A 144179-nucleotide genomic window follows, 5' to 3' on the forward strand; every position below is an offset into this window, starting at 1 on the left:
AACTATAGCTAATGAGTCCTGAATAACATCAGTTGATAATAGATCTGATATACAATTAATAAGGGGGAAATATCCTATGATAAGTACAAGGTATTATACTGCAGAAGTATTGGCAAATTACTTAAATGTAAAAAACATTAGAGAGAAGAAAAGTTCTTTCAAATGACAGTCGTTGAAGTAGTAATGTATGAAATCAATGACTGGCCAGAATTCTATCTCAATGGTCCTTTCATGATGTGAATTATCACACAATATTAATTACTAAATGCAAAGATGCTCAACTTGCTTTATTTATTCAGGCAAAGAACAAATGCACAATTAACTATTTGCTTGAACCTTTAAAAGTTTTGAAGTCATGAAAAAGGTTTTCAAGTTTTTAATGTACTTATTTAATTTTATGCTTGGTATGAAGCCATCTATAACTTTCACAGGATATTAACCATAATCACCTCCTACAGAACTTCAGTGCTCAGTCATTTCTTCGCCTCTCAGATCTAGAGGAGCCTTGGTTGGTTTTGTAGAATTAGTCATTCACTCTGAACACTCTCCCAGACCAGAAGATGTAATCCCCAAAATTCTGAGAAAAAGCTGTCCAGGTATCAAAGACACTTGAACTGTCAAAAAGCTATCTTTTGTGAAATCACAAATGACCTCAAAAATAAGGTTGGACAAGTCAAACAGATACAAGGAGAATATAAAATACCTGAGTCGGTATGGAAGGTTAGTTACATAAGAGGCAGATAGAATTGAGGTCGTCCCGAGGGCAGGCAATGCCACCTACTGGCCAGTGAATGTAAAAATTTTAAATTGCCTAGTGAGTTCCCTTCTACTGTCAGGTGACAAGGTAGTGGAGAGCTGGGAAGTCTCCTTCTAAGCATTTGATCACCTAGAAGAATCTTTCTGGAAGCTAATTAATTTATTTTTAAATATTAATACCAAGATGATTAACAGTGTTTATCAAAAAAGTAAAGAAGGAGTCACAGACACACTCCATAGAATTTTAGAATGATCAGTCCTGAAAATGCCACCTATTTCTGTTTCAGTCAATATACCTTCTTCAGAATTTCCCTGGACCTCATTTAACTAGGAATTCAATAAACCTATTTCAATTACAAATGAATATTTGACCTCTGTTAAGGCACATGATTGATTTCATTTTTTTAATTACCACAGTTAACAGTCTTACTTTGGGTTTAATATTGAGGGAAGTCTCACAAATATTCCCTATTCATCAATCCATAATACGTTGAAATTGACCACTCTTATGTATCAAAAAGAATTGAGCAGGGAATATATTCAGGAAATTTATAATCAACTCTACAAACTCACCTCTTTGGCATACAAATTAGAATTTTTGTCTAGAAATGGGCCTTCTGAGCAACATAACTTCCCAATTAATTTCTCAGACTTCAAGTATCTCAGTCTTAAAAATGGTTAATGGTGACATTCCATGCTTCATGAAATCTCAAATGCTAATGACATTTTCAAACAGTAAATGGTACACAAAGCATTTGATAATAAGCTGCTTTTAAAAAATTTGCCTCCCAATGTTTAATTAAAAAAAACTAAACCTAGCAATCACCTCTTAGTTTTCTGAAACATGAACAATAATGACTCCAGAAGCAAAATACCCACAACTCAAATCAAAACAATTAAACCATAAAATCACTTTAACCAGATTTGAAGGATTTCTAAGGCTAGTCTTCATTTTCCAAGAAATGGTCAGGAACTTTCTTAATTCTCTCTCTTTAGTTATCCAGTAAGAACTTATTATGCCAGTGACTGCAATTTTTTTAAATATAGACTTAACAGTTGCAATTTTTTTTTAATCTAAAGAACCACTAAAATCCTCTAGCATACAGTTTGTAACCTAAAATCAATCACGTAGCCACTTAAGCCTGCTTCTTGCCTTGTCCTCAGAGTAGCTGTTTCCTACTCAGACTGAGGACAACAGCCAACTGAGCCTACAACCTTGTTCTCCAGGTTTAATCCCCTCCACAACTTTCCTCAGTTGAGTGAGTCAGAACATTGCTCTGGTAATGTATTAACAGGATCAAGTTGGGAGAAAGTCAGGACTTAAAACTAGGTCCAAATCTTGTCTTTGCCACTAACTAAACATGTGCCTTAGAACAAGTTACTTAATTTCTCTGGATCTATTTCTTGGTCTGTAAAATGAAGATAATCATTACCTTCCTCAGGGAGTTGCTGAGGATTAGGTGAATTGATCCACTTCCAACAATTGAGCACATAGTGGGTTCTTGATAAACCTTTGAAGTTCCTCATTAATAATTATTGTTAGTGTTTAATATATACCAGGATCCATGATAAGTAAGAATCACAGGAGATTTTGGTGTTGAAGACCAGCACTGGTCTGAAATCTGAAAACCAGGATGTCTCCTCCAGGGGCTGAAGCCTGCAGCACTCACTTCCCAGAGACCATGCTGACTGGTGGGCGAATGCTGAAAATGAGATCTTCCAGGTCAAGTCAGAGTGCCTGTGGGTAACCTGTCCATTCTTCACTCCAAACTTCAGTCAAGTCAGAAGTCCAGTAAGCAGGATTGAGAATCATTTGGGGGGACTTGAAACCCACATTGGAAAAATCTGACCATGTAGCTTCCTTTGCAACATATTTGGAAATTAACACGAAGGAAAAATCAACATCCTCTTCATTTTGAAAGTGAATTGATTCCCACTGTTATATATTATTAAGTAAGAATTGCCACCCACTCAGTTTAATAAATACATTTATTGTTAAAAATACACACACACACACACACACACACACACACAGAACCAGGCTCCATGCTAAGTGCTAGGGATAGAATAGTGAGAGATAAACATAATCCCACCCCCAAGAAACTGATATTCAAATGGATAATATAAAAGAAAAATAAAATAATTTAAAGTAATGTGTTAGGATGGAAACAAACAAGGGCTGAAATCAAGAATACAGAAAATAAAGGGAGGAAGAAGGTCAAAAACATCATCCCCATAGAAGTGTCATGTAAACTAGTAATTGAAGGATGACAAGGACCTGGTCATGCCAGAAAGAGGAACAGTGTTCAAGGCAGAGAAAACAGCAAGTGAAAAACCTCTAAGAAAGGAAGAGCTTGGTGAAAATTGAAAAGGGAAAAGAAAGTCCAGTGTAACCAGAGTGCAGAGTTAGAGGAAGTGTGGCAATGAGTTGGGATGGGCTTTGGAGGTCACTGGAAAGAGCTGGAAGAGGAGTGGGGTGAGCCCATTAACATGTAGCAAAAAGGGTCATTTGCCATTGTTCCTGTCAAAAGTCTTGTGCTGGTTCAGTTCAGCCTCACAGGTACAGACACAAAGGCTTCCCCCACCACTCCACTAGGCATAACCAAGAAACCACCTCTCTCTTCTCAACCTTATGTGTGGGTCTCATCATCACAAAAAAAAAAAAAAAAAAAAAAAAAAAAGGAACCCAGAGCAGGGCATCCACAGGAACAAGCCAGAGGTTTAGGCTGATGTGACAGCCCTCCTGCTGAACAACAGACACAATTATAGACAAAACAAAACCCTCACCAAACACTGATGAGAGAAACAAATAGAGGATGGGAAGTGCTGGCTCTATGAAAGCTGCTGGGCTCTGCTCAATGACTTGGGCTTCATCAAGGGTCATGGGTATTAAACCGTCAGCCCTCACTGTGGGTCTTACCACCTCTGCAAGGAGAAGACCTCAGGAATCTGGAAAGTTCTTGCCCCTGCTGGTCTAACACTCCATCTAGACAAAACAGCCTGCAGGAAAACAAGGCACAATCTTCTGTTTGGATTTTCTCCTCCCCTTCCCCAACCCATTCACACACATACCGCCCCTCCCATCGCCTTTGGCCTCTGTGTGCCCATTAGTAGAAGCTGAGTCATCCAGAAACCAGCGCTCTTTCCCTCAAAGACAAAAATGAGGAAGGCAGGAGTAGAAGTTGGAAAAGCAGTGCAGAGCCTGAAGTGGCAACCCAGATGGAAATGAGGCCTGGATAAAACAGGTGACAGTGAAACTAGAAAGAAGTGGACATTTGGGAGACATTTGTAGACATACAATAAAAAGGACTTGCTGCTGAATTAGGTACAGTAGGTGAAGAAACAATGAGGTGAATTACGATTCCACTTCCTGTCAGAGAAAATTGAGGAAAATAAGACTGAAAAATAAAATTAGTTTCATACTGAACATGTTCAAGTTCTGACACCCCAGTGGAGAGGTCAAGGAAGCAGTTGCATATCTGAATATAAATCTCAGAAGAGCGATCCAAACTGTTAAGGTACGTATTTGGGAATTATAACCATAAAGATGCTGGAAGCCATGGGAACAGAGGAGTCCTCCAAGAAGAGGGAGATCAGGAGAAAGAACCCAGGTCCCAGGCCCGAAGAACCCCATGGATGGAGAGTGGGTAGAGAAGGAGCAAGGAAGGGATGCGCAGTCAACAGGCGGGAAGGACATTGCAGGGACATGGCTGCACTGTTCCCATTTTTCATTTCCCACAGCTAACCGGTTATATCCCACAGTTCTTCCATCATTCCTTAACTTTGCAGGTTTTTATTTCCTCATTTTTCACCAATCCACTGCAGAAGAGAAAGTTTTTTCTTGGCTTTATGGAAAAGAAAGTCTTTGGTATATTTCATTTTAACATTTCTATTTACTTTTCACTGGAAAGCTATAAAAATAATTTGTATAATAGCTTATCTGAAAAAGTGGGTAGAAATTCAAACTTAAAGAAACTTTTTTTTATGTTTATTTTTGAGAGAGCACAAGCAAATGTGAGCAGAGGAGAGGCAGAGAGAGGGGGAGACAGGGAATCCCAAACAGGTTCCACACCATCAGGACAGAGCTCAATGCAGGGCTCAAACTCATGAACCACGAGATATGACCTGAACTGAAAAATCAAGAGTCAGACACTTAACTGACTGAGCCATGAGTGCCCTTAGAGAAACTTTTTCAAAGCTAAATTAACTCACTGGATCTACAATGTTTTTAAATCATAAATATTATGTCCAACATATTTTTGGATGACACATAAGATAATGAAGCATGAATCATATTCACTCTACCCCCTACATGAAAGAAACTCACTAAGAGAAAAATTTACACAAGAGTTCAAGTAGCATTTTTAGAAGCCTAGCTTCTCCATAATCAAAACCACAGCATCCACTGAAGCTACTTCTATTGAGACCAATCTTATCATGCATGTCAATTCCACTCTAAAACCCACTAAGAGGATCCTCGTCTATAAAACTAGAAGAGAATAAAATACCTAATAAGCTCATAAAGACAAATAGCCAATATTATTTGTATCAATGGTAAGCATCAAATACTGCATGTAAACTGAGGCAAAACTATCACATGGGTTAATCCATAGTGCACAGATTGGGAAATCTACTTCTCCAAGAACAAATTCTTCTGGCATGCCAAGCTACATTTAGAAAATCACCCACTTGGTGAAATTATAAGAAATTTATTGTCATATATAGCTTCCCTTCATACTATTGTATATCCATTTTAGCACTTACCTAACTGGAGTTGAGAGCCCTCTGAGGTCGCTTACCTTGACAGACGGTAGTTTCCTGGAAGTCACGTCTATTGTTCCTACCCAGTGCTAGTCCATGACCTTCAGGGACTTCAAAGTCAAGGTCCATGGTTCACTTCCATTGGAATCACCTGGAGGATGGGTCAAACTGCAAGTTCCTGGACCTCATCCCAAATATATAAAATTAGCTAATTTTTAAGGATTTCTAGCAGCTCTGATAGGGCCTTTCAAACTGCATCAAGGAGATAATGAATCCAAAAAGCATAACTACCTAAGAGTTATGAGCTGATATTTCTTCTACTTACACTATTGTTTGGAAACTACTGCCATAAAATTGCATAAGGAAATGTCACCCTGTGTAAACCTCCATCTAATAAATAGGAACAGCTTATGACTGTCTTAGAGTAACCTGGCACTGCAGGTCTCTTGTTTTTTTACTGCATCAAAGCACATAATCTTGAGATTGTCACTGAGGAAAAAAAATACATTGAGAAAAAAATATACCAAAGATGTATTAAGAACAAAGACTAAAAAATTACATGTGTTATCCACTGAATTTAAACAAAAATTCTAACATTTAAAACCACAAATTTTTATTTTTCATGATAAAAGCATTCATTTTTTCATGAAAAGGTTATTTTAAGGAGTCATACTTTAAATATAAGAAATATTATAAATTATAGCTTTACAATAATTTACTTTGATCAATACATGAACATTTATACATCTATAAGAAATACAGTAAGCACATTTTTAAATATCAAAATATTAGTTACAATTTCACATATTAATAGATTCCCAAAATTCAATCTCAAAAAAACATTTTAAAGAATATGCTATGATTTTTATAAAACAGAAAAGCTTTCCTTTATCCAAAAGTGTAGAATATTTTACCTGTATATAGTCAATACTACTTTCTGCATGGCACAAACAGTTCAAAATACAAAATGTATACTTAAAACAATCTACCAGAAAATCTTATTTCTTTTTGTTACTGCTTTTAAAAATATCTATGGCTACACTGAAGTTTTACAGAAGCTTAATGTCTCAAATTAAAGATGTCATATTCAACTTCCAATCCTCCTCGCAGATAATAACCTAGAGTCATTTCTTAGAACTAGTTTTCAGGTAATAGGTAGGGACAAGCTGTGCCATTTGTACACTTCACCATGTTAGAAACATTTTATAACCATATGTGTGAGGACTTGTAATTACTCTGATGTCCCTTTCAATCGGTGTCAAGATAATAAATGTGGATTTTACTCAGAGCACTAATTCTTAGGACTCTAAGTTGAAGAGCATCTCTGGTCTCTCTATTCATTCCTAGCCTGGGAAAAATACCCACTGTCCTTCTAACCTATAACTTCCACCAGAATAATAGCAATGCTATTGGTATCCATATATTTTTAGATGTATCAGAGGGTGAGAGGGTCATTACAGGATCAAACTTTCATATGGTAGATAACTATGCTCTATTTAGAAGAACCATTATTTTGGAAACCATTTGCAAATAAAATTCATTTTGCTACTATGCTAAGTAGGCAATGATAACTGAAGGATGCTAGGAATGCTCTCTCTAAACCTGATGAAGGTCTAGCAAGAACATGGACCTAAAGAAAATGTACTGTACTTAGAAAAGGTCTATTTGTTAAAGTTATAGAAGGAAATATAGCAAATTAATCATTTGGCAAAATTATCTCTAATTATATATTCATATTACAATATTAGATATGATAACTCCAGAGGTTAACTGATTATTGCTTTTATAATTGAATTCTTAGTTTCACATAATTATATAATTGTATTTTTGAAACATCACAGAAACCCAAAATGAACCTATTTGTAATCCTAAAATTTATGCACTTGATCAGGACCAAGCCATGTTCAAGGCTCCATCTAGCCCAACATTCAGTCATCGGCATTTTGCTACAAGGAAAACATGTGCTCTTAGTAGCCATTGAAAGATGCTGTTCTGCATGGAAGGAAATAAGGAATTAAATCTCCTCCTCCACTGGGGGGGCTCTTACAGAGCGAAAGAAAATGACAGAAGCTTCTGGAAATGTTCAGTTGGATCGATGGAACAGCATGTTTAGTTGGGGGAGGGGGGATGGTCTCACGGTAGCAGCAAGGTAGCCCAAACCACAGACCATGACATCTAAAAAGGGACCCTGTTCTTTCTGTGCACTGAGAGTTGCGAAAAGGCACAAAGTTCACAAACAGATATATTTTCATGTAAGGGAACAAAATTACATAAAGAAACTGACCTTATTATCAGGTTAGCAATAGAGGTGAGAAAGACATTTCAAGGAAAAACTTACTAGTATTAAAGTACCTGTGCCCAGCTGAAGCCCTAAATAATAACTGCCATTTAATGCTAACAACTTACAGCTGTTACCTTACATATCAAAATTCTAGAAAAATCATGGTGAGCACAACTCACTTTGTGAATATGAGATTCCATAAGTCACAGGGAATCAATCTTCCTGCATCCCCCAAAAAAGGAGAAACAAACATGAATCATAATAAATAATGACTTATTTCAGATCTAACATCGTGACAATTTTTTTTTAAACTAAAATGTTTCAATGGGCCTCAACTTTATTATCTCTAACAATATCAACTCTTGTGGTGCCTGGGTGGCTCAGTTTGTTAAGCACCCAACTCTTGATTTGAGCTCGGGTCATGATCTCACAACCTTGAGATGGAGCCCCATGTTGGACTTTGCACTAAAGTTGAGCCTGCTAAAGATTCTCTCTCTCCCTCTGCCCCTCCCCTGTGTGCACGCGTACACACAGGCTAAGAAAGAAGAAAGGAAAGGAAAGGAAAAGAAAAAGATCAGCTCTTTGTGTGTCCTTCTAAGACAGATAGTATTAAGAATTAATAGATATTTGGGGAGCTCCAAAAGAAATCCATGAAATAAGTAACAACAAATGACAGCCTGCGGTGGTTCCTATTTTCAAATGATGGGCAAGTACAATAAGACAATCCACATTCTATAAACTACTTTTGTTAAGCATTAATGACTAAAACAGGGCTTCTGTACAGGTCTCAAATTAATGAGACAAAGAATATCAGCTTCATAGCATTAAATTTGTGTGAAAGAGGAGTGGATGTCAGTACAAGTAATGTTGCACCAGAAATCAACAGAGTTATCTTAGGATTAACTCAGCATGAAAAGGGAACTACTTCTGATTTCCTGGAATACAACCCTCATGGGTTATTATTTCTGATTACCATGGCAGCACACAGAATCTTCCATACCACACTTTAGAAGAATGCTTGGTCACACCATGGTCTGCCTTACTAAATGATCTCTGTTGAAACCATTCATTTCCATTTCTCTTACATCTATAACACATCAAATAAGAGTGATAAGACAATCATTTGCCCTCAATTTTCTCAATAATGTAAGGTTTTGGAGAAAGTATGTCAGAACTCCAAAATAATAGGCTAATATATTTTCTCAATTCCTCTGGTCCTCCTTTATTTCCACTGGGGGAAATCAATTTCTGATACTCTCTCTTCTAAAGTTTAGGGGGCTTAAAAGGGTTGCTCTTTCACCCCAAAAAAATCTTCTCAAACATAGTTATTTTCTGAGTAAATATCTTCCAAAAGAAAAGTTCTATAAAGACTAAAAAAAACCTTCGCTGGAGTGCTTATAAAAGGTAACATAAACGTGGGTATGAGTGGAAAAAGAAATAATGGTTTAAGAACTGCTTTAAAAAATATCAAATATAAGTGGTTTCTACCCTATCTGCCTTTTCTACCTTTCTTCCACACAAGCCAACACATAGCATAACAGATTTCACCAACAGGTTTTTAAAAGGAAGTAATTATGAAGAAGCAAAAAATAAAGTCAATCGATCTTTGTTATATGAAGAGAGACAGTAGGCTATAGACATCAAGAGGCTATAGGAATATTCCTCCTCTTACTCAGTGGATAAAAAAACAATGGTTTTAGACTTATAGGTGGCATAATTCATGCTTTACATCCTGAATATATGCTGCACAGACTGGTATAATAAAATGAAGATACTACAAGACAAATCACACTCTAATCCTAGTTTCACTGCATTAAGATTTTGAAAATGAGCTACAGAGCTATTGCAATCAATGACTTATATGTGGAAAAGAAAGCATGGGTGAATGGGGAGCAAAATCATCTCCATAGAAACACTCCCTAAAACTTACTTTAAAAAGACTCTTGAATGAATATAAAAATTGATATTTTAAGTAATTTATCTTAAGCATATCACAGATGCAACTGTATTAGAAGATACCAGAAACCAAAATTATATTACAAAGAATATATTTCATACACATAAGACCAAGCCAGAGTCTGTAACAGTGTATAAAAACAGATCTTATGGGGCTTTGAAAAGGAAGAATGGTTTATTTCTCCAGAGATGGATCATCCACATCATAATAATTCTTGTTTCACATCACCGATGGCTCCCCAAACATCAAAGAGAAATTCATCTGGGAATGCAAAGTCTCCAAGAGTTTCGTCAAGTGCCACAGCAAATTCATCTGGATTACCTTTGTCCTTTCCAGCTTCAAACATTGTGGTAGCTATCAAAAACAATTTTTAGAAATTAATGACACATGAGACAGCATCAGAGAATGGAGAAAAATGGCACCAGGAAAATTACTTTCTAAATGTAACATGCATATATATATTTCTAGTACAAGTTATAACATTAACATTCTATCATATCATGTTAGCAAATAGATTTTTAAACAATCTGTCCACTGCACCCAGATTTGCAGCTGCCACCCCTGGCCTCAGTCAAGAACCACTGCTAATCCTATGGGTGTGACAAGGGCTCCTGAAAGAAAACCCTGTAGTGAAGCCTGCCAGGAAACTCCAAGTACATCATCCCTCCCCCACTTCCCCACTAGCTCTTTCTGCCCCCTCTACCAGTACCCCTCTCCTAACTATAATGGAATCTAGTCCTCCTCGCCCCTCAAAAGAAAAAAGACAACGGATAACAGTTAGCAATGGGGAAATCAAGCTAGGGAGAAGAGGAGGAAGGGATCTGTCTACTCATGGAATCAAGATAACTTTCTGAGCCCCTTTCTTGTTTAAGACAGAAAGAGGAAGTGGTGCCCTTGTTCTGTTTTTCTAGGAAATTGCCCGGACATCTCCAGGAGTACACATTCTCATGGGACCTGCCCGAACTGGCTGGGAGCCCATGAGGCTCAGGTGTTTTATTTCCTTAGCCCCCTATAAATACTAGTAACCAGAAAGAGACGATGTGGATGTAATTTGGGACTTGGGTGAAGAACCTACAGGGAAAAAAGAAACACCAAAACTCAGCTTCTCCTTTCCTTCCAGGTTAAGTTTGAACAAATCAACAGTTGTACGATTTCTCTGAATGAGCCAAGAGGTCCTTCAGGTAAAATCCACTAGGGCTCTTAAGAGCATTTAAGAATGGTGTCTTGTCTTCATCAGTTCTGTACTAACACAGGCTGAAGGCAAGGAGGATATTTGGCCCAAAGAAGGGCCCCACAATAAGAGCAGGAGCGGGATGTGGCTAGAGTGACTCCATGCAGGAATGAAGGAAGCTTCCACGTGGCCAAGAACCTGGTGGAAGACGAGAGTCCAGGTGTGGTAAGGAGGTTGGGGACAGGAGGGGAGGGAGGGAGAAGACTAATGATTAGTCACGTACTTGGGACTAATCACCTAAGTGTATATATTAAAAATAGTGGGAACCAGGTTTGTCACTGCCAGAAAAAGTTAAATAGGGAAAAGGAGAAAACTAGAATGAATCCTATGGAAACAGAGTGGAAGAGATCAGTGGAGACATATTTCAATAGAGAGATTTAGACACCAAGATAGCAATAAGCAGACAAAGCACCCAGATCTTGGCTCTTAAATATCTATCTCCACTAAAAAGAATCAGAGTTTGCAGGAGAAATGGCTGATTCCAGGATTGGAGTTTCAAAGGAAAATATACCAAGAGTAGCTAATCTTCTGCCAGAAACTAAGAAACTGACAAAAACTGGTAAGAACATGTGAAAAAGACACAGAAGTCAAAGTGACAGAGCCCCCATTGACCAAGCCAAGGACAATTTAAGCAACAAATTAACTAGCAATGGTAATAGATTATAATCCTATTGAACAAAACATGAAACCATAAATCCACAATGAAATGACTGGTTGATGAATAGATGGAAGGAAGGTAGGTAGGAACATGAGGAATAGGATATTTACATAGTGTCAAAATCTCTCTCCACCAAATACTTACTACAAAGAGAATAACTTTATGGTGGGGACAATTATCAAATACCACCTTAAGTCATCAATATGAACAATCTCAGAAATAGAACAAATCAAATCATATGCCTGCTGATTTCTGCCAGATTTATGACCTTAATGTAATTCGGTGGGGCCGGGGGGAGTCAGACAAACCAGAATTAAGGAACATTCTATAAAATAACTGGTTTGTACCCTCCAAAAGCATCAAGATCATGAAAATCAAGAGTGAGGAAACTGTTCCAAATTGATATGAGTAACACATGATTTTCAACATGTCCTCCTATAACGGGTATTGAAGTATTTAATAAACATACGATATGAATATTAGATGGTAATGATGTATCCATATTATTTTCATGATTCATGGTTATATTGTGGTTAGATAGGAGAATATTTTTATAGGAAATATGCACTAAAGTATCCCGGGGCAATGAATATTGCTAATTTATTCCCAAATGGTTCAAGAGGAAAAAGTCTTTGTACTGTATTTATAACTTTTCTATAAGTTTAAGATGGCTTCAAAAATATTTTTAAAAATCACTAACAAGGAAGAATTGACTTTCTCATCATTGTTTCCCCCACCCCCACTTACCTCGCCTCCGGCCTCAGCCCTGACCCAAAAGCATTTATCATCAATCCAGAAACAAACACTTCAAAGAGGAAGAAGAGTGTCCATCAGCCAGACCTGCTTCTCCAGCCAAAGCTTCTGGCCAAGTTTATTAAAACTTTATGTGTGTGTGTGTGTGTGTGTGTGTGTGTGTGTGTGTGTGTGTGTTTAGATGATATGCCAACACTAGTCAGGATAAAGTGAAGCAAACATTCAGATACACTGGCTTAATAAATCTGGCTTTTGAAAAACAATTTGGCAGCCAGTACAACCAAAATCCTTGAAAATGTTCACATCCTTTAGTCTACTAACATTGTCCACTTCTGGGAATCCATACTTTTCTTCCAGTTTTATTGTGATATAATTGACATACATCACTGTGTAAGTTTCAGGTGTACAATATAGTGATTGACTTACATATATTATAAAATGATTACAGTAACTTTAGTTAACATCCATCACCTCATATAGATATAAAAAAGGAAATTTTTTTTTCCTTGTGATGAGAATGCTTAGGATTCACTTTCTCAATAGCTTTCCTAGATGTCACGCATCAACATTAACTATTGTCATGTTGTACGTTACATCCCTAGTGCTTATTCATTAACCGGGATTTTGTACCTTTTGACCACCTTCTTCCAATTCTCTATTGTCTCTCCCCTGCCTCCAGTAACCACAGATCTAGTCTCTTTTACTAGGAGTAGGAGAGAGGAAGGTTTTTTTGGAGAAAGGAGGTTTTTTTTTAACCTGACTTTTTTTATTTAAAAAGTTTAAAAAATGTTTTAAATAGTTTATTACCAAGTTGGTTTCCATATATACACCCAGTGCTCTTCCCCACAAGTGTCCCTCTCCATGACTGTCAACCCCCTTCCCCTTTCCCCTCCCTCTTCAGCCCTCAGTTTGATTTCAGTATTCAAGAGTCTCTCACGATTTGCCTCCCTCCCTCTCCCTAACTCTTTTACCCCACCTTTCCACTTCCCATGGTCCCCTGCTAGGTTTCTCCTGTTAGACCTAGGAGTGAAAACATATGGTATCTGTCCTTCTCTGCCTGACTTATTCAACTTAGCATGACTCCCAAAAAGGAGTCTTTTTTGTGTGGTTGATGGTTTTTTTAAGATTCCATATAAGTGAAATCATACAGTATGTATTTGTCTTCTCTGTATGACTACCCCACTTAGCAAAATGCTTTAAGACCTGCCAATATTGTCCAAATGGCAAGATTTTCTCCTTTTTATTTTTTACAGCTAAATATGTTCCATGATGCATATACACCACAACTTCTTTATCCATTCAGCTTGATAGGCACTTAATGTGCTTCTATGTCTTGGCTATTGTGAATAATGCTGCAATGAACATAGGGATGCAGAAATCTCTTCAACATAGTGTTTTTATTTCCTTTGGACATATGGGAATCTAACTTCTTTAAAAATCTTAAAAACAGAGAGGCACCTGGGTGGCTCAGTTGGCTGAGCGTCTGAATTTAGCCCACATCATGATCTCATAGTTTCAAGATGGAGCCCTACATCAGGCTCTGTGCTGACAGCTCAGAGCCTGGAGCCTGCTTTGGATTCTGTGTCTCCCTCTCTCTCTCAAAAATAAAAATATTTTTAAATGTATTAAAGTTCTTTTAATCTTAAAAACAGAAAACAGGGGCACCTGGGTGGCTCAGTTGGTTAAGCGTCCGACTTCGGTTCAGGTCATGATCTCACAGTTTGTGGGTTTAAGTCCTGTATTGGGCTCTGTGCTGACAGCTCGGAGCCTGGAGCCTGCTTCAGATTCTGTGTTTCCCTCTCTCTCTCTGACCCTCCCTCATCACACTGTCTCTCTCTGTCTCTCAAAAATTAATAAAATGTTTAAAAAATTCTAAAAAAACAGAAAACAATTTAGCATAAAAATGGACCTAACAGTATCAAAAACAAAAAAAAAACCTATGACGCAGAATCATTAAGTTACCTCTGGTGCAATGAATTATATTAGATGAAATACTTGATGAAATATTTTGAAATCATTTTTAAACAGTATTTATGAATAATTCTAATAAGTTGGGAATATCTTTTCATTTTAATATTTACTGAGAAAGCAATATAAATTTTATATTATAATTATATTTTTGCAAAATCTCTACATAGGATGGGGAAATGGAGAAATAGGTGATGAAAAGATTATAGTAAATTAATAGAATCTTTTAACTTCACTATATGTCTGAAAATCATAATAAAACATTAAAAAGAGGACCCTCGACACAGACAAGGGGAAAAAACTTAGAGTATAGTAGACACAGTCAAAATGGAGAGAACGCTTGTTTTTTAAGTTAATCAAAGAAAAGAGGAAAGCTGCTCTTAGCATGCATTTTCACACAGTGAGGTAAGAAGCCACGGGCTCAGGAGACAGCACTTTATTGGTAGTCTCCCATGAACCTGGAGGGTCTGCCTGTGTCCCTCTTCTACTTAGGTTGTCATGCCTTGGAGATTTTAGTCACAGCCATGACCCTGCAGAGAAATCCTAAACCTTTACTTCCATCTCTGACTTCTCTCATGAGTTCCAAATACCCGTTACTGAGTAAGGAGTAGACAAGTCTTCCTAGGTGTTCTGTTAGTAAATCAAGCAGCATGTCCAGAAACCAAACATCCTCCTCCCTTCTGGAGAAACTGCTATTCGTTCTCCTGTCTCACTGTCATCAGTGGTGCACTCATTCCCCGCTCTACATCTCTCTTTGTGCCTGTGGACCAAACACGCGCCCCTTCAGCTGCACCTCTGCACTCTCTGTGATCTGCCCCTTTACAATTCACTCCCGTGGCCACCATGCTGTTTCCTTAACCTCCAAGTCCAAGGAGCACCATCCTCAGAGGTACAATAGATTTCTCTTCCTAAAGCACAGTGTGGATCCTATTAGACAAGGAGACAAAAGGACTGGAAAGCTCCTTTCCATCTAGAAGATTATCTGCATCATTCCCATATATAAAAATATTCCTTGGGTCACGAATGCTTACTTACAAACACTGAACTCTAGTCTGGCATTCTGGTCCAAAGCACCCTTGGCTCCCACTTGGCTGTACTTCCCTACACTAAGGTTATGACCTCATAAATCTGACCCCTCAAACCACCACCATCCCTCCCCTCCTGGCTTTACCCAGAGGATAACATACTCCTAAATCACCAGCTCCACTTTGAGAATCCTTTCTCCCCTTCAAGGCTCCTTCCTCCAGGAAGTCCCATGTCCACATCTGAAAGTGATATCTGCATTCCCTAAAGCCTTCAGCCAGTGTCCCTCATATTTGAATGTGCAAGCAAATTGCCGGGGACCTTGGCAAAATGCAGGTTCTCGTTCAGGAGCTCTCTGCACGGCCTGAGAGACTATATATCCAACAAACCCCCGGTAGCGCCAGTCCCCAGACCACACTTGAGTGATAAGGTCTTACAGTGCATATTTAACATTGCTCTGTATTGTCATTATTTTCACCTATGTATGTTCTCTCCTATCAAGAACATGATCTTGGGGCGTCTGGGTGGCTCAGTCAGATTAGCGTCCAGCTCAGGTCATGATCTCACGGTTGGTGGGTTCAAGCCCCGCGTTGGACTCTGTACTGACAGCTAGCTCAGAGCCTGAAGCCTACTTCAGATTCTGTATCTCCCTCTCTCTCTCTGACCTTTCTTTGCTCACACTGTCTCTAAAGAGTCAAACTAATGAAGTTAGGACTCATACTGCCTGTGAATTCACTGTTTTTGTGCCTCTCAGCGGACAGGCAACAAATATTTACTCAAGGAAAGGTACTGTAGTAGGAGCCAAGATTAAAAACATAAGGCATCTGCCTTCAAAGAACTCCTGGTCTGGCAGAAGTAACAAAAATGCCAATTAGGCAGCTTCACTGTTGTGTTAGAAATACTATATGTAATACAGTGTTTCATTAATCTTTTTTAAAAAAATAGTAATTTGAATGTATATTCAAAGAATGGAGCATGCACTAAAACATGTATGAAATTTTGTTAATGAATAAAGTACAAACAAATTTTGAACATCCTTACAGGAAAAATAAACTAGTATAATTTTATCCTTTTTGATTAAAGACTACCTTTAAAAGAAAAGCAAAATGAAACTTTAGCAAAATGTAGCATTTTTTATAAAGTTATATCACATTAACAGGACAGCTACTAAAACACTTTTTGTCTGTAATATATCTGAAATATACTGGAATAATATTTAACACCCAAATACAATCTTGGGGGGGGAGGAAATTCCACTGAAAGAGTGAATTGTTATACTACATATAGTAGCTAAGTGCTGCCCTCTAGTGGCCATTTTGAAAATATCTTTATATACTTTCCACAACTGAACTTCTTCATTTACCGACAAGCTTATTTTGGTGATATAGGTCATACTACGTTTTCTACTAAGTTTTTAAATACTTAAACAAAGCTTTCAAACATAATATATTACTGCAGATGAAAAGTCCTTGTATCTAAATCCCAGAACTGAATCTCAGCTGAACTTGTTAGCTGACATTGGGTAAGTTACCAAACTTCTCTAAATCTGTTTTCAAATCTATAAAATGACACATAGCAAGATTAAATAAAGATTAGTGATAACCACTGTTAGCCATTAAACCTTTAGTTGTATCTCCTTCCATGGAGGGTTTTTAACACTTATTTTCCTTAAGACTTTTCATAAATCCATTTCAAGCAACTCAAGACCAGAGTTAAACATCAAAAACACAACCGATGGTGAATATGGGTTTTTTTTTAATGAAAATCTATTACCAAAATTTCATTAGCTTTATCTTAGAAGGATGACTTTCTGTAGTGATTTGAATTTGCAGAATAAAATTGTCTTAAGAAGAAACATAATTATCTCTATTAAAACACCATTATTGTATATTTTTTAAAGAGCTAAAAGTATTTTATATGAAAAATTACTTAGAATCTATCATTCAAATTTCCATGCCACACATTCCTGGATTGCTTAATAGACGAGAAATCAGGGCCTCCTGGGTGGCTCAGTAGGTTAAGCATCTGACTTCAGCTCAGGTCATAATCTCATGGTTTATGAGTCTGAGCCCTGTGTTGGGCTCTGTGCTGACAGCTAGGAGCCTGGAGCCTGCTTCAGATTCTGTGTCTCCCTCTCTCTCTGTTCCTTCCCCGTTCACGCTCTGTCTTTCAAAAATAAACAAACATTAAAAAAAATAAATGAGAAATCCTAAAATTGTGACATTGGTAGGGTGATTTCCAAACTCCTAAATAAGTATCATCAGAACATATTATAGTTATATATATAATTTACACAGTTACCTTAACTATTCATGAAGAAACTGACATGATACAACTTTTCATTAAGTTAGGTCAATCTCATATAAGGCATTACAGAACTCAAAATCTTCCAGAATCTATTCTCTCCTGAGGATAACATTCCAAGGCAAAACATATGGGCACTGGTCAGTTGAAAAGTCCTAATTCACAGATTAACTTCACAACCAAATAAAGCACTGTCTCCTTCAGGGTTACTTCCTAAGCTCATTTCAATTATTTTCCATTTTCAAGTGCTAAATACATCCCAATGCTTTTTGAGGACAGTGTTTTGGTTTTAGCCACTTTACTGCCATAGGTCTTTTTTTACTTTTTAACGTTAATTTATATTAACAACTCCAGAGTAATGTGATGTCACTGCAATTTGACTGAAGATTTAACATTTTTGAATGCTAAGAACACTGAGAATAATAGCAAGCAAATATATTCATTTGTCTGTTGAATCAGTGTCACAATTGTGGTTTATATTTCATGCTAATCAGATCTGAATGACAGAAATTCCTAATTTAACAATGGTTTACATTCTTCAAATAATTACTTTCCTTAAACTTTACCTCCCTAGATGACTGATCACATTGCTAATCATGTATAATGATAATGACTTTTCATGTCATTGGAGGAATTTGTTACAGATGATTAATTAACTTTACAATGGGATTATGAGTTTATTTACAAGGAATCTGTAAGCAGTGTTTAGTCCTCTGAATTTGTCAGAAAGAAAGAAATTCTTAAAGAACTGCTTAATTCATTTATAATTACTCCACTGCCCAACGTTCTTCCATGTATACGTGTATGTATTTAATAACAAAAGAGCAAAACTTATTTAACTATTCCCAGTTTATATTTAATATAAGGTCTATACCCCAAAAAAACTTTTAAGTTTATTTATTTTGAAAGAGAAAGCGCATGAGTTGGGGAGGGACAAACAGATGGAGAAAGAATCCCAAGCAGGCTCTGGCTGTCAGCACAGAGTCTGACATGGGGCTCGATCTCAAACTGCGGGATCATAACCTGAACTGAAACCAAGAGTAAGATGCTTAACCAAGTGAGCGAGGCAGGCACCCCTGGCCTATTCCCAAAATTAAGTTCTAAAGACAGTTTTAAATTCTCGCCTTTGCAAAGTGTGGTTCTCCTAAATTTGAGTTCATCAAGATCTAGCAATGACATGCTAGTTTCTTAATGTTATAATATTCAGTTACACTGTTTGAAAACTTCTCAGATTCTCAAAAGATATATATATTATTTTTCCAACACAATAAGAGCACTGCCATTTCTAAGTCCCCTTTGTCTTCATTTGCATAATTTCCATAGACCACTTGCACAAATCTCTATGCTTTTCCAAATGCAAAAGGTTGAGGAGAAATATTTTAAGATACTGGCTTTCTATAAGATAATCTCACCTGTAACTTCTTGTCTGTGTGAAGCAAATATCTGTTACATGAAAATTTTATATTCTGAATCAAGGAGCTAGAAAAAGAGTATTAACTTTTCTTCAGTTACAGGCAGCATCTGTATGTCCAACATAGAAATTTCATTTTAGAAGTTCAGACAGGCAGGAAAAAATAAGAATAGACTCTATGAGAAAAAGGAAGGTGAGTTAAAATAGAAAAGGAAGAATGAGTTTCAAACACTCTACCTGAACTAGAGTAAAACATTTCACTTTGGCAGCAGGTAAACATAATAGTAAGTCTTTGGCTTAAAAAAGCTATATTAAGTAGCTGATTCAAACACACACATTCATGCACACACCACACACGGATGCACATAGGCACAAACCGCATCACTGCAGTGCACACTTACTCTTTCGTCACCCAGAATCCATCTGCCCTTCTCAAGCGCACATTTTCTGCTTCTGCATGGGAAAGGCCGGGACTTTGACCAACTCAACCCTAGTATTTCAGCGACTCTCAACTCCATAGGGAGAGCATTGGACCCGGGTCTGACCATCCTGCTCCCCCACCACCACCCACCCACCACCACTGCCACCACCTCAGTGAGCCAATCAGGCTATTCAGAGTCAATCCTCAGCATTTTGTCTGCTTGACTTGGGAAAGGCCCTCCCTCCTTCCCATCATGCTTGACACTAAAATGTAGAGGATGAAGCCAGGGCCATCATTTTGACTCCATGCGGGAGGGTCTGAAGCTGCCAGGGGACATCAGAGGGGCCTTAAATGCAGCCCAAATGAAAAGAAGAGAAATCACATCCCAATGATAGCATGAGAACTCCAGATCTAGTCATTTTTGAAGCCTGGATCTACCTCTAGACTCCTCAGTTATTAGAACCAAAACATGTCCTTCCTTTCATTCCTGAAGTCAGTTGGAATTCAATTAGTTATTATTGTTTTGTTATTTCCAATGGATAGTCTTGCTAGATAAATCAAGACCCTGACATCCTAAAGATGACATAAGAAATACACAGAAATTGAACTGCTCAACTGCCCTATCAGTCACACACCAGATATGTCCTTTCTCTTGCTATTGCTGATTCACTGTTCACAGGGTCTCAGTAATTGTATCAAATGTGCACAACTTCGATATCCTAATACACAATTTAATTGATGTAGATCTGTAGCAAATATATTTCATGTGTCCTGTAACAAAATATTTTCATATGTTTTTTAAATCTATAAAGCAAGGCTATGAAAGAAGGCTGCTATTACAGTTTATAATTTGTAGTTTAAAAACTGAAGTTTAGAAAAGTTGACTTGAGTCTTAAAGCCTGGCAGCTAGTAAGTGGTAAGGGCCAGGTCTTTTCATTATTCTTTTATTATATTTTCATTATGTTTTATCATTCCACAAATAGTTTTTATCACTGAGTATAAATGCAAGACATAAATAAGCACTAAGTTCCATCAAATTAAGAACTGTAAGACTTTTTTAAATAGTATAATCTTACCTAAATCAGTATCTCGAATTCCCATGTATAATTCAAGAAGATCATCAATCTTTTCAACTGCTTTTGTTTTGGCTTCAGAAGGCTTTTTCAAAGAAAAGAGAAAGAAGATATTTTTTTATGAAATCTCTTGAATGATAAGGTTAAGGGAAAATCGAGTTCACGGTTATGTACATCAACTCCTTTCAATGGAAATATATCTCCAATGTGCTCTATAATGCAATACAAATCAATACAGAAAATACTTATTTTTAGTGTCAGTGTTAAGTGCCATGGATTCAAAGGAGAAACAGAACACTGTCTCCAAGTACCTAACAATCTAGAAAGGGAGACAACTGTGAAAATAAATAACAATATAATAATAAGGGAAAATTTTAAAGGATATAAGAGGCATCACAGACAAGGTAAACTTAAACTCTCTTAGCCATTTCAGAAGACTTGAAAAAAGGTGACTTAAAAACTGTGTTTTCAGGGGCACCTGGGAGGCTCTGTTGGTTAAGCACCAGACTTCAGCTCGAGTCATGATCTCATGGTTGGTAGGTTCAAGTCCCAGGTCCGTCTCTGTGCTGACAGCTCAGAGCCTAGAGCCTGCTTCGAATTCTGTGTCTCCCTCTCTCTCTGCCCCTCCCCTGCTCATGCTCTCTCTCTCTCAAAAATAAACACTTTAATTAAAAAGAAAACTATTGCAATAGATATGCAAAGTCTATATGAAGCCACAGAATCTGATTAAAAAAAAAAAAAAAGAGTATACCCAGACAAGACTCAGTCTTTTTTTTTCTCTTTTTTTTAAATAGTTTATTGTCAAATTGGTTTCCATATAACACCCAGTGCTTCTCCCCACAAGTGCCCTCCTCCACTATCACCACCTTCCTTCCCCCTCCAGCTTCCCCTTCAACCCTTGGTTCATTTTCAGTATTCAATAGTCTCTCAGGTTTTGCGTCCCTCTCTCTCCCCAACTCGCTTTCCCTCTTCCCCTCCCCCTGGTCCTCCATTAGGTTTCTCCTGTTCTCCTGTTAGACCTATGAGTGCAGACATATGGTATCTGTCCTTCTCCACTTGACTTATTTTGCCCACACTTGAGAAATGAATAATCCAGTGAAGAAATGGGCAGAAGACATAAACAGACACTTCCCTAAAGAGAACAAGACTCAGTCTTAAGGGGTCCTCTGTGCCGTGAAAAGGCCTTTGGTCTTCATCATGCAGATGAAGGGTCTCCAAACCTTTTAATGGCTTGCCCCAAGGGTAGAACATTTGTGAACACATACTCTTATTATTTTTTATTTAATTTTAGTGTACTGTTGAAATAACTTTCTGGACCCAAGATGGAGCCATGCTGTGCCAGGTATCACTCTTGTCCCTGTAAATACTCTGCTTGACCCAAAACACAGTACAATCCAGTCAGCCAACCCCCAAACACCAAGCCAACTCTGAGACTCCTCCCACCAAACAAGATTTACTATGTGGGCCCAGCCAATCAGATATTTTCTGTTTTTCTCTTACTTTTTCTTTAATATTTATCCTATTAATCTTGCCTTCTACTCCATTTTGCAATTCTCTGAAAGGGGGCTGTCTACTTCATGAATAAAGTTTGTATCACCTAAATTGTCTTTAATTTTTTTATGTTATTTGTGATAATATTTTTTTAAGTAAGGTCTACACCCAACATAGGACTCGAACTCAGGACCCTACTGACTGAGCCAGCCAGGCATCCCTTCTTTAATCATTTTTTAACAGTATGTACCTTTCATAAACACATATATTACTATATTATTATATACATTATAAACATATACAGAAATGTTATAAAAGAAGATGAAATGAAAGTTAATTTTTTATATATTAATGGTACCAAAATATTTTTGTTCTTCCTAAAATCCTTATTAAAGGTTTCAGTGAAAAACACGATTGGATACATTTTATTATTCTTTGACAATCTCAGTTTTATGTTACAGAGTTTGCTTCTACATTCACAGTTTATTTCAATACTTGGTTTTAATGGCTTCATAGCTAAAAGAGAAATTACGCAAAGATGTAAAATAATCAACTACTGCTACAAATGCAGAATTTAAGATTAGATTGTAAGAAATTCATAATGCTTTTAATACAGTTATAAATATATGTTGCTTCATGTTTGCCAAACTTATTAAAAATATGCATTTTATTGCAAATACCATTTTAGTTTTATTTCCTTGAGGATGTCATTAGAACTTTCTCATGTTTTTATTTATATGAACTAAGCCTTAAAAACAATAACAAGTCTGATAAGCCACTCTTGCCTTCTTTCTGGCACATTCTGGATGTGCGGTGTAAATCACGCAGCCACGCAGGTAACCGGTGTTCACCTTTGTATCCAGCTGGCCACCGTTCAGTTTTCATAACACGTATCAGTACTTCTCATGCACCATTTTACCGTTCCCCCCCGCCTAAATAGCTCTTGATCTCCTCACCTCTTCCCCACTCACAGTCTGATTGTCTGGGTTTAGCCCTCAATTTTTTTCATATTTACAGAAGTTTCCTAATTTTTCTCCCACAATCTTCACCCTCTCAAACCCACCTGGCTCAACAACCCCTCCCTTAGAACTAAGGGATTTTTCTAAAATACAAAACTATATTGCTCTCCTCACAATTCTTAAATGGCTTCCCATTTCCACAGACCTTTCACATCCTGACCCAGGCCTCCTCACCTGCAACCAGGCCCCTCCAGCACCCCACATTCCAACCCCAAGGAGGCTTACAAGGTCCCCGAGCCCATCAGGTTTTCAGGCCTAGAACACTCTTCTTCCCATCTTTAACCAACTCAACCATTTCTCTGGGATAGAAATTCCGTCCCGCCTCTCCCTCTCTGACCATCCCTGACAGAAGCTCATCAGCTCTCCTCTGACATTAAAACTGTTCCCTGGATTTTAGCTTCTTTCAACTTCTCTCTTTAAAGGAAAAACAGGTTTTTCTTCATCTTTGTATCACCAGCACCTGGACTGTGCCTGTTTTAAGAAATATATACCAAATAATTTATGAGGTATGCAGGTGGAATATCTTCCACACTTTTCAGAATCTGTTCTAGGTTATAAGGAGGCGATTTGTTTCAGATCTATAAATCCTTTAGACCATAAGTCCTCTGCACCAAATTCAATATTAGCACCAAACTAGCTTTTTCCTTTGAATTGAGCTATTTTCAATTACCCTATTTAAGGAAATAGGCTATGCAAATAGGAATGGAGTTTAAAAAAATTGTTTACCATCTATTTATTTTTGAGAGACAGGGAGAGACAGAGTGCAAGCAGGGGAGGAACAGAGAGAAGGAGACATAGAATCCTAAGGAGGCTCCAGTACAGAGCTGTCAGCACAGAGCCTGATGCAGGGCTTGAACTCACAAACTATGAAATCATGACCTGAGCCAAAGTCAGACTCTTAACTAACGGAGCCACCCAGGTGCCCCTAGGAATGGAGTTTTAGATGTTTCTCATCAAATGAATCTTTCCTACCTCCCCAGACAGATCTTCAGCTGCTCTTTTTCATGCCAGCATCTTATAAATAGCAGGTGCTCAACAAATACTAATTATGTTAACAACGTTATCAAAGATGAGCCTGCTCCTGAGTCTTCTGCCTGCCTCTGCCCCCTTTGCAAGTAGTTTTAAGACCTGTCCTTTGTTCCTCCAGCCTGGACTAGAAAGCAGTGGGCCTTCTCCTGGCCCCTTGGCAGCTCCCTCAGTTTTCCACTCTCTCCCAGATTCCTTTCTTCTACTCAGGTTTGTTCATTCATACAATTAACATTCACTGGCCTGCAGCAATGTGCCCAAGAGTGGGCCGGACACTGGGGGCACCTGGATGGCTCAGCTGGTTAAGCATCTGACTTGGGCTCAGGCCGTGATCTCAAGGTCTAGGAGTCTGAGCCCACTTCGGTGGGCCCCACCTCACCTCTCTCTCTCCCCCCACCCCTCTGGCTCACGTGCACCCTCTCTCCCCCTCAAAAAAAGAAAAAGTGTTGCAGGACACTGGAAAAGTAAAAAGTCAGAATTACCAGAAGTCACTACCGTGAGTTTTTCACATACCTCAGCAGATCTCATTTGTAAAATGCTTTTGGGTCTCCCCAGCCTCTTCCTTGCCCCTTGCTCCACATCAGTCCTTTCATTCACTATCCAAGACCAACGTACCTGACTGAGAATCTTTCTCTGGATTCCCCCAAACTGACAACACCGTGGGTGACTCAAACATTTCAAACATTCGAAAGCACAACCTCGGCCTCATGGTTCCTGGAGTCTCTGCTCCAACAAACCACTTCCATGACAGATCCTGGACATCGTCACCCAACAAACTCTGGGATCCCAATCTGTGAAAACGTGCTCAGTCTTCTGCTCTTCAAGCACATGGAGAATCCTAGGCCACTATGAACAAGCCAGCTCTGGAGCCTTGTGGCCTGCCTGCAGGAGCTCCCTCCCCTGAGGCACATGCCTGCAGGAGGACTTCAGCACCACTGTCTCCCTGGGTGGGCAGACCACCATGTGCCACCCCGAATCCTCATTACCCCTGTCCCCCTGAACCCCTGCTGTTCTCTCCTTTCACCCTTCCTCTCTCCATTGATCTCTCCTTTTAGTGTTTTCACTTAAAAACTGACCAAGTCCATCATCAAAACCCTACTCTTCTCAAGTTTAAATGAGCGTGCGTTGGTGGTATAGTGGTGAGCATAGCTGCCTTTCAAGTTTAAATGACTGTTAATTCAGCAAAGATTTGAGCTCCTTTGATGCATCTGGTACTGTTCTAGGTGCTGCGGTTCCAGCAACGAACAAGACATGTGAGCAAAAGAACTAAACAGATAAGAAACAAAGATATAATGTGCCCTATTGTGCTTAGTGCTTTAAAGAAAATTAAGGGCAAGTTAAAGTGGGCAGAGGAAGGGATGTCAGGAATTGTTTCTTATGCACAATACTCAAAGAAGGCCTTTTAAATAAGGTGATATGTGAAGAGAAACCCGAGGAAGTCAAGGGAGTAAGCCATGCCCATGCCCGTAAGTAGACTGGCAGAGGTAACAACAGTACAGAGATATGGAGGTGGGATGCATCTGGAATGTTTGGGGACAGCAAGGAGACCCATGTGGCTGAAGCAGCGAGAGCCAGGGAGTGGTGGGAAACAAGATCAGGGAAGAAATGCAGAGTCAGATCGAGCTGGTCACTCCAAGGACTTTAGCTTTTATTCTGAGTACAATGGGAACACACTGGAGAGTTTGGAAGAGAAAAGTAACCACTTGTATTTGTAATTCTGGCTGCTGTGCTGAGCACAAAGGGAAAGAGGGCAAGGGTAAACACAGGAAGACTGAGTACAAGGTGACTGCAATATTCAGGCAGAGTGAGGAGGGCAGAGGTAGTGAAAAGTTACTGGATTATGATCTATTGTGGAGGGAGACCCGCCAGGGTCCAAAAAAGGATACAAAAAAGAAAAGTCAAAGATGACTAGGAAATGTTTTACCTGGGAGACTGGACATCATGATTATAATCTTTAATTATCAAAATGGCAAGTAGGCCTGCTACTCCCAGTGGTTCTAAGACTTTCTCTTGGCTCTCAGAGAACTTTGGTTAAGTGTTTGAGCCCGCCCAGATGTCTACAGACTCTAGCAAATGTTCTCTGCAGGACCTGAAGACGGCCATATATCACAATTTCTTCTCTTGTACTTACTTCCTATGTTTCCTTCTTAAACACTTTCAGTAATTGTCATACTATTAAAGTAGGCAATGAATTAAAGTGTTTGCTTTAGCATATATGGCATTATGTTTAACCTTGTGGCTTTACCTTTATTTCCAGCTCTAACAAACAGGAATATCCACATATTTCCAAGCAAAATGGAAGTTAAATAAACATAACCTACCATTTCTTCCATGGTGGCAGGACCCTTTGATCTCAGACGAAGTGTCTCCCTTCCAGTACTAATTTTTCCTGCTGATGACTTTCCAGCTTTTGACCTTGGCTCTACTTCTATAAATATACAATAGATGGAGAAAGATATGTATATTCAGAAAGAATGTCAACATATTTCTATAAAAGTGAATGTATGTTCCATCATAAAACTACACACACAATTAGATATTTGATAGACAGCATGTATTATTATAGAATTTCCTAAACAAAATAAATTTGCATTCCATTGTTATTCTTATACTCCATATACAGTCTGGCTACAAAAATAAAAGAAAAAAATTTTTTTAATTTTTTTTAACATTTATTTATTTTTGAGAGACAGAGACAGATCATGAGCAAAGAAGGGTCAGAAAGAGAGGGACACACAGACTTGGAAGCAGGTTCCAAGCTCTGAGGTGCCAGCACAGAGCCCAACACAGGGCTCGAACCCATAAACTGTGAGATCGTGACCTGAACCGAAGTTGGATGCTCTACCGACTAAGCTACAAAGGTGCCCAAAAAGGGAAAGATTTTAAATATAGTTGGAAAGCACTAGAAGTTATAAGGAACAAAAAATAAAGCAGTTGGCTTTATTATAAGAATAAAGGGGTGTAAGCAGCGAAAGAGCAGAGGCAGGAGTTCAGCAGACATCATTAAGGTCATGAAGGAAGAGTCGAGTCTGGATAGAAGAGAGGGGTGGAGGTCCTACTATCGGAGTACAGACCCTCTGCTTGATGCTCTGTATACAAAATCTCATTTAATACTCATACCAACCCATGACGTAAGTTACAGCCTTCATTTTACAGAAAAGGAAATTGGACTCAGTAAGGAACAGACCTGGGATTCAGATCCAGGTCTTGCGACCCCAAGCCTGTGTGCTTTCCTCAATGACAACCCAACACTGTACCTCTTGCAAACACAAAGGATAATATATCAAGGGTGTCATACTGAGAGAAGCCGGATTCTAAAGAGGCTAGGGGCAAGTTTCATGAAAGAAATTCCCCTCAGAAGGCAGGCAACAGAACAGAGATCAAAAATCCATGGAAAACCACTGCTTTCCTTACGCTTGTTGTGTTTTGTTTGGTTGTTTTTCCTATGCACCGAGAGTCACCCAATACCAAGCAGTAACATAAATGAGTGAAAGGGCAGGGTGGGGACTGAGGATAACTCCAAAGTACGTGCCCTATCTAGGCCAGTAACTTACTCCAATAACTTACTGCCTGGGGAAATGTAGGCCCTGCAGAATTGAATCTACTTGTTTGCAAAGAAACTGGATCCTCAGTTCTCTATGAATCTCCTGAATTTTAAGTTATGCCAATTAAGTCAACCCTTTAAAAACAATGTATTAGCAAAAACCTGTGGATCCAATTCCAGTCACAAGTTACCAATTTATAATTTAGCAAATATCCCCGAGTACCCTTGACAGAGGACTCTGTGGCAGCAGTCTGGGACACAGTACAGAGATGGGGGCAGGGAGGTGCCCTACCACCAACTGGAGATAACTGAGCTCCAATGAGGAGCCACAGGAAAGGCTGGCATGTGCTAGTAGGTAGTGAGCGATGTCAAGTTCTCAGGACAGACATCAAGAGGCCAGCAAATATGCATTCTTACTGACAGAATCTAGAACCATTCCCATCTTCAGCAAGTACCATTTTGCTATTGGGAATCTACTCCAAAGCAATTAAGGATTTTACTATTAATTTTAACCTGCAGTTAGAAGGCAGCTATGCTCACCACTATACCACCAACCCACACAATTTTAACCTGCAGTTGGGGACAGAATCACCAAAACATAAAACAAGTTTTCCTCTGGGGTACCTGGGTGGCTCAGTTAAGTGTCCGACTTTGGCTCAGGTTGTAATCTCACAGTTCATGAGTTTGAGCCCTGCATCGAGCCTGCTTTGAATTCTGGCTCTCCCTCTCTCAAAAATAAACAAACATTTAGAAAAAGAAAACACATTTGCCTTGGAGAATGAAATTACCTAAAATTATCACACAATAAAGAGACCAGTTGTCCTAAGCTGATGACACTAATGCTAATCATGGTGATCAGAGAAATTCTTCAGAAATCAGAGCTTTATCAGCAAGTCTCCTGCATTGGCCTTGCCAGTCATACTGTGCCCTGAGGAAAGAGTGAATTAATGGGAGAAGTTCAGCACAGAATTTCCAGAAGCGTGCCCACAGAAAAAGATGAGTCTATCATCAGCACTGCCAGCAACACACTCCCACCTCAGAGTCACATACAGACCTAAAGCACTCAAGACAGTCTCAGCTTAATGATACTGACTTTCCAGATAAACAACCTTACACCACCCGCCCCCTCCACCGCACACGCACATGCACGCATCTACACATCCACACATACACACACACGCGCGCCACACTACTGTGGTTTCACCAAGCGACCTACTCAGTATAACCTGTCATCCAATAAAAATTTCCTACAGAGTAGAACATGGGCTGCTCAGCTGACACACGTGGTTTGGTCTACCACTACACACACATTTCTAACTATAAAATACTACACTAGCATTCTGACTTAACAAGTCTCTTGGAAGTTTAGTGAGCATGATATAACCCTGGAAAAATGAATAACTCTAATGACAGTGAAAATAAAAGGTTTCCGAGGTTTACAAAGCTAAGGACCTGGGCTCTGAAATACGGGAGCTTTATCAAGGGATTGTCATCCAGGCTGGAGACGTCAGCCAGCTTCCCTAGGTGATGTCTCTATCTTACCTTGTTCCTAACAACACAGTGCCTCGAAGGGAAAATGCAGGTAGAATGGAAGGGTTGTTTCTTTTAAGAAGTTTTTTCAAGGTTTATTTTGAAAGAGAGAAAAAGAGAGAGAGCTGGGGAGGGGCAGAGAGAGAGAATCCCAAGCAGGCTCCATGCTGTCAGCACAGAGCCTGACTTGGGGCTTGATCCCACAAACCATGATATTATGACCTGAGCTGAAATCAAGAGTCAGATGATTAACCAACTGAGCCACCCAGACACGCCTGGAAGGTTTGTTTCTTTTTTAAGTAAGTAAAGCAGTTTTAGGTTCACAAAAAAACTGAGAAGACAAATTTCCCATATACCTCCTGCCCCCCATATGTACAGCTTTCCCCTTTATCACCATTTGCTATCACAGTGGTAAATTTGTTACAATCACCAGACCTACACTGTCACATTATTGCTTGAAGTCTGCCAGTTTACCTTAGGGCTCACTCTTGATGTTGTACTTTCTATGGGTTTGGAAAATTTATCCACCATCACAGTAGCATACAATATTTTTTAATGTTTGTTTATTTTTGGCAGAGAGAGTGCAAGCAGGGGAGGGGTAGAGAGAGAAGGGGACAGAGGATCCAAAGTGGGCTCTCTGCTGACAGTAATGAGCCCAGTGTAGGGCTCGGACTCACAAACCACGAGATCATAACATGAGCTGAAGTCACACACGCAGCTGACTGAGCCCCCCAGGTGCTCCAGGAGCATACAAGCATTGTCCTAAAAATCTCTTGTGCTCTGCCAATTCACCCCAGATTTTTTTTAAGTCATTATTTGTCAAACCATCCTTCTCCATGAGGATAGTTATCTCAAAACCAGCCACTCGGTGGCACCAAATATTAAATTTTAAGTTCTGGCTTAGACCAGCCTCCAGAAAGGCAGCTTTTACAGTTAAAGAAACCAAGGCCATGTTTCTCTGTGGTCCTATGATTCAGGGATGTAAATCACCAATTTATACATGGAAACAGGCAGGACAGTCTACGGTCATACCACCCTGAAGGCGCCCCATCTCATCTGATCTTGGAAGCTAAGCAGGGTCGGGCCTGGTTAGTACTTGGATGGGAAACAGGCAGGACGGTCCTGTTTACCTACAGAGAGGGGGAAAAAGCAAGTTCTGTCCTTCTGTGCTGAATGTTTTGAAGACTGTGAATGTTTTTCATCTGCCCTACTTTCAGCGTGCCATTCTAAGCAGGTCTCATCAACGAGGCCAAACCCTAAGTCAGTCACTTCACTTCCCGTGAACAAGTTTACGTGAAGCCTCTCTTGGGGCTGAGTGAAGAGAGAGACCCAGGTCGTCCAGAAGACATTAGTAACCAGCCTGCAGCTAGCTGGATGCACTAGATGCAGGGCTCCTGGCTCCTGTGAAGCCAGACTACCCACCTGCTGCGGATGACGTAGAGCAGAGGGTGCGCACACTGTGGTTACACAGCTGCTCCCACAGTTGAGGAGGAGGTCACGAAGAAGCAGTCACGTTTGTTCCCATGCCCATTTTGTGGCAATTGTATCCGTTACTCTAATTATGTAATTTAATTTAAAAGTACATGCACTGATGAAGTAAGTGTGAACCAAGAAGTTATTATTGCTACGAAAAGTAGGTTAACAGCTTTGGAAAGATTCCATGAGGGCAGATGCGAAAAAACAAAAAAATTAGCTGTGAGCAAGACAACACTAGGATATTAAGAAAACTACCTTTCAGTATTCAGCATTTCACATATCTAGTTTTTAAAAATGAAACAGAACCCATAGATATGCATTAAGATTGTAATTACTTAAGACTTCACACAAGTCCAATTTGTGTCCTTTACTCAAAGGAATTTTTACATCAAGAAAATAGTAAAAGAATGTACAGGTTTTAAAATAAAGTATTTATATACACTAGTATCATTCTAGTATGATACTCCATTTTAGTGGGCATTTTCAATAAACAGCCCACCGTCCAGTCTCTGCTATGCCATGAAGTGGAGGAATGGGAAAGCAGAGAAGACAGAAAGATGTCTGTCTCTAGCCCCACCCTGACCTCTTGAGAAATAAGAGGCTGACAGAAACTAACGCCCTGTTTTCAGGAGGGGCACATACAACATGGCTTAGATCCCCACCTGAAACAGTGACAAGGTGGGAGAAGGGGCTTTCTCCTCACTTCTGCGGAACAGGGTCCTGTTCTGGCCTCATGAAGGCCCTGGTTGGCCTACAGTACGGATCATCACTTTCATAAGGAGGACCAGAGCTAAGATTTCAACAGGAGCCACATCTAACACTTACTCAGTGAATGAGATGGAGTTCAGAATCAGAAAACCTGAGTTCAAACCCCAGCTCCTCTGCTCACAAATTGTGTGAACTTGAGGAATAAGTCCTCATCCATAAAAGAACACCACCTAAATACGGTGTTGTTAGCATTCACACAGCTAACATACAAGTGGCCTGGCTTGTATTATAGAAGGTTTCTGCTGGTACATTTCAACCTGGGGAGGAGAAATCTCTTCCCGGAACACTCTCCCCGTCAGAAACACTTGCATTGGTTTTCTGACAGTGTTCAGAGAATTGTCACTTCAAATAAAGGTCTCTTTTTTATTCAATTTAGTCTTTTCCATAAAACTATGATTTTCAAATCCCCTTTCGATTTACAAGGTCATGGAAATAACCCATGACATTCCCATTGTTCCAGATTCTCCAAAGTGGCTGAGTTTCAACCCACCTTCTCATGGAGGCACTCGGCAGTGGAGGTGCTCCAGCATCCACTCCACTGGCTGCCTTCTCAGCGCCCAGCAATCATTTGAGGGGCACTACGGTTCAGGGGAAGCTGACTGCTCTCAGATTCAGGGATGGGCCAACCTATCAAATTCCCTTCATAACAAGTGACTGTTTCGGAGATGGTCATGTGACCAAAGTCTGTTAAGGCAGAAGGAATCTAAGGACTTTTGCTAGAAAATTCTGAGAGGACACTCTCCTTTTCTGTTCTGCATGAATAAGGAAGCACAGAGTCCCAGGAGTTGTTGACCTTCATCTTGAGACAGAATGTGGAGCTAACTTTAAGATGATATGGGAATAATGAAGCTGATGCCTCGGGCAGCAGAGAAGAGCAAAATACTGGGTCCTGATCACATTGTAGAACCCCTACACAGAGCTTTGCTAATGCCAGTGCCACTCATGGACAGTTGATTTATAAGATGCCCTTTTCTGCACAAGCCAGTTTGGTAAGGTTTTCCACTGTTTCCAACAGAAAGCCATCTCACAATAGATTTCTGTCTAAGCAGTGAAGCAATTTCTAAAAAGGTTTTCCAATGCTCGGACATGCACAAATGGACCTGTCTATAAACAGCTCAAGTGCTCCCTACCCTACTCCCACCCCTAATGCTCACATACATCCATGCACACATACTTCTCAGAACAGCTGACATAAAATCTAGCTTGTGTCCCAGAATATAAAAGTTTAACTGTACATTCCCTTTTTTCCACGTGCCCTTCCTCTCACCAACATTTCTCAGACTCCTTTAGAACAGCCAGGAGGTTTTTTTTGTTTGTTTTGTTTTTTAAATCCAGCTGGCAGGGTGCTAGGGTGCTTAAAAAAAAAAAAAAAAGACAAGTTGAGGTACCCGGATGACTCAGTTGGTTGAGCATCCAACTCTTGATTTCAGCTCAGTTCATGATCCCAGGGTCATGTGATCGAGCCCCACATTGGGCTCTGTACTGAGCATGGAGTCTGCTTGGGATTCTCTCTCTCACCCACTGTGCCTCTTCCCCAGCTTGTGCTCACTCTCTAAAAAATTAAATAAAAATTTTTAAAAAGACAAGTGGATGCCACATGCACAAAGCATCATTGTCTATTGGATCAAAAGAGTTGCCAACACATGAACCAACACCATCACACACACACACACACACACACACACACACACACACACACAGAGCTGCTCTGGACAGTTCCTTTGAGGAGACTGTACAGTGCATGACAAGTGTGGGAAATGGAATGATTGGACCCCAAATCGTATTCTTTAGTTGACATTTCATTTGAGGGCATCTGGTGGTTCAGTCGTTAAGCATCTGACTTTGACTCAGGTTATGATCTCATAACTTGCGAGTCTGAGCCCCACTCGAGCCCCCCACCTAGGTCGTGAGCTCAAGCCCCAGGTGAGCTCTCTCTCTCTCTCTCTCTCTCTCTGCCCCTTACTTGTGCCCTCTCTCTCTCTCTCAAAATAAAAATAAAAGGACATCATTTGAGAAAAACTCAGCCCTATTTTTAGAACGCCTTGAGATTATAGGCAAAAGTTAATGTCCTCCTCAGTGAAGAAGGTTTGTAGCTTTAATACAGAGGGCACTGTGTTACAAAGAAGATTACAAACCTCTGGACTCCAATAGGAGGGGAACTTTAAGTCCTGGCTAAAATGTTTTTACCTTTTTAAACTTATTTTATTCCACAGCATGATTTTATCAGAGAATTCAAAAAAATCAAGAGATATTCCACACTCTATTATTTATTATTTTATTATTGCTTTACTATATACTTTTCTACAAACCTTTAAAAAGGTATGAGAAATAGTTATAAAAACAAGCTTAACAATTTAAAGAATTGATACAATGGAATATTTTACATTACTAACACAGAACCATTCAGTCTCTCTACTTCCTAGCCTAGAAATGCTAGCTTCCTTTTCCAAATAATTGTTTTCTGGCTATAAAAGTTAGTATATTCATTTTATATTAAAAACACAAGAAGCCTAAAGAAAGAAGTCATTCAAACTGACCACCTAAAAAAACACTGTTTCAATACACATTTGCTATAAGTCATTTTAGTTTTTACAGGGGCCTGTGGGTGGCTCAGTCAGCTGAGCATCCAACTCCTGATTTCAGCTCAGAGTCATGATCTCATGCAGAGCCTGCAGCAGGCTGTGCTGACTGCATAGAGGCTGCTTGGGACTGACTCTCTCTCTCTCTCTCTCTCTCTCTCTCTCTCTCTCTCTCTCTCTGTCCCTCCCCAGCTCACTCTTTCTCTCAAAATAAATAAACATTTAAGAAGATAGTTTTACAGAAATGGAATATTACCACACATTGTTTTGTAGTCTGCCTTTTCACTTAATAGATCATTAATCATTTTCCATACACAAAAATAATCTCAACTTTTTCTTAAAACATGCTCTTACCACAATTTTGAACACAATCCGTTAGATCCATTTTCCTATAATAATATGACAACCCCCACTGTAAAAATACTGTGGCAGAAAATGTATTATTGGTATAATTGCTGTTTTTCTAATAAGTTACATTTTTTATTTAAAAATTTCAAGCTTATTTATTTTGAGAGAGAGAGAAAGATCAGGGGAGAAGCAGCAATAGAGGAAGAGAGAGAATCTCAAGCTGACAGCACAGAGCCCAATGCAGGGCTCAAACTCACGAACCAGGAGATCATGACCTAAGCCAAAACCAAGAGTGGGATGCTTAACCGACTGAGCCACCCAGGCGCCACTCTAATAAGTTACATTATATTCATGCTGTTCAGTCATATTAAGGAAGCTACTCACATCAAGGCATTTTTGACCCCTTCCTCCTACAAGTGCTACGACTGAGCTTAAGAATAGTTGAACACTGTTACCTGTCTTCTATTCATGGTTATTAATTCCAAGTACTCCTGAAACATTATAATTTCACATATCTCAATTTAAAATGTCAGCATTTAATAAATTTTCTCTTAAGGAGAGTATACAATAGAAAAAGAGTGTGTTTTTAGCTTGGGTCTTTCTCCAACTGAGTCTTGACACTGAAAACGCATTTATCAGTTACACTCAGTATTCAACACATCTGCCACACCCCACAAAAGAGAATTTGGCTCTTCATTTATCTTCTCCCATAGTATCTTTGTGGCAAATGCCAAAACAACATCTAGCTAAATAGAAGGGCAAAACAAATTCTGTGACATAAAGAGATGATTAAGTGGCATATTCTCTCCCCTAATTTATCACAGTGAAGACCTTAGACCTTTGCCAGGAAAAACAACATCAACAACAACATAGAAGAGAGTGCCACTCTCAGATAAAATGCAAAATATCTAAAACTGAACATCTCTCCCTAACTTCCCCCCAAACCATTTCTACATCCCAAGCGCCACATTTCCAATCTTCACTCTTATTATGCAGGCTCCGAGGATAGACATCTTGGGAGTGACATTTGCCTCTACTGAACTTTCTCTTCTCCTTTAACTAAGCAGCATCAATCCACCTCCTAACTGCCATGTCTGCCTTGGCAATATTCCTCAGGCGTTTTTCTCTCCTTCAAATTCCTACTGCTGCCCCTAATCCCAACCCTTATTTACTCCCCGACTGCTGCTACAGCCTCCTGCGGTTTTTCCTCTATAAAATACAGCCACAATGGTCTTCCAGGCTTAATTCCCCAAAATCTATTTCATGTCATTCTTCAGGTCTAATGCCTAAATGACTCCCTATTTTCCCCCAAAACAAGCTCAGATTCCCCAACTAGTTTTTGGAGCTCTTCTTATAATGGCCCAGAACTGCTTCTCCAGCCTGCTTTGCTGTAGTTCCTACAAGCCCAGGCTCTTCACTGTTCTCAATACTTCCACAGAAAACTCTCCTTGTCTGTATTTTTCTTCTCATCTACTGAGGCCAGGTTCAAATGTAAATCTTCCCTAGGAATGCTTTCATCTAGTCCAGCCTACTCTTACCTTTCCCTTCTCTGAACACCAATTTAAATTTCTGAAGTGGATTTAAAATTTTTATTCCACAATTCTGGGTATAAGAAATGTCAGACTGAACGGAACCTGGAGTCCCCCATTCCAGAGGCTTGGTGAGAAACTGAGTCTTAGTTTTGTTTTGGAAGTCTCTCTTCCAAAGGATCAAAAGAGCTAATGTGCTCAGTCCAACACAAACCCTACAGGCTGGAACTCTATGCCCAAGTCAGTGTGTCCACTTGCAGCCCAAGCCCAGAACACAGGACACAGGGAGACCTTCACCTCAAGACTGCAAGGCCACAGTTTTGTTTTTTGGGTTTTTTTTCTTTTTGAGAGAGCAAGCACGTAAATGGGAAAGAAACAGAGAAGGGAACAGTGGATCTGAAGCGGGCTCTCCACTAACAGTAGCAAGCCCAATGTGGGGATTGAACTCACCAACCACAAGATTATGACCCAAGCCAAATTCAGATGCTCAACCAACTGAGCCACTCAGATGCCCCACAAGATCATAGTTCTTAAGTCTCTAATATCCTATGCAACTCTATCACGCATCCTGTCACCTCTTATGGGGAGTTACATGAGAACAGGACACAGGTCCCTGATACTGGTGGAACCTACCAAAAACCATGGTTTTCTCTCTGGGGAAGTTCCTTTCCAATCTTACCATTTCTCCCAGCTCCCATCACTCTCTAAGCTTTAAAACCCCTCCAATCATGGACAAGTCAGCTCTCAGCTGAACTGCACTTTAAATTTGTATTCTAGCACATACTCTGGCTTGTGTTGTATTCTAGAGAAGCAGTAACATTCAATGTTAAGAATACAAGCCTCAGGAGCAAAGAGGACTGAAGTACTGTACTTGCACTTCCCTTCCACCACTGGGTGACCTCAGCAAGGTATTCAACTGCCCAAAGTCTCAGTTTACTTATCTGAAAAACCATCCCAGGAATGGCATGAGGATTAAATCAGGCCATAATAGTGGTCCCATTAGTAATGACTTACATTTATGTAGCACTTTGTGCCAAGCACTGTTCTAAGTACTTTACATACATTAATTCATCTTTAAAACGCTTTATGGATAAGTAAACAGGAACAGGGGAAGTACATGGTCCAAAATCACATAGATAATAAGCAGCATAGATAGAAATTAAGCCCAAGCAATTTGTCTGAGTCTATTGCTCTTTATTGCTTCTTATTAGCCTTCAATAAATGGTAACTTACTACTATTAATAGAATTACTTGACTCTTAATGTATCTGCCTCCTTCTATAAACTGGAAGCTCCCTGAGGATGGCAAACATGCAGGCTTATCCGCAACAGTTGTTAGGAGGCGGGCTCTGAAGGCTCAGCGCTTGGGTTAGAAGGCTGCCTTCATCACTCACTAGTCTGAAACCTTGGACAAACTGCTTAATCTTTGAGCGTGGCTGAAAGAATTAAGTGATTTCCTACATAAAAAGTTCTTAGAAAAGTGAATGGCAAGGGTGCCCGGGTGATTCAGTTGGTTAAGTATCCAACTTGAGCTCAGGTCATGATCTGTTTGTGAGTTCCAGCCCCGCATCGGGCCCTGTGCAGAAAGCTGAGTCTGGAGCCTGCTTTGGATTCTGTGTCTCCCTCTCTCTCTCTGTCCCTCCCCCACTCATGCTCTATCTTCATCTCAAAAATAAATAAAACATTAAAAAATTTTTAAAAAGAAACAAAAAAAGTGAATGGCAGACATCTACTAGATATGATACTATCATCAGTCTTTCCAAGATCTGGAACCCTGCCAGAGTGCCTAAAAATTAACCTGCTAATCACCAACTCATCTGCATTACTTTCAAAGTTTTCTATGTGTTCATCTTGTTTCTAAAATTACTCCTTACAGAAAGGTTCCACTTTCATAATAATAGTAAGAAAACTTACATTAAATACTTAGTAGGTATGAGGGACTGCTCTGTTCTTTTTTCATGTGTTTAATCATTGAATCCTCACAGTGGCCTGATATGATAAATACTATTATCATTTTCATCTTTTGTATGAAGAACCCAAGTCACAAAGTTTATCATCCAATGCCACATGATCACAGAGCCCAAATGTGACAATCTATATACGTAACTACATGTACTTTCTCTTTAGTAACTTTTATCATATTCCCCAGTATGTTTTGTAGAATTCAGTATACAGGAAAAGGCACCAAAAGCATTTGTTGGTTGAAACTTTCTTACTAGAAATAGCATGAAAAATAGACATTTCAAACACCTAAAAAATACTTTCTATCTAAAAAGTCATTTAAACCTTAAAAGCCAAAGTTTCTGTCTTAATATCAAATAGACTTAGTCTTTGAAAATGAGTACATCAATGAAGCTGAATCACAAAGATGAGGTCCGAGTTTTCCAGCTGTGAATGACTCAAAGGACTCAGACGTACTTCACATACTGAACATCCTATTCTGATAGACACATAGCACAGAAATGAAGCCTCTAAAAGAAGACATAGCCCAGAGATCTGTTACAAAATCTAACCCCAAAGCAAAGACTATTAATGCTTTAGGAGGTAAACTTTTTCTTTTAACTCTCTTTCTGATTTTGAAAACAATTTACAAAAACACTTCAGGCCTTCTTCCACAAACGTCTTTCCACAAAGGGCAACAATTAAAAATTAAAGAACTTCGGGATAGAGACTCATCCAAGTAAAACCACCAAAGTTTCAGAGATTTAACAGTTATTTTTCTGCAATTAAAAGGCCACACAGGAAACAAACCAGTTGACCTATTCTAGTCTTAGAGCCAGCTAAATGTAAGAGTGGGTTTTCATAGCCTTGGGAAAGTCTAGGTTTACAGGGCAAACCCTCCAGAGTTGAGCTCATTGTGGAGACATGTTCCTTTTCATTGGCAAAAAGGGAAAGGAAGTGAGCCATGCCCTAAAAAAAAAATATCACTAGAGACATTCCACCCGAGACTTGATAAGGACTGGGAAGGCTGCCATCAACTCATGGCTAGAAGGAGAAAAATTTGGATCAGAAAGCAGCTGACCAGGAGAAAACATGTTAGGTATGGGAAAGATTTCTCAAACTACAAATTTTTAACAAAGAAAATCATTTAAATCAGTGGCTTCCATTTTTTTTTTATTTTTTGCTATGACCCACAGTGAGAAATACACATATCATAACACAACTATATATATATGTATGTGTGTGTGTATGTATAGTATGTATGTATATGTGTGTGTATATATATATATAAAAACACAAATATACAAAAATGATATAACTGATATGTACAGTATAATGTACCCTTACAAGGCACAAAGCACTATGACATTTCCAATTCTATTCTACTTTGGGTTTTTTTTTTTAAGTTTATTTTTGAAAGAGAGACAGAGACCTAAAATGAGAGAGGGAGGTACATAAGGAAGGGGACAGAGAATCCTAAGCAGGCTCTTCCCTAACAGCAGAGAGCCCGATGCAGGGCTCAAACTCACAAACCATGAGATCATGACCTGAGCCGAAGTCAGACACTTAACCAACTAAGCCACTGACTTTGTGTTTTAAACATACTGGTAGAGATCCACTGGATGAAGAACAATGATTTAAACTCTGATCAACACAGGAGAATCTGAGGATCTTAAAATAGCCTTTATTTCTCCCTCAGAGCCCCACCACCAACTCAGGAAAAGCTGCAGTGGAGCATCTGCTCTTGGGACAAGTATTGGGCTCTGGAGTGCTTGGGGAAAAGGCCATCCTAAAGCTGTCTCCTCCAGGTCTGACCGTTCCTCACTGTGCTGGCTCCTCCTCTCTCTACTCTGGAAAGGCTGAGCTTCCCCCACAGCTCTAGGTTTGGTCTTTTTCTCTTACTACTCTGCGTGATGGGATTTCCACAGCTTGAAATTACTCCTAAATCCTATTCCCTAGGCTCCAGTTCTTAACACACGTCTACCTCTTACACATTTCCAACTAAATTCTCCCACAGGTTTCAAATTCCTCAGGCCCAAAATTATACTGTAAGTATAGTCTCTCTTCTCTATCTTCTCATCCAAATCTGCTTCTCTTCCTGTTTTCTTCATCTTAAAGAATGACACTACATTCAATCCCTCACCCAAGCCATAAATCTTTGGGTCATCATTTGCAGTATCTTTTACCTCTACAATGAGTTGCCAATTCTACCTTCTTAATAGTCACTGGTACACTGGTTAAACTGGTAAATGTTTAACCTTTAGCTCTCCAGGCTAAAAACAAAGTCGTGACTTGCAGCACTTGTCTGTTTCTGTGACGTAGATGATGTCACTAAACATGGGGTTTGGAAGAGATGTGCACAAATGGCTCCAGCACACCAGTGTCTATTCCTCAGAACCATTTCTCATCTCCATACCTACTGGTACTACCTTTATTCAGGATTTAGCCCTCTCTCTCCACAACCTACACAATAGAATCTTCATGGATTTCACTGACCACTATTTCATAAACTACCTTCCTCCATTTGACACAGTCCCCAAACTGTCTAAAACCCAAGTCTCATCATGTCACTCCCCTGCTTAAGAACCTTCATTGCCCACTCTTTAACTTCACATATTTGGTCTCTACTGACCCTTGAGCTTCATTCTTTTGCCACACAACCACCTATAACCTATATTTCAATCATGCTGACATACATGATATTCCCAAACATAGGCTACTGCTCCCTACCTCTACATCCTTGCTTATTGTATTCTTACTCTTTGGGACAGTCTTCCCTAATTTGTTCACTGAGCACATCTCTTTTTAGATTCAGCTCAAGGGAAGAGAGAGGGATGCAAAACTTGAGAGACTATTGAATACTGAAAACGAACTGAGGGTTGAAGGGGGAGGAGGAAGGGAGAAAAGAGGTGGTGGTGATGGAGGAGGGCACTTGTGGGGAAGAGCACTGGGTATTGTATGGAAACCAATTTGACAGTAAACTATTTAAAAAAGAAAAAAAGATTCAGCTCAAATCCTTTCTCCAGGAAGCTTTTCCTGAACTCTTAGGTAGACTTGATTTCTCCCACTTTTATGCCTCCAGTACACGTTAGCACCTCTAACACTCTCTATTGGATGTCTTCCTTTTAATAGCCATCTCTTATCACTAGATCTGAGCTTCTTGAAGGCAAGAATTAGATCTTATTCACAGACAGACCAAGCAGGCAATATGGTGATAGAATACAGTAGACTCTCAAAAAACTGTTATTATCCCAGCAATTAATTTTCTAAGACCAGCATGTACTAACTGCTCAAATAATATTGAATGAAAACATCAGGATGTCCTTGCCACCTACTGAAGGCCAAAGGACAGCTAAGATACCCCACCTATACCTTCTAAATTATTAGGGAGCCCATACTGCCATATTCAGAGAATTTGCACTGTGATTTATTTAAGCCTATTGGCCTCTATGTTAGTTTCCTAGGGCAGCCACAAAAGACCACCTACCTTAAACATAAGAAATCATTTTTTCAGTTCTGGAGGAGAAGTCTGAGGTCAAGCCAACACCAAGGTTGTTTTCTTCTAAGACCACTCTCCTTGGCTCTTCATGATCACATGGCATTCCCATTTGTGTCCAAATTTCCTCTTCTAATGCCAGTCATATTGAACCAGGGCCCACCCTAATGATATCATTTTAACTTAATTACCTCCTTAAAGACCTTATCTCTGAATACAGTCACATTCTGAGGTAATGGAGATTAGGATTTCAACACATGAATTTTAGGGCACATAATTCAGTGAATAACAGCCTCCTGCTAAACTGTGAGCTCTTCAAAAGGCAAGAACTAGAGTCTTCTAAGTATCCACTGTGCCTATGGGAGTACCTGGAACATAGAAGATTCTTATGGGTGACCATAAATGAAAGACCTTCTTAGAAGTATAGTCCAAATCTAGACTGTTGCCCTTTTTAATATCTGGTGACCAGCACTAAGAAGAATGTACCTTTTACTCTTTCCCTAAAAGAAAGCTTGATGCAAGGTACCTGGCTGGCTCAGTTGGTAGAGCATGAAGACTCCTGATCTCAGGATTGTAAGTTTGAGTGAGCCTCATGTTGGGTGTAGAGATTACTTAAAATCTTAAAAAAAAAAAAAAAAAGAAGAGAGAGAGACACAGAGAGAGAGAGGGAGGGAGGGAAGGAGGGAGAGGGGAGGGAGGGAGGGGGAGAGAGAGAGAGAGAGGGAGAGAGAGAGAGAGAGAGAAAGAGAGAGAGAGAGAGAGAGAAAGAAAGAAAACCTAGATCCTATCATGATCTCTAGAGACTCCATTGCCAAACTGCCATTTACACAGCACACAACACCAAACAAACAAACAAAAAAATCCTTAAGACCAGACACGCAAAGCCAACTGACAATACCCTGCCTCCCTCCACATCCATTCTTTTTCTTAAATAGGCTTCACACCCAGCCTGGAGCCCAGCACAGGGCTTAAATTCACAACCCTGAGATCAAGACCTGAGCTGAGATCAAGAGTCAAATGCTTAACAGACTATACACCCAGCCTCACAGTATCACGCATCGGTAGAGTCAGACTCAAAGTCAAGAGAAAACCAACATACTGCACTAAACATGGTAATAGCTTGGAGAAATGGCAAAATGAACATCTGCTACTTTTTCCTACCCAAAAGGAAACTTGTCCCTCACTGTCCTGCATGATTTTGGTGGGCCTATTGATCATGCAGACTGCCTTCCCCACTATCAACATGGAACATTACCCAATCAGTTTCCCTCCCTCTCTGAGAATTTTGGAATCCTAAGTGGAGAAACATGAAGATAGGAAATACCTGGAGGGTCTTAATTAAGCCAGTGCCATGAAAGGTGCCTGGTTCAAACATCCCTGAAATGGCCTTGGCTCCTGACCTTCCCAAGGCTTGATGGACAGTCTGTTCCTGAGACCTACCTGATAGTCTTCTAAAAAAATAAATAAAAATACTTTTCAATAAACTAGAAAGTGTTTATTCTGTAGCTCTCAAATAATCTTGGCACATATAATGGCCCCCAGAAGTGAGATGTGGTAGACCTAACCTATGAAAATGGGAGCAGGCTGTAAGGATTCTCCTGTCCATGGCTGGAAGTTGTGTTCATCATCTTTATTACACCATTGCTAAGAAGCCAAATACACTCCTCCTCCTTGCATTTTGGGACACAGTCCACATGCTTCCCCAGGCCAAATCTTTAGGGAAGTTGGTAAGGAAATGTCAAAATATTAGAGTGTATGGCTATTTTAACAGCTTTCAGTAAAATCCTAGGAATGACTTCACTTCAGCCTCGGTGGGCTATCTCATCAGAGATGAGAACATTCTGCCTCACCTACATCGGCCTTTTCTCCTGTAGGAACCCAAGACAACAGAGTCAGATAATCATGAAGGACCATGAATTTGAATCAATCCATCAATGACAATGCTAGAAGACACAGGAAAGAAGGAAACAGCAAAAAATAGCATTAAAACCAAGAGAACTGGGGGGAAACTAGATCCCCCAACTACTCTTGATGTACACTCCCTTCTGGGAAAAGTGCCAAGCACTGGGATAAACTCAAAGAATGAGAAACAAACTAGTACTGCCTTTATCGCAGAGGCAAAAAGCAGCAAAATTAAAGGCCGAAGGATAGAGCAGCAAGGCCAGTTTCTGTGAGAGAAGTCCCCAGGCTATGACCCAAAGTCAAGTACCAACCCAGAGGAGATAATGCATATAGACCAGCAAATTTAAGTTGAGTTTGGACTTAAATAATAGTAACTTTGGAAAATAAAAACCTATCATTGCTCCAAAACCAACTGCTATGTATCCTAACCCACAGCACTACCAGAATTTGGGATACTGAAATAATATACCCCTACTAGAAAAATCTTACCCAGTGTCCTTCTCAAATGTGTACATGGAATTAATAGTAGCAATAGAGACAGGCTCAATAGTAGCCAGGCATGTAAGGCAGTGCAGGAGTTTAACCATCTATACATGTGTCTCCAGTATTGAAGGGAAAAAATCTAATCATGGAGCAATAATAGCTAAATACAATGACTTTTATAACATCAAGACTAATACCAACCAAGCATCCAAGTTAAGGTATATCAGCAACTTTCTACAAAGATACATGGACCACAAGATTTCAATGCAGACAATAGGTAAACAGAAGAAAGATTAATTCTGAAAAACAGATTGTGTTAGAGATAAATGTAGAAAAAAATTATATTCCTTAAGTTGTACTGAGAAGGACTTATCTACAAAGAGTCTAAATCAAAGATCTCAAGCTGCTTAAATCCCATCAGTTTATAGGTTATGATACCCGGGGGTTGGTTAGCAAACAAAGCCACTTCAAAAGGAGCCACTGGATAGAAGCCTGAGTGTGCCCTCCCTTCCTCTGTGTGCTCAGAAGCTGGGTTGCACACCCCACAGAATCACAGTATCAATAGCATGGTCTCCTAGAACAGTCCTTCCAGGAGCAGCACTGGATAAGGGATTCCCCCATCCCCAGTGTTGTTTTAAGTTTTTTATTTTAATTCCAGTACAGTTAATATACAGTGTTATATTAGTTTCAGGTGTACAATATAGTGATTCAACAATTCTACACATTGCTCAGTGCAAGGCATCCTTTTCTAACATCTTGTAATGAACTCCCTCCCAAGTAATATAACCTACACTGTATTTCTATTAAATGGCAAAGAATTGCTTGGAAGCAGAGAAGAATTTCCATTTCCATATGGCTAGTATCTGTTGCTTACTTGCTAAGGGAGGGGAAGTTTAATTCCCCAAACCCACTGTATTCTCCCATCATTTTTATTTACTGCCCTGAGAAATGTCCATTAGAGACACACTTTAAGGAATATTTATGTTCTGTGAGCAAAGGAAAAAATAGAAGTTGGGTGGGGTCATGGATGAGTAAGGGCAGCCTAGACTGATTCCACTGAAGGTATTTCAACACTGATGAACACCAGGCCATCAATTGGCTTATTAAAATAGTGCTGGGTAGTCAGACAGAAGCTGGCACATTTTCCTGTAGATGAGATGGCCCTGGGGATTTGAACAGTTGGAACACAGCTGCCATGGCTAAAACCAAGCAAGTACAGATGTCACACCAAAGTGGAAGTAATTTCATACCATACCATGTTGCCAAATTCAAAATGCTAATGGAGAAAAAGTATTGAAGGAAGTTTTTAAAATAGACTAGATAACTCTTTTAAATACCAATTCTGTGTGTAACTAAAGTTTTTGGTGTTAAAGTCCACGAACAACAGTTATGTCTTAGAGAGTTCAATCAAAAATTTTACTGCTCAGCAAGATGAATGTATTACAATGTGCTGTTCTTGGAGTTTGGAACAGCCACAACGTCACTAGACATCAGACTTTGTAACTCCAAAGGTCTTTCAGAGAATGTCCTTTTAAGCAATTTTTTCCTCCTTGAATAGCTATTTTTCTTATAAGTAGTGCTCTCATTCTCTATATCCATAATGGACATACTAAATCACATGGCACCACATCTCAGTACTCAATACCCTTAGAACGACAAGCCAAGGCAGGAACATTTCTCACACACACACACACACACACACACACACACACACACAACTTACCAAATGCCTTCTTAGGTTCTATTAACTTCAAGGTAAAGGGCTCATCTTTTTTTAATTCCTTTAACTTTTTAGCAACATCATAGTGACGCCACCCAACGATATCTTCCCCATTTATGGATTCAATATGATCCCCCACACAGATTGTTTTAATGGAGTCAATTAGGCTACCATCTTTAATTCTCTGAAAGAAAGAAAATTAAGGACAACACTTAATACAAAATGAAACTGTATAACATTCTTTTTTATGCCCCCAAGACATTATATATATTGACATATTAACAATGCAGCTTAATGCTCAGTTAAAGATAAAAGACCAGGCAACAAAGCACAACCATCATACCTCATTCAGAATTCTGCACCATCAGTCATCATACCTCCTCGGAGAAGCTTCTCCTCACATCCCCTGGGCTATTCCCCTAAGAATGGTTAAGGTGTCACTCTCCTGCTTCTATAGTAGGAGTTGCTACATATACTGAGCTCTAAACTAAGCACTTTACATTTGCCATCTCATTTAATTTCAACAATCTTTATGAGAGTCTCAAGACTGAAAAATTGAAGCTTGGGAAGATCAAGTAATTTGCCAGTTCAACATACTACAGTGCAATTGTTAATTCACCTCTCAGTCTCCATTACTGAACTGTAATATCCTTGGAGACAGAGATGGTATTATTCACCATTATATGCCCTGTGCCTAGCAAAATACTACATGGAAAAGTCCCTCCAGGAATGATTGTTGATTCATTTCAACATGAGAATAGAGCTTAAGCTTTTTCTACTGGCTACATTTTTTAAACCTTAGTAAAAAATGTAACGATTCAAGAATTGGTACAACCATAGCTAAGAACATTGGTAACTAATAAGACACAGGTGTGATTACCACTTGGGAAGCCAGTAAGAATGATTTTATACTATCATTTTTCACATATATATTTTGCATGAGGAGATCGTAGGACCCATAGGAAAACTTCAAATTGGCCTTTCTTAAATCTACCTTACTTTTATACAATAAATCTATAGTGCAGAGTCTGAAATGAGACCTCAAAATCCCTAAGATAGCTTGAAATTTTCTGAAAGGATTGTAAAGATAAGAGCCCCAGAAAACTGCACAGGTAACAGTCCTGCAAAGTTCAAGTATTTCCATAGTAGTAAGAAACTGGGCAAAATGAAGGCCACAGTCTTCTCCAGAAGTCACAAATACTTCATAGGGGTGGGACACCTGGGTGGCTGCTGGGAACCGCATGGGCCTTGCTGGATGACACAGTCACAGTGAGGAAATGGCAAACGTCTGCATGGCCCCTGCCATGAGAGGCCAAACTTGTATCTCCTTCTACTACTGCTGCTTATGTTGAAAATAAGCCTGTTGTCATTAATTAGGCCTTACAGCATTCCAAATCAGACCAATATTCCCCAACACAGTTATCCCATAAGAAAAAACATTTTCCTGTCCCTGCATAAGAGATTTTAGATCAAAACATCACAAATATTTGACAAAAGGCTCTTCTAATGAGCCTTGCAGACCCAAAACATAGATTTGAAGGGGTTAAAAACACAAAAATTGCATTGGAGTCTGGCCCAGAGAAAAGGAGCCTAATTTGGAGATAAGAAATAAATACAAGGTCTAAAACATAGTCCACTTGAGTCTGGTCTGAAGAGAATTGGAGCCTAAACTGGAGATTAGAAGTAGAAGACAAGGAAAGAACATAGTGCCTTCCCAAGGTCTACATTCTACCTTGTGCTGACTTCAGTTAGGAGGATGGATAAAGGATGTGGGAAACCCAGGTCCAAGGCCAACACACAGAGGCCCCCATTGTACTTGCATGAGAAAAAGAACTTTCTCAAACAACTTGTTAATAAGCATTATTTTTCTTGTGGTTTGTGAGCCTAATGAAACGGCTCCTGGCCTATCTGTGTACAGCTTGACCTATGTTTTAATCTTAGCTTTACTGGTTTAAATGATATGTATACTATCCTGTTTTTTGCTGAAGACATCCTGTCATGTTCTTGATTGTGGGATTTGTTCAACCTCACTGTAAGAGCGTTACATGACTTGGTTGTAATTTGTTAATCAAAAACAAAGTCATAATTATTGGCAAAAAACCAACCCGTACAAAATGAGATAGGTTTGTCACTTTCTTAATCTTGGGGACTGATGCAAAAATAAATGAGATAGTTCTCTGTATACTTTCAATGATTAAAGCTCTTATGATAAAAAATTAGTCATTATAAAAAATTTCTATTTTTCTGATGTCATCACTTCCAATGATTAAAACATCTTATCACTAAGAATTAGTCACTGTAAACAATTCCTATTTTCTGATGTCATGTTATTGCTTGATCAATAAAAGATGACACCAAAGCAGACAGAGCAGAGAAGCCTGCCTGGTGATCAAGAAAGAAACTTGTGGCTCTCTCATTACTCTCTCGTGCTGACACTGTCCATCCTTCGAGGAACCCTGGAACTGCTGCAGCTGAACTCTGGCAGGTGGCTCAGTTGGCTGAGTGTCCAACTTTAGCTCAGGTCATGATTTCAGAGTTCATGAGCTCAAGCCCCACATGTGCTGTCAGCACAGAGCCCCTTTGGGTTCTCTGTCCTCTCCTCTCTACCCCTGCCCCCCCTGCACACTTTCCCTATCAAAATTAAATAAACATTTAAAAATGTAAAAAAAAAAAAAAAAAAAAGAAAGAAAGAAAGAAAAAAGAAAATCCTTCATGGGGGTGGGGAGCGATAGGATAGAAATATTAGGGGCTGCTATTATGTCCAGTAAAAGCATATGCATTCTCTATTCTTCCCAGATGGAGGAATAACATCTGAATCAGCAGTATGATCACTGTATCTCAGAGTTAAGAGGAAAACTGACCTCATGTGCCCTAGCATCTCCATAACTATCATTAGAAAAAAGAAAAACTGTAAAAGGTTAACCTGAGAGGGCTGGGCATTTTTAAGTTTCATATATACCAAAACTCAAAATAGGTTTCTTTTTCACCACCAAACCTTAAAAACATTGTTATATTCATTATAGAAGTAACTATTAATATGCTTTATGCACATGAAATAATACCAATTCAGAGCTCATTATTTACCATTACAAATAGTCAATTATTAAAGAAAACTTATAACTTGACTGACACTGTTTTATTAGGGGTCCATATTAGCATTTTAAGTTAACAGAATTAAGAGTAACCACCACACACCACTAAGTACAACTGGAGTTTCTAAAGGGTCACAGAAAAATTAACAAGATTTTTTTTAAAAACTAGAGTTTAAAGACACAAAGAGTTATTAAATATCCTGTTATCTGCCCATTCTTAAAACATCAGAGTGTAAAAATCTATATATTACTTTTATTTCCTTCATTTTTATTCTAATTTCTCTCTTAATACCTTCTGAACCTATTTCCTTCCTTTGATCAACACCACATATTTTTAAGTTTCAGTGTCCTGCCACATATTTTTAAGACTTGTCACAATTTTATTTAAAATAAGCATTATAAATGAAAAACTTTACAGACATGTATAAATCTTACCAGTAAATTAATGGTAAGAGGAACAAAAATCTTGACTGTCTTAGGCCTGTGAGTAGTCACAGAAGTCACTAGAACAGTGTCCAGACAGAAGGGGGAAGGCAGTTACCAGAAGTCAGAGCAAGTAGCAAAGTGAAAATCCAAGTGGACAAGAAAAAAGTCAAAGCACAGGTAATAATCAGGAGCAGCAGATAAGGATCTGAGATAAAGAGACAGGAAAATCAATGTAAGAAACTTGAACACCATTAGGTCAATCAGATACAGAAGCAAAGTGAAAGACACGGATTATAGGGATTATACACGTTGTGGGCTACCTAAGCCTTAGCCTCTTAAGTTCATAAAGAATTAGGTAGCAATTGAGACAAGTTCTGGAATATATGATTTAAGAATCATATTATAATACAACAGATATTAATAATCTTGCAAAAAATGCTACTTGAACACAAAGGATGGAAAAAAGGTATTAGTTCTACGCTTATATTTACTGAGTCACTTAATATCCTTCTCTGTAACATTTAAAACTTTGTCTCATCTGGCTTTGTCTCATATAAAAAATAGAGAAGACAAATTTTTAAAAGATGGGATTTATAGCATTATTCAACTCAGAGGATCCTAACCACTTAAGAGAATTATTAGAGTATTCTCCATTATTTCATCATTGCATATACTTACAGAACTCTGCTCATCAGACACCAGAACTCTATCTAGGGCAGCATCATCCCACCCTCCTCAAAGCCTCAGGTATCAACTCCAATGTTGTTTGACTGCACGTCCTGCTGCCATGGTCAGCAATTTTGAGATCATTGCTGCTGACCCTCCCAACACTGTCCTCAAACCATGCTCATAATAATGTAACATTCAAACAATTATGAATAGTTGTTTAATTTGGTCCTCACAACAAGCCTCATTCCATTAACAAATGAGGAAATCAAGGTACAAGGATTACATGGCTTGATCAAAAGAACACAACAAACAGAACTGAGATTCAGAGGTTGTACCCACAGGCTGCATGACCATTTATTATGACAAAGCATGAAATATTTAGCATCTGACCTTTTGTATAAGTGTTTGCCAACTAGTCCTAAACAATTCTAGGAATTTCTGGTTTTGTTTTATGTTTACTCTGAATTTTCTAGTTAGGTTGTTTATATGCTCTGGTTCTGGGAAATTGAGGCGTGGATACTAAAATCACAAATGTTTAAGTCTGTTGTCTTTTTACCTGAAAACTTTTATCTATGAAAACGATGCCATACTTCCAATTTAAAAAAAAAATCACATATATGTTTTTAGGCTCCACATAGATCCCACAGTATAGGTCTCTGATACTTCACTTTGCATAATGCTCTTGAGGTCCATCTATATTGCCAAAAATGGTAAGATTTAATTCTTGTATAGAGCTAATATTAATGCTCCATTGTGTATATACACACTACATCTTTATCCATTCATCAACTGATGGACACTTAAGCTGCTTCTGTATCTTGACTATTGTAAAAAAAAATACTAATGTTTTATTTTTGAGAGAGAGCAAGTGAGCAAGAGAGCGCGCACAAGAGCATGCGCATGAGCAGGGGAGGGTCAAAGAGAGAGGGAGATACAGAATCTGCAGCAGGCTCCAGACTCTGAGCTAGCTGTCAGAACAGAGCCCGATGTAGGGCTCGAATCCATGAACTGCGAGACCATGACCTGAGCAGAAGCTGGATGCTCAACGGACTGAACCACCTAGGCGCCCCATTGACTACTGCAAATAATATTGCAATGAATACCATACACAAATGCACGGTGTATTTATCTTCCCAAATCAGTGTTTTCATTTTCTTTAGATTAATACCCAGAAGTGGAATTGCTGAATTGTATGATAGCTCTCTTTTCAATTTTTTGAGAATACTATTCTACATTGCTTTGCATAGTGGCTGCACATTACATTCCTATCAACAGTGCACAAGGATTCCCTTATTTTCCCTTCCTCGTCAACATTTGTTATTTCTAGTCTTTTTGGTAATAGCCATTCTAACAGGTAGAAGTGGTATCTCATTGTTTTGATTTGCATTTCCCTGATGATTAATAATATAGAACATCTTTTCATTGGGATGCCTGGGTGGCTCAGTCAGTTAAGCGTCCAACTCTTGGTTTCAGTTTAGGTCATGATCTCGCAGTTCATGGGTTTAAGTACCCTGCTGGGCTTGAACAGCTATCAGTGCAGAGTCTGCTTGGGATTCTCTCTCCCCTACCACTCTGTTGCTCCCCTGCTCATGCATGCGATCTCCCAAAATAAACTTTTCTCTCTCTCTCACACACACACACACACACACACACACACACACACACACACACACTCTCCCCCTCTCTCTCTCTCTCCCTCTCTCTCTCTCTCTCTCTCACACACACACACACACACACACACACATTCTTTGGGAAAATGTTTGCCCATTTTTTATTAGACTATTTTTTTAGTCTGATATAGTCCAACTTATTTACCTTTGCTTTTGTTTTCAGGTTCAAAAATCACCACCAAAATCCTATGTCCAAGAGCTTACTGCCTTTATTTTCTTCTAGGAGTTTTGTGGTTTCATGGTTTAATCCAAGTCTTTAATCTATTCTGGATTAATTTTTGTGTATGATGTGAGATAATGATCCAGTTTCATTATTTTGCAGGTGGTTCCCCAACTTTCCCAGAATCATTTACTGAAGAGTATCCCTTCTCCACTGTAGATTCTTGGCTCCTTTATTATAAATTGACTACATATGCAGAACTTTATTTCTGGGCTCTATATTCTGCCCCATTGACCAATGTTTGTTTCTATGCCAATACCACACTTTTAAAGTTACTAGAACTTTGCAATATAAATATAGTTTGAAATCAGGGAATTGTGATGTCTCCAGCTTTGTTCTTTCTCAACCTTGCTTCAGCTATTCTGGGTCTTCTATAGTTCATATAAATATTAAGACTATTTATTGTATTTCTGTGAAAAGTGCCATTGGAATTTAGACAGATTACACTGACTCTGTAATATTGCTTTGATTAGTATTTAACAATATTAATTCTTCTAATCCATGAACATGAAATAGCTTTCCATTGTCTTTCTTACATCTTGTAGTTTTCAATTATTGGTCTTTCCCCTTGGTTAAATTTATCCATAGGGATTTCATTCTTTTTGATACAATTGTAGATGGAATGGTTTCCTTTTCAGATTAGCATATAGAATATGCAAGTTTTTTGCATATTAACTTTGTATCCTGCAACTTTACTGTGGTAGTTCTAACAGTTTTCTGGATAAAGTCTTTAACGTTTTATATATATATATATATATATCATCTTCAAGCAGTGACCATTTTACATTTTCCTCTCCGATTTGGATGTCTTTTAGTTCTTTTACTGGCCTAACTGCTCTGGCTAGAATTTCCAATACTGTGTTAAATAGAAGTGGCAAGAGTGAGCACACTTGCCTTGTGCCTGATCTTAATGGTGAAAAGATGAAAGTTGTGAACTTGTCCTACAGGACCTTTGTGATGCTGAGGTATGGTCTCTCTGTGCCCACTTTGTTGAGAGTTTTTACCACAAATGGATGTTGAATTCTTTTGAATATTTTTTCTGCACCTATTGATATAAAAATGTTTATATCCTTCATTTTGTTAATGTGGTATATCACACTGATTTGTGGATGTTGAATCATTCCTGAAATAAATTCCACTTGGTAATGATATATGATCCTTTTAATGTATTGTTGAATTTGATTTGCTAATGTTGAAGAGATTTGCATTTATGTTATTAGGAATACTGGCCTTTCTTGGGCCATTCTTGTCTGGTTTTTGTATCAAGGTAAAGCTGGCTTCATAAAATGAGTCTGGATGAGTTCACTCTAATTTTTGGAAGAGTTTGAAAAGGACTGGGATTAATTCTTCTCTTTGAAGGTTTGGTAGAATCCACCGATGAAACCATCTGGTCCTGGGTTTTTGCTGTTGGGAAGTTTTTGATGACTAGCAAGGAGACTGAATCCATCTGTTTGGATTTTTTATTTCATCATCAGCCTTAGTAGGCTGTAGGTTTCTAGGAATTTACTCGTTTCTTATAGGCTGTAAATTTGTTAGATATAATTGTTCATAGTAGTCTCTTACTATCCTCTGCCTTTCTATAGCATCCAGTGTAACATCTCTCTCATTTCTGATTTTATTTGAGTCCTTCTTCATGAGTCTAGCTAAAGGTCTGTCAATGACTTTTCTTTTTTTTTTAGTGTTTTTTATTTATTTTTGAGAGACAGTGCAAGCAGGGAAGGGTCAGAGAGAGAGGGAAATACAGAATCTGAAGCAGGCTCCAGGCTCTGATCTAGCTGTCAGCACAGAGCCCGATGCAGGGCTTGAACCCAAGAACCATGAGATCATGACCTGAGCCAAAGCCAGATGCTTAACTGACTGAACCACCTAGGCACCCCTACCAATTGCTTTTCAAAGAACCACCTCTTAGTGTCATTGATTCATTGTCTTCTTAGGCACAATTTCACTTATTTCTGCTCTAATCTTTGTTATTTCCTTCTATTTACTAACTTTGGGTTTCATTTGTTCATTTTCTAGTTCCTTGAAGTGTAAAGTTAGGTTGAGAATGGTTTCTTGAGGCAGGCATTGACCTCTGTGAACTTCCCTCTTAATCCGCATAAATGTAGAACTATGCAGTACTATTAAATACATTTCTCTGCCCATCTAATTACATGCTTACATGATTTGTTATTGCTATTAAGTTATCAATTATGAATACTATCAGAGATTTTATATATCATTACTTTATACCCACACAATCCTATGAAGTAGGTGCTAATATTCCCTTTAGAGAGAAGGATCAGAGAAGCTTACTGACTTGTCAAAGATCATCTGTCCAAATAAATAAATGGTTGGTCTAGGACTGAAAGCAGGCACGTGTATTTCTAAAGCCCATGCTCCTATACATCACTGCCTCCCCCAAATCATGGAATCCTTCCTACTTACCCTTGTCTGAATCTACACCACACTGTCCTACTCTAACCTACTTGGACTTCTAGCCAAAACTGAAAGGATAACAAGCACTCACTTTAGCATATATACTAAAATTGGAACCCTATAGAAAAAAATTAACACAGTCCCTGCACAAGAATGACCTACAAACTCTTGGAATGTTTTTTCCCCTGCTTATCTTGGCAAAAACAAACACTGAAAGGGTGAGCCAGAAATTAATGAAAATGATTACTTATAAGGTGTGGGAGAAATGAGTAATGGGATAGAGGGCTAGGGGAAAGTGACAGAGCTCTGAATGCCTTTTAATATAGTTTTAACTTTTGAATCATGTTAGAACATGATGGGGAGAAAACTCAATTCAAAGAGAAGTGGATTCAATAGTATTTCAAATGACTAACAATCACCTAACGGGGAAAGGGGCAAGAAAGAACCCATTCCAAGTAACCCAGATAGAATACTCTGTATGTGTGTGTACATGAACACTAATCTTGAACTCTTAATAGGTGTTTCACACTATGGATATAGCAATCCTGAAAGTATTTTGCATATATTGTAGGACTAAGCAAATGAGTAAATATTTTAATTATTTTTAAAAGTATTTTAATAGGGGTGCCTGGGCAGCTCAGTTGAATATCCAACTCTTTGCTTCAGCTCAGATCATGATCTCCTGGTTTGTGGGTTTGTGCTCCATATCAGGCTCTACAATGACAGTGCAGAACCTGCTTGGGATAATCTCTCTCCTGTTCTCTCTGCCCCTTCCCCATGCATGCTCTCTCTCAAACTTTTATTTTATTTTATATATTTTTTACATTTATTTATTTTTGAGAGACAGAGCTAAAGCGGAGGAGGGGCAGAGAGAGGAGACGACACAGAATCTGAAGCAGGCTCTAGGCTCTGAGCAAACATTCAGCACAGAGCCCGATGTGGGGCTCAAACCCACCAACTGTGAGATCCTGACCTGAGCCAAAGTCGGATGCTTAACCGACCAAGCCACCCAGGGGCCCCTCAAACTTTTTTTAAAAAAGTATTTTAATGGGGAAGCCAAGGAAGAACCCTATGGGGCAAAATTAAAATTGGAGGAATAATTTTGAGTCCATTACTTCTAAAATACGTTTTCTAACTCCATCTCTGAAAAGACCTAGAAACAATGACACTCCAGTGACAATGAAGGTGTACAACTAGCACCCAGATCTTGATTTTGAAATATCAATCCTCACTAAAAACAAAAGCATAGCACCATGAAGAAATGGTTGGTTCCAGGCCTGGGAAAAGATCAAAGATGAACCTAGAATATTGTGTTGTGTCAGAAGAGAACTGCTTAATAAATGATCAGAGTCATGTCAAAGGATACAGAAGCCAACTGAAAGGTTCCTGCAGACCAAATCTCAGATAACCTGAGCAAAGGCAACAGTTGTGAATCATAAACCATTAAGTGAGAAATCATGCTTCCATGCTTATAAACGAACAAAAAAACTGTGCCACTTTTTTTACAACAGAATGTTTTCAATATATAAGAAATGATGGAATTTTTAAATTTTGCCATTTTTTTTAATTTTTTAAATGTTTTATTTATTTTTGAGAGAGAAAGAGGGTGAGCAGAGGAGGGTCAGAGAGAGAGGAAGACACAGAATTCGAAGACAGGCTCCAGACCCTGAGCTAGCTGTCAGCACAGAGCCTGACACGGGGTTTGAACCCACGAACCGTGAGATCATGACCTGAGCTGAAGTGGGAAGCTCAACCAACTGAACCACCCAAGGCACCCAAAAGTTCACCATTTTGAGACCATTATAGTAAAATCAACTCGGGCAAAATTAGTCAACAGATATTAAACCTGTGAGGTGCAAGTAGGAAAATGATACTTTTAAAATCTCAAAGTTTCTCTCTACAAGTATTAATAACAAAGGAAAATGTAACATTGCAATGAAGACTGGCAGACACTAAAACTTAGATAAGTGATAAACATCATAAGCAAGCTAACAAAATGCATCTTCCCATGCAGCACACCAGAGGGACACACCTTTGATCTAATTTTTCTACCAAAAATACATAATCCATTTCTCACACTGAGAAACATGAAAGAAGCCTGAATTGAGGGACATTCTATGAAAAGCTGAGGGATTATTCTAAAAACAACTAAAAGAACAGGACGACTAAATAAAATTCATGACTCTGGATTACACCTATAAAGAAAAAAAAATACTACAGAGGCTATTAGGCAACTGATAGAAATACAATATAAACATTAGTTTAAAATTATTTTATCAATATTAGATTTTCTGAATTTCACAATTGTACTGTAGTTGTACAGAGAAAATCCCTGTGCTTAGTAACTACATTCTGAAATACTCAGGGCTAAATGGGTATATATACAATCTGCTTTTTCAAATGGTTCTGAAAAATTATATCTATTTGTATATATGTATACATGCGTGTATTAGACCAGAACAGCAAATGTGACAAATGTTAAAAATTGGGAGAAATGGGTAGAGGGTATTATGAAAGTCTTCTGTATGATTACAATCTTTCATTAAATTTAAAATTACCCACACCCCAGTTTTTCAAAAGTCATATTGATCGTATTCATTTCTAAGTTGAATTATATGTCAGCAGTTTGGCACATGCTCCACTTTCTCTCTGCCATCCCGTTCTGTTTCCACAGGCCTGGTGACTAGCACTGAAGGCAGGCACATGTTCAAGGAGACATTAAAAAAAGAAAAAAAGAGAAAAAAAACCCCACAAACTCTGAACATCAGAGGTTAAGATCTAAACACTCCACGTATGTTTGCAAAACTTCTAAGCCCTTCTTGCTGACATTAGAAAGGATTGCTGCATATGCCTCATGTCCTGAGCTTCCCCCAGATAATCTCACATGACTTTCCCAACTCACGATTTTCCATTTGATCACCCCCTCAACCTTCAGCAGTCATATCTTTTGCAGAGCTAAAAATAGCCATTCTATCAAGTGGGAAGTTAAATAAAGTACTATTTGCAGTTAAGAAGACTGCTTCCCTAAAACTTGTTTAAAATGACAATGCATCAGCAAAGAAAAGATCTGGACAAAATAAAAACCCAAAACATGCTCTATTGCATGAAGTTTATAACTAATTCTTAGTAAAGTGGCTAGGAATGCCAACTCTGGAGTCAGATCTCTTAAATTCAAATCCTGAATTTTTCTGCTACATAACTTTTAAAGCAACCTACTATACCTCTCTTATCCGGTTTCTACATCTGTAAAACAGCAGTTGGTAACAGTACCTACCCACAGGTAAATCTCCCAGACATCATGTTCAACAAAAGAATCCAGAAACAAGAGGATATAACATGGGCATCTACTTGCAGAAGGTTCAAGAACAAGCAAAACTATGGTGATAGAGGTCAGAATAATGGCTACATTTGTGGGGGAAGCATATTGCCTGGGAAGCAGTACAAGAGAGACTTCTGGGTGGTGGAAATGAAGTTTCCCTTGCTCTGGATGGTGGTTACACAGGTATGAGTACATTAAGCTGAACATTAAAAATCTGTTATACCTTGGGGTGCCTGGGTGGCTCAGTCAGTTAGGTGCCAGACTCTTGATTTCAGCTTGGGACATGATCTCATAAGTTGTGAATTCGAGCCCCACGATGGGTTCCCTCCTGACCTGCACAGTCAGCCTGCTTGGGATGCTCTCTCTCCCTCTGCCCTTCCCCTGCTTATGCGGGTGTGCACTTTTCCTCTCTCAAAATAAACTTTTTTAAAAAATGCGTTATACCTCAACAAGAAAAAACACAGTACCAATGGAGTGATTGAGGATTAAATGAGAAAATGTCTGTTGAGTGCCTAGTACATAAGCATTCAACCAAAGTCAGTTGTGAAACAACTGCCTAATAGAACTGTTAGAGAGGGAGGTCTACTTTTCTCCCCCCGACCCCGCACCTCAGTTCCTAGTTTTTCACACTATCTCAAACTTCCTTCTCTTGCCTTTACAGCTCTATATTGCTCTATTTGTATTTATTCTTTTTTTTTTAACATTTATTCATTTTTGAGTTAGAGATAGAGTGTGACTGGGGGAGGGGCAGAGAAAGAGGGAGACACAGAATCCGAAGCAGGCTCCAGGCTCTGAGCTGTCAGCACAGAGCCTGACGTGGTGCTCGAACCCATGAGCAGTGAGATCATGACCTAAACCGAAGTCAGACGCTTAATGGACTGAGCCACCCCAGGCGCCCCTATTTGTATTTAAATAAAGGAATTCTATAGTTTAGAAAAGTTAAGAATTTTTTTAAGTTTATTTATTGAGAGAGAGACAGAGAGTGAGAGAGAGAGAGAGTGGGCACAAATGTGAAAGGAACAGGGAGAGAGAGAGAAAAAGAAAGAATCCCAAAGAGGCCCCACAATGTCAGTATACAGCCCAACGCGGGGCTTGAACTCCCAAACCAGGAGATCATGACCTGAGCCAAAGTCAGAAGTCAGATACTTAACTGACTGAGCCACCCTGGAGTCCCTGAAGAATATTTAAGAAGAAGATGTCAAAAATATTTTGGAGTGCCTAGCTGGCTCAGTCATCAGATCACGCAAATCAGTCTCTGGTTCGTGAGTTCCAGCCATATTGGGCATATAGATTACTTAAAATATATATGTATACACACACACACACACACACACACACACACACACACACGGACACCTGGGTGGCTCACTAGGTTGCGCATCCAACACTTGATGTAGCTCAGATCTCTGGTCTTGAGTTCAAGCCCTGCAGAGGACTCCACATTGGGCATGAAGCCTACTTTAAAAAAAAATTGGGGAGTGCCTGGGTGGCTCAGTTGGTTGAGCGTCTGACTCTCAATTTCAGCTCAGGTCATGATCTCACGGTTCATGGAATCTAACCCCATGTCAGACTGCACTGGCAATGTGGAGCCTGCTTGGGATGGGATTCTCCCTCTCTCTGCCCTACCAATACTTACTTGAACGGGCTCACTCAAAATATAGATGAAATAAAATCTTTTAAATTTATATATAGTGTTTATATATATATATATATATATATATATATATATATATATATAATGTTTGGAAATAACCCTTAAAAAAGTGGATATCAACATGGAAGAACTCCTATGGATAATGAGTGGGCACTAAGGCCTGGCTTTCCTTTTTAAGAAGTTCTAAATTCTAAAGGAAGTTTAAACTGAAGGGAAGAAATTCAAATAAAGGGTAAACAAAAAAATGAAGTCTTCAAAACATGTTTTAAATCAAACTTTACCAATCGATACCTGTTGAGCCAGATCTCACTGTTAAGATAATTTCTTTGACCTCACAGATTTTCTTAAATATTACCCTCAGTTAGTTATTTTTTAAGACTTACCTTTATAAAAGCATAACCAGTACCATTATCTGTAATGGTGAGACCAAGTGAATCCTCAGATTTATGTACATTTACTTCTTTTTTGATCCCTTTTACATGGGCAAATATGAAATCTTCAAGACCTATTTGTGATCCTAAAAGTCTTTCCATATCAACTTTAGGTGTGTTTAAAGTGCAATATAAGATCTGTAAGAAAGAAAGAAATTGGTCAGTTTGGTTTCCATCAGGAAAACATTCTGGTTATTAGGGTATTTGAATAAAATAGTCAATTTACGATAACAGAAGAAGTTACATCATTAACATTGGATAATATATATTGAGTATTTCCTACAGGCAAGGCTCTATATTAAACAATTTACAGTCACGAACTTATTAGATCCTCACAATGACTTTACAAATGCATTATCACCACCAAATTACAGATGAGGAATTTGAGGTTTAGTGAAAGAAATTGGCCTAAGATCACAAAGCCAGTATTTGTCAAGAGCAAGATTCTGAGTTTAGATCTTACCAACTTCGAAGTGATTTAAATACCTACATTACCTACCATTTACAATGCTAAAACCAAAAGTTGTGTTCCCTAAGGCAAGGCCATGACATGTATGCCACAATAAAATTACAGGCAAGTCTATTTATCTTGCATTATAATGCTTGAGAAAAATAATGAATGAGAAATAAAATAAAGGGGTCTAAAACATACCTTTCAGACTCACTAATCCAATCCCTTAATCTTCTTGAGTATGTATGTACAACAGAGAAACATTTGAATATAGCAGTTTTATTCCAAAATGGCTAAGTCCTCACTTTCAACCCCGACCCTGGATCCCTAGGTTTCACACCATTCCTGATTCCCCCTGGAACGTAAGCCTTCTCACATCCATCAGCCTCATGAAGTTCAGGAATGGTGCAACTACTACTTATTACATGGCTCTTTCAGCCATATCAGAATGTGTCTGAACTGGAAGCATTCTCTCTGTTCTACAACTAACAGGTCCAGCATAGTCAGCCAAATTCTGACCAAATCTCAGAAGTATAGGAAAGGAGCTACTGAGAAGGACAAGAAGCAACTGAGTATAAAAGAACCGAGGCTTATGAAGAAACAATGGATGTCCCACCCTTTCCGCTTTTCATCTGTGGGGAGTTGCGCTAACTGTGACCTTTGACTTAACCCTTTGTGTTCCTGGGCAGGGAAGAATATATTTAGCTTTATAATTAGTAAGTTTTTGTGAAATATTCTAGTGTAAGAATTGTATTATTCATAGGGGAAAAGGAAGTCCTTTAAGAAAGGTTATTCTAACTGTGAAATCATGGTATACTTAGTCCACTGATAAAACTAATAGTGTGGGTAGAGGGACAAGGTAACATGCGCGGTGAACAGTTTTTCTGATTTCCTTTCTCAAAATGATGGGCGGTAGAGAAGCAGTTTTGTTATGTATTGTTTTCAACAGTGAACCTGCTAATGGGGTTCATAGTGGATCCCAGCACCATTAATATAAAAGCAACTTACCAGTTAGAAAATAAAACACTAAAACAGAATGACAATGTACCAGGGAGGAGAAAAGCCCCAAAAAGGAAATCCCACACACAGTGAACTTCTAGTTACTAAGCTGCTTCCTTTCTTTCAATTTTTCACATTTCACTGCAAAGCAAGTATTAGATTTCCTGTAGGTATGACCCTTTTTCATGGTGCTTCCTCCCCTACAGAACAATGCTGCATCCCAGGCAACCAAGAGCTTGCAGGCAAGGCATCGTTTTCTTTTTCCTGGAAGGAGTGGAGACAGCTACATCCTTCACAGAACAGAGCTCCACAAGAAGTTGTGTTGAAAATCTGCATGAATGTAATGGTCACTGAGGCACAGAGTGCAAGCCCACTGCCACAGCAAGTAACTAATGCTCCCTGACGTGAGGTCAGTTCTCCACGGGAGAACAAAAACCTAACACTCATGTGATCTCAATGCACAACCTCAGCAAGTAGATCTGTAAGTTCATGATAAAGGGCTAGAAATTCAAACCCATCCTCACTGAAAAATAAGTGAGACGCCACTTTCTAAATGCCGTCAAGTTCTTGTTTATTCATTCACCCATCAATTATCTACTAACCATCTGCTTTTGGCCAGGATCTGTACTGCACACTGGGTATGTACAAAGACGGACAGTCCCTATACAACAAGGTAATCCCAGGCTCATACACTCCACTAAGGTAGAGTAAGGCAACATGAGTCAACCGGAATAAGATCAAAAGCCATGAATATTTAAACCAAAAGGGACCTCAAATACCGATCTCGAGTTGTCCTACTTTCATTCATCTATTTTATTTCCTTCATTCCAAAATCTAAACTACCTGCCCTTGGAGAAGGGAGAGCCTCTGGATCCAGCCTTCCCTAAAGACGGTCAGTAGTAGACACTGAAGTCACCCACTCTTTTCCCTCCTAACACAACACTCAGGTATCAAGAAGCTATACTTCTTATGTGCTTTGGTGGAAAATGGCTCACATCCTGTTCTAGACATAAGATTTAAATTAGTCCATGTGGTACTTAGGAGTAGGCATGTGGTACAGTCCTGGCCAACAAGACATGAAAAGAAGATGTCCAAGAATCTTTAGGGAAAAAATTTTTTTTCACTTTTAAGAAACATACAGTAAAAGACAATCCTTTCCTTGCCTGGATGCTGCCTTATCTGTAGATGGTCTGGGAACTTCCACAGCCATCTTACTACAGAGAAATAAACCAGTGCCAAGAAAGGCAAAGCAAAGAGATGGAGTAAACCTAGGTCCCCGACATTGGGGAGTTGCTCTGTTCACCAACTCAGGAACTCACTCTACCCCTTTTGCATAATTATTTTACCCAATTTTAACAAGTGGTTTTATATGGCTTGCGGTTGAAAACATCCTATCTGATACACAGTCCTATCCCCAAATATTTAGTTACACAAACCAATAATTTCACAAACCCATTTTAGATTCGATTATTGTTTTCAACTAAAAAGATGCCAGATATAAAAATACAAGATATAGTAATAATAATTCCTCAGTTTATTTTTTTTTAATTTTTTATGTTTTTTATTTATTTCTGAGAGACAGAGAGAGACAGCACAAGCAGGGGAGGGTCAGAGAGAGAGGGAGACACAGAATCTGAAGCAGCTCCAGGCTCTGAGCTAGCTGTCAGCACAGAGCCCGACGTGGGGCTTGAACCCACAAACAGTGAGATCATGACCTGAGCCCAAGCTGGATGCTTAACCGACTGAGCCACCCAGGCGCCCCATAATTCTTCAGTTTAAAAGTTCTTTCTAGGGGTGCCTGGGTGGCTCAGTCAGTTGAGCGTCCAACTTTTGATTTCTGCTCAGGTTGCAACCCTGGGGTCGTGAGATCAAGCTCTGTGTAGGGCTCTGCATTGAGCATGGAACCTGCTTGGGATTCTCTTTCCCTCTGTTCTTCCCCTTCTTACTCTCTCTAAAATACAAAAAAAAATTTTTTTAATAATAAAAGTTCTTTCTACCTTCTATCTCAATTTATCCTTACATTCAATGACGTAGCTGGTGAATTATGTTTCTTTTAATAAACTGAGATACTATGCATCCTTATCCTAATTCCACATCCTATCTCTTCTATCAAAAATTTCAGGCACAGGACGCCTGGGTGGCTCAGTTAGTTGAGGGTCCAACTCTTCAGCTCAGGTCATGATCTCACAGCTAGTTGGTGGGATCAAGGCATGTGTTGGGCTGTGTGCTGATAGCATAGCGCCTGCTTGGAATTCTCTCTCCCCCTCTCTTTGCCCCCTCCCTGCTTTACTCATGCTCTCTCTTGTTCTCTCAGTAAATAAGCAAACATTTAAAAGGAAAAAATCTCAGGCACAGAAAAAGTGGCTCTCCCTTACTTCCAATATCAGCAAAATAAATCTCCAAGAGGAACTATTTCATCCTTAAAATGGTTGTTAGAAAAGAAAAGAAAAACAAAGAACAGATTAAGAGGTAAGAGACTTGGGGTGCTGGCATACAACTCTTAATCTATGTCCTGAGTTCAAGCCTCACACTAGGTATAGGGATTATTCTTAAAAACAAGCTTATGGGGTTCCTGGTTGGCTCAGTCAGTTGAGCATCCAACTTCAGCTCAGGTCGTGATCCCTCAGTTTGTGGGTTCAAGCACTGAGTCAGGCTCTGTTGACAGCTCAGGGCCTGGAGCCTACTTCTGATTCTGTGCCTCCTTCTCTCTCTGCTTTCCCCTTGCCCTTCCCCCTCCCCTGCTCTGCCCCTCTCCCCTGCCCTCCCCTCACATGGCCTCTTAGAAATAAACATTTTTTAAAAAATTTTTAAATAAGCTTTAAAAAAAAAAAATAGGAGACTTGAATCTAGTCCCAATTCTGTACTCTCAGTGAGCTCAGTCAAATCGTCTGACCTCCCTAGTCCTTGCGCACATCATGGCATTAGTAAAGCTGGTCTACTCACGCACTTGTTACAAAAACTCTGAGAGACTACATATATATAAATTACTTCTTAAACTAAAAAGTTCCTTATAGAGGTTATTATTCCTGAAATATAAGTGTTTCTTGAACAGTAATGTTTACACCTATGCTTGAAAGCTGCTTAAGTTGTAGGAGTTTTCCTGAAGAGATCAGATTTTGCTCCATTTTAAGGTCATCAACAGGATGGATTCCTTTTCTCCCATAAATTACATTATCTTAAACTTTGTTGTTAAAGAATAACTCATGGAGGGGTGCCTGGGTGGCTCAGTCAGTCAAGCATCGGACCTTGGCCAGGTCATGATCTCACCCTTGTGATTCATAAGTTCAAGCCCCACATTGGGTTCTGTGCTGACAGCTCAGAGCCTGGATCCTGCTTCGGATTCTGGGTCTGTCTGTCTGTCTGTCTGTCTCTCTCTCTCTCTCTCTCTCTCTGACCCTCCACCCACTCATGCTGTCTGTCTCTCTCTCTCAAAAATAAATATTACAAAAATAAATAGTAAAAGAGGGGCACCAGGGTAGCTTAGTTGTTTAAGTGTCCAACTTCGGCTCAGGTCATGATCTCACAGTTCACGGGTTTGAGTCTGCAGTGAGCTCTGTGATGACAGCATGGAGCCTGAAGCCTGCTTCAGATTCTGTTCCTCCCTCTCTCTCTCTGCCCTTCCCTCGCTTGCATGCTCTCCCTCAAAAGTAAACATTTTAAAAATAATAACTCATGGACAGTATTCTTACCCTGCACTGTATTTAAATTGCTATCTTCTGGTTATCAGGTGGTTATGATTATTCACCCTTAAAACTCAATATGGCCAAGGTAAGTCTGAACGACTATATAGTTGCTAATATAGATTAATATTACCTTTTCTCTCCATTAGATACTTTATAATGTACCTTGTGAATAAGGTTAAAAAACAGTTTTGTCATTGGTGTTTCAAAAGATATTCTGGCCTGCAAACAGTTTGCAAATCTCTCCAAAAACACATCAAGTGCATTTTTTTTAAATCCAGGAAGTCCATTTCCAACTTTCTTTTGTTTAATGCTTTCCTTAAACAGGAACTGAGTTAGTCAAAGATTCCACATGTTCCAAAGATCTCTGGAAGAAATTACAGGCTTGTGTAGCTGGCATTAGATTATTTGTTAATGTGATCTTAAATATAAGCAACTGGAATCATTACCTCTTGAGGTTTTCTAAAGTAGCAGCATCTACTTTCCTACATCTCAATCTACCAAGAATCTAACTTTCTACAGATTTTCTAGAAATATCCATGTTATTACAGAAAATAAAAGTACATAATGACAAATCTAGTAAGCAAACCACATTTTTTTTTTAATTTCTTTAAGTAATCTCTACCCTGAAAATGGAGCTTGGACTCATAACTCTGAGATCAAGATTTGCATGCTCTACTAACTGGACCAAGCCAGGCACCCCAACTAAACCACACTTTCATCAGGAGTTAATACTTTATCTTTTCACATAAGAACACTGCTTGGATTGTTTCCTTTGTTAATGACTATGGGCTGTCCTCAGCATCTAAGTCTCAAAGACAAAGTTTTCCTCAAAAAGAGAAAAGATTGTTTGTTTTAACTCCATCTGATTAACTGCCCTTAAAATAGCAGGAATTAGGGCCACCTGGGTAGCTCAGTAGGTTAGGTATCTGACTTTAGCTCAAGTCATGATCTTGACGTTCGTGAATTTAGGTCCCACTTTGAGCTCTGTGATGACAGTTCAGAGCCTGAGCCTGCTTCAGATTTTTTGTCTCCCTCTCTCTTTGCTTCTCCCCTGCTCATACTATTTCTGTCTCTCAAAAACAAACATTTAAAAAAAATGTTTGTATATAGCAGGAATTAAAAACAACCTGAGGGATGCCTTGGTGGGTCACTCTGTTAAGCATCCAATTCTTGATTTCAGCTCCGGTCATGATCTCAGTTTGTGGGATCAAGCCTTGCATCAGGCTCAGTGCTGAAGGTGCAGAGCCTGTTTGGGATTCCCTCTCCCTACACCTATCTCTCTCTCTCTCTCTCTCTCTCTCTCTCTCTCTCTCTGCCCCTCCCCTGATTGCATGCTCTCTCTTGCTATCAAAAATAAATAAAACATTAAAAAATATATAGAGGTGCCTGGGTGGCTCAGTCAGTTAAGCACCTGACTCTTGGTTTTGGCTCAGGTCATAATCTCATGGTTTGGGAGATCAAGACCCACTGCAGGCTCCACCAGTGCAGAGACTGCCTGGGATTCTCTCTCCCTCTCCCCCACTCACACACACACTTTCTAAATACTTACATATACACATACATACAACCTGAAACTAAGAACAAAATAATTACAGGAGGTGGGGGGTGAGGAGGAGCAGAGAAGACAGATTACCCACTTACTTTGAGTGCTTGAATAGAAGGGAGTAGCTTTAGCCAAGCCAGTGACAATATTCTTATTCAAAACTCGTCCACAAAGCTCTCAGGGTCTTATTGTACATGGTTCCCCCAAAATACGTCATGTGATACATTTATCAAGTAACTTCTAAAACTCAAATAATTCTCCAATTACGGACATGAACTGGGGCACCTGTTCATCCCTCTTAGCCATACACAGTTTGAATACTGGCTCCCACTTCTAGTAAAATCATGGCAAACTGAAGGAACTGAGAAGATAGGTCTCAAAGAATAGAAAAATAAAATCAAAGTAAAGGTCCAAGAAACATTATGTGTAGCAGGTACTTTCACATATTACCTCCATTAATCCCTACAGCAATTCTAAGTGAGAGATATTACCTTCCCCCTCTTAAACTAAAAAATAAAGGCTAGAAATGGCACTACTTGCAACAATTTATGGACAGATCTAGGGGCATTATACTCTACTAAGACAAATCTGACTAAGAAAGACAAATACTGTATGATCTCACATATAGGTGAAATCTAAAAACAAACAAACAAACCTCAGATACAGAACAGATCGGTGCTTACCAGGTGCAGGCTGGGCAGAATACGTGAAGGTGGCCAAAAGGTAAAAACTCCCAGTTATAAAACAAATAAATCCTAGGAATGTGATGTACGGCATAGCATCTGTAGTTAATACTATATTGTAGATTTTAAAGTTGCTAAGAGATCATAAAAGTTCTCATCAGAAGAAATTATAACTATTTGTGTTGATGGATATTAACTAGATATCGTGGTGGTCATTTTGTTATATATACACAAATACTGAAACCTTATAATTTACATATAATATTTCAGGTATATATCTCTAAAAAATAAAGGAAAGGCTTAGAGAGATAAAATGTGTTATTTAGGGTCACATCAGTAGTATCTGGTGCACAGGAGATTCCAACTCTGGATATCCAACTCCCAAGTTCTTTTCCCTGCAGCATTACCTCTCTTGACATCTAATGCCTGCACAGAGAGACACCTAAGTTACTGACCACTTCCTAAGGCATTAGCTCCACTAATCCTTGTGAGTCAGGTCCTGCAGCCAGGCATAACTATGCCCAGGACAAGGAGATAACCAGCTCAGACTCACATAGCTAATGAATGACAATCAAAATGGGAATTCAAACTTCTAGGCTTTTTCTAACCCATGATACTATAATTGTGTTGTAACCAAACTCGGCTTTGAATTTTTTTTTATGTTCATTTATTTTGAGAGAGAACATGTGCATGTGCAAACAGGGGAGAGGGGCAGAGGGAAAGAGAGAGAATCCCAAGCAGGCTCCACACCCAGCACAGTTGGACATGGGGCTCAATCCCATGACATCACAAGTTCACGACCTGAGCCAAAATCAAAAGTCAGACATTCAACCAACTGAGACACCCTGGTGCCCCTCAGCTTTGAATTTAAAATGCAGGCAAAAACTATACGTTTTTTGCTCTCTATATAGCCAAATACTGTTTATCTACTAAACCACCACTTCCTAAAAGGAGTTAGAAATCTGCAAAAAGGAGCTATTTGTAATTGATTTCAAAAAAAAGCAAACATATTATGATTAGTAAATATCAAAATATTAACACATTGATTTACTATAATTTTTAAGTTTATTTTGAGAGAGAGAGAGAGAAGGAGGGAGGAGCAGAGAGAGAATCCCAAGCAGGCTCCACCACAAAGCCAAATGCAGGGCTTGAACCCACCTTCCATGAGATCAGATCCTGAGCCAAAATCAAGAGTCAGACGCTTAACTGAGCCATCTAGGTGCCCTAAATTTACTGTAATTTTAAAATCATTTCTTCCAATTAAGTAATTTTAAAACTAACTAGTTGTATTTCTTTGTATTATAAACAGCCATTTGAAATCTCAAGCCTGTTATTTCCCCAGTATAATACACTAAATTTCTAAGATATGTTTCTAAAATATACATAATGCCTTTTCCTTCACCTTGTCAATGACTACAGTCATCTAGAAACAAGCTTCACAGTTTGCAAAAGATAAAATTGGCAACAAGACAGATATTTAGAAACCTGATACTGTATGCTCTATTTAGACCTTCATGAGGATATTGTACAAAGCCCTGCCTCGAACTGTGTAGAACTTTCTATAAATGATTCACTTCTAAATTAGCTGCCCTGGGTCAGCAGTGGCAAGTCTTAAATAAAAGGTGAATCATCCTTTGTACTCTTCCTTCTTTGGTACAACCACTTTTTTAGCGAGCAAAATAATAGGACAAAAATAATTTTATCCAAAAAAAGGAAAGAAAAGCAGATTTATAGTTGTTAATCTACCAAATGACTTCCCAAAGTGACCAAAAGAACATTTTCTTTTGCTAATGAAAGCTAACCAACGCAACTATGTATCCAAGAAAGAAACTGTATCCATATCCAACTATGTATCCAAAGCAATTCTTGAAAGATAAGGTTAAAAGGAAAGGGATAGGTTTTAATCTTGCCTTTGTAGACATTAGAGAAACACTAAACCAAGTAAGATAAATAAATCAAATGTGTATGGCTATATATATACATATCATCCTCTTCCACAATATTCTTCCAGTCAGAACTTTATCCAAGTCTAATAATGCTGCAAGGTTATGTGCCAAATTTAAAGACATCATAAATCACTGCTATTCCCCTGGTCAGGTGCTGTCTCAAATTTTCCAGCTTTCTAAACCTACTTATCTTTTTAAAAGATTCCTCATATTTGACACTTGAAGTGGAAAAGAACATAAAAAGGCAAAGACACTATAACAAGAAGATATTTTGCAAATCTGAGAATAGTAGAGTGGTTTGTTAAGTATTATAAATTATAATTAAAAGATTTAGGATTAAACTTTCCAGTTTACCAAATAATTTATCTAAATTTGTTAAGTATGGCCATCATATCCCCCAAAAGGTCCCAAAATCAAAATTTTTAAATATGTTTGCCGCACAGTGCTCCTGTTAGCCCAGGCAGCAGACTTACAACCCTCACAATGAAATGTCTGTAAGCATGTAGTATTTAAAAACCATCCAAATGGTGGACACATGAAAAGACATTAGGTAAAGGTACAAGGTGACAGGGTGAGAGGTGACGAAGGTAAATGTACTACAGTGTTCCCTAGATGGAAGAATTGGGGGAAGACAAACCAACTGACCTTTGATACTTAAATTGCTCATTAGCAAGTTTGAGAAGCATGGGGTGGAGGGGACACCTATAGATAGGATTAGTGTGACAAAAGCCCTGAATCTGGAGCATATGTTAAGATTTTTCTAGACTCAAGTTGCTCAGTTCTGAACCATCTCCCACCTCAGGGATAGAGAACCCCAAGAACCGAGACTGGATGAGGTAGAAAGGAGCTGCCAAGAAGAGAATTATGTCACAGACTCAGACACACTTAGGCACAGCCCTGGCTGGAAGACTCTGCCCTTTGCTCAGAGTCGTTTATTACTAGCTCCTGCTCCCTGTTCTAAGCAGCTTCTTCCCACCCTCTGCTTGCCAACATTACTGGCATTCCTGACTATAAAACTCCTGGGGCAGGAGCAGGCAGAACAGTTAAAGAGGGGAGAAGAACCCAGCAATGTCAGGAGGCTTCCCGAAGAAGTTGGCAGGCTACCACAGGGTTCCACCTTCAACTCCCAGAAATGTGTCACCAAGCAGGAGCCAGGACGAGGAGTACCAGTGACTCCTGGCTCCAGGCTTGGTGCTGACACTGCACCCTCACTATCTGCTTCTATTTTTATAACCATGCTATCCTCTTCCCAACCCCTTCCCTAATGCCTAATTTCACAAACCGGTAATGCCCAGGAAACTGTCTTATATAGTTAGTGTTTCATTAGCAAATATATGAAGCTTTCCCATATTTTTCTTCTTTCTCCTCTTCTAGTAGGCAATTTGGTTATAATTAGGTGGATTCCAAGTCCCAGTTTACCACTCTAGTTCTGGAGTCTTTAAAAAAATAGAAGAGAGAGAGAGCAAGAGAGAGAGAAAGAGAGAGAGAGAGAGAGAGAGAGAGAGCGCACACACGCACATGAAAGGGGCAGAAGGACAATCTTAATTTTCGCACTGAATGTGGAGTCTCACACGTGGCTCAATATTACAACAAAAAGATCATGACGTGAACTGAAATCAAGAGTCTGATGCGGGGTGCTTGGGTGGATTAGTCGGTGGAGCATCTGACATTGGCTCAAGTCATGATCTTGCAGTTTGTGGGTTCAAGCCCTGTATCAGGATCTGTGCTGACAGCTCACAGTCTGGAGTCTGCTTCAGATTCTCCATCTCCCTCTCTCTGCCCCTCCCCTACTCAAACTCTGTCTCTCTTTCTCTCCAAAATAAATAAACATTAAAAAAAATGTTTAAGCCAGATACTTTTTGGGATGAGCACTGGGTGTTGTACATAAATGATGAATCTCAGGAATCTACCCCTGAAACCAAGAGCACACTGCATACACTCTATGTTAGCCATCTTGACAATAAATTAAAAAACAAAAGTCAGATGCTTAATCAATAAGATCCTAGGAGACTTAATGAGACTTAATATTCACCTACCCTATTCCCTAAATATACTTTTTAAAGTGTGTATAGGTAGATAATATTGTTAAATTTTTATTTCAGGATAGTCAACATGGTGTTACTTTGGGCCTGATAAGGCTAGGAACCACTCGTATACAGGAAAAGCCTGGACTTTGGACCCAGATAAACTTAGGGTCAAAGACATCCCTTCAGACTGAATGACTTGAATAATTTATTTTCACTCTGAGCTCCAGTGGCCTCACCTACAGATGGCAGTCCTTTCTAGGCCTTGGGTAGAAACCTGCCATTCAGATAGGATAGCATACGTTAAATGGTAAGGGTAGGTATTCAACAATTCCCTTCTTGGCTGAGCATCCAGCTCTAGGTTTCAGCACAGGTTATGATCTCACAGATCAGGAGTTTAAACCCTGTGTCTGGCTCTGCACTGACAGCCCAGAGCCTGCTTTTAATTTTTGTTCTCTCCCTCTCTCCACTCCTTCCCCACCCTATCCCCCCCACCAAATGAATAAACTTTAAGAATTCTCTTCTTAGTTCTCAAGATAGATTTCCCTTTCCCCACTCAACTTTACAGAAAGGCAGGAAAATTAAAGTAGGAAAGAGAAAGTACAAAAAATACAGAAGAAACAGGGATCATGACTATCACCTAATACCTAATCACACCCAGCACACACTGCTAGTATCAAATGTGAAAAGCTTCAAGAAGTTAAATTAAGATTCTGGTCCTGGAACACAAAGGAAATGATGCCAAGCACAGAATCCACTATTAATCCTAATGCACTATGTAGATATGTGAGTGGTTTCAAGAACGGACACAGAATTATCATTTCCTCAAACTTGTTACTGTTACATCCCTTTAAGGCCACATAAAGTTAACACTGCAATTTAAGAATCTGTTACTTTTACAGATGGAGATGATCTCCAGGATCATCCTGGACTTTAGCCATAAAAAAAAAAAAAGTGAGGGGTGCCTGGCTGGCTCAGTCTCAGTCAGTAGAACATACAACTCGATCTTGGGGTCAGGAGTGCAAGCCCCATGTTGGGCAGGGTTGACTTAATAAAATAATAGTTAAAAAAGAAAGAAAGAAAGAAAGAAAGAAAAGTTAAAACTATTCCTCTCCACACTCTTTGATTATCTTCAGGAAGATTTTTTAAGAATAAAAAATATACTTTCTGAAGGCTCGAGTTCTTGAGCTTCTGAACCAGTGATATGTTTTTTTTGTTTGTTTGCTTGTTTGTTTTAAGTAGGCTCCATACCCAGCATAGAGCCCAGGTGCGGCAGACTTGAGCAGAGATCAAGTCAGATGCTTAACCAACTGAGCCATCCAGGTGCCCTGATGGTCACAGATTTCTAACAACAAATAATGTATCACTGACAAGGTCAAAGGTACCTTCCTGCTTCTCACTTATCTATAGTAGCCACAACACCTCCCTGCTGTTAGTCATGCCCAGGCTTCAACTTCCTAGTCTGCACTTTAAGCACCAAAACCTGAGAATACTCAGCACACACATAACAGCAGGGCTGGGGTTTCTAAGATGAGTAAGGAAAGCCAAATTTTAGATCCCAATCCAGAGAAGCAATGACAGTCATCCACCCTCAGTTAGCCAACCTCTGTTGTCTTTTTCAGCAAGCATTTAGCCCAAAGGTATTTGTTAGTTACTTCTATCTTAAGTAGTTTCAAGAAATATCTTTTGTCACTTCAGGTGATGGACATTTCTAAGGAGGCACAGAGAAGCAAAGAAAGCACAGGAAACCTTTTCAGAAGGCAGAAGCTTCTTAGAAGTTATTTTAAATTGGCTCGTCACCATTAAAAACACAGCATCAGCTCTCCCAGCATGAGGGACACTCTGGCAGCCCTCTGGGACACTGCAAAAACCCAGTAACTGCCATGCACAGGCCCGAATCTCCTTAGGTATACACCCTTGCCTCTGCTACTACCAGCTGTACAGAACAGATATACAGTATGCTCAAAAGAAAAGTGAAAGGAGGAGAAGTGTATAGTCACAGATATGCACATATTTTCACACCTACTTAGAGACTTTCTGGAAGGATGGTCAAGAAAGTGGCCACAACAGATGCTTCTGGGGAAGACGACTAGGGAACCATGGTTCCTACTTTTTTCTTCTCATTTTTATTTTGTGCATATATTATTTTTCAACTAAATTAAAACCTGGTTTCTATGACATCATTTACTCTGTAGCTCCACTATGGACTTCTGCTACACAGACAATTTCTGCTAGTAGATTCAGTAGATGAATGAAACAAAATTAAGAGACCACTTTCCTTAACTTATGGATACCCTTAACTGAGAGCCAACAGGTGGATGGGAAGAGGGGGATTGGAGAGGCAGGATGGAAATACTAATACTAAGAGGAGGTCACAGAACCAGACACATTGGATTAGGAACAGACTGCATGGGTCAATTATAACTATCCTGCTCATATCCAGTTTTGAGACAACAAAAGAACATGTGTAGTATCACCATCCCCAATTTCCAAGCAATATGTTTGATGTGGAAAAGAAGAAAAATATACCCTAACTTCTAAAATGTTATTTCAAAAGTTTATATTACTGCACCTTATTTCATCATACATGCAATTATGTTTTCAAAAACAGAGTTCAAAACACTTCATTTTTAATTTATCTGATTGACAGGGAGCACTACTAGCACTTCTGTCTTAAGCTCTCTGTCCAGAACTTCTTTAATAAGAAGAAAATGATCTCTAAATGATCATTTTTATAAAAGAGCTACAAGTAAATCCAAAGAATTGTGAGATTACTTTTTATTTTTTTAATGTTTATTTTTGAGAGACAGACAGACAGGGTGCAAGTAGGGAAGGGGCAGAGAGAGAGGAGACACAGGATTGGAAGCAGGCTCCAGGCTCTGAGCTGTCAGCACAGAGCCCAACGTAGGGCTGGAACCCATGGACTGTGAGATCATGACCGGAGCCAAAGTCAGATGCTTAACTGACTGAGCCACCCAGGCACCCCTCTCAATGATCATTTAAATACACTAGCGTCTCTATAATTTCAAGGATTTCTACAGTCCATCCATTTACAAAGCAGAGAGAACTTTTGCTGTTTGTTTAGCATTTTAGAAATGTTAAAAAAAAAAAAAGTGTCTCTAGATTGAGGTCTTACTTGTTTCATTACTACAACTTTCCTTAGTAGCTATAGTTCTGCATTTGTGGAATCAAAATTACATGCTAGGTATACACCTGAGCAGTAAGCATACACATGACTCAATACTTCAGGGTTCTGCCATAACTTTCCCAATCAGATTCCATTTCACATTTCTTTGATCTCTGCCTACCATATCCTCATCAGCGTATCTTGTATGACTGGCAACATTCTTCATTTTCCACCATGTATTATCAGCATATGATACTTACCTTCATTTGCTTTGTTACCACTACATCTATACATTGTAAGCTCCATGAGACAGGCACTTAGTAACCTCTATATGTATTTTAATACCTTGTACATAAAGAGGACATTCATTTTTAACTGAGTCCCCAAAATCTGGAAAAGCATTCGGGCTGAAAAATACTTTGGATCTCCTCATTTAACCCAGTGGTTCCCAAACACCTATCAATAATAGATGATAAGCCAGGGATATAAAGGAAACATAAAATTCACAATATTGAGTCCCTGGCCCAAATCTACAGACATGGGGCCCAAGAACCCTAGTTCTTTTAAAGGGCTCCAGGTGATTCTGAGATGCAACTGGGTTTGGGAATCATTGGTCTCATCTACCCAGCCCATGTTACACATGAAGAAACTGAAGCCCAAGGGAATGGAAGAGCTTGCCCAAAGTTGAATAGCAAAGTAAACAGAAGAGCAAAAATCAACAGAGGACAATGATGAAATGGAAACTATCTGGCAGAGATCTTTGGAATGAAATAAAAGGTAAGCATCAACTAGATTATTACCATAGAAAATCTTTATCACTAGATACAGCAACTTATAAATAGCTTTTTAAAAAATATGTACTTTTTTTAGGGGCGCCTAGGTGGCTCAGTCGGTTAAGCATCCGGCTTCGGCTCAGGTCAGATCTCATGGTTCATGGGTTCAAGCCCCGCCGTCGGGCTCTGTGCTGACAGCTAGCTCAGAGCCTGGAGCCTGTATCAGATTCTGTGTCTCCCTCTCTCTCTGACCCTCCCCTGCTCCAGCTGTCTCTCTCTGTCTCTCAAAAATAAATTTAAAAAGCATTTAAAAAAATAAATAAATAAAATAAAAAATATGTACTTTTTTTAAATAATTATGTTTGTTTTGTTTTGTTTTTAAGTATGTACCTTGGAATATTGGCCTAAGGAGTACTAGGCAGGAAGAAAAAAGGGAAAGTTCCACAGTCAAATAAACATAAGGAGTGAGAAATATCAAGCTTTTTAAATGTTTAGTAGACCTTAGAGCCTTTAATATGTAATTAGAAGTCTACAAAATACATTCCCCAAACTTATTCAACAACTGAAGACCTTTTCTATAATATTATTTCAAGAGATTAGTATTCCTTGGAACACATTTTAGGAAAATTATAACTTAACCAGAAACTAGTTAAGTTTCTAATCTTTGAATTGAACTCCAGGAAGGGGCTAAATATTTCTCACCTTTGTGTTCCCAACATCAACTACAATACTGGACTCATAGTAAATAGATGTCCAATAGATGGACTCCTTCAGCAAAAATTTGGTTAAAAGTAATCGGGCACAGGTTTATTTGGTAGGTAAAGTTAAAATGTTGGATTACAATAAAGTCCCACTCAACTCCAGAATTATAAGACATTTGATAAATACCTAGCACTGATCTATATGTTTACATAAATTATTTCATTTACAGTTATCAGTCTTTTATGTGGCTCCTATCAACACCCTTTTACAGATGAGGAACTGAAACCAAGCAGCCAGTAACCTGCCCAAAGTCTCAAAGATAAGAAGTGACACTCCCAAACACTGAGCTTGGTCATTCGATGGTCATTCAATGACAGAGGGAAAGTTTAAGGATAGGCACAGAGGAATTAAGCATAACAACCTCACTGAGAGTTGTCCAAAAAAAGTATATACATGCTTATGTCTTCTTCCTGCCTAGCAAAGCTTCTAGATCCCTATTTCTTAAAATACAAGAAATATGGATGTAAAAAAGGAACTCTATTAGGAGTTCAGGACATTATATGGAAACCAACTTGACAATAAACTATTAAAAAAAAAAAGAGTTCAGAACAGACCAACAAATACTCAATGTACTCAGTCTGGCTGGTGTTGGTCACAGACTCAAGTATCCATCTCCCTGGGTGGCTCAGTTGGTTAAGCGACCAACTTGTGGTTTAAGCTCAGGTCATGATCTCACTGTTCAGGAGTTCAAGCCCCATGTTGGGTTTTGCAGCTGTTGGCATGGAGCCTGCTTGGGATTCTCTCCTCTCCCCCCCATCCCCCACCACTCCACTCACTCAGTTCTCAGAATAAACTTGAAGAAGAAAGAAGGAAGAAGGAAGAAGGAAAAAGAAGGAGGAGGAGGAGGAGGAGGAGAACCCATCTCATAGGCAGGTGGACTAGACTGTGGGATTGTGGTTCTGCTTCTGTTCACCGATGTATCCAAAGATTTAGAGCAGTGACTGGCACAAAGTCAATCATCAAAAAGCCTTCCAACAAAGACTGACCAGGCCTAATATGTGTATCTTCTATTGAAAACTATTATAATTACTCTTGCTATAAATTCAGAACATGCACAAGTGATAAAAATAAGTTTTTATATGATACGTCTTTTTAAAAGGCAACCACCATTTCCCAAATACTTTGTTCTCTATACACCTACCAGAAAGAAATATCTCCCCAGTGATTTCTCTTGAAAAATTAAAATTCTGCTAGCATTCCAATGTAGGAAGAAGTCCATGTGACTCTGCCAAGTATATGGCTAGCAGGATTTATTTGGGATAAAGGACCCCCAGATAGTTCAAACCATATATTCAAAAAGTTGTAGGAAGACACCATTGCTTCACTGTACAGACAACAGAAACAATACAGAAGGGGATTTTCAAAATGGGTTGGATTCTAGTCCAGGAGGAATACTGAAACCAACCTAAAAGTTAAAAATTTGCCTATTATCCCTGTGGATTCCATTAATTCAACCAGTAAATATTTTAACTATACTTTTGATTTTGATATGGTCTCATGTGAGGGAAGGGGAGGTCAGACCTATCTGCTTAAGCCTTAAGACACAACTATCAATTTACAAGAAATACAACAGGGAAGAAGCTACACTACAAGATGCAATCATACTCTGGTTTCTCTTCAGATCGTATAAGTCTTTCGCCTTTTACTACAAGATGCAATCAGCAAGATACATAATAAAAAACTATACAGGATAAATTATCTGGCTTCTTCAACAAATATACTGGAGAGGGAAAAGAACTGAAGGAACCCAGACATTAAAAGAAACTCAAAAGACACATTTAAAAACTGCCAAAATCAGATTGAGGTATATAGGAAAGACATTTAGGTGATACAAATTTTTTTTTAAAAGGGATTAATTATGGTAAGTCAGGATAGTGGTTACTCATGGGGAACAGATGGGAGAGGGATATATGGAAGGTTCTGGGTTGGCTGACAAAGACTATCTTCTAAAAGGAGTGTGGTAATAACAAGGATGTTCAACTTAACCATTAAGCTGTAGGTTTGTTTTATGTGCTTTTATCTATTTGTCCTATATTTTAAAAAAATTTTTAATGTTTACTTTTTGAGAGAGAGTGCACAGACATGCAAACACACTCCTGTGCGTGCACAAGTAGGGGAGAGGCAGAAAGAGAAGGATACACAGAATCTAAAGAAGGCTCTAGGCTCTGAGCTGTCCACAGAGACCCTGACGCGGGCTGGAATTCATGAACCGTGATATCATGACCTGGACGAAGTCAGACTCAACCGACTGAGCCACCCAGACATCCCTATATTTAAATTTTTCTTTAATAGGATTTAAAAAATATTGGCAAGTGTTGATAACTGTTGAAGCTGAAACCTGAAAGGTATTACACTATTTTCTTTTGCGTGTATTTAAATTTTCCATAAGTTAAAAATGAAAGAGAAATTGCTGCATACTAACTGCTAGTCCCTAGAGCTGCTCTCAATCTTATAGCGAAGACAGGCAGTAAATCTACAGTTATCATTCAGTTTGTAAGAGTTATGGAAGCTAAGAAGCAAAGAATCTTGCAGTGGGGATGGGGGAAGCTCTGGGTATGGACTCCTAAGTAAAAGTGCTTTAATTGAACAAGGAAGCTGTTAGACTGAGGTGGTTCTAATACCTCGGCAGCCTATGTAGCAAACCAAGATCTAAGCCTATGAATGCCTCAAGAATACAAAACCTGCAGACAACCAATCACAAACCACCAACTAGGCTTTCCTAAATAATGCAAACAAAAATTTGCTTTGCTTCCACATCTCCTCTATAAAAACCTTGCCCCTAGCTCCTGTCTGTGGAACACTCCCAATCACTTCTGGTTTGGCACTGCTCAATTCCAGTCGATTTTGCTCAACTCTTAAGTTTTTTAATAGGCTTCAATTCACCGATTAACAGAGTTAATGGAGAAAGACAAGGGGAAAGATTCCCAGGTAGAAGGAAGAACAATGCATAAAAGTCATAGGGAACTGAAGATATTTTCACATTTTGGACAGGCCATAGAAGAGATCTACCATTCCCTTAATTAAAGAAGCCTTCAAAATACCTATCACACCCACAATCCTCTCCAATGGGACTCCTTAACCCCTGCTCACCTGCCTTTGTACACATGCCCTACAGGCTGGCCCAGAGGTGAGCCACCGATCCACACGCTCATGGGTCCTGTCCCATCTGTCTGTACACAGACTTGCCAACACAGAGACTCACTCTCAGGGAAGCTGATTTTGAGACAAAAAGGGGCAAGGAAGGTAGACAGGGAACTAAACAAGACACAGAGATGAGGCAATAAGAACCTTAAAGGCACAAAAATCAAAAGGCTGAGAGGCATTAATCAGTCAAGAAGCAAAGTATGTGTGTGGGGGGGGGGGAGACAGAGAGACAGAGGGAGACAGACACAAACAGAGATATAGAGACAGACAGAGAAAGACAGAGACAGACAGGCAGAAAGACTGAAATGGAAAGTAAAGGACAGACTTGTTCTTGGTTCTCCCAAGTCTAAAGCTACTACTTTCACCTGGACAGCATGAATGATTCTACGATTGTCCATGGAACCTGAATGCCCAGCTGCAGAGGCTATCCTGAGCTGCTTTACCTCCCTGTACATCCTCATATAAACAAACCCATACACACAAATTGCCTAAGGTAATCTGAGTGTCTCCATCTCCTGCAATCCACATCCAAGAGCCTTTTATGTCCACTCAGGATGGCTGGAGTGATGGGAAGGAGTGAGGGAAGGCAAACAAACCAGCCATTAGCCTCTGAAGTTGCAGAGCTCAGGAGTGTGATTGGCCTTTGCCCGGGGGGTTCAGACTTAGGGTTATTCACATGCCAACTTCAGGGGATTTCCAGCACTCCCCCCCTCCAAAAAAGTCAACGTTTTAATTTATTTCTTATCCTCTTAATAGCAATGAGGTCTATAAGGCAGCTGGTTAGATTCCCCCACTTCTCATAGTCCTTTTTTTGTTTTGTTTTGTTTTTTCATTAAAAAAAAAATAAACGAAGATGACGCTCATGAGGGTAAGCATATATGATGACTGTAATATTTAGAATTTATCAGATGGTACTATGCAATTCCAGAAAATACCATTATATTCAACTCACAAAACAAATATTTATAAGGAAAATTTAACAGACGAATGGTGAATTGGGTTTCTACTTTATAAAACACAAGTCAGAGACCATTCCTCTGCTGAAAAACATTTGAGTTGTTTTCACTGCTTACAGAACAAAATCCACACAGCTTCAAGGATGCTTGTATCTTATCTACACCTTCAGCTCCTACTGTATCTACCATTTACTTTTGCTTATCAGACTTTCATGGAGCAACTAAACCATCTACTACTCTAGAGACAAGATTTTAAAAAAATAGAAGTCCCTCCCTCCACTTCCTGCCCTGGAAGAGAGGAATAACTAAATTTAATTCAGTGTGACACTGAGATGTTAAAATCATGCAATAGTGGGTATTATACCTTCACAAGGAAGGCTTCTTGAAGGAGGTCACAGTTGAGACTGGAGAGGTGAATGGGAACTATCAGAAATGGGACCAGCACAAGAAAAGGCATAGAGAAATGAACAGTTAAGTATTCTGGAATATAGAGGGAAGGTCAGGAGAAGAGGTTAGAGCAGGAAGCACAGGACAAGGCTGTAGAGGGAGGCAGGAATAGAAGACATCATTTAGCTGGTGTGGGTTTTAAGTGCTATCATCTGAATATTTGTGTTCCCCCTCAAAAATTCAAATGGTGACTCCCCAAAGGGGATGGCATTAGTAGTAGGGCCTTTGGAAGTCACTTAAGCCTTGAGGGTAGAATTTATGATTAGGATTAGTACCTTATCAGAAGTTCCAGAGAGACTACCAGCCCCTCCCACCATAGGAGGGCACAGCAAGAAGGTGCTGAAACTTAGGTGATGAACTAAAAACGGGACCTTCACCAGAAGGTGACCATGCGCCAGCCTTTAGAAGTGTGAGCGAGAGCTCTATGTTGTTTAAAAGCTACCCAGACAGTGATAGGGTTATAGTGGCCAGCAAGGAATAAGGCAGGAAGTAACTGGGAGCCCTGAAGGTTTCTAATAGGTATGATCAGACCATCAAAATATTAAAAGAGAAGATGGGCAGGATCAGGAAAACCATTTTCAGGGTGCCTCTTTCACCTCAGGATTGTAATAATTTAGCAGCAACAACTGTCAATGCCCTCCAACCAAGGACCACCAGGATTCCTCACCTCTAGTTCATTGTTCTTTACATTAAGGGAGACAGCATGCCTTGGGGAACCATGGAGGGGTCTGAGTAAGAGGAAGCTAGAAAGGATCTGGACTCATGTTAGGGGATTTGGGAGCAGCTCCAAGGAAACAGTAGTCTGCTCTGGATAGGGTACCATCAGGAAGTGGGGCAATTCTAGGACTATTTTAGTAAACCTATCACTAAAGTAGAAGAAGTTACCAAAGCTAAAGCTAGGGTTACTAAAGGGGCAGCAGTCATTTACAACAGTCACCTGGTCTAGGGCACAGAGGGACACCTGGTCATTTTTGGTCATGAACATTGTTCATGTTTTGGTTTCTTTTCAGGTATGATGACAGTAGTCTTATGATTACAGAGCACTCCTTTAGGTGGTTTTAAGTAATCTCTACATGCAACATACGGCTAGATTTACAACCCCAAGAACAAGAGTCACATGTTCTACCGACTAAGCCAGTCAGCCAGTCAGCCAGCCAGCCAGGGCCCCCCCCCCCCCCCGAGTGGCCTTAGTTTTTACTTGACCCATCAGTCACAGATCGATCTTATCCAATTTTGGTATTCTGTGAAGTCATTTATGGCCGACAAGGGGGACACCAAGGCCCACCTGTGAGGGTCAGGCCGGCTCCCAGACAGCAGGGGCTGCTTTTCTCACTCTTACTCCTTCTATTTAGTTGTGTTAGACTTGCTTCATAGTCCTCCTAGCTCAATGGTAAAATTCACACTGAATTCCTAAATCCTTCATTGTTTTTGTTGAGGTTCCTAGAAGGGACTACCTGCAAGGCAGTGAACCCCATATTGCTTTGCTCTTCCTGGATTTCCCATTTGTGAAACGGACATGGTTCCACTTGCTAGTTATCTGCATTGCTGGGAAATGATAAAGTCTGCAGTGCAGTTCATGTTCCCCAGATGTGCCACATAAATACAGAATATTGACTTTCACAAGAGCTCAGTGCTGATGCCAGCAAGTTGAAAAAAGCAGCAGTTTCTGGGAAGCTTCACAAAGCAGCTTCTCTAACTCAGCTAGGAAGCAATTCTGCTTGTAAACAAAGTCTCCAACTTCATAATTTTTGGAACTTTTATAGATGCAAGAATTAGATAAAAATAAGTCTTAGCTTCCCAGTTTCCATACTTCACCCTCTTATTCCCCTCCACCTGCAAGAGGTGAAGGATGCTCCTCACTACCTCCATCAGAGGCTAGTGTTTCTTGGGGCACCTTGGTGGCTCAGTGAGTTAAGTGTCCAACTTCAGTTCAGGTGGTCATCTCACAGCTTGAGCCCCACATCGGACTCTGCGCTCACAGTTCAGAGCCTGGAGCCTGCTTCAGATTCTCTCTCCCTCTCTCTGTCCCTCCCCCACTTGGATTCTTTCTCTCTCAAAAAATAAACATGGGTGCCTGGGTGGCTCAGTCGGTTAAGCGTCTGGCTTCAGCTCAGGTCATGATCTCACAGTTCGTGGGTTCAAGCCCCGCATCGGGCTCTGTGCTGACAGCTAGCTCAGAGCCTGGAGCCTCCTTCAGATTCTATATCTCCCTCTCTCTCTGACCGTCCACTGCTCACACTGTTTCTGTCTCTCAAAAATAAATAAAAAACATAAGAACCCTAGTCTTTCCTCACACTGCAGTATGAAAAAATTAACATCTATGGAAGATATCAGTATTATAACTGGTACTAAAGCGTAATACTAAAGCTACAGGATTTTAAGTACTGTCAGGATTGATTATTCAATGCATATTTGAGCTCTAATAATGTTTTAGGTACAGTTATAGGCCCTTTGGGGCTATATTGGTAAATAGATGAAATCCTGCCTTTGTGGAGATTATCTTCTACTACATAGGAAAAGAAAAAGACAAGTTTAATATACATAGGATGTTAGTATGGGGAGAAATTAAGTGAGGAAAGGAATAGAGACGCTGTCATTTAAAATGGGATGATCAGTACCAGGCTCACTGAGGTGACATTTGAGCAGATTAAAAGAGGAAAAACATTCTGCAGAAAGAGGTTCTGGTAAAGAAACGGCTCTAAGGCTCCAGAGATCAAGGAACAGCTAGGAAGCTAGACTGGCTGCCACAGAAGAAACAAAGATATTAGAGAGGTAACAGGGCCTGTAGCCCATAAGGCTTTGGTTTTTGCTTTAAGATGGGGAGCTATCAGAGTTTCGATCAGATAGAAGTGATACAGAATGTGCCTCACTAGAGACAACAGCTTTTGAGTTTTGCTATAAAAGAGAAATGGAGTAACAGATGAGAAAGGGCAGGTGAAAAGGTAAGGTTTGCTTTGTTGAGAGAAATAACATTAACTGTATGTTGTATATAAAAATCTTGAAATTAAGATCACAATTCTTGAAATTAAAATCTGATTTTCCCGAGAATACTGCTTTATTGGATTGCTTTACATATTGAGAGAGGTTAGACTTGCTTGACCCATTCATTCAATGATTTAGTATTATATATATGAAAAAATATAACCAAATCAAAGGAAATTATTTCAGAACTCTGTAAGGAAACTAAGGTTTCAGTTTTTTGGAAATGTAAGGCATCTAACTACAAAGTTGATTTCTCTACATGCTTGTTCAAATTACCTTTTCCTACAATCTTTCCACATAATAGAGAATTAAGGAAATGGGTCATGGAACAAAATACTGCCAAATGATCATACTAGTCAAATATTCAAAAGGCCCCTTCAACAAATTTTATGACTGAAGCTCAGGAGTTTAATGATCAACTCCTTTAAAGAACCTGAATATTTTAGAAGACGGTATTAAACTTTTTGTAAAAGTGTCCCTGCGTTTCCAGAAGTGAACTGCTCTTTTTAGGCAAGATTTACTTTTCTCTTTTTATTGAATTGCTCATTTAGTTGTTTAGAAAAAATATCAGCTGAAAGGGATTTCTGCATAATTGGCCATCTGTTTCAAGGTAATGATCACAGACTGCACCCTGCAAGTGATTCATAGCTTAGATTCATAGTTTCCTTAGCTTCCTCCTTCAGAGACCTTGAAATAGGTGAAATCCAAATTAGTTTCACAGCAGCATTCTTTTTTTGAGGCAATATTTTTGTGGGTGAGTCTGAGGCTTTAATTGACAAGACCCTTCAGTTTAAAAATAAGTTCTTCTAGGTTTGCATTTAGAATTTGAACGCAGTTACCAAGAATCCCATAGCTGCCGTGTAATGGACTTGGAACCAGGAAACCTGCATTCAATTCCGGGCTCTGCCCAATAACAGCACAGTGACTCTGGGCAAGCCACTTAACCTCTCAAAGCCTCACTGAGCTTAACTATAAAACGGCAAGAAACCTTACCCCAGTGCTCTGGTGATCATGAAACGACCACACTGTAGACTTGCATGCCTAGAACAGCCATGGGCACAGTATGAACTCCTAGTAAATCTGCCACACCTGAAATCAGGTCAGGCCAAGTCCTCCCTCCACCCCTCACCGCTAAAGAAGGTTCAACTTTTTATACAGTGTTATTTATAACCTTATAGCCACCTCTCTAGGAAAAAGGCAGGACTTCATAGTTAGCAGTCTGTTGAAGCTATTAAAAGGGGGAAATGTTTTGTTTTGTTCCCCCTGACAGCTCAAAAGTGTATACTACAACTCCCCCTTGCTGGGGTGAAATGAGATGGGAAATAGGAACTCACCAGAGTGTGTTTTAATAAATTACTTGTTTCAAAATTAACTATGGAGATATTTAGCATACTATACTATGATGACCAGTATTTTATCCTGGATATACTTCGCTATTCTTTTTTTTTTTTAATTTTTTTTAATGTTTTTATTTATTTTTGATACAGAGAGACAGAGCATGAGAGGGGGAGGGGCAGAGAGAGAGGGAGACACAGAACCGGAAGCAGGCTCCAGGCTCTGAGCTGTCAGCACAGAGCCTGACGCGGGGCTCGAACCTATGAACGTGAGGTCTGACCTGAGCCGAAGCCGGAGGCCCAACCGACTGAGCCACCCAGGCGCCCCTATACTTCGCTATTCTTAATCCAAATGGAAAACTCACATTAATTTGGTTATATACACAAGTAAACTAATATATTTGAATTAGAAAAATATATCAACTTTGATGTAGCATGTATACATTAACTTGGAATTTTATCTAATTCAGTGCATTGGAAACTGAAAACACTAAAAATGACTGCCAAGCTGTCAGACACCCTGGAAAACTTGGAAAGCAATACAGCAGTAGAGGTTCATGGAATTTGGAGTCAGGAGACACACACACATACACATGGGTATAAACCCAGATCCACTATTTACTCTGTAATTTTGAAAAGTTTGTGAACCTAAAAGCCTGTTTCTTCTCTGAAGCAGCAATGATAATATTGTTTTTTAGAAATTGAGTGGATTAAATAAAGTCATGCATCTTGAGCTCTGAATCTTGAAAAGGAAGGCTATTAATGCAAAGCAACTAAATCTGGAGTCCCTGGACACAGGAGAAACATTTAAAGTTGTCATTTAAGTATGCTAACAAGTGTACTTAGCTTAGAAACCAGAAGATCTAAGTTTAAATAACATCCCAGATTTTTTCTTGTTAGTTATGTGACCTTGCCAAGACCGGATCACTTTGCACTTCAGCTCCTCACCTGTTAGGTATTAGTAACACAAGTTACAATATGTTAAGCATGGACCATGTGCCATATAGCCTGGTAGGCTTATAATAGGAACTCCATTTTTTTAATGTTATTCTTTTTTTTTTTTTTGAAAGACAGCACTAGCAGGGGAGTGTCAGAGAGAGGGAGGTACAGACTCCGAAGCAGGCTCCAGGCTCTGAGCTAGCTGTCAACACGTAGCCTGATGCAGGACTCGAACCCACAAACCACTAGATCATGACCTGAGCCAAAGTCTGGCGCTCAACCAAATGAACCACCCAGGTGCCCCTAATGTTATTTATTCTTGAGAGACAGAACCTGCACTCGAGTGAGGAGAGGCAAAGAGACAGGGAGTCCAGAGACTGAGAATCCCAAACAGGTCCCATGCTGCCAGCACAGAGCCCAACTCGGAATTCCATCTCAGGACCCCAGGTTCATTACCTGAGCCAAAAATCAAGAGTCCACACTTAACCTATTGAGCCACCCAGGTGTCCCCGAGCCCCAGTCTTCACAATTCTTCAAGGTAGAGGTTATCTGACTTTTGTTTAAGATTTTATTTTTAAGTAATCTCCACACTCAGTGTGGGGCTTTAATTCATAATCCAGAGATCAAGAGTCGCCTGCTCAACTAATGGAGCCGGCCAGACATTCCTGTTCTGTTTTATAGATGGCTGAAACTTGTTCAAGGCCACACAGCCAGTTCGTAGAACCTGCACTCACATCCAGGCTTATGGTCTCCAAATCCTGTCCTTCTCTACCCAGTGAACTACCTGCCACCTGTCTCTCCTGAAAGACACTGTTCCTGTGAAAGTGCTTTTTGAATTGAAATGTCCTTAACTATTTTAAGCCAATATAAATAATTCACAAAATGGGTTTGTGATTAGCCCTCAGCGCCTGGGAAACCTGAAAGAAAAAAGGTTGTGCTTGAAGCGCTCTTTCATCTTCCCTTGGAAGTTTGCCGTGACCTCAATTTTACTTGAACAGACCTGATAAACATTAAACAACAGAAACCCAAATGAAGCTCTGTGCCATTCAAAGGCAGCTCTCCGCCCTTGCTGGAGTCCAGGGCAACATCTCGTGCTTTTCCTTGAAGTGTGGACAAAATATTTTCTTGTGCTGACTTACATTTGCAGTTCGCGGGGGTTAAGTATAAAGTAGTCCCTTAAACAGCAACATACACTAGTGCTTTCTGAATCACGCCTACAGCGAACTCCAGTTCCAAGCACCCAGGCAGTCATTCTAATTAAAGCAAATTGCAGCCCCTTTTCAAAAATACGGTGTAAAGTTTAGAGCTGGTTTTCCCTCTGAAAGTTTTATTAACCAGTCCCACGTAGTTAGCTATAATTCTCTCCAGTTATCCATCCTTGGTGTAACAAACATCTTGGGAACGCCACCAAACGGATTCTGGTGTTTGGTGCTGGCGTCTGCGGGGCTAAGTAGACCTCGGTTTGCTATCGCCTGCAGAGGACTTTTCTGTCCCCTCCGTAATCTGGCAGAGCCTCAGCACGACCCTCTCCCCACAGCAGAAGGAGAGTAAAGTCCAGATGCAGTGCAGGGTGTCACCTGCCCAGCCGGAACTCCACTCTGGGGAGGCGCTCACGCCCCGATCGGCTAACTGGGCACAAGGAAAGCATACCCATTTACCCGAGGAAGAAAGGTCGCCCCCGGTTTCCCAGAAGCCGAGGGCTTGGGGAACGCGACTGTCTCAGGTCTGGACTCACTTTTCCCCTCCCGCGAGGCCCTCTCAGGTCCCCCAGGGCGCTGCAGGCGGACTCCGCGCCGCATCTTACGCCAGGCTCCACGCCTCGGCGACCCGCCGGCCGGGGCCCACGTTAAGGCGGCGCGGCACGTGGGAGCGGCGGGGGCGCGCCGGGGTGAGCCCGAGCACCGGCTCTTACCTCCGACGCCGAGATCTCGAACACTCCCGCGATCTTGGCGTAGAGCTCCTTGATGCTGGAGAAATCCTCCACGCGGCCCGTGGCGCTGCCGTGCGCCAGCTGCGTGTGGAAAACCAGCTTGCGTGGGGGAGCCGGGGGGTCCGGGAGGCTGCCAACGCTCGCACCCGTCTGCTCGACCTTCACCAACCGGGCTTCCTCCTTGGATTTGGTTTTCAACTTTCTCCGCAGCCCCAGGGGCATCTTGCCTGGCCGAGGGCGGGGGCCCACCTGCTCTGCCGACCGCTGCCTCCCCGGCTGGGTGTCGCGGACTTTGCGCTCAGGCCCTGGGGCTCCGGACAGGTAAAAGCCGCCGCTGGGCCAATGGCAGAGGTGCTTCCGCCTGGCCGCGCCGGGTCGGCGGCCCCCTCCTCCCTCGCGAGGAGAGGCACCTGCGCCGCCGCGGCCCCCTGCCCTCCCCTCTGGAGAGAGGAAAAGTTGGGCCGTTTCCTGATTCTCATCTACCCGCTTCTCTCCCCGCCTTTTAAAAAAAAACCCGTCGATTTCCGTAAAAGCTTTGGGATGCTGAAGCCACAGAACACATCTTAGAATACAAACACGCTGGCCTCTCTGGTGCTTTTCACGAATCTGAGGTAGGACTTCACACAGGACTGGGCTACTGGGGATAGGGCTTTAGGTAGAAATCAGCCTTCATCGGCCTTCTCTGAGCCTCACACGCTGCAGGGCAAAGTTGGAAGGGGAAGTTTTGAGATTGGTGCTGCATTAAATTCATAGTCAAACGCTCTCCGCGGCCATCGGCGCCTCTCTGTAACCCTTTTTACGCCACCCACCCCCGCCACTGGCAGTTTTCTCTCTCAAAAGTTCAGTGCTCCTGCCGAAGTCCTGTGCTCCATCCCCGCTTCTGGGTCTGTGCTGAGGACCCTGCCTCAATTCTACGGAGAAAACTGAGGCCATTCTGTGCAATGTGTGAGCCACCTCAACTCCCCAGCCCTCTGTGTGACTTCACGCACCTACCTCCCTGCCTCCAAACTCCGAAGAAATCTTATTTGACCCTCGCACTTCTCTCTTCTAACATCTCTATTTTTTTTTTCAATTCTAGTATAATTAAGGTACAATGTTGTTAGTTTCAGGTGTACGATATAGTGATTCAAGGATTCTTAAGATCTCTATTTTTAAGCTACCTGTTGGCTCTTGCCCTTTTCCTCCCCATGTGGTGCCACTCACTGGTGGTCAGAAGCCCAAATCTTTTACACTGTTTTCAAGTCCCACCTTTGCAGTTGCCTCTAGCTACATCTTCACAACAAAGCAAAAACAATGCTGAGTTCTAGGCTGCTCTTCCTCACTTCACCCTTTGCTCCTAGACTCACTGTAATCAGATTTTGGCCCCACACTCCACTGAAATTGTTCGTACGTTGATCAGCACTTCTTAATCATCGGATATGATTAACTCTTTTCAGTCTTTATTGACCTTTTAGAGCGTCTGACTGCATTGACCATTCCAGTCTTAAAACATGCTTCTGTTTTGACTTACCTCTCTCTCTTTTTCTAACTGCTGCTTTCTGGAAACCGTTTTCTCAAAGGCTATTATTTTTCCTTAGCCATCTTCTCTTACTCTTCATGCTCTCCCTAATGACCACATCTATTCCCATGGTTGCAGTAGATGTTATTGACTCCAAAGTTATAGCTGCAGCTCAGTCTACCACCAAGGGAGGGTACTGCAGAAAACTCAAAGTGAGATTCTGTGAATTAATCCTTTTCACTCAAAAGATCTTTTCTTTAACTCTTGATTTCAAAAAATAGGATAATGTACTTAGTAACCCAAACCAGACATCTTTGAGTCATCATACCAAACTTTTTCTTCTCCACTCAACCCCCACATCAATTCAGTTCTGAAAATCCATGTTTCCCAAATTAATGTTAGCAGAGTAGATGTCCCAGGAGAGGGAGGAGATCTATTGTTTAGGATAATTTTAATATGTTTATTTTCATGTTTATATGACTTAAAATTTATGTAAACATATTCCAGTTCATGTAGACTTTAAAAATTAATATAATCATATTCTGGTTCATACTCTCTGAAAATGGAATCCTGCCCCACGATCGCAGAGCTTGAAGTTGCCCTAGTGTTTATGATGGCTACCGCACCAAATATACCATACTTTGTATGGTGCTGAGAAAAGAGTAGAGAAAACCTAATGTGTAAATACTAGATTCCCATCAAGTGAAAGCCAAATAGCTTTACAATATGTCATATGAAAAAAAGCTCACTAAAGTTTGATTAAAGTAGGAAAAGACAAAGGGGAACCTTCTTAACACTGTTGGTGGGAATGCAAACTGGTGCAGCCACTCTGGAAAACAGCATGGAGTTTTCTCAAAAAGTTAAAAATGAAACTACCCTATGACACAGCAAGTGCACTACTAAGTATTTTCCCAAAAATGCTGATTGGAAGGGGCAGCAGCATTTATAGCAATATTATCAATAACAGCCAAATTGTGAAAAGAACCCATATGCGCATTGACTGATGAATGGACAAAGAAGATATTACTCAGCTGTCAAAAAGAATGAAATCTTACCATTTGCAATGATGTGGATGGAGCTAGATATTATGCTAAGTGAAATAAGTCAGCCAGAAAAAGACAAATACCATATGAATTCACTCATATGTGGAATTAAAGAAACAAAATAGATGGAAATAGGAAAAGGGGGGGGAAGGAAGCAAACCATAAGAAATTCTTAACTATAGAGAATAAACTGAGGGTTTCTGTAGGGGAGGCAGTTGGGGGATGGGCTAAATAGGTGATGAGTATTAAGGAAGGCACTTCTGATGAAATCACTAAACTCTACTCCTAAAACCAATATTATACTATATGTTAACTAGAACTTAAATAAAAATTTGAAAAAAATGACAAAAAGAATCTGATACTTAAGAATGTTTTAAACTTACCCACTTTAAAATTATATTTTTTTATTTAAAAAAATCTTTTTAAGTGTTTTTATTTGTTTTTGAGAGAGAGAGAGAGAGAGACAGCGTGAGCAGAGGAGGGTCAGAGATAGAAGGAATCACAGGATCTGAAGACAGGCTCCAGGCTCTGAGCTGTCAGCACAGAGCCCGACGTGGGGCTCGAACCCATGAACCATGAGATCATGACCTGAGCCGAAGTTGGACGCTTAACGGACTGAGCCAACCACGTGCCCCTAAAGTTATATTTATCCCATAATTTTTAAGACTTCAGACATAATTCACCTACTTTTAATTAATGAGAACACAAGTATATCCATAAATTATATTACTGATTTTTAATTTAAAAAGGGAATAAAAGTGGACAAGAACTGAGTCTTCCTAGGGTATATGGCAGACACATTCTCAATATCTAAGCAGTGTGCGGGAACGCAAGAGGATATGAAAATAAGTAAAACTTAAGAGAATAAATTGTGTCAAATAAAATATCAAGCAGAGCAAAAGTATTGACATAGGATGGGAGGGGTGGATTCTATAGCCTTTTAAATTCCCTTTCATTTCCAAATCCTATCCTTCTTTGCCTAGAAACTGAAAGTTCTCCCTGAGGCCTATGTTAACCTCACCTTCCTGTACAATCTCACTTAGGGAAACAGCTGTATCAGCCGTAGTCACAGAAGGAAACAGATGGTACACTCGCATTAAGAATATTTGGTGATGGTTTAACAAAGGGACTGGGCAGGTGGTGATCAAGATATTCTCCTAACACAGAGTATTGTTTGTACCCCAGGGGCATTTCTATACCAAAGACCAAAGTGGTGAGGGATTAAAAAGTTCTGTAGGCAAAAGCACCATAAGAGGACCTGATGACAGTTGTTTGAAGGAAGCATCTAGCCAGAGGCAATCTAGAAGAAAAGCAGCTGGGGAAATAGATAGCCTGACCCAATATTCTTAGACATGAGCAAAAGGACCCCGTGCCCCAGCCTCCCTTCAGCTGCACAAAACTGTACAAGATATGGAGGCCAGAGAGTCAAGAGTCGATGGCCACCCAGAACCCATGCTGTCCCTTCTAGACCATGCTTTTAATACCCAGGATCCCAGATTTCCCTCCCAAAGTGAACCAAGTTTCCTTCCCGAAACTTGCATAGCCTTTCCTAGGTTCCAGGCAGTCAGCACTGCTGGAGTGCACAACCTATGCCTGGGGGGAGTCAAGGAGGTTCGTCAAGAAAAGTAGGGGTGTGGTAGTGGTGGGTGTGGTAGTATACAAAGCTGGATAGCAATATAATATATAATGGGGTAGGTTTCAGGCAGAGACCTGTTTCTTCCCGTCCCTACTTTCTAGTGTAGACCTCTTGAGGTGAGGAACTCTCAATTTGAACTTCACCTTTCAGATCATTATGAAAACATATTAGTTAAAAGGATGAAGCATATCTTATTTGACAATCTTGTTTTTAAAGCAATTAGTTTTAGTTAGTTTCCAATAGTTAAAATATGGTGTCTGTGGCCCCTGGGTGGCTCAGTTGGTTAAATGTCAGACTCTTGATCTCAGCTCAGGTTATGATCTCAGGGTCCTGATTTAAAGCCACTTAAAAAAAAAAAAAAAAGATACGGTATCTAGGCCTCCATTTGTACTTTGGCCCCAGGCCCCACAGTTGTGCCTGCCCTGACCTCATTCTCCTTCCTCCCTCAGAGCAACATTGAACTTAACCTAATGCCAGAGGAAGGAAAGTCTCTTGAGATGGTCCAGGCTACTGATGCCACCAGGAAAAACTGAAAGAGACTAAGGTTGATCTAGAGAAGCTGGCACACCAGCCCACCTAATCCCCATTTTTCCTGAATTCTAAAATCAATCTGTTGTAATATAAGTAGTGCCTTACAAGAGAGATTTGTATTTGCATATATGCTGACTTTTTCACATATGGTAAATTGTCTAACTACACAGTTCCTTGGTGGTAGAATCCATGTTCCATGTTTCTCTTTAGTATCCTCTCCAGATTCTTGCATAGTATTATGTGTATAATAGGTATCAGTAAATATGATTGATAAAATAAATTAACCTTTCTTACTACCTGAAATAAATGAATTAACTTCATTTAACCAAAAGTATAAAGTCTGCACTTTACATCTAAGGCTTACAGTTCAACCCAGGTTATTGATCTACAGTACTTTCACTCAGTAGCATTTAGTGTTTCCAACAGCTTAAAAGTATCAACTATAAAATCAAATATGAATGAGTCATAAAAAATTATAAGATTAAATTAATATAACCTTGTATGTCTGCCAAAAGCAATAATATCAACTTGTTTATAAGAAAACAAGTAGTCCTCAAATGAATCATAAGATAAATTTACTAATTTGTTTTTCCCAGCAAATATAGCCTTTAACTGCAACATGTAAGATCAGGCATTTTGAAAAAATAACTCCCCCCCCCACCCATTCTAGTTATGTATGTATCCAGTAAGCAAATACTTGAGAGAAAATAAACATAGGATTTGTTAAGCCATGTGCAGTTTTCCCTGAAACTAAAGATAGCATGTTTTATAGTTGCATGGCAACAATGAACAACTGAAGGTGACAAGTGGGCAAAGGAATGGCTCTCATTTAGTTGAAATTCAAGTAAATTTTGTTAGGAATAATTGGAAATAGAAAAGTAGAAAGTAGGAAGAGGAAAAAGAGGTTAAGTGATATAGTGGGAAGAATAAAGTTAGTAATCCATAAAGTGTTCACTGAGCACCTACTATGTGTCTGGTTTAATGCTCAGTATTTCTTTTTTATTGAAGGTAGGTTGGTCATATATTTTTTTCTTTTTTTTTTAAGTTTTGTATTTATTCTGAGAGACTGTTCCTATGTAGGGGTAGGGAGGGGCAGGGAGAAAATCCCAAGCAGGCTCCAGGCTGTCTCAGGGTTTGAAGCCACAAACCGTGAGATCATGACCTGGGCCAAAATCAAGACTCAAACACACAACCGACTGAGCCACTCAGGCACCCCGGTCATATATTTTTCTAGTGATCATTTGTTAGCTGTTTCTCATACATTTGGAACTCACACTGGCTAAGTAAGTTAAAATGAATTAAAACCTTAGGGAAACTCCATATTCTACGACCCACAGGATAAGGCTTGGAGTTCAGAGTCAGTGTATTTCTCTCAGAGTCACAGCAAAACAGCAAGAAAGAAAGCAATGCTCTAAGGAATTTATGAAGGATGCTTCAGGGAGTCAGAGGAAGGAGTTAATACCCTTAAAGGAGCTTCAAGGATCTTGGTGGGACTGGGGCACCTGGATGGCTCAGTCCGTTAAGCATCTGACTTTGACTCAGGATGAAGGCCAAGTTCGAGCCCACATTAGGCTCTCTGCTGTCAGCACAGAGCCTGCTCTGGATCCTTTGTCCCCCTTTCTCTCTGCCCCTCCCTCTTCCCCCTCCTCTAAAATAAATAAGCATTTTAAAAAATAGTACAAAGGGGGCACCTGGGTAGCTCAGTCAGTTAAGTGTCCAACTTCAGCTCAGGTCATGATCTTGCAGTTTGTGGGTTCTAGCTCTGCGTTGGGCTCTGTGCTGACAGCTCAGAACCTGGAGCCTGCTTCCAATTCTGTGTGTGTCTCTTTGCCCCTCTCCTGTTTGTGCTCGCTCTCTTTCTCTCTCTCTCAAAAAAAAACATTAAAAAAATTTTTAATAAAAAATAGTTTGAAGGCTATCAGTGGGACTAACCACAGTGGGTACTTAGTGCTTATGTGTGCATGTGAATTATGAGCAAAGGAAAGAGTTATCTAAAACACATATGCTCAGGCCCCAGATCCCATCCCAAGATATTCTGATCCATCTGGAATGGGCTCCAGCAATGCACGTTTTCTCATATCCGCCCCCAGGTCGTTCTGATGTTGGTCGTCTGCAGAGCATACTATTATGAGTAGATGACAGTAGACATTCACCTTGGAGGAGTTAGGCAGTGAAAAGGAAGCTAGAGAAGGATAAAGGCCATTCTAGGTGGATACTCAACTACAGATCCTTTCAGTAGGTTGTGTTTCCTATACATCACCAAAAAGTTCTTTGAATGGAGGTTATTGTTTACTAAATTTTACTATTTTTCAGGAAGATTTCCTTACACAAGTAAAATGATGAACAGGTATGTTTGTGCGCTCAGTAGCTCAATATTTTACATACATTGTCTCATTCAGAGATACTTGGAAGAAGCCCTCTGGTATGGAGTCCAAATTACTCTGCATCACCAAGGTGATGGTAAATAAAACAGTAAAAAAAAAGCAAGAACGGATGTGACTGGTAAGCTAATTTAACCTAAGTTCTATAATAATATACATATGTTAAAGCTGCATGGACCTTAGAAAGCAGCCACATTCTAAAATCATATATTTCACTCATTTAAGAACTGAAAATACTAGTAGTAATTAGTTGGCATACAAGCCTTTGACAACTCTTTCAGAGTTGGGCAAATAATTTCCTTTATACAGAACCATAATAGGAAGTAGAGTAAAACAAATACTTTCAATAAAAGCAATAACCTAAACAATCTTTTGAAAATAATTATCATAGTAGTTTTAAAGTCAAGAGATAGTAAAGACAAAAAGATATTTCTCTAAGAGAAAAATACCTCACATAAGAGTAGAAATTCTAGAGTAATTATGTTACATACCAGAATATGAGCTCTACTATCCCTTTGCTGGTGGAAAATGTGAAAGATTGTCTGCACCTGAGCGTTATTTGCTGGTGATGAGATCATTGTCTCTAACTGGTCCATTTTAAATTTATACATGGAAGCAATAGTTTCTCAAACATGGCCAAGCATTTTTAATTTTGTTCCTTGATTTTAATGGAAAAATTATACTAGTAAATATTATCCAAAAATTTTGCTACATTTGTTCATTAAAAGAGCACTGAATTTACCCAGAAAACTTTTTTAAATTAAGAATTTGATCTGTAAACTAATCATTATAACCTCAGTAATTTAAGATAACATAATTCAGGTTTTGCTCTGATTTTAGTAGATACAGGGCTGAAGTTTATATTGCCAAGCCAAATGCAGAGAATGTTGACTGGCATAGGTATAACCTGAAAATCCAAGTGGAATTTTAAGTGGGCATCCTGCCTTTTCTACTTTCAAAAGTCAAGTAAACCAATAAGAATATAAGTTTATTTGTTTTTGAAAAGGGCAAAACAGCCATAAGAGAATGTTCTGCAGAGATGGTATAATGTCCTATACTTTCCACAACTGTTACAAGTCAAGGAAGCTGTTCAGGATACCAATCAAGTGCAAGAGTTTTGGATTAAGAGAACTGATTCAGGTTCTCATGGTATTATGTAGTAGTAGTTGGCAGTGATTTGGGGCAAATCTTTTCATCTCTCTTGGCTAATTTTTCATAGTTAAAGGTATTTACTTCTTATGGTAAATATGAGGATTACATGAAATAATGCTTTTAGGTGAGATGCCATAGTACCGAGCACAGAATAAATAATGAAGAAATAATATTGACAATAGATATTCACTATAAATGAATGACATACTGTAAGATCCTATAGTATCTTCTGAATCAAATGTCTGTTCTGTGTTTGATAACAGTTTTCATATGGCATATTTCATTGTACTCAGACTTTGAAAATAGGCTATCTGAACATGGTATATTGGAATTATTTGAAATAGAACATTTTATTCCAAACAATTTAGATTAAGAAAAGTTGGTTTAAATTGTGAATAAAAGTTATAAGAGAAATATTAAAAACATTTGCAATTCTATCATTTTAAAGTATAATAGGAAATGCCACATTTGCTGATCACAATTTTATCTGCTCATTAAATCAAATACTGAGCTACATTTACTTAGCAAATGAGTATTTCAGGTTATAAACTATTCCAAAAAGTAATCAGTCTATCTTTGTGATCATTATATTTAATATTTAATTCAAAATAGTCTACTTCTTCCAAATTGCTTCTAGGATAAAAAAATCTAATTTATTCTGTTTAAAAACATTTTGCATTGGGCCACCTGGACGGCTCAGTTGGTTAAGCATCTGGCTCTTAATGTCTGTTCAGGTCATGATCTCACGGTTCATGGGGTTGAGCCCTGAGTAAGGCTCTGTGCTGATAGTGTGGAGCCTGCCTGGGATTCTCACTCTCTGTCTTGCACCCTCCCCCTTCCCTCTCTCTCTCTCTCTCTCTTTTTCTCTCAAATAAACCTTAAAAAAAAATCTCCATTATCTGTCTTCTTGGACATCTTTCTTAAATAAAAATACTGATGAATACATTTTACAAAATGTCTACTTCAATTATTCAGTATAAATTCAATCCACCATTTTTTGAGAAATTGTTTTGCATAAGGCCTGACCTAAAGGCTAGGGAAGAAAAGTCAATTTTCAAGAAGACCCAGTCTATGGAGATTAACATAACTGCTCATTATAAAAGGGAGAGTATAATAAGCTCTACCAGGAAAGGAGCAGAATAAGGAAAAGATTGTTTCTCCAGAGAGATCTCCAAAGAAATCAGGAATGTCTCATATCTGAGGTAGACCTTGATCTTGACAGAAGATGAGATTGGGATCATATAAGAGAACACATAAGGAGAAAAACTGGGGGGCTTTCCTCCTGCAGAGGCCAAACATAAGAAGATATGAATGGCTTATCTTACAAACTCGTCCCTGGGGTTAGTTTCAACATATAAAATGGAAAAAGCAGTGTGGTACTAGATTATATATGGTTTTGAAAACAAGGAAGTTTGAATTTTATTTTGTGAGCAAGTGATTATAACTAATAATGTGGTTAATGCAGAATACCAGAACCAGCAGTGAGGAAACTTAGTCTAAGCTCCAGTATTAATTCGCTTGTGGACATATTATTTAACAGGTCTGGACACCAGTTTCTTCACTTGTTTTTGTTTTTGTTTTTGTTTTTTAAACAAAACAAAACTGAGATTTGGGCAGAATCACCTAAGATTCCTTTAAGTATAAAATAATATAATTCTTAAAAAAGGAATAAATGATTCAATATAAAACTATGGGACTGCTTTAACTTTTTATCAGTCTGTCACTTAAAAGGTGAAAATGGATTATTCCTACTGCTGATATCTGCTTCAAGTTTTTAACAGATATTTATTTTCTGGGAATTAAATATATTCCCCCAAAGAAAGTTTTCCCTGTCTTCTGCCATTATAGCACTTTCTTCTCTGCCAGGATCTCAAATGCTTTGGAAAAACTCCAGAGTGCCATAAAAATTCAAAGCAAAATGTTTAGGCACAGTATCTGGCATTTAAAAAGTGCTAAACATTTTTTGAAATTATTTTCTTCCTTCCCATTTCTTTGCTAACTTTAACTCAAGCCCTCATAATCTCTTAACACAATCATTTTGATTATCTCCCAACTAGTCTCACTCCTCCTGTGCTGTGTCTTCCCTATCTGCCATACCTCTACCTGTGGATGGTCTTAGTAAACGTAAATCTGATTGTGTTACTTCTCCATTTAAAATTATTTTGGGGGGCACCTGGGTGACTCAGTTGGTTACGCATCCAACTCTTGATTTTGGCTCAGGTCATGATATCACATTTGGGAGACTGAGCCCCATGCAATGGGTGTGGAGGCTGCTTAAGATTCTCTCTTCCTCTGTCCCTCCTGGGTGCTCCCTCTCTCCCAAGAAGCAAACAAACAACAAGGACAACAACAAAAGCCCTACTTACTTGTTTTCTGTTGCTAAAAGCAGTAGTTCTCAAAGTGTGGTCCCCAGACTATCAGCATCACCCAGGAACTTTTTATAAATGTAGATTCTCAGGTCCCATCTCAAAACCACCACCCATGTTTTAACAACCTCTCCAGGTGACTCTAATGCATCCTAAATCTGGGAACCACCGTCTTACAGGATAAAATACAACTACCTTAGGATAGCATACATCTAGTGCCAGTTCCTCACCTATTCCCCTACATTTCCCAAATCAAAACCTATATTCTAGCCCTGTTAGAGCACTGGCAGCTTCCTAAATACTACTGCCCTTTGCTCATGGTACTCCTAGAATGCACTTTCCCAACATGGCAGCCTGATAGCTCCCTGCTCACTTTTCAAAATTCAGCTCAAAGGTATATGGAATATTGTAGCATATCTAGGTAAAAGGAGCTTCTGATAAATCCCAATAGGAAAATAATACTGCAAAGCCCTACGATTCTGGACTAAAGGCATCCCCTCTTCTGCCAACAACCATTTTCCCTTTGAAAAGCAGCTCCTGACCTACTGACAGATGCTGGTAGAGATTCATTACCTGATTGTGGAACACCAAGTAATTATACAACCTGAGCCACTCCTCATGCATTGAATGTTACTTGGTCAACCAAGTCATAAAGTTGAAACATGTACTCCATTATTAATGGAACGAATAGAATAATGCATTCCAATAAATATAAATGACATGGCAAAACTGGGGCCAAGTAGAGACTAGTTGTAAAGGAAGAAAACGCACAGGCCTAGATCTGTACAGTATGCTGGCACCAGCCAGAAATGGAAAGCTACTGCATTGTAACCCACTGACAGTAGCCCTAAAGGACACGACGAAGGGAAATCCCCCCCAGTGTAAAGAACTTTGGACAGTTTGCTTGGTTGTCCACTTTGAATAGAAAGAAAAATGATCTGCTATCTATTTACTTTGGCCACATTCCCCTAGTTACTCTAGCTGATAATATAAACGGACAAAGGGCCTACAACCAGGGCCCTAGTTTCATCAACGAGTTTAAGGATGTGGGAGGAGCCTAAAGACACAGAACCCCAGGCACTGCCTAAATATTACTGATTATTCTTGTCTGCTCACCATTAGGTAACTCCTTTGTCAGAATTTTACCTTTAAATCCTTAGTAAGAAGCACATTGGGAGAAGTAATTCAGCAGCCCAAGGACTTCAAAAGAAAAGAGAAAGAGCAATGAATGTCCAGGGACTACCAGTCAGTCTACCCTTATTTTCATCAAAACCTTTTGACACCAAGGCTTTCCCCTGCCCTCAACACTCTGCAATTATCAGTATCTGCAACCTGGGCTGTTGCCTCTAATTTTAGGTGTAAAACTGCAAGTAATGTCTACCACAAGGTAGTGCTGGAGACAGGCAAGAGCAGACTTACTCAACAAGCTTTCCTTCAACAAATAGTCTTTGCTGCCCTACTAGCCTGCCATCTGTTAACCCTGACAGAGGAGTTCAGTACAGCCTAAATTTCGATAAGGTTCTTACTTTTTCCAAATGGCTGTATAGTTTCTCTAGGGTTGATTATCAGAGAGTTTTTGCTGCTTTCCTGTCCTGGCCAGGAAGTAGAAACTCTCAAATTCTCATTAATTTAATGCTTAGCATATAGTTTGCTCTTAAATGTTTAAAAAATACTGAATGAATAAATCCTGACACTAAGACCTGAAACTACGATTCTTAGTCCATTTTCAAATGAAAAGATGCTGTGACTAATAATAAGCTAATATTTACTATTGAGCCAGATACTACTATAGGTTATTTCTTATTTATTTATTTATTTACTTACTTACTTATTTACTTACTTACTTACTTACTTACTTATTTTACTGGGAAAGGGAGGGACAGAGGGAGAGAGAGAGATAATCTTAAATAGACTCCATGCTCAGGGATGACCTGAACCGAAATCAAGAGCTGGATATTCAACTGACTGAGCCACTCAGGCACCCTAGGTTATTTCTTTAAACAAGACAATACATGTAATAAATGAAGCAGGTATGATTTTTCTTTTGTGCTCTGAGTGAGAAAAAGAAAAAGAAATATTCTTCTTTACAATAATGACATATAATTTAAGTGTTCACTATGTCTAATAGTTAATTATGTGTCTGCTTGACTGGGCTAAGGGATGCCTACGTAGCTAGTAATACATTTTTTCTGGGTGTGTCTGTGAAGGAGTTTCTGGAAGAGATTAGCATTTGATTCAGTCAGCTAAATAAAGAGGTCTGCCCTCACCAGTGTGGATGGATATCAACCACAACAAGGCAACAGTGGAAAAGGCAAAGGAAGGGCAAATTGCTCCCTCTCTTCTTGAGCTGGGATGTCCATCTTTCCCTGCCCTGGGACATCAGAACTCCTGGTTCTAGAGCCTTTAGATTCTAGGGCTTATACCAGCAGCCCCCAGGTTTCTCAGGCCTTTGGACTTAGAATGAATTGTATCATTGGTTTCCCTGGTTCTTCAGCTTAATCTATCTATCTATCTATCTATCTATCTATCTAATTAATTGGTTCTGTTTCTCTGGAGAACCTGGGCTAACACACTGTAATGATTTGCCTAATCATCCAAGTATACTTAGTTAACTAATACTCTTGATCTTTTTCCAGGAGAAAAGATTTTAGTTTTCATGAAAATATAATTTCATGGCTTTGGAGATTATATATATATATATATATATATATATATACACACACACACACACACACACACATATATATACTATACCACTTAATACAAATTAATTTTCTAAAAATTTCTAATATTTTGAAAGAATAGTTTCTAGACAATTTCTTGACTGCTGCTTTAGAGATATATGTATATGGCCCATTTATTTGTATCCCAGAAGCACACCCTGAACTGAAATAGCAGTAATAAAGAGGACACTTACCCAAAGTTCTATGAATTCCAACAGCCTACTCATGGTAAATACTGTGTACAGTCTCCTCAAATATCAGGATTACATTTAATACTTGCAAATGAAAAGCATTGAATACAACAATTTGGGAAACATTTCCCTACATTACTTTTGTGGTGACTGATAAACCATAAAATTAAGAAATAATGTGAAAATAAGGGTGCCTGGCTGGCTCAGTCAGTTATTCATCCAACTCTTGCTTTCTGCTCAGGTCATGATTTTCGTGGTTCATGAGTTCGAGCCCCCTGAGTTGGACTCTGCACTGACAATTTGGAGAGTGCTTGGGATACTCTCTCTCCTCTTTCTCTTTGCCCCCCACTTCCCTACACCACCTGTGCATTTTCTCACTAAATAAACCTTAAAATTTTTTTTTTAATGTGAAAATAGAATTCAATCAGACTTCTAATGGTATTTTATTTTCTCACAGATAGTCCTGAGAGAAATGGCAAAGAGAATGGAAGTGTTTAAAAGCCAATTTTAAATTTACTTTTAAAGTTTAAAGCAAATTAAAAAAATTTTTAAGTGTGCTTCATTTAAGTTAGCTTTCTTTCAGTCAAAGGTAAACAACACATCAGAATGGAGCTTACTCAACTCTGTTCTGAACTAATATTCTAAATAAACTGAATGAGAAGTTTAATATAATTCTGTTTCTTACTAAAATATTCATCTCTATGTAAGATTTTCATAAAGTCTTTGATCTGTAAATTTACTTTTTTAAATGTTACCAATAAAATGTTTTGCTAAAATAATGTATAAGCACATGTTGGGATGAGCACTGGGTGTTGTATGTAAGCCAATTTGACAATAAATTATATTTTAAAAATTAAAATTAAATACATATCACACACACAAAATAATAATATATAAGCACAATTTGAAGGAAATCTGTGTCATAGCTGATACCAGCCTTAAATATGGTAATTTAATACAAATTTACAGATATATATTTATATATTATATATTTATATTATATTAGATATATAATTATATTAAACATATGTAATTATATTCAGTTATGGGGGAATTAACTCCATCAATAAATTAGTTGAAATAATTTTTGTTTTTTTTAGAATTTGTCTCATGACCAAGAAAGAACAATATTTACTGTTTCAACAATCAAATAATGATTGTTATTTGTTATTGTTAATGACTTTCTAGTCAGTAGTTTAAAAGTGAATTTGATCAAAATAGGGGTGCCTGGCTGGCTCAGTTGGTAGAACATGCAACTTTTGATCTCAGGGTCATGAGTTTGGGCCCAAGGTTAGGTGGGGAGCCTACATATAAAAATAATAAATGGGAGTTTAATAAAAATAAAATAAAAGTGAATTTAAACAAATTGACAATTAAGTTTAAATTTTGGCAGTCACTGCATTTATATACTTATCTGAATACCTAGAAGTGTTTTTCACTCTGTAGAGCTATTTCACAAATGTAAATCATAAAATAAATATAGTGTGACACAATCAGAAAAAAACTTAGTGAACTAGAGTAAAATAGAAAATATCTGGGTCATTCCATAGGAAAGATAGGTGATGTTTTATGAAACTTGGTATATGTATATGAAATTATTTTCATAGGTCAAAACTCAGCTAATTTTATATTTATATTTTTATAGATCAAAAAAGTTAAATATAACTTCATATGGTTCAAACTAATATACACAAACATTCATGTACAAATGTAAGCAACATATTCTTGCTGACAAAGAGTAAAAAACAAAATACTACTATACATTACATAGTTTTATATTATTTTATTTTATTTTTTTATAGTTTATTTTTGAGACAGAGACAGAGCATGAATGGGGGAGGGGCAGAGAGAGAGGGAGACACAGAATCTGAAACAGACTCCAGGCTCTGAGCTGTCAGCACAGAGCCTGATGCGGGGCTAGAACCCACAAACCATGAGATCATGACCTGAGCCGAAGCTGAATGCTCAACCGACTGAGCTACCCAGGCACCCCTACATAGTTTTAGAAAATAGACTAATATTTAAGAATTTTTATTTCTTTGAATTTATTTTTTTGAATTACAGGTAGTTTTACTTGTTTATGAAATTTTTGTGGTTTGCTAACTTTCTAAACTACGTTATAATGTGGGTTGATATTTGAAAATGAATTCTAACAAGCTTATAAATAGATATTTTAAAGTATCTAAATTTCTATTATTTTTATTAAAAATGTTGAGAAAAGAATGGGGTTAAGCAAAGAATAATCAAAAGAGGTGGGCAAAGTAACTTTCTGATTTTGTTCTCTGTGTTTGTTTTTTAAAACCATATTTATTATTCGTGTAAATAGTTTATATTTCAAAGCATGATGAAACAGTAACATTACCTAATTTCAATTCCCTGCATCATTTACTGTGATTTGTTATCATTTTAAAGGGCATATATTATTCTTTTCTACTCTAATACTATTATCTAGTACTAGTTGTACTAGTACTTTATTCTTTTAGGAAACTTGTAGGACCTTCTAAAGTTGTTAATGATACAAATAAACTTCTGACCCACAAGTTAAAAAAAAAAAACCAGATTCTAGTGAATTAAATTTATGGTACAATCATTAAAGGCAGTTTCATCTACAGAAGGAAAAACCTCATCTCGTGTCATTGTCATCTGACAGCAGTCATCAAAATTACAATAAATACTTTAAGCAGGTATACCATAAAACAACTTTATGGCTATAAATACAGCATGTACTTTCTTGGAGAAAATTTTTTAAATTTGAAAATGAAGGTGAAAGCAATAGTTACCTTAATCCTACTATCTTCAGATTATCACTCTTAAATGTTTTGGTTTGTTTTCTTCCAGTCTCTTTTCTATAAATACATTATAATGTAAAAAAAACCATTTTTTAAAATTAATCCTAATTTTAAAGTTTGACTCTTGGAGGAAGTGCCTGGGTGGCTCAGTCAGTTGAGTGTCTGACTCCTGGTTTTGGCTTGGATCATGATCCCAGGGTTGTGGGTTCAAGCTCAGCATTGGGCTCCGTGCTGAAAATGGATCCTGCTTAAGATTCTCTCTTTTTCCCTCCATCCCTCTCCCCTGCTCATGCTCACTCTCTTTCTCTCTAAAATTAAAAAATAATTTTGACTCCTGGGACACCAGGGTGGCTCAGTCAGTTAAGTGTCTGATTCTTGATTTTGGCTCAGGTCATGATCTCACACAGTTCATGAGACTGAGCCTTGTGTTGGGCTCTGAGATGGCAGTGCAGAGCCTGTTTGAGATTCTCTCTCTCCTCTCTCTGCCCCTCCATAATTGGGTGCACATATGCACATGCATGCTCTCTCTCAAAATAAATATTTTTTTAAAGAATTGACACCCTATGAAATACATGATTTTAAAATAAAACAACATTTAGAAGTCATAATTCTTTAATATTCCTTATTAGGAATACAATATTTTCAGTTAACTGAAGACTTAGACATCATCATATTATTTTATTCATTGGTTTTTTTTTTTAATTTTAAGCAGTCTCCATGCCCAACATAGGGCTTGAACTCACAACCCTGAAGTAAAGAGTCACATGCTCTACTAACTGAGATCATCTTATTAAACTCTTAATTTACCATTAAGAAAAACCTAAGCCAGAGAGGTTAAACAACCTGTCCAAGGCTACAAATGTTAGTTACTGGTAAAACATGATGCCTAGTAGTATTCTTCTCACAACCACTTTGCCTTCTTTCTTAAGTGGGTTATATTTTAAATAGGCCACCCTCTAGTACTATATTATTACATGCTTTAATTATTTCAGGTTATACTTCAGAAATGAGCAAAAACATTACTCCTAAAAAGAAAAAAAAAAAAAAAGAATGGAGATACATTTATCCTCTTCCTCCAAAGCCATTTGTTAAAACACATTGTTGGGGGGGGCACCTGGGTGGCTCAGTTGGTTAAGCATCTGACTCCGGCTCAGGTCATGATCTCAGTTTGTGGGTTCGAGCCCTGCGTCAGGCTCTGTGCTGACAGCTCAGAGCCTGGAGCCTGCTTTGGATTCTGTGTCTCCCTCTCTCTCTGCCCCTCCTCCACTCATGCTCTGTTTCTCTCTATCTCAATAATAAATAAACATAAACAAATTCTAAAAAACACATTGTTGGGGCACCCGTGTGGCTCAGTCGGTAAAGCATCTGACTGCAGCTCAAGTCATGATCTCACAGTTTATGAGTTTGAGACCCACATCAGGCTCTGTGCTGACAGCTCAGAGCCTGGAGCCACTTCAGATTCTGTGTCTCCCTCTCTCTGCCCCTTCCTCACTGATGCTTTTTCTCTGTCCCTGTCTCTCTCTCAAGAATAAATTAAAAAAATTAGGGGTGTCTGGGTGGCTCACTTGGTTAAGTGTCTAAGTGGTTCAGATCATGATCTTGTAGTTCACAGGTTAGAGCCCCACATCAGGCTCTGTCCTGACAGCTTAGAGCCTAGAGCCTTCTTCAAATTCTGTGTCTTCCTCTTACTCTGGCCCTCTCCTGCTCACACTGTCTCTCTCTCTCTCTCTCTCAAAAATAAATAAAAATATTTTTAAAAATTAAAACCACATCATTAGTAGTTTAGATATTTTATTTTATTTTTAAATGTTTTTATTTTTGAAAGAGAGAGACAAGTGTGGGGTGGGGGGCAGAGAGAGGGAGACACAGAACCCAAAGCAGTCTCCAAGTCTGAGCTGTCAGCACAGAGCCCAATGTGGAGCTCAAACTCACGAGCCGTGAGATCATGACCTGAGCTGAAGTCGGACGCTTAACCAACTAAGCCACCCAGGCACCCCTTCATTTCATTTTTACTTATTTTTTTGTTTTGTTAAGTAATCTCTGCCCCCATCATGGGGCTCAAACTCACGACATCAAGATCAAGGGTTGCATGTTCCTCTGAGCAAACCAGGTGCTTCTAGGCATTTTAATAATTGCACAAATATGAACTAAAAAATATTAGAAGCAACATACCTATCACCCTATCAAGAAGCAATGTATATTTTCTTCATCTGTCAGGGTTTAACCTGTGTGAGGCTCAGGTATGAGACAACATGAGAAACTATTATACTATTAAACTATTATACTCTCCAGTGAAACTGATGAAAAAAAATTTTAACACCTATGTAAAGTCTCTGGAAATGATTCTAAAGACATACAACAAATGAAGAAATATTTATTCAATAACATCTAATAAAATTTGATACGAATAGTGAGAATTTGTGATGTTTGGCCAAGACCCACCCTATCCTTCCCCCTTCTAAAGCTCAGTAAGGTGGAAACTCCACTAGAGACTGCCAGGGCCAAGAATATCCCCGTGTCTCAGATCTGAAGAATTATAATCCACTCAGAAGACTGTCTTCCTGGGAAGGGAAGGACCTCAGCATTTCTCATTCTACTTCAGCTACCTGTTGCTGAGACTAAATTCTGGTGAATGTGAGGGAGAGTTGGGGGAATTTTTTCTTCCACCACTACCTCCCCGCTTCTTGGAATGGAGGGTCTATCTACCTTGGAGACAGCACTGCTAAAAATATTGGAGCCCTCGGTGCCATTAAACTGGTTTGATGAGACATTATCATCCTATCTTCCCTTAGTTAATCATGGTTTCCTTTTGGGGTTTTGAACATATTTACAATGGCTTCTTCCGAGGTTTGTCTGTTAAAGCTCTCCTTGCTGAGAGATACAAGCTAGAGACACCTGGGGCTACTCCCAAACTGGCCCTTATCCCTTATCTCAGCTCCTAAAGCAGGGGTGTCACTCAAAAAAAAAAAAGCATCATTGTTCCTACCCCTTCTCTACACTGCCAGAACTAGTTCACCAGAATGGTAAGAGGAAAGAGACAAATGGGAGGAGACACAGGGGTCAGAACACATCTGAACAAAATTTCAGAAATGTGCCTTCAAAGGAGCCCTACTTTGATTTAATCCATTTGTGGAGCAATTTATGACCCAAAGACATTTTTTTGAAAACAATAGAGTATCAGTCAGCAATTAGTGTAGTTTAACAGTTGGGTGTGGTCAGGGAAAGAGAAAGAACTTTGCCAAAAATAACTGTTAGCCCAGGGTGACTGTGATTAGACCCAAGCACCATCAGAGGCTTCACTTTATAGGGGTTAAGAGACTTCACTAAAATAACTCAGCCAGTCACCAAACAAGTAAAGAACAAGTCCTAGAGGAGGGCGAGAACTAGTACCCAGAGTTGTTATATTATCTAAAATGCATAATATCCAACAACAACAACAAATCGCAAGACATGCAAAGAAATGTAAAGTATGATCCATACGCCAGGCAGGAAAGGAGGCACAAGAAACTGCTTCTGAAGAAACCAGATGTTCGATTTAACAGACAAAGCTCGGAAGAAGCCATTGTAAATATATTCAAAACCCCAAAAGGAAACCATGATTAACTAAGAAAAGATAGGATGATAATGTCTCATCAAATAAAGGGTATCAATAAAGAGAAGTTATAGAAAAAAAAACAAATGGAAATTCTAGAACCAAAAGGACAATAAGTGAGATGATAAATTTATTAGTGGGGTTCAACAGTAGATTTGAACTGTCAGGAAAAAAGAATGAGCAAACTTGAAGATAGATTGATGAGATTATGTGATCCAAAGAATTGAGAGAAAAAAAGAATGAAGAAAAATGAACGGAGTATCAGAGAATGGCAAAACACCATTAAGCATGCCAATATATGCAAAATTGGAGTACATTAATCTAACTATCAACAACTTGATAAGCATAGAGATCCACAGACATCAGACGTCAGAATAAAAATGTTGAAAGCCAAAGACAAGGAGAGAATCTTGAAAGCAGCAAGAGATAAATGACTCATTATTTACAAAGGAACCCCAATAAAATTTGCTGACTTACAACCAGAATGAGACCAGAGACAGTGGGATAACATATTCAGAGGGCTCAAAGAAAAATAAAAAATCTATCAACCGAGAATCCTGTATCCAGCAAGGCTATCTTTCAAAAACAAAGGCAAAATAAAGATATTTCCAGATAAACAAAACCTAAATGAATTTGATAGCCGAGCTACCTTACAATAAATACTATCAAAAGTTCTTCAGACTTAACACAGTGGCTCAGGTCACTAATTCAAATCCGCATGAACAAACAAAAAGCACCAGCAAAGGTAATGATGTAATTACAAAAGCAGTATAAATGCATATTTCTTTTTCTTAACTGATTTAAAAAGCAATTGTATAAAACAATGTATATGAAATGTATTGTTGTGACTACAACATATAGAAACATACTGTGTTTGCCAGGAATAGCACAAAGAAGTGAGAACAATGATGTATTAGAGAAATTATAAATAATAAACCAGACTTGCACACCTAGAATAAATCCCACTTGGTCATCATTTATACCCTTTTCAAACTTAATGAGAATAAACCTATATAACCCAGCAATTAATTTTTAAATAATGCTAAGGCCCATTATCAGTTCAGAGTTTCAATTTAACTTCTGAAAAACCTCCTTTAAATTTTATACATCAAATATTCTGGGAAAAGGGCTTAAAATGTATAGTCATTCCTATTGTGTAATTACTCCTTTGATGTTGGCTGTGTCCACTTTCATGTTCGCTTTAATAAGGAGTGTAATTTATAAAAACCACAGAAAAACATACTTTCCCCAATGGAAAGGGTTGTTTCTGAAACCATTGTGGTAGGGAAATGATTAGCTGAGGAATTTAAGTTGTTGTGGAAAAAAAAATAGTTTTAGGCAAAACCCTAAGAAGTCAGTTTTTAGGTTCACTAAAATTAAGATTGTATTATATAAGGAGAATGATAGTCTATATATTTATTTAGTAATAAATGTATGGTTTATCATTCTTCGCTTACTAGAAATCTTTCAAGATCTCTCACTCCCAAAGTTTCAAATTTGTTTTTTTTATGTTAATTTGGAGAGAGTGTACATGCAGGAGTGGAGGAGGGGCAGAGAGAGGGAGAGAAAGAATCCCAAGCAGGCTTCAGCTGTCAGCACGGAGCCCAACATGGGGCTTGATCTCACAAACCATGAGCTCATGACCTGAGCCCAAAACAAGAGTCAGATGTTTAACTGACTGAGCCACCCAGATGCCTTGAATTTTGTTTTTGCTGTTAGACACACTAAGCGCAGTAAGAAGACAATTGAGAAGAAGCCTAACCTCATTCTAAATGTTTGATACTCCTCAGATCTTATGATTCTCAGTTAATTGCATCTCTTAAACCCCTCCATACCGAATCTTAGAGATGCAAAATATATAGTTGATTTAAAATATTGTGTAACTTTTAACCTACTAAAAATGTCACTAAGTATTTTTCAAGCTCTTCTCTAATACAGAAGCTCCTATTATAGTTTAATACTACTTTCTGTCCAGAGTCTTTTTTTTTTTAAAGGCAATTTTTTTTTAATGTTTATTTTTGATACAGAGAGACAGAGCAGGAGAGGGGGAGGGGCAGAGAGAGAAGGAGACACAGAACCAAGTAGGCTCCAGGGTCTGAGCTAGTTGTCAGCACAGAGCCTGACGCGGGGCTCGAACCCACGAACGTGAGATCTGACCTGAGCCGAAGTCGGAGGCTTAACCGACTGAGCCACCCAGGCGCCCCTGTCCAGATTCTTTATATTCATCTCAGCACCACCCCTTTAACAGAACCAGGAATGGAGTTGTCTCTGGTTTTGTTTCTTGTGTTTAAGGCTGTATCCAGAACTTTTTTCCTCTGCCACTTACTTTAGTGTTTACCTTTCCTAATCTCCAGTTTCCTCTTTTTAAAATTATCTCAGGACACCTGGGTGGCACAGTCAGTTAAGGATCCAACTCTTGATTTTGGCACAACTCATGTTCCCAGAGTCATGAGATTGAGCCTTGAGTCGGGCTCCATGCTAAGCATGGAGCCTGCTTGCTCATGCATTCTTTCTCTCTCAAAATAGTTTAAAATAAATAAATTAAATTAAATAATCTCTTTAAGATGGGTGCCTGGCTGGCTCAGTTGGTGACTTGATGCAACTTGATCTTGGGATCATGAGTTAGAGACTCACGTGTGGCAAAGAGTTTACGTAAAATAAGAAAAAATAAATAAAATAAACCAATTATCTCTGTAAGAATGGCCTAAGAACTGTATTCATACAAACCAAATTTCTAAAAACTACAAAGAAGATATACCTATCAATTTTTTAGTTTGGGAAAGATTACTACATTTGCAAATGATTATAAATGCTATTGTACTCATTACAAATCTTTCTTCTCAATAAAATCTGCAGCTTTTTTTCTTCCTCTCTTCTTTCTTTCCTTTTCCTCCTTTCAACTCCTCTCTCCTTGATCTCTCTCTCAGCCCAGTGATATAATTTCACATATTTTAGTAACTTTTTTCCTTGGAAAAATGTTAATTTAATTTATATTATTTCTCTAAAAGCTCAGCTGTGGCCTTCAAGTATTTTGAGAATAACATTGGGGTACTTTTTTTAAATTAATGATGGATACATTTCAATTCTGAGCTCTTAATTCCCTTCCTTAAAACATGGCAGTTTTCATAATTAATCTTTCAAGTTTTCTAGTTAACACTATCAAATTATAGGTTTATATTCTACATGTTCATAAATGACTCACAATATTTCATTTTAAAGAAGTTTTTTTTTTAATGCTTATTTGTTTTTGGGAAACGGAGAGACAGAGTGCAAGCAGGGGAGGGGCAGAGAGAGAGGGAGACACAGAATCTGAAGCAGGCTCCAGGCTCTGAGCTGTCAGCACAGAGCCTGATTTGGGGCTCAAACTCACAAAGTGTGGGATAAAGTGTGGGATCATGACCCGGGCTGAAGTTGGATGCTTAACCAACCGAGCCACCCAAGTACCCCAAGACTCACGATATTTCAAATATGCTGAATTACACAGATTGCAACAAAGAAGTAGGTATATTTTAACCGATTTTGACCTAGTCTTGGAAATTTAACAAGGCACATTATAGCATATTGGTAGGAAATGTTACTGAGAATAAGAAATAGGAACTCTCAGAATTCCCTTACAAGCTTCCTTTTTAGCCACAGGCAAGCCCCTTAGCCTCTCTGGGCTTACTTCCTCATCTAGAAAATGTGATCTCTAAAATTCTTTCCAGCTCCAACATTTTACGAAGTTTATGAACTAAAATTATCACAGAAAAAAATGATTAAAAAGTTGAAATATTCAATCTATAAAACTTATCTATTCAAATAAATACTAAGCTACAATTTAAAAGTAACAAATCACATTTCTTTCTATAATTCGCAAAAAAGGGGGCTATAAAAGCCAGGTATATAGGCAGTACACAACATTATACATTGTTGGATAAACATTGTTACTAGATCATACGTAATGTTTAACCTTAACTCTGTGAGGCTAACAGTCTTTGAAATACAAGGATGGAGTAATTACTTCTAACCCATTTGCTGAGTCCAATCACATATATTAGTTCCATTTTATTCATCATAACTAGTTAAATGATAGGGGTTTTTTTTTTTCCTAAAAATAAACAAGCAAAAGTATTTTCAATTCCTTGCCCCCAAGAAAGGCTATTAATTGGCAGGAGTGGCAAGCTAAGAGATAAAGGGTCACAAACTCAGATGCCTTCAGAGGCAGCAAAGCAAGTGAATTAAATGTGCGAAGTAGCTTATAGAGAACACAAATGAGATTGGCAGGTCAGTGACAACTGAACAGTACACGCCTTGCCTATACACACGCTGATTAGAATGCATGAGCAATCTGGTTTTTCTTGCAGGAAAACATCTCTATCAATTAGCTCTCCGGCATCTACAGTCCTTCAAAACTATTTCAGGTTCTAAGTATGTGGCAGAATTTAAAAAAGAACTTTTTAAAATCAAAAGTACTTTCACAATTTACATCAATAAGAAACCTTCAAATCTCTTTTACATAATTCAACAAATAAAACTTGGGCACCAATTACATGTTAAGGCATTATCAGTATTCTTTAAGACAAGAAAGATAGTGGTATACTGTTTCTATATAGCAATGAAAATTAATTTTTTTAATTTTCAGAGAAGAATAATTTTTTTAATTTTCAGAGAAGAATAATTCTGTACTTTTTTTTTTAGAGAGAGAGCAAGTGGGGAGGGACAAAAGGAGAGAGAGAGAGAGAGAGAGAGAGAGAGAGAGAGAGAGAGAGAGAGAGAAATCCCAAAAAGCTCCACACTTAGCAGGGAGCTCATTGAGGGGCTGAATCCCACAACTCTGGGATCATGACCTGAGCTGAAATCAAGTCAGAAACATAGCCAAATGAGCTACTCAGGTGCCCAATAATTCTGTACTTAAAAAAAAAAACCCAAAAAAACTTTTTAATCCAAAGATTATCAATCTACCTAATCTATAAATCCTTTATTCAGGAGAAAAGGCTTAATCAAGAAATTGCAATAAATGACAGTGGGTTTAATATAGAAATCATATCCACCACTTTGATGCTTTCAGTTCTCTTTACACCTGTGAGAAAATTTGTTTATCCTTCCCTAAGAAGTTTACTGTTTTCTTTGCTTTTTGTTTTGAGAGAGAGAGAGAGAGAGAGAGAGTGTTTGTGTGTGCACACGCGTGCATAAGTTGGGGAGAGAGGGAGAGAGAATCTTAAGCAGGCTCCATACTCAGTGTGGAGCTTGCTCAGGGCTTGATCCCATGACTCTGGGATCATGACCTGAGCTGAAATCGAGTTGGGCTCTTAACCAACTGAATCACCAAGCACCCCTTCCCTAAGGAGTTTTAGTTGTTCAGAGAACCAAAGTTATAAAAGAATTATTTGTTAATTATGTGGAAGAGTAAGTATGATTAGCTGAATTTTCTGGCATTTTCAACCTTTTTTTTTTTTTAAAGATTTTATTCTTAGTAACCTCTATACCCAATGTGGGGCTAAAGCTCACAGCCTGGAGATCAAAAATCCCATACTCTACCAACTGAGCTGGCCAGGTTCCATTTGCAACTAAAGCATGTGGTGATCTCCAGCAATTCTATTCTTAGATATATACTCCAGAAAATTGAAAAGTTATGTACACAAAAACTTGTACAAAAATGTTCATAGCAGCATTATTCACAACTGCCAAAAAATGAAAAATAACATAAATGCCCATCAGCTAATAAATGAATAAACAAAATGTGGTCTCTCCATAGAATGGAACATTATTTGATCATAAAAAAGGAATCATCAGAAGTACTGATACATGATGCAACATGGATGTACCTTGAACACATCATGCTAAGTGAAAGGAGCTAAGGGAAAAAAAGTCACCTATTCTTTGATCCCATTTGCACTAGATGTCCAGAATAGACCTCTCTAATCCATAGAGACAGAAGCAGATTTGTGTTCTCCAGGCACTGAAGAATAGGAAGTGAGTGCTAATAGATAGGGCGTTTCTTTCTCAGGTGATGAAAAGTTCTGGACTCAGTGGTTACACAACTCTGTGAATATAGTAACCCCTGAACTATATACTTTTAAAAAGGGAAGCTCTATGGCATGTCAATTATATTGCAGTAAGGCTGTAAAAAGTATGTGGTAATTATAACCTATTTATTGAATTTCTAAAAGAAGACTCATAGTCTGCTAAAGAGTGATAGGATCCAGTATACAGTCACCCTGAAAACTACTTTTGAACCAAAAGCTTTGTTTCAAGACATCACTCTTACTATAGTTAAAAATAAAAAAGAAAACAATTTTTAAATGTAAATATATTTTAAAAATTAAAATACCTAAGAAATGCAATCTATACATTTGAAAAAGTAAAATATTCATATGCATAACAAGTAGTAGCAACATCATTCATAAGCAGCAGTTAGTGTTTATTTTCCCCATAGTTTGGTTTAACACCATAGTGGTACTTTATTCTTTTTAGGGAAATTGCATAAGGTACATATAGCATATTATCAGTAAGTTATAGAAGACTGTAATTGGAAAATTAATTCCAAGTAACAATATTTCCTCTAAAAACACATTTATTATTAAACAAATTATTTTAAACTAGTGGACAATAAAATGTGCCTATAATTTATTAAGTCCAAGATATATAGTCAACCTGCATAAAATTACATATGGCATTTTAAAAACAGGCTATTTCTAAAATATCAGTAATTCAGGCAATTGGGATTTCCACAGGAGATAAATTGCCATTAATTTTCTTTTTAAGATGAAAATGTCTGCCTTAAGAACATTACAACTATGTAGTTAGAAATGCTATAGCATACTTTAAAAATCAAAATGGTGAAACATATGCATTAGTACATTCTTTTATGGGTACCAGCCCTGTAGCAGCATTTCAAATGGAGATTTAAATCTAGTCAACCACATTTCCAAATGACTTGGGTTTTTATTTTCTAGAAATACATATCACATGTGTAGCTTAGTTAAGAATTTAAATTTCCATTATAAATGAGGACCTATCATACTGATAATGTAAAGATAAAAGAAATAAAGTACTTGGATAGGCTAGTACTTTATTAGAAATATATCCACTAACTCCACAAAAACAAATTTTACATGAAGCAAAATACTAAAAATGTCTGATTTGGGAGAAATGAAATAAAATACAGTGGACAGGTTTTCTCTTCATCTCTAACTGTAAAAAATCCCTTTTGCCTATTTATTTGACCCGTCTCTATTCATGCAATTTAATGAATCCTCAAAATAATTTACACATCTTTATACAGAATTCACATCTACATCAGTAAACTGCCAGTCCTTTTATATTTTCAGTGCTTTATCAAAATATGAGTAACAAAGTTTTTCATTCTATGAGGCAGGAAGATGTTTCCTAAGTACTTCTTTGGATGATGAGGATATAGTATCTGGGAAGGACACCTCAAATTCTATTAGAAGGTCACCACGCTGGTCAGGGTTTTTTGGAAATGGCAGCCCATATCCAATAATTCTTCTCCTCATTCCAGGTTTCACAATATCATTTATTGACATAGGTATGGTTCTTCCATCCATTGTTGGCACATTAATTGAGCAGCCACACAATGCCTGAAACAGACCAAATAAAATGAACAAACTCTAAAACTTAAAAAACTCGACAAAAATATAACCATGTGTGAAGGAGGAAACCACTAAGGTAAAATCTTAACCCCTAAAAGTATATCAATAATTGTAAGACTTTTTTCCTATTAACAAATGTCTTTAGGACATGCATGGGCAGACATATTCTAAAAGAAGGAAAGGAGAAAGGGATGGAAAGGAAAAGAAAAGAGAAGTAAAGAATGTCTTCCACAATGCCCTGAAACGAAATGGAATGTTTGAGGCTGCCACTACAGCATTCAAAATGCAGAGGTGGAAATGGACAAGAAAAGAGGGAGAAATTTAGGAAAAGAATAGCATAAGAGTAACTATCTACTTCTCTGGAAGGAACAATACTAGGATAAGAAATACATTTATTGGTTTTGTCATACAAATGTTTACTGAGTGCATACTATATGCCACACATTCTTGCTAGAGGCTGAGCTGAGGGACCATGAACATGGACCCCACCTGAGGGAATGCGCAAGGAACCCAGAAGCAAACCAGTAATAATAATATATATATATATATATATAACATTGGCACAGAAATGCAGAAGTCTTTTGGTGAGACGTAGGGCACCCATCTTACCCCCTTATCTTCTGACAGTACAGAATGTTTAGCTAAGCTTTGGACCTTTAGCAGGTATTGAAGCAGAGCGAGGAACAATCCTCCATAGATTAGAGTTCAGACAATGACATAGATGTATGTAAGATAAGAATAGAGCAAACTTAGGGAAATGTATATATATTTATGGGTAGAAAGCAGATTTAAAATGACCTCTTTTTTTTTTTATTTTTTTTTTATTTTTGAAAGAGAACAAGCAGGGGAGGGACAGAGAGAGAGAGGGAGACAGAATCCCAAGCAGGCTCCATGCTGTTAGCTTAAACTCACAAACCATGAGATCATGACCTAAGCCGAAATGAAGAGTTGGACGCCTAACAGTCTGAGCCACCCAGGCACCTCTAAAATGACCTTTCATTTAAGCTAAAAAGTTTGGACTTTATGGTAAATGCTATGTGGAATTATTCAAGAACTTTAAGCAGGGAACTGACATGGCCATATTTACTGGATTATAATGCAATTTGAAAAATAATGTCTAAGAACAAACAAGAACCTATATATTAAAGCAGTACCCTTACAATTATTTTAAATTTGGGGCACCTGGTTGGCTCAGTTGGTTAAGCGTCTGGCTTCAGCTCAGGTCATGATCTCATGGTTCGTGGGTTCGAGCCCCATATAGGGCTCTGTGCTGACAGCTAGCTCAGAACCTGGAGCCTGCTTCAGATTCTGTGTCTCCCTCTCTCTCTCTCTGACACTCCCCTGCTCGCATTCTCTCTCTCTCAAAAATAAATAAAAAACATTTTTAAAGAAGTAAAAAAACAATTATTTTAAAGTAATATCTTTTTGTTATATAATTATTACTCCAAATTAACAATTTTGGAAAAAATCTTATACATGGACTAAGGTGATAAAATTCCAATGTATATCTCATAAACTGTATCTATAAAAACTGAGTAGAGTTTACCCAGTATTAGGTTCCATAGTACATAATCCAGCTAGCACTTAAAGTTGGCATTTAAATTGTTACACAGGTAACTAAACTAAACTATAGAAAATATAACCCTATCCATAAGAGAGGCATTATAGGGGTGCCTGGGTGGCTCAGTGGGTTAAGCGTCCAATTTCTGCTCAGGGCATGATCTCGTAGTTCGTGGGTTTGAGCCCTGCGTTGGGATTTCTGCTGTCAGTGTCGAGTCCACTTCAGATCCTCTGTTCCCCTCTCTCTCTCTGCCCCTCCCACACTCACACACACATGCTTTCTCACTCTCTTTCTTACAAATAAATAAATATTTTTTTAAAAAAGAAAGAGGTATTATAGTGGTACTACCTCTGGGGATTCTTAAATTTTAAAAATAACATATACTAAACATTTAGTAAGTATTATCTATTGTTTAGATAAATTCCCTAAGATAAGATGCATAATTCTGTTTGGTTTCAGAATCCCTGTTGCTACTAACTTACCTCTCGTAAAGTAATTTTAGCAGTGTAAATTATATTTGATCCATCCCTTTTAAATTTGGGATGATCTTTATCTTTAATGATAAAAACAATGTCTGCTGGAATACTAGTTGGCGTTTCATCTCCTTCCCTTGGAAAAGTAATTTTGGTGCCTTCTTTCCACCCTCTTTTAATCTCAATGGTGAGAATTTTGTCCTCAGATCTATAACTCCTTCCATCAGGATTCAACCTTTTTCGAGAAATCTTCATCCGCTTGGTACAACCACTATATATTTCTTCAAGTGATACTCTAAGTTCATGAATAATTGGAGGATCTTGTTTAATGCGGGATGGCCCCACAGAATTCCTGTCTCTCGGATATCCATTCATGCTGAATCCAAAGGCAGTAAAAGGATCTCCATCTACTTCCATTTCATCAGAATCTCTACCACCAGGCATCCGTCTTCCAAAGAAAATTTCAAAAGGGTTGGAACCTCCAAAGAATGCTGCAAATGTGGCATGAGGATCACCATGAAAGGTGTACCGGAAGGTACCTCCTTGTCCATCAGTACCTCCTGCTCCCCCTTTCAACCCTAAATGAACACAGAAATGTGATTAGAAAAAAGCTTGCAACTCTTGAAAGTTAAACTTTCAAAAATTGTATTACTAATTAAATTTTGGTCAACCTAGGTTATGATTTAAGATTCGCCAGAAATGCCATTGTAACTAAATACAGAACAGTTAACCTAACTTTTGATCATTCCATCATAAGTTAAACTTTTACCTTTCAGATTCCTCCACCACGTCCCAATCTTTAGTGATAATTTATTCCTGAATCTTTATTCCTTAGGTAAATAAGAAAATAAAATCGAGAACCCCTTGTCTCATAAACCACTGGTTTGACAATCTGAAGTATGTAAGTTTTCAAAAGATGCTAATTGAAAAGTCTTTGGTAACCAATGCAAAATGCATAACCTAAATCTTTAAGTATTATTATAATTGGTGAGCATATCATATTCATACCAGCTAGCTTCAGTTTAGATCATCTTTTACTGTTTAAGAATTAAAATAGAACTCTTTCTGTGACAGAACGGAGAAAAGTTCTAATAGGACACATTATAAAAAATACTTCTTTAAACTGTTATCCCTAATTTAGCTAACAAAATTGTTTATCTAGGCATACCATGTGTGATAGGATTATTTTCAACACAATGTAGAAAGAAGACTAAAATCAAGAGCTGTAAACATTCTGTAAGTCCTTTGGACTGGTTATTTCTATTGTGGACAACTTGCTTCACTATCTTGCTGAGATAGTGATATTTTGACCCTGTTCTTTAAGATATCAACTAAGTACTATGTAGTTCACAAACAATTACACTTTTGAGACAGCATTTTCTATTTACCAAAGAAGGTTTCTGTTAAACACCCACCAAACATTAGTATAGTGTCTTTTAAAGGATCAATACTGATAAGGATTTATATCATTATAGTAGTAGCAAAGTTTCTGAATGAGTCTTATGGGTATTACTGACCAAGGAAACAAGCATGAATAGAACCTAAAAAATTTTAAACATTCAAGAGAGTAAACTAAGAGATTCCAATATGTTCAAAGAGTGAGTAAGTTGAAGGCAGGAAATACATTCTATTCGTTTTGTATTGCTCACATAAACAGGGCTGAAAATGATAACACTCATGTTTATTGAATAGAGAATAAACTAATAGTGTTTAAACTTTAAAAGGAGGCAAAAGCTATATAAAGTATAATCACACATACATATACATGAGAGATTTAAGAATAAAAAATTATACAGGAATCATTCAGCATGCTTTCAAAGAGACTTGGTTTTGCATATTTTATTCTATTTAGTTTCTTCCGTTAAAAAGTACACATATAGTATGGTAGTACTGAGCCACTATATTGTACACCTGAATCTAATATAACACTGTATGTTAACTAACTGGAATAAAAATTAAAACTTCAAAACAAACAAACATATACATATAGTCTTTTCCATCCAACAGACTCAACTAATGTTAAAATTTTTACCTTCATCCATGAATACAAATCTGGAGAGACCCAGAAAAATCTAATAATCTGAAAAACTGTCAAAATATGTATTGAATGATACATCCAAATAGCAGTTAGGATGTTCCTTGCAGAAAGAGAATGACAAGTATAAGCAGGACAAGGAGAATTAACATGCAGCTCACACAAAACTTTGCATAATTTTTAGTGGTACAGTTAGAACTCCAAATGTTAAAAAAAAGATAGTGACAGAGTTTCACAGATGACAAGTTATGTATATAGCTCAAGGTCATGACCAATGTGACTAAACCAATGCTTAAATAACTTCAATCATTTCATCTTTTGTCCCAGAAATAGAATAGAGTATAATAGTTTAACAGCAAGTTGAGTAGCTTCCCAATCTAATTCTCTACAAGACAGAATCTAAATGTTTGCACTCATAATAAATTCATTAAAACAAAGAATAACATTTTAAGTTATTATGTTATGGGTTTGGCTTTTCCCTAAAACCTCCTCCCTCCTCTGCCAAAAATGGTAACTCAATCAGGATTACAGAGTCCCTGAGAAGATTCACAGTCTGAAGTAACATTTATCAAAGCTGACAAAAAGCCTCCAATGGAACTTTGAGGTTTTCCTTGACACTAAACAGTCAAGTACATAGCTGAGAATAAGTACTAGGCTACTATAATGACTGAGAAAATCCTATCAATATTCATAACAATATATCACGAATTATTATGCAAGTATCACTTGCATTGCCTAGCACTTGAATTGTAACAGGCATGTATCAAGTATACAGTCAACGCTTTATTACATACATTTTTGCCTGCTCATGGAAAATTTTAATATTCAGCTGGATTCCCTCTCTCAAAAATGTTTTCTAGACAACATCATCATTTTGCATGATCATGGAATATACTCTAGAATCAACACTGGCCCACGTTATAGCAAGACTGCTATTATTTTAAAATAACAAACCAACCAATTTGCAATCCAAAACCAAATATGTGTTTGTTTGGTATACTCTCCATAACAATAATTTCCACTAGTTAGGTGAAAGTTTGACAAAAGAAGCAGTACTGGAGAAGAATTAGTATTTCAGAGGAAAAAATTACAGGACTTAAACAACTCTTACTTTAAGGAGATTTGATATGTAAAAGTCTAGATTTATAGCAAGACTTACAAAGTTACTAGAATAATGAGATCCTTTTAAGCAGTTTTGACTCAAAAATTCAACTTATTTTTAAAAATACATAGCAAATAAAAAGAGATTCAGTTGATTACATAAACTAAAAAGGAACAAACGAGTATAAAGATTAAAATACTAAACACAAGTTTGGTTGCTATAAATACGACCTTTCAGTAGTTAAAGAAAGTTACTGAATAAACTACAAACAAACAAAAAAAAGGCATAAAGAATAAGAAATCTAGGATCTAGGGTTACAGATCTAGGATACTGTAAGGACACATTACCGAAAGTCTTTTTTTTTTTTTTTAAGTCTTTTAATACAAACTTCTACTGAAATCCATTGAACCATAAACCTAAAACCTTCTGGGAGATACAGGTTCAAAATCCAATTTTAAACTTCTGTAATTGTGGGGTTTTTGTTTTCAAATGATTCAACTATGGACATTTCCCTATTTTTAAAAATAGCTTTATTTATTACATACTATAAAATTTACCCATTGCAAATATATAATTCAGTGATTTTAGTAAAGTTGTAGAGTTCTGCAGCCATCATCACAATCCAGTTATAGATCATTTCCATCAACCCAACCAGTATTCTACTTTCTGTTTATAGCTAATCCCTGCTCCCACTTCTAGCACCAGGCAACCCACTGATCTGCTTTCTATCTCTGTAAATGTGCCTCTTCCATGAATTTCAATAAATGGAATCATAGAATGTGTAGCCTCTGACATCTGACTTCTTTTACTTAGCATAGTTTTTGAGGTTCATCCATGTTATAGCATGTTTCATTAAGTCAATCTTTTTTTTTTTTTTCAAATGTTTTTTTAAATTTATTTTTGAGAGACAGAGAGAGACAGCGCGAGCAGGGGAGGTTCAGAGTGAGAGGGAGACACAGAATCTGAAGCAGGCTCCAGGCTCTGAGCTAGCTGTCAGCACAGAGCCTGATGCGGGGCTCGAACCCACGAACTGTGAGATCATGACCTGAGCCGAAGCCGGATGCTTAACCGACTGAGCCACCCAGGCATCCCTAAGTCAATCTTTTTAATGCTAAGTAGTATACCAGTGTGTACGTGTGTGTGTGTGTGTGTTTGTGTGTGTACACACATACATATATACCACATTCTGTTTATCCATTCACTTAAAGACTACTTTCAAATTGGTTCCAGTTTGGGGCCATTACAAATAATGCTGCTATGAACATTTATTACATGTCTTTTTGTGGACCTATGTTTTCATTTCCCTTTTACAGATTCCTATGAGTGAAACTTCTGGCTCATACTGTAAATTTAAAATGTCTCTAGTTTTGTCCAAAAATTTTAAAACCCAGCATTTAAAACTGTGGATATTAGAGATTTTTCAAAACGTGAATAAATTGGATCACTGGTTCTCTTAGTTTCTAAATATATAAATTTAGCATGTTCAACTCATATACTTCTCAGTTCATGGTTCCTGTTCCCGCTGTCCCAGGACTTGAAAAAGAGTGTAATTGGGGAACCTGGGAGACTTAGTTGGTTAAGCGTCCTACTACAGCTCAGGTCAGGTCTCACAGTTCCTGGGTTCAAGCCCGGCATCAGGTTCTGTACAAACAGCTCACAGCCTGGAGCCTGTTTCAGATTCTGTGTCTCCCTCTCTCTCTGCCCCTCCCCCACTTATGCTCTGTCTCTCTGTCTCAAAAATAAACTGTACACAAAAAATTTTTTAATAAAAAAAAGAAAAAGAGTGTAATAATTGGCGGAAGGAAGTATATCATGTAAATCACTAACAGCTCCGGAGTCCTACCATTTAGTGTTTTATTACTACTGGAGAACACACAGGGCTACGGAACCAGGACTGCAGCTACAAACTGACCAATAGAAGGCAAAGAGGAGAACTATTTTCCCACATTTAAACAGTATACCAAAAAGGGATTTTTTCAAAGAATAAATGAGCTATTCTGAATAAAGAACAGATAAATATAATGCTTTTCTGTAAAGGAAGAATAATTTTGAAAAATAATAACTTTCATTAAACTGTATTTTCAAATAACTCTTAACTAGAGAATGATATTTCTGAATATATTTCAATGCTTTAAAACATTTATTCTGCCCTCTCCAATACCTTTATTGTTTATAGCAATTATCTGAATCAAGAACAATAAAAGATTCAGGGTACAGAGATGATACTGCTTTCGTTTTTTAAAAATTCACTCACTGTGATGATGACCAGTAAAAATCAAACTAGAGAAATACTACTCAAGAAAAACACTAGTAAGAGTTAATGTTAAGCCAAGAAAAATGTCTTGTTGGATGACTTGAAAATTCTGGAGATAAATATCCTTAGTATACACTGAATCCTATGGCTTAGTCAAAAATGAATTTGAGCCATCAGTGAGATGTGGGTTAAGCAGTGGATATCTGCTTTTTCATGAGAATGTATAGTGTTACTCCATGTCTTTTAGTTTCTTTACAAAATCACAAATAACTTCTTTAGAAAGAACATAAGTATCTCATAACACTGCTTAGCTTTTGAGATGAACCAAATTGTTGTATTCTGATTAGTATGGCCATAAGGAACAAGCAGAATTGAACTGGCCATTATTTGCCCTTTTCAATATTTATCTTGTAAGACCCTGACACTGCAGGACCTCATCACCAACAGTATAAACTGCATTTTTGGCAACTCAGATCAAAAAGAAAAACAAAGCAAAACAAAAAGAAAAAACACTTTCTACACAATCATGCTGCTTTTATAAATTTATTTTTTGTTTTAAATGAACATTTAGTGTATTTTAGGATATGTTTCTAATTAGGAAAATTTTATGTTAAGTACAATGAAGGAGGCAAAGAAATAACAAGAAGTTTTCATAACTACAGTGATTTAAAAGAGAACATTTTGGGAGAAAAAAAATAAAAATGAAATAACTTGGTCCTGATTTGAAATGTTAAAAATCCCAGAACCTGTAGGAATTAAAGTGTTTTTGTTGTTGCTGTTAATTAGCAATTTAAAATAGTCTTACTTCATAGCTACATTTATATGGAGATGGTGGACAAACTTAATTCAAAACCCAGAATGATAAAAGGATAATCTTAAATAACCCCTGTATACTGTATTCAACCAGTTTCTGATCTCACGATGCAGGAAACAAAAATATGGCAGGGAGAGGAAAGGGAAGTTGTCACGCTTTCCTCAAAACCTAGAGAGTAAAATTTCAAAAGAAATAATGTTACCTGAAAGTAAATCAATAATTGCTCTAACTAGGTGGCCATTTTAGGTCAAAAATTGTATTTCTGAGATCTCAGTTTCTTGGCACACACTTACTGTTTACAATTAAGCTAAAAACTTGTTCTGGTATTTTATGACATCAGGAAAATTCTTTCCTCTCCAGGCGGAATGCCAAAAACAACTACCGCTGCGCGCCTGGGCCTTCTGCGGCTCAGAGAGACGGTTCTGCCTCATTCCATCTTAACTAAATTGCTATCAGAAAGGCAAAACTTCCCTTGTTTTTGCGAATAAAATATAAACTACCCAGAATTTGAACTGCCCATCTTAAAATTTTAAATGACTGAAGGATCTTTATTGGCTCTGGCAGAAAATTCATTATTAAACAAAACAGGTTGCATAAGACTTTTGACACAATTCATTAATGGGCATGGAAATTTAAGGTTTCTTTTCAAATAGATAATGTTAACATAAATCTAAAGGTAGAATATATATATTAAAAAATGCCCCCAAAAAGTGAAGCAAATACATTTCATTTACAGCCGTGTAATAATATTCATTCATATGATCAAAGATGAAATCTTATTTTTATCCATTATTTGTCTTTATACTTTTGATGTCTGAAAATTTAATTATGACCAGAAAGCTGAAAAGTGGGGTAGAGGGGAGACAGGGAGAGACAGCTGGAAAGACCGAAAGATATACATGGAATACTTACCTTCCTCCCCAAACTGATCATATATTTCTCTCTTTTTAGGATCACTCAATACTTCATAAGCTTCTGCGACCTCTTTAAATTTTTCCTCTGCTTGAGGAGATTTGTTCTTGTCCGGATGAAATTTGAGGGCTTGTTTTCGGTAAGCTTTTTTAATATCTTCATCTGAAGCTCCTTTTTCAATTCCCAAAATGGAATAATAGTCTTTCCCCATTTCGAATGCCTTGAAATGAACTTAGATTTCCCTTTGTGAAAGAAAACAGCGTCCCCAGTCTTAGCAATACAATGATTCCAAGAAAAAGAAACCAAGCTGGGTATTTTAAAAGTTAAAGCAAATCAGCAATTCAGCTTCGCTGTCTGAGGCAGTAAGCAAGCAGCGTCTCTGTATTTAATTCCTTCCCCAAAGGCTCACTTACAGATAAATATACACTACACAGGAGACAGCCTCCTTCTAGATCCTCCCATTTTCACTACGTGTCTCTGTACTTTCTAGAACAGCAAATGCTACAGGACGTCACTTCCCAGCTGCCTCTAGTCTAAGTACTGAGCTAGGTTTTCTCCTTCACGGTTAACTATTCATTTTCCTTCTGGCTCTACCATTTTTATTTCCTTTTTAAGAAGCTAAGTGGATTAAGAAACCAATACTTCAGCACAGAATATCATAACTACGTATTTACTCTATTGTAGGAAGAAAAAAACAACAAAAATAATTACAGCCATTAGGCATCCTGCGTTAAAATAAATTAAAGGCATTATACAAATAAATACAAATAAAGGTGCCCTTGAACTTATTTTAGGTATTTTAATTTTAATTTGAGGTTATCCAAAGGAAAGATACACAATTGTAAAATATCATTTGTTTAAATTAACAATTTCAGATAATTTGTGTCATTTTTTGAATTCCTGGGGTCTATCAATCAGAAATGCCAGCAAGTCAATATACCAATTTAACATTGTAAAAGGCAACATATCATAAACATCAAAAGCAGTAAAGGACTTAAATATTATCTTAGGTAATGGTTTTAAGTAGTTTTCTGTAGTATACAAGAGTTAATAGTTCTGGCAAACTAAATATTTGTAAAAGCTTCATATCTGATTTTAGCTACTTTAGCAAAAACAGAATGAGATCCCACTCCCCCCTCCTCCGTCTCCGCCCAGTTCTTAGGGTCACCTTTTAAAGAATTTTTGTGCTGCAGGAAAGATAGAAGAAAGTATCAGGTTACAGACAGTAAATACTCATGTTTCTTATAAGACCTTAACTGCATCATCTTAAAATCTAGATATGCTATTTACAGGGCAGTGATATGAGAAATATTTTTTCTTTTAAAATCACATTTCCCTAATTATAATTATCAATACTCATTGCTGAAGGTTTTGCAAAACACAGAAAGTAAAAAAGAATAAAATAAAAACCTCCCTATCATACCACTTTTGGTAATCCCTACTAAATATATTTCCGTCTAGTCATTTTTCCCTATAGATATTTATATCATATTTATATTTATTATATTTATATTTATAGTTTTGGGGGGGTTTTTGTTAACAAAGTTTATGCTATGTCATTTACATACCTTTTGATGCCTGATTTTTTGTATATGTTTTGTATATTAATTAGAAATATTTTCAATCTTTATTACTCATCTTTTATCTCCTATATTGTCTTATCATCTTTTCAAAGATGTTCCCATTTCTAATATAATGGAAAGATGGATTAATAAGAAAATGTCAAAAAGAATTGCACAGAGCCCTAGAGATACCTTAAATCTGTAAAACAAAGAATATTTAAAGGAAAAGTAAATGTACATATATGTTTAGAGTATAATGAAAAGGTGACAATCACATGTTAACCTTTAAAGATATGGGAACACCTACTCTATATGCCAAGCAGCTTCACCTTAATGATTCAGCAATTCTTTCAGAACATTCATCTTTTTACAGTTGACAGCTAGGATTTCCTGTTTTTCAAAACTCTCTCCTTTAAAAATACTTTGGCATTAGAAATGTATAGCATCTTTCTAGCCTATTTACAGATTACAAAGGTTTGTCAGCCATTCAAGCAAATATTTTCAGTCCCACCAAGGAATACTCAATGTCAAAAGGTTAACATTCAAATACAAAAAATTTAGGGGAAAATGCTAATATCCAAGGTCACCTTAAAACTCCTACTTAAAAAAATTATAAGTTGAAGTCCAGTAGAAGTACAGTATCTACAGTACAGTAAAAATACAATAAAAATCATCTTTTCTAGAATTAATTTCCAAAAGAGTTCCTTTAAAATATTTACTACCAAAGGAACACTGACATTACTATCTGTGAAAAGCCTGAATTGTTCTGGTGGGTAATGCTGGGAGGAAAGAAAAAATAGATTCTTATCTGATTTAATCATTTTCAGATAGCTAGAAATATTATCAGGACTTGGCATATTAAGTAATTTTTAGAACCTGAAGACTAGATCTTTCACATTTCTGAGAAATGCATTGTCTACTAACAAATGAAAACATCCTTCTACATGTAGAGAAGGATGATAAAGTATTTATATATTTCTTCAAACATCATACATACACAAAAAAACCATAGTGGTAAACTTGAAAAGCAAGAATTCATCCCAACCGTGACATTTCAAGTTATTAAGGAAGCAGTTATAATTTGAAAACTTTAATAATAAAACAGTCTAGCTAGGTTTTGGTAAAAGAGTAGTGTAAATAATTCTTTCAAACATTTGGGAACAATGCCAACAGACACATTAAAAGATGTTCAACATCACTAATCATCAGGGAAATTCAAATCAAAACCACAATGAGATACTACCTTACACCAGTCAGAATGGATAATATCAAAAAGACAAGAAATAACAAATGTTGGTGAGGATGTGAAGAAAAGAGAACCCTCATGCACTGTTAGTGGAAACATATATCGGAGCAACCACTGTAGAAAAGATTGTGGAGCTTCCTAAAAAATTTAGAAATAGAAATACCACAGGATCCAGTAATTCCACTACTGGGTATTTACGCAAAGAAAACAGAAACACTAATTCAAAAAAATCTATGCGCCCACACATTCATTACAGCATTATTTACAATAGCCAAGATATGGAAGCAACCTAAGTGTCCATTCATAGATGAATGCAGTAAAGACATTATATATGGGAACGAATAAGTCTTAGAGATGAAAGATATAGCATGGGAAATACAGTCAATGGTATTGTTAATAGCTTCGTATGGTGACAGATTGTAGCTACACTTGTGAGCAGAGCATAAGCTATAGAGTTGCTGAATCACTGTGTTATACACTTGAAACTAATGTAATATTGTGTGTTCAACTATACTGCAATAAAAAAAAATAAATATGGCAGCATCGGTGGGCAGTTAGGGGGTCAACGCCAATTCATACCCATAGCCAGGTGAACCTGACTACTACTCCACTGCTTCTATGTCAGGTGAGCAGAAGCAAGCACCATGGAGCCTAGGAAATTAGGTAGACCCAGAAAGAAAAAAAAAATCCAGTACACTCAGGCTACTGAGGAAAAACATCCTTTTTCTTTTTTAAGAGCTAAAATCCAGTACTTTTTTTTAATTAAAAAATAAGAAACACTCAAATAACAGGAAAGTTATTCCTGAAATGTGTAACTCTATACTACTCTCCTAGGATTCTCTCTCAGAGCCCTTGGAAGGAGCGGGTCCCTACTCACATCCTGGTTTAGCTGCCAGAAGTGTAAGCATAAATTTTTGTTGTTTTAAGATGTTTACCTTGTGACAATTTGTTTTAGCAGCCCTAGGAAACAAATACAGTGAGAAATACAAAAAGGTATATGTGATGTAAATGGACAGTTCAAAATTGGTAACAATAAAATAAACAAACATCCATTTATTCATTTAAAAAATAAATAATAAAAATAATTTAAAAACCATTTGGGAACAAGTATTAGAAACAACTTAAAAATTCCTGTAAATACCATACCTGGAGATTTGTCCCTAGGAGATAATTCAAAGAAAAAAATTATGAGCATACTAATAAACTCATTGCAATTAGAGCAGTAGGGTAATGGATTAATATACTCATTAAACTACATAGTATTTTAGAGAAATTTTACTTTTTTTAATGTTTTTATTTATTTTTGAGAGACAGAGAGAGGCAGCGCGAACAGGGGAGGGTCAGAGAGAGATGAGTCACAGGATCTGAAGGCAGGCTCCAGGCTCTGAGCTAGCTGTCAGCACAGAGCTCAATGCTGGGCTCGAACCCACGAACCATGGGATCATGATCTGAGCCAAAGTCGGACGCTTAACCGACTGAGTCACCCAGGTGCCCCGAAATTTTACTCTTATATTTACTTTTTTCAGACTGAGCTATCTCCTCTACCACTTATGGGTTAAAAATACACAATCACTTTACATTAAATTTTTTCATCTACTTTTTTTTAATATGAGATAAGGGTATTTTGTTTGTTTTTTTAATCAGGGTGTGTGATCAATTGTCATCCCTGTAAATAATGATCATGACAAAAATAGAGTATGTAAAGGAAAAAGTAGGGGCAGCCTTTAGGGAAAATGGAGCTGAGATGCAAACAAGGTTCTTTTAATATTTTTAAAAGTAAAAATAAAAACGAAGCAAAAAAACTACATAACAGTCTATTTGAAATATTGTTTAAAAATCAGATCCTTGCTTATGTATATATATATTAGAAAGTTTGGATAACAAGAACCAGAGTTAGAAAACATGCACTTTTTTCCCTTAAATTTCTTTAAGGCTGCTATATTTTTAACAAAGATATGAAACTAGTATATGTATTTAAAAATTTTTATTTTACAACTCAAACATTAATTAGATTATTCCATGAAAACACAATTCTCTTCTCTTTATTAAAAGAAAATTACAGGGGCGCCCGGTTCGCTCCTTTGTTAGAACTTGTGACTCTTGATCTTGGGATCATAAGTTCCAGCCCCATACTGGGTGTAGAGTTTACTTTAAAAAGAAACAAGGAAGTAAGTAAGTACATTAATTAATTAAATAACTAATATTACAAAGATATTCTTTTCTTTAATGTTTAAAGTTTACAAGGTTAAGTTCTCATACTGGGATAGGGATAATTATTTCTAACTGAAGTAAAGCTCTAATGTATTTTAAGAAATTTTAATTTTTCAACTAAGAAAACTTAAGTGTGTTTATTATTTTATTTTTCAAAAATATTTTTTTAACATGGTTTCACAGTTTTGGGCCCAATAATATATTTGGAGGAAGTATGTCACTCTATTTTAGGAAGATATGGGCCAGAATTCAGTAAAAATTCTAATGACATTATATATTTTTTCCAACTACTTTAATAAAGGTTACTTATTTGTGATATTATGCTTTCATAGTAACTATAGTTATTTTTGCAGAAACTACTTTTGATTGTATAATCACAGTTTCAAATATTAAACATGTTTAGATATAAGAGCTAAAGATAGCACTTGAACCACTAAAAATCCTAAAAGTACATAGCTAGTCATTCAACTGATACCATCTTCACCTTCTACTTTGGCTCTATTAAGAGACAATAAAAAGTTTCTTCTCCAATTCACAAATCATTTCTCACTTTCCAATACATTAATACAAAGAAAGACAGCATGCCTTCTAGAATCTCAGAAGAAATTACTATTAAAATTCAGATCATCACTTAAATGACTTCTAATATTTTACTGATGCTCTTGTTGAAAACTTTTTCTGTCAATATTTAATTCTTAAATGGGCATATTTAGTTCGGAAACTTCTCATCAAGTGATTAACTTTAGTAAGTTGTGACTTCCATTCCCTGATATTCTTTTACACATTGAGGCTCTTTTACACATTGTTCTCACAGTGCTTTAGATAGTTAGATGGTGATGGGGCACTTGGATGGCTCAGTCGGTTAAGTGTCCAATTCCTGATTTCGGCTCAGGTCTTGACCTCAGGATGGTGAGATAGAAACCTATGTCAGGCTCTGCATTGAGAGTGCAGCACCTGCTTGGGATTATCTCTCTCCCTCTCCTTACCCCTTCCCCACTCATGCTATCTCTTCTCTCTCTCAAAATAAATAAACGTGTTTTTTTTTTTAAAGATAGTTGAATGGTGGTTATAAACTTTGCTAAGGTGGCACCAGGGAATACTGATTGTGTAGTGGTTAAAAGCACAGATTTTAGAGCTGGACAGGCAGGGTTAGAGTCCTGACAACATGACTTACTAGCTGTGGGACCTTGGACTTAATTTTTCTGTGCCTCAGTTTCCTTACTTATCAAATGGGATTAACATCAACATCTATTTCATAGGGCTGTTGTGAGGATTAAGTGAGATAAATGTGTGATGCACTTAAATGTGATTGGTACATAATGAGGACTATGGAGGTATTGGGTACTATTGTGATAACAATGATCTCATATGAACTAGAAGAACTTTCTCCCATGAAAAATTACTATACCATAAGGATAATAAAATGTCCTCATTTACAAGCATTATTCATCCACACACAAAACAGCTGTCCAACTAAGAATAAATGGCTCTTTCCAAATGCTCCAGTTAATACTTGTTACTTGTTCATCTTGACTCCGTTATAATTTAAAATCATTAAACCTTAGCATTCATTGTATTTCAAATACATACACTTGTATTTCAAATGCAAATTTCAAATACATTGACTGTGTTTCAAACACAGTAATCAAGACTGGTATTGGTTATAGAACAGGCAAATAGACCAACAGAACAGAACAGAGAGCCCAGAAATAGACAAGTATAAATATAGTCAACTGATCTTTGACAAAAGAGCAAAGGCAATACAATGGAGAAAAAAAAGTCTTTTCAACAAACAGTGCTGAAACAACTGGACATCTACTTGCAAAGAAATGAATCTAGACACAGACCTTTTACAAGAATTAACTCAAAATGGATCATAGACCTAAGTGTAAAATGCAAAACCATAAAACTCCTAGAACATATGAAAAAATCTAGATGACTTTGGATTTGGCAACGATTTTTAAATAAAATACCAAAGGCACAGTTCATGAAATAACTGATAAACTGGACTGCATTAAAATTACAATTTTCTGCTGAGAAAGACATTGTCAAGCGAATGAGAAAACAAGCCACAGACTGGGAGAAAATATTTCAAAGCATATCTGATAAAAGAGTATATCCAAAATATATAAAGAACTCTTAAATCTCCACAACAAGAAAACAAAGAACCCAGTTAAAAAAAAAAATGGGCCAAAGAGGGGTGGCCCAGATTGCTCAGTCCGTTGAGCATCTGACTCTTGATTTCGGCTCAGGTCATGTTCTCATGGTACGTGAGTTCAAGCCCCATGTTGGGCTCTGCACTGACAGTGTGGAGCCTGCTTGGGATTCTCTCTCTCCCCCCCTCTCTCTTTACCCTTCCCTCCCTCCCTCTCTCTTTCTGTCTCAAAATAAATAAACATTTCTTTAAAAACAGGCCAGGGGCGCCTAGGTAGCTCAGTCAACTAAGCATCTGACTCTTGATCTTGGCTCAAGACATGATCTCACAGTTATTAAGTTTGAGCCCCTTAGAGAAGCTCTGCACTGTTAGCACTTCAGATTCTTTCTCCCTGTCTCTCTACCCCTCCTCAGCTTATGTTCCCTCTCTCTCCTCCCCGCAAAATAAATAAATGTTAAAAAATTTTAAAAACAGTACTTAGTCAGTTAGGCATACAACTTCCACTCAGACCATAATCTCATAGTTCAGGGTTCTAGCCCCGCATCAGGCTCTGTGCTGACAGTTCAGAGCTTGGAGCCTTCTACAGCTTCTGTGTCTCCCTCTCTCTCTCTGCCCCTTTCCCACTCATGCTCTGTCCCTCTCTGTCTCTCAAAAATAAACAAACGTTGAAAACAAATTTTTAATAAAAAAAATTTTTTAAAGGGCCAAAGACCTCATAAGAAACCTCACTGAAGGAGATATAAAGATAGCAAATACACATATGAAAAGATGCTCCATATCAAAAGTCATCAGTGAAGTGCAAATAAAAACAACACAACACAACTATTAGAATGGCGAAAATCCAGAACACTAACAACACCAAATGCTGGCAAAAATGTAGAGTAATAGGAATTCTCATTCACTGTTGGTGGTACTGCAAAATGGTATACTCTGGAAGATAATTTAATGGTTTCTTAGAAAACTAAACATACACATATCATTCAATCCCACAATCATGCTCCTTGGTATTTACTCAAAGGAACTCAAAACCTAAATCTACCCAAAAACCTGCACATGGATGTTTATAGCAGCCGTATTCATAATTGCCCAAACTTAGAAACAGCCAAGATGTCCTCCAGTCGGTGAATGTGATAAACTGTGGTTATTCAGACAATGGAATGTTATTCAGCACTAAAAAGAAATGAGCTACCAAGCCATGAAAAGACATTGGAGGAACCGTAAATGCATATTACTAAGTGAAAGAAATCAGGCTGAAAAGGTTATATATGTCATTCTGGAAAAGTCAAAACTATGGACATGGTAAAAAAAAAATCAGTGATTGGCAGGGGTTAATGGAAAGGGAAGGACAAATAGGCAGAGTACAGAGGATTTTTAGGGCAGTGAAACTATTCTGTATAATACTAAAATAGTGGGCACATGTCATTTTACATTTGTCCAGAATCATAGAATATACAACACCAAAAGTGATCCCTAATATAAATCATGAATATTGGGTAATAGTGATTTATCAGTACAAGTTCTCCAGTTATAGATAAATATTGTATCTAATGGGAGATGTTGATAATGGGGAGTGGGAATTGTGCACATGTGGAGGTTTACTGGAAATCTCTGTACCTTCCACTCACTTTTTCTGTGAACCTAAAACTGCTCTAAAAAAATAAAATATACTTAAAAAATTTTAAATGAATGGAAAAAGGTGCAGTGTTTGCATTCTTAAAATGTTTTCCTTTTAAAGTTATCTCTACACCCAACATGGAGCTTGAACTCACGACCCAGAGATCAAGAGTCAAGCATGCTCTACTGACTAAGCCAGCTAGGTGCTCCTTAAAATATGTATCTTTGATTTTAGAGTCAGAAGATCTTTCCAGTTTTAGTTTCTGTTGATGTCACATATACCTCAATCATACGAATTTGCAAGTTGCCTAAGGGAAACTATTATTTATCACTGAATCTTCAATTTCTATTAGTGGACCAGCATGAAGGGGCGACAAATGTCTAAAGAATGAAGAATTTAAATTCTTTATAACCAAGCTCTGCCACTTAATAGGTGAGTTATTTAGGCAAATCATTTAATTTCTCTGAATTCCTAAGTCATAAAGGTTATTGTGAGAATTAGTACACAGTGGGAAACACTAAAATGTATGTGATGACATATCCATATAAACTGTTTTCATTAGTTTAAACTATACAAAGCATTTTGCTGCCACTTGGAGATCACCCTTTACTCAGTTAAGTTTTACTTGTTACAAAGTATGAAAATAACTAGAGTCACCCTCAAAGGCCTCAGGCAGTCTCTAAGGTCATGCCCTTTGCCTTTTTCAGACGTTTCTTTTTGAATTTTCACATTCATAAAATAAAGTTTATCAAAACACTTCCATGTGCTCTCTCGTATGTATTTTGTATATGCATACACATATGATATTGAAACTAGTGATAAGATTTCAAAGAGCTTTTCTCTAGCTAGCAATCTAATAGTGAGCTATGATATTTATTCTTAAAACTAGAGTAGATATTGTTCTATTTACACTTAAAGAGTACCAGACTGCGTCTATTACCTGGTCTACTTCTAGATATCAGATATCTAAATAATTTCATATAATCAAACTTGACCATGAAGTAACTGGATACATATTTAACCTTTACAGGTTATACTTTCCTAAAATGCCTTTAAGCCTGAGAATTCTTTATTTTTTAATGTTTTATTTATTTTTGAGAAACAGAGTGTGAGCTGGGAAGGGGCAGAGGGGGGGGGCAGTGGGGAGACACAGAATCCGAAGCAGGCTATAGGTTCTGAGCTGTTAGCACAGAGCCCTACGCAGGGCTCAAACCCACGAACCGTGAGATCATGACCTGAGCCGAAGCCAGACGCTCAACCAACTGAGCCACCCAGGCGCCCCAAGCCTGAGAATTTTTATAGAAATTATCATCTCTTTTTTTTTAACACTTATTTATTATTTTTGAGACAGAGAGAGACAGCACAAAAGGTGAATGGGCAGAGAGAGGGAGACACAGAATCTGAAGGAGGCTCCAGGCTTAGAGCTGTCAGCACAGAGCCCAATACAGGGCTTGAACCCACAGGCAATGGGATCATGACCTGAGCCGAAGTCGAATGTTTAACTGACTGAGCCACCCAGGTGCCCATATCATTTATTTCTTACAGCAAATTGCTTGTTGTAAATTTAGAACTCAGATGCCAAATTTTCATTTCTGTGAAAAGATTTCAGACTTCAAGCATAAGTTAAAATACCTAAAAATTTTATCATGAGTACAAAAACAGAAAAATAGAAGAAATTAGAAAATTTTAGAAAAAAATAGAAAACATAGAAAAATATTGAAGACATTAATTTCTTACTCCATCTAGGTTATAAGACAGAATAAGTAAACTTAAGGCAAATGTCTTTAAGACATTAAATGCCATTTAAATTGTTCTAGAAATCCTATTTTTTTGACTATTAAACGTCCTTATTTAGGTAATTACAGTAATTTAGACTCATATTTGGAATTAGGCAGTCAATAGCATTTGAGTGCACATTTTATAGTATTTGATGAATATTCTAAAACTTTTTAAAAGATGTATGTTATAGTGATACCATATTGTCCATGTATAAAGTATCTCATTTGCAAATATTTACTGAGTGCTTACTATGTGTTATAAACTAGAGAACATCCTTGTTTTAATTCAACTCATATTCTAGTGAAAGAAGATAATCAAGAAACAAGTTAATAAAGAAGTGATATAATTTCAGATAGTTTGGAGTGCTTTAAAGAAAAAACTTTAATGTTACTAAGACAGGGATTGATGAAGAAAAATTGCTTTAGCCAAGATGGTCAGGAAAGACCTCTGTTCAGCTCTTTTTTAAGAATTATACCAAAAATTTGACAATAAAACAGGTAGAGGAAAAGGAGGATGTCTAGGTATCATACTTTTTTTTAATGTTTATTTTGAGAGAGAGAGAGAGAGAGAGAGAGAACGAGTCAGGGAGGGGCAGAAAGAGAGAGGGGATCAGAGGACCAAAGCAGGCTGTGCACTGACAGCAGAGAGCCCAATATGGGGCTTGAACTCACAAACCATGAGATCATGATCTGAGCCAAAGTCCAACCTCAAATGACTGAGCCACCCAGGCACCCCTAGGTATCATACTTTTAAAAAGGTATGATGCTTTCAGAAAAGCAAATGGAATGGTAAAGAGCTTAATGACCTATATGATTCTACTGAGATGTATTCAGTTCTCTTCACCTTTTCCATATGTATAATCTGTACATATCCCTTCAAACCTACAATTTAACAATCAAGATAAATAGTTTGATACAATTTAACAATAGCTTCAAAGTGTGTTATGTAACTGTTATAGTATTTAAGGGACCATTAAGCCACAAGGAAAGATCATGAAATTTGGAACAAGAGCAGTTGGTTCTAAGATTCTTAGCTTCGTAATCTAGTATCTATGTGAAGTTCTGGAAAAATGACTATTTCTCTGAGACTCAATTCCCTTATTCCATAAAATGGATAACATCATCTATCTCATTAAATTAACAGAGAGTAAGAAAATATGTGAAAGAGCTTTACAAAAATAAAATACTATGCAAATATTAATTATATACTCATCTTGGGCTGGAGGGGTGGGTATGGAAAAGATCTATAAAAGATAAATATGAGGGGTGTCTTGAAAGATTGATAGAATTTAGAAAGGAAGAGGGGCACAGGGAAAGTTTTCAATTTGGGTCAAGAACACAAAGCCCAGAAAAAGAGCATAAAATGTATGTGTACACAGCAAAAAGACTGGTCAGGTTAAAGCATAGGATTTAGGAAGGCTCACTTTAGGAAGATGACGAAAGTTATGGTCAGATTGTTGAGAGTTTTGAATGTCATTTTTTTAACTTAATGGTTGCTCCTTCATGTTCTTCAGAAAGGGACTAGGGCACCTGGGTGGTCAGTCAGTTAAGCATCTGCCTCTTGGGCTGACATCATAATCTCATGGTTTATGAGACTGGGGCAAGCTCTATATCAGGCTCAGTGCTGACATCTGGAGCCTACTTGGATTCTCACTCTCTCTCTCTCTCTCTGCCCACCCCAGCTCGTGCTCTCTCTCAAAATAAATAAACTTAAAAAAAAAAAAAGTGCTAGTTCATTAGGTCTTTAAAACAAACTTATTTGTCTATGGCCATACCACCCTGAATGCACCCAACCTCTGAAACAAACTTTATTTTTTTAAGTAAACAATATGCCCAATGTGGGGCTCAAACTCACAACCCAAGATGAAGAATTGCACCCTACTGACTGAGCCAGGCAGGTCCCCTAAGACAAATTAAAAAAAAAAGATATTTGATATTTTCATTTCTTATGTATCAATTTACTTTGAAGCTAATGAAATTACTTTCTTGGTTCTCTTAAGAAGCGGTGTTCTTAACAAAGTTTCGTTAGTGTTTGTAAGCTTCGAGAACACCAATAAAAGATGTCAAACTAACCTATAAAGTAGCAAGAGCTTTATCAATCATAATCCTTCCTGGACTACCATCTGTACCACCAGAACTTCCAGCACTTTATCAGTATAGTTATATTGGTAATCCCCAATGATTTCAAGTTTTATACTGTGTCATTGCTTTATTTTGTAATACTTTTCCTTCAGGGAGCACTATAATAGAATATACACACTTTATTTCATTCTACATTTTATTGACTTAACGGTCACCACAAAAAAAATGGTTTACAACAAAAATTTTTAAATGTCAAAGTACTGTGGTGCCTGGCCACCCCCGTCCATAGAGTGTATGACTCTTCATCTCAGGGTTTTGAGTTCAAGCACCATGTTGGGTATAGAGATTACTCAAAAATAAAATCGAGGGTAGGGGGGCACTTGGGAGGCTAAGTTGGTTGGGCACCCGACTTTGGCTCAGGTCATGATCTCATGGTTCATGGGTTTGAGCCCCATATTGGGCTCTCTCCTTCAAGGTGAAGCCTGCTTCAGATCTTCTGTCTCCCCGGCCCCCCTGCTGCCCTTCTCCAGCATCCTCTTTCTCTCAAAAACAAACACTTAAAAAACCTGAAATAAAATTTAAAAGTATAGGCCTTCAAAATAATGTTAGCGTGAAACGGCTTTAAGAAGCTTATAAAAATTGGGGTACCTGGGTGGCTCAGTTGGTTGAGTGTCTGACTCTTGATTTTGGCTCAAGTCATGATCCCATGGTTCGTGGGACTAAGCCTAGCATGGGGCTCTGTGCTGACAGCACAAAGTCTGCACGGTAGCCTCTTAGTCACTCCCTCTTGCTCTCCATCCCACTCCCTGTTTGCACTCATGTTCTCTCTCTCTCAAAATATATAAACAAACATTTTTTAAAGTTTATAAAAATTACTAGAGTTATCTGAACCAGAAATATTTTGTTTTTTAAAAAACGATTTCTGGGGTGCCAGAGTGGTTCAGTTGGTTAAGCATTGACTTTTTTTTTTTTTAATGTTTTTTATTTATTTTTGAGAGACAGAGAGAGACAGCGTGAGCAGGGGAGGGTCAGAAAGAGAGGGAGGTACAGAATCAGAAGCAGGCTCCAGGCTCTGAGCTGTCAGCACAGAGCCCGACGTGGGGCTCGAACCCACAAACCGTGAGATCATGACCTGAGCCGAAGTCAGAGGCTTAACTGACTGAACCACCCAGGCACCCCTAAGCATTGACTTTTGATTTCAAAGTCAGTTCAAGCCCCATGTTGGGCTCTGCGCTGGGTGTGGAGTCTACAAAAAAAAAAAACTTAAGGCACCTAGGTGGCTCAGTCGGTTGAGTATCTGACTCTGGATTTTAGCTCAGATCATGATCCCAGGGTTGTGGGATTGAGCCCCATGTCAGGTTCAATGCTGAGCGTGGAGCTTGCTTAAGATTCTCTCTTCCCTCTTCCCAGTGTGCATTCTCTATCTCTCTAAAAAATAATAATAATAAATCATGATAAGGATAATAATAATACCAACAACAACAACAATAGGAATGCCTGGGTGGCTCAGTCAGTTCACCTTTCAACTTCGGCTCAGGTCATGATTTCGCAGTTTGTGGGTTCGAGCTCTGCATCAAGCTCTGTGCTGACAGCTCAGACCCTGGAGCCTGCTTCTGAGTCTGGGTCCCCCTGTCTCTCTGCCCCTCTGTCTGAGTCTGGGTCTCCCTGTCTCTCTGCTTGTGCTCTGTCACTCAAAAATAAATAAACATTAACAAACTTTTTAATAATAATAATTTCCTGGAATGCCTGGCTGGCTCAGTTGGAAGAGCATGCAATTCTTGATCTCAGGGTTGTGAGTTCGAGTCAAACATTGGGTGTAGAGATTATTTAAATAAATAAAAACTTAAATTTTTTTCCTCTTTTTTGGGAGTATAGAACTGATTTTATTCTGTGATGGTACTGAAGTGTACCCTAGGGGTGCTTAGCTGGCTCAGTCAGTAGAGTAAGTGACTCTTGATCTTGGGGTTGTGAGTTTGAGCCCCAAGTTGTGCATGGGGTCTCCTCAAGAAAAAAAAAAGACCTCCTCCTCCTCATAGGGCTTTCCTTATATAAAGAAAAAAAGTATCCTAATAAAATAGCCCAGTAACAACTTACCTTTCTTACCCTCTTTGATAAGAAGTCACTGAAAAGCTTTACTAGAAGACTAGTGAACCTAAAGTGAGCTAATCTCATACTTTCCAAGCAGTCTGGAATCAGTTACAGTGTTCTCTATATTACTTTTCAAAATTGAATCAGGGGGCACCTGGGTGGCTCAGTCAGTTAAGCCTCTGACTTTGGCTCAGGTCAGATCCTACATTCGTGGGTTCGAGCCCCGCGTCAGGCTCTGTGCTGACAGCTAGCTCAGAGCCTGGAGCCTGCTTCCGGTTCTGTGTCTCCTTCTCTCTCTGCCTCTCCCCCTTTCATGCTCTGTCTCTGTCTATATCAAAAATAAATAAAACATTTAAAAAAATTTATTAAAAAAATTGAATCAGAGAACCAAAAAACTATAGAATTTTAGGTTATTTTAATTGAATCTTATAAATTGATATTTGTTGCTACCACTTTGACTATGTTTAAATATGGTACCACTGTGTCTGAGTGGTCAGTTGGTTGGTCGCTCAACTCTTGATTTTGGTTCAGATCATGAGCCCACGGTTGTGGGATACAGCCCCATGTGGGGCTCTGCACTGACAAGGCGGGGGCCTGCTTAGAATTCTCTCTCCCTCTCTCTGCCCCTCCCACCCACGTGTTCACAAGCTCTCTCTCTCTTTCTCTCAAAATAAACATTAAAAAAAGATCATATCATCTAAAGCAATGCTATTCAACAGAAATATAGTGAGCTACACATGCAAGCCACATATGTAATGTAAACATTTCTAGAAACCACATTTTAATAAAAGTGAAAAGTGACATTAATTTTTATAATGTATTTTATTTAACCCAATAAACCCAAGATATTGTCATTGCAACATGTAATCAATATGAAAATAATAAGATCTTTCACATTCTTTTTTCGGTACTACGTCTTCAGAATTTGCTGTTAATTTTACACTTAGACATCTCAATTCAGATAGCCACATTTCAGGCCCTTAGTTTCAGTGGCTAGTGACCACTGTGTTAGCCAGTGTAGCTGGAGACGTTCCTAATGACCGGTGCTATGATCTAATGTTGCAGAAACCTCAACCTGTGAACTTAAGTATATCACATATACACATCTCTCACATGCATGTTTAGGGGAAATTAAACTTTACCAGATGCACTCTAAAGAAAAGTCCATTATGACTTATAAAATAGTATCCCAGTGCTCAGTTCAAAAACACCTATACTGTAACTAGAATAACACTGAGAGATCAGCAAGCCCCCTGTGCAAGGATGACATGCAAATTTGTGAAGCATTTACTATCTTAAGAAGAGCTGAGTATGTGAGGTGATGGAGGTGTGGATTAACTAGAGGGGAGGAATCCTTTTTACAATGTAGACATATATCAAATTATCACAGTGTGCACTCTAAATACCTTACAACTTTGTCAATTTTACCTCGTTAATGTAGAAAAATAGTATTCCATTTTTTTTTTAAATGGGGCTTGAACTCACAAACCATAAGATTATGACCTGAGCTGAAGTTGGACTCTTAGTCAACTGAGCCACCCAGGTACCCCAATAGTATTCCATTATTTTTTATCCTAAAAAAATTTTTTTAATGTTTATTTATTTTGGAGGCAGAGAGAGAAAGAGAGAGAGAGCAGGGGAGGGGAAAAGAGAGGGGGACAGAGGATCTGAAGCAGGCTCTGTGCTGACAGCAGCAAGCCCAATGCAGGGCTCGAACTCATCAATCATGAGATGAGACCTTAGCCAAAGTCAGATGCTCAACCAACTGAGCCACCCAGGCATGCCCATTTTTTATCTTTAAGAAATACATGCTTGTATTTTTTTTAAATAACTTTACATTTAGAGTGAAATAGTGCCAAATGGCTCCATTTATACATGCTTACTTAGTGTATACTTTTACAATGTTGAAAGTAAAAGAAAAACTAGGAAATGAGGAATTTATGTGATTTTCACTTTATTCTTTTCTAAAGTTTCTCTTCTCGTAAGAAGTCAGAAAAGGCATCAGAATCCTTGGAAAACTTAATTGGCTGGCTAGAGAAAGGCTAGTAGTAGTATAGCCACAGTGAAACTAACAGTTCTTCAGAAGACAAATAGCACAAATAAAAAAATCTGTAGCACAGAGAAGAGGCAGGAAAGAAGATTACAGGCTGCTATTTCACTGAATTGTCAGAATCTTAGCCAACACTGCAATAAACTGATTATCCAGTAGGTTTGTTTAGCTTTCCAAATGTTTATAACTCAAATTATTTCTTTTAATTTAAATCAGTACCTAACCCAAACTATCAAATATCTTTATAATATGTCACATCCATTAAGTCATAATTAAACCACTGCTACCATGATTCAACTATGATTGGAGCATCTTATTGCAACCTACCAAATATTAAGTATTAGGAAATATATAAAATAAGCCAACATATTCTATAGTATTCAACAACTACTATAAAATTAGGCCACTGACTTGCCTAATTCCAAATAAAATGAGCCCGAACACCTGTAATTGCTTAAAGAAGTACATTTAAAGAGAAAAATAGGTTTCAAGAATAACTAAAGTTTAAATGGATGGTGTTTAGTATTTGGCTCTTTAATATTTTAAAATGTAGTCTTTTTATTATCAGGGACTCAAGGCAACAGTTATTGAGGCCCTCCTGTGTTATATACCATGAAATATAAAACAGTAGAAGGCATGATCCCTGCCCTTGGGAGTTTACAATACAAATATATAAAGTAGTACCTAGTGTCTATTGCTGCTTTCACTATACGGTGGCAGAGTTGAGGGGTTGCAGCAGAGACTATGGCCCACAAAACCTAAACATGTACATGTTTTGCCTTTAACAAAAAATGTTTGCCAACCCTTGCTTTATATGAATTATTCTTGACTAGAGGGAGAGGGAAGTCGAAAAACTACAGTAAAATTTAATTATATCTAGCAAACTTTTAAAAACCTAGTTTTGGGGTCCCTGGGTGGCTCAGTCAGTTAAGTGTCCAACTCTTGCATTCAGCTCAGGTCATGGTCATGATCTCATGGTTTGTGGGTTCGAGCCCCTCGTCGGGCTCCATGCTGAAAGTGCAGAGCCTGCTTGGATTCTCTCTCTCTGCTCCTCCCTGGCTTGCACTCCCCATCTCTCTCTCTCTCAAAAAGAAATAAACTTTAAAAAGGTAAAATAAAAAACTACAGTTTTCACTATAAATACAGCTTCCACTAAAAAACATCAGCCTGGCTGATGGCAAAATAAAACTTGTATAATATATTAATTCTTAACCTGGGCATATCTGCTAAGGGGAATATATTAGAGTATTTAGGATGGTGAGGTAAGCTATCTGTTTAGCAAAAGGGGGAATATGTTTTAAAAGGTTGAAAAGACTTTAATCATAATACCTCTATATTGTCCAGCTTAACCATCTTCATCTAACCCATCCCTCCTGGCCATAAATGACTTTGGCTGTTTCCCAAAATCAGATTTACCCACAAAGTAGTCGATTTTCATTATTTCCCATAGATATGTTCTATAAAGTTTTCATGGATGCTGAATTAACAAATACTAATGAGCTAATACTAATTAGCAAATAATAGTATTAATTAGCAAATACAAGCGAAATGGCAGGGTTAAGCAATCAGTACAAAACCTTGTTTTATGCATGTTTTTGCTTAATACCTCATTTAATGTAATATTGAACCCATGGCCAATAGTACTATAACTTGTACCTGAATGAATCTTAACACATGTATACTCTCTCACATCATAGCCATCTTGTGCCTAGGAACACTAGACAGCAATTCAGCCCTATGCAGAAACATTAATTTAAACAGTGAAATCCCCAACAAAAAGCATAAAAATGCAAAAATACTCTAACTAGATCACAAAGACTTGTTTATGAGAGCTGAAATAAGTCTAAGCACTGCCTTGTTTGGACCTCAACTGGGAACATATGGATAGATAGATGGATACATATTTTTTCTGTTTTTTTTTTTTTTTTTTTTACTGCTCTGCCTATGCATATATCTGCAAACGACCAGGAAAGGATCTCAAATACTGATTTCAAGGTTACAAATACATTTTAGTGAGGGCAAATATGAAAGTACAGAATTGGTGAATAATCAACTGTATAATGATATACTAGTACTGATAATCTTTAAAAAAATATTTTTAACATTTATTTATTTTTGAGAGAGAAAGACATAGAGTGTGAGTGGGGGAGGATCAGAGAGAGAGAGGAGACACAGAATCCGAAGCAGGCTCCAGGCTCTGAGCTGTCAGCACAGAGCCCGACGCGGGGCTCAAACTCACGAACCAAACCACAAGATTATGACCTGAGCTGAAGTCAGTCACTTAACCAACTGAGCCACCCCAGTGTCCTGGAAGAGACAGAATCTTAAGCAGACTCCAGTCCCAGCACAGAGCCTGATCCAGTGCTCAATCTCACAAACTGTAAAAGCTAAAATCATGAGTTAATAGCTTAACTGACTGAGCCACCCAGATACCCCAAGAAGAAAAATTTTTGGAAGAATCAAGACAGCTTTAGGATGCGCAGCATTTAAGGGTACATCACTCAAGAGGAAATGATGAAAAGCACTGAGAAGAAGAGACTACCCAGGTAAGAATGGAATGGCAGATACTACTGATTATGAATCAAATAGCCATTCCTATCTTCTTTATGGCTTAACAGATATCTAAATTCTCCCAAAATAATGAACCCAAGGAAGGGTGAGCTTCCCCAGTCCTGAGAAAGGACATGGTTAGTTTAAATCAATCATAGTAATCACATTTTCTTTTGCCAGTAACTGGTGCAAGGGTGGCCAAGGAGAGGTAAGAGAAATGCTCTGGGGAACTTCACGCAGACACACCTCCTTATAAAGAAATACCTACCTGAGCACTGACTTTCTGCTTTTGGATAATGAAAATATGATGCTTGTTACCTTACAACCCTAAAAGTAAACATCTACGACACAGTGAGAATGGTAGAGGGTAAAGAGTTTTCAAGTGTTGTTACATCTCTGAATCAATCCAGAAACCACCCATCAGTGGACTTACTGTTAGAGAGGTTCTGTTACTTGGAGCTGAAAGCATCATGATACCATTGGTGTCTCAAAACCAAAAGGAGTGTTTTCTTTTTAGTTTTTAACATCTTTATTTTTGAGAAAGAGACAGAGTGCAAGTGGGGGAAGAACAGAGAGGGAGACAAAGAATCCAAAGCAGGCTCCAGGCTCTGAGTTGTCAGCACAGGGCTCAATGCGGGGCTCAAACTCACAAACTGGGAGTTCATGATCTGAGCTGAAGTTGGATGCTCAACCAACTGAGCTACCCAGGCACCCCAAGGAGGACTGTTTCATGAAGGATATAGGAAAGTCAAAAGTAGTAGAGGACTGCCCACAAAAGAATGATTTTGGTTTCAAGAGTTATAGGTATTCGTGGTAAACGCTCAAAAAAGCACTATGCACAAGCCCTACTCTAAAAATTTAACACACAGAATCTCATTTAATTTCTTACACAATCCTATAAGGGAGGTAGATGGAATTGTAGGCAGTGAAAAGAAAAGCCAGAATCCGGTGAACTGAATAAGAGGGATTTGAAAATGGAATAGTAAATTTAAACAGTTCTAGAAAATCATCTGAAGGAAAGAGAGAGTGATATATAAGGAAAGGAATAAAGGAGGTTTGAAGATGGTCAAGAAAGGAAGAAAACAATAGAGAGGGAAAGGAGATATATAAAAAATACAATACATAAGAAA

General features: G+C 38.2%; 2 protein-coding genes, 1 long non-coding RNA gene and 1 other non-coding gene across 9 annotated transcripts in view; 1 reads left to right on the forward strand and 3 right to left on the reverse strand.

The window, feature by feature from the left end:
- Nucleotides 1-9829: 9829 nt before the first annotated feature.
- Nucleotides 9830-87389, reverse strand: GIPC2 (GIPC PDZ domain containing family member 2). 3 transcript variants are annotated; one of them, XR_003912130.1, is made up of 7 exons: nt 87050-87389; nt 59297-59482; nt 45452-45632; nt 26455-26561; nt 20601-20682; nt 19105-19279; nt 10024-10109 (listed from the first exon to the last, which is right to left on the reverse strand). XR_003912130.1 is itself a non-coding variant. In XM_029948698.1 (6 exons), exons 1-6 carry the CDS (start codon nt 87287-87289, stop codon nt 9958-9960), a joined length of 948 nt encoding a protein of 315 aa, XP_029804558.1. In that variant the 5' UTR covers nt 87290-87389; the 3' UTR covers nt 9830-9957. The 3 variants fall into 3 exon arrangements, 2 of the variants coding, with proteins under 2 accessions (XP_029804558.1, XP_029804559.1); XM_029948698.1 differs by lacking the exon at nt 19105-19279 and having other exon boundaries at nt 9830-10109; XM_029948699.1 differs by lacking the exons at nt 19105-19279; nt 20601-20682 and having other exon boundaries at nt 9830-10109.
- A 25959-nt stretch (nt 87390-113348) lies between these two features.
- DNAJB4 (DnaJ heat shock protein family (Hsp40) member B4) overlaps nt 113349-144179 on the reverse strand; it is a 45373-nt gene continuing 14542 nt past the window's right edge. For 3 of the 4 annotated variants that reach the window (XM_029947291.1, XM_029947293.1, XM_029947292.1), the window contains 3 exons: nt 123713-123954; nt 116605-117173; nt 113349-114549 (listed from right to left, as the gene is read on the reverse strand). In XM_029947291.1, coding sequence (XP_029803151.1) covers nt 114316-114549; nt 116605-117173; nt 123713-123923 — 1014 coding nt within the window. In that variant the 5' untranslated portion in view covers nt 123924-123954 and the 3' untranslated portion in view covers nt 113349-114315. The remainder of the gene's footprint in view (nt 114550-116604; nt 117174-123712; nt 123955-144179) is intronic. The other variant, XM_029947295.1, reaches the window with a different exon arrangement.
- Nucleotides 128490-135869, reverse strand: LOC115298475. The gene is made up of 2 exons (XR_003911764.1): nt 135704-135869; nt 128490-128668 (listed from the first exon to the last, which is right to left on the reverse strand). It is a non-coding gene; the product is annotated as an uncharacterized LOC115298475 (long non-coding RNA).
- On the forward strand, nt 139642-139747 carry LOC115300530. Its single transcript, XR_003912700.1, has one exon. It is a non-coding gene; the product is annotated as a U6 spliceosomal RNA (small nuclear RNA).

This window comes from Suricata suricatta, chromosome 8, assembly GCF_006229205.1.
Source record: "Suricata suricatta isolate VVHF042 chromosome 8, meerkat_22Aug2017_6uvM2_HiC, whole genome shotgun sequence".
In the NCBI taxonomy this organism is placed as follows: domain Eukaryota; kingdom Metazoa; phylum Chordata; class Mammalia; order Carnivora; family Herpestidae; genus Suricata; species Suricata suricatta.

What these genes read in the sequence shown, in the direction of transcription:
- GIPC2 (XM_029948698.1), bottom strand. Translation starts at nt 87,289, where the DNA reads ATGCCCCTGGGGCTGCGGAGAAAGTTGAAAACCAAATCCAAGGAGGAA. An exon ending in TCGAGATCTCGGCGTCGGAG is followed by an intron (nt 59,483 to 87,049) that starts GTAAGAGCCGGT and finishes TCTTTCTTACAG; the next exon opens with ATCTTATATTGCACTTTAAA. An exon ending in AATTCGAGATACTGATTTAG is followed by an intron (nt 10,110 to 20,600) that starts GTAAGATTATAC and finishes TGTTTTTGATAG; the next exon opens with CTACCACAATGTTTGAAGCT.